Raw genomic sequence first — 144,179 nt, 5'->3', positions numbered from 1 at the left:
GTTAACATTTCTAAAATAACACGCGCTCTCTTTGTGGTGCCCCGGCTCGGATTCAAACATTTAGAGCAGTGGTTCTTAACCTGGGTTCGATCGAACCCCAAGGGTTCGGTGAGTCGGGCTCAGGGGTTCGGCGGAGGTCAAGACACACCCAACTCATCGTGTAAATAAAAACTTCTCCCTATCGGCGTATTACGGATACGGCAACAGCAGAAGTCAGACTGATTTGCAGGTGTGTAATTTGTTGTGAGTTCATGTACTGTGTTGGTTTTGTTCTTTGAACAAGGTGATGTTCATGCACGGTTCATTTTGTGCACCAGTAATAAAACATGGTAACACTTTAGTATGGGGAACATATTCACCATTAATTAGTTGCTTATTAACGTGCAAATTAGTAACATATTGGCTCTTAACTAGTCATTATTAAGTATGTATTAATGCTTTAAACGGCATGGCCTAATTATAACCCTAACCCTGGCCCTAACCCTAACCAAATAACTCTAAATTAAGTCTTTGTTACTTACAATGTGTTCCCCATACTGAAGTGTTACCAAAAACATATAACTTTGTCTTGAATTTGAAAAAAAACATTTTATTTTTCACTAAAGAAGGGTTTGGTGAATGCGCATATGAAACTGGTGGGGTTCGGTACCTCCAACAAGGTTAAGAACCACTGATTTAGAGTATTAGCGTTTTAAAGAAGTTTTAATCAAACAGGATTGCAGCTATGAACGAAGATAAAGCTAAAGCAAATACGATGTGCCATTCCCTGCAGTGGAATGAAGAGGATTGAGATAACAGCTGAGCAAAAAGTTATCAAGCGGGGAGAGAGAATACTCTCGCTGGAATGTGAAGGATCTCCAGCAGCCATTATAGTAGCAAACACAATGAGATTTTGAACTTGGAATAAAGCGGACTGATAAAAGCAATTTAATCCCAGTGGATGTGCTGGAGCACGGAGGTGACGGGAATAAAAAGACTTATGTGACTCTCAGAGGTTTGACAGCTTGACTTAATATCCACTTGCAGGGAGTTAAACTCTTGTGTGGTGGCAGTTTAAGGCCAATAAATGAGTCAGAGTGAAGGGAATCCAGCTGTCACTGAAGAGATACTGTGGAAGAAAAATAATGAGCTGTCTTTCATACGCAGCTGGTTTCTCCAGCGCAAACTGCAAGCACAATAAAAATACCTTGTTTTTATTTTTAGAAATATTTTTTTCAAGTGTGTTATTTAATATAGTTTATTTTTTATTTTTTATTAAATCACACACATTCCTTAAACACTTACTGTAAGTGTGCACTCTGCTGCCTTTCATGCAGACAGGTACGGGTTCAAGCATACGTCAGTGCAAAGATGAGTGAGTGCTCACTGGTGCATTTTACTTCAAAGATGAGACTTAAGATAAAACTCTTAGCAAGTTTTGGGCAAAAAAACTTTTTAAAACGTTCCTGTAAGACATTGTGAGACGGTCATTTCAATTACGCATGATTAATTCAAATTCAAGTGTTAATAATCTGATAGGAAATTGTATCAGTCGACAGCACTAATTATTATGCATAGATGTAATCATTATTTAGAACAATACACAATATCTTTGTAAAGGCATAATTTTCGACAAAGCGCTTGTATTGCCATCAGACTGTGCAGGTGTGCCTAATGTTGAGGTCAGTGAGTGTACTGTGTATTTGACTATTGCAGCACTCACACAGCAATGCACCTAACATGGTGGATATTTGCCATCCCAAATGCATTTTCGTTGGCGCCGCCACATTTGTAACAGCGATTCTTTCCACCTGCAGGTCAACATAAAAAAAAGCTCCCCCGCAAAGTCTGATATATCCTAACAGCATCCCCTGGGCAAATGTCCAACACAAAGGAGCCTACAGTATTTAAAGCTGAGGACAGGCCACGAGAAGATATAACACATTTGACTGTGATCTCTCATGCATGCGATGAAATCAGGGGAAAAAAAATAATAGAGCGAGGAGGGGAAAACACACAAAGTACATTCACTCAGAGAGGTCTCACTATTTATTCAGGGTCATTGCAATTGAAAGGAGACAAGAACACAAGTATGTTTACTAGTTCATCATGTCCAACTACGCCTTGCTGTAACCATCCGTCTAAAATATAACCTGCACTATAGTTTAATATTTGTATACGTATTAGCACGAAGACTAATGCATTTTTCCCTAATAGATACGTTTTGTTTTATAGTCGGAATTTAAAAATTAATACGTTCAAGCAAACTACCCGTCCGTATTCCATTGATGTCTTACGCAGGGGGCGCGGATTGTTCTTCCAAGGTGCAGACGGAACGACAGGAAACGGCGTGCAGGTAAGAGTACGATTTATTCCTCATAAATCATGAAGGAACAACACAAACACAAGAAAACTAACAAAACAAGCTTGCCTCTGGCACGGGAAGCTAACGGAATAGCTACGCAGGGAACGCTAAGGCGGAACTTAGCACAAGAAACACAAGGAACAAACCTAACGTGTTGCATGACAGCAAACAAAAGCACCAGACTGAGTGAGGCGAAAAGACAGGACTAAATAGCTCTCTGATTAGTGCCCAGGAACAGGTGAGCGTACCCAACACTAATCAGAGGCAGATGAAAACAATCAGCACTCATGACAACCAAGAAACACAAAACAGGGGTGCTGAAACAGAACTTAAACCACAAGTGAATCAAAACCTAAATAAACGTAAACAAACTACGATCCAGGCAACGGATCATAACATGTTGAAAATGTTCTTTTAAAAAAAGTATTAATTTTGACATTGTAATTTTGTCTTAAAATGTGTGTCCAAAAACTGAGTTGTCTTGTATTCAAGTCGATACAATAGTCAAATACCCACTTTCTCTCTAATTACTAAATTGATCCGAATATAAGACAACACTGAAAATGAGACCCCTCCAATACATTTTTACACCAAAACCAAAGACCAGAAATCTCTGACTCTCATTTTCACTGGTGTCTGTGTGTGTAAGGAATACAAACTATGACTCTCTTGGGTTGACGTCTCCAGTTAGCTTGAATGTATAAATCTCCAGACAACCACCTATCAGACTGTTTTCAAGCGAAAAACAATGCCGTATTATACTCGAGTCAATAAAGTACTTTCTGGCTGCTCCTTTTGTGGCGCTGGGTAGTGTTTGCCAAAGACACCTTAACAACAACAAAGCAGATACTTTCTGGATGACAATATTGTAAACAGACGGATCACAGTACAGCTCGCACATCAACGTGATCCCTAAAAATCTTCCATGAGGATGAATGTTCTGAGAGCCTCGCCTCAAGGTGAACAATGCAGCACATTAAAAGTGCATACCCTCCGGTCTCATGCTTCCTCTTTGCCTTGAAAGCCGACCACTCAAGCAAATGATCCAAATGATCAAAGCCATCACAGGCCTCAAAGTTACCTCAAATACTCGTCTTTTTTTTGTTTGTTATCGTCATAAGCGAAAGGTCACATGTAGGTAGATTCCTTGAAGCGTCACACTTTCTGCTTCTGTTGTGTGTGTGTGTGTGTGTGTGTGTGTGTGTGTGTGCGTGCGTGCGTGCGTGCGTGCGTGTGTGTGTGTGTGTGTATAACGCATGAGTGAATGAACAATCTTCTCTGAGCCTAGATTTCATTGGGTCCTCTTTGCATCACATAATCTACTTGTGCCACATTTCTGTATCTGTTTTTTGTTTTTTCTCGATCCCAAGAGTCCATTCTGTGTGTTCCCAAATGTTGGGCGCACACACAGATGAGACCTGGGGAAAGAAGTGTACATGCAAAAGCAGACCATAAAAAAACTAAACTAAATACGCACCACTGGCCACACCTGTACTATCAACTGTGGTCTAATTCAAGAGCTGGATCAAACATCCTGCCTCTTCAAAGATAATCTACTTAAGAACAAGCTATTGAATTTTTCAGATGAACATTAAAGGGTTATCCTACTAAAGTTCAAGCAAAGACGGGAACGCTGGCTTCTCACATCAAGGCACAAAAACACATCATATTCACCACATACTGCCTTTTATGTGTTGTTTTTTTACAGTACGGTATGGTCAAAGATCCTGGTCACAACAAGTGATTACCAACGAAAAAACCAAACGGAAACAAGACCGCAAATACTTTTTGGACGGACCTCTTAGAGAAAGTATTTAAAATGTTTTACATGTTTTACCTAATAGCATATTCAATCAATTAATAATTTCCGTCTCCAGACAACCCAGCAGGCACAAGACATTAAAACAATGTTGAGAACTTGTTGAATTAGGTCCTGACGTTGAACTCAACCCTAACGTTGGAACAACATGCTTTTTGACAATGTTTGATTAATGTTGGGTTCTGACGTTGATTTGACCATTGAATTTTGGTCATTTCCCAACCAATATTTTACAACACAAATACATCGTTGAAACAACATGCTTTTTGACAACATTTATTCAATGTCAGGTTGTGACATTGATTTGACCATTGAAATTTGGTCATTCCCCAACCACCAAAATGCAAACAAAATGCAACACGGAACGACACAGGAAGTCCTTCATACCGACAGCCATCAGACTGTATAATGCATATGTTCCTTTTGACTGTACTTGAATGTATAATAGACTGTATTTATATTATTCACATGTGAATAATGCTGTATAATAAACTGTATTTATATTTTTCACATGTGAATAATGCTGTATAATAAACTGTATTTATATTATTCACATGTAAAAAATACTTAAGTATTTATTGTTCATGGTGAGCGAACTGTGGTGCTGAATTCCCCCCAGGGATCAATAAAGTACTTTATATTCTATTCTATTGTATTCTACCAACGTGGATACAACTACAAATACAACTATTTTGCAATGTTGTTTAAAGTTAAAGTCCCAACAATAGTCACACACACACACATTCGGTGTGGTGAAATTATCCTCTGCATTTGACACTGGGAGGTGAGGGGAGCAGTGAGCAGCAGCGGTGGTCACGCTCAAGAATCATTTTGGTGATTTAACCCCCAATTCCAACCCTGAGTGCCAAGCAGGGAGGCAATGGGTCCCATTTTTTAAAGTCTTTGGTATGACCCGGCCGGAGTTTGAACTCACAACCTTCCAGTCTCAGGGCAGACACTCTAACCACAAGGTCACTGAGCAGGTTTAGAAGTCAGTTTCAAAAAACATATATGTATAATCAGTGTTGTATCAATGTCTTGTGCCTGCTAGGAACATAATAAAGCCACAAATCTATTTATGACCACACATGTCGAGTTACACGTCATACTGAAGTCAACGATGAAGGCTTTCCCTATATGCCATTCCTTTTTTAACATGCCCTTATATGATGGCACAATGACCCAAAAACATGTTTTGCCTGTGATGGATCTTGATTTACAGGGGGTGTTTGAAACTTGTTCACAGTTATATTTTTTTAAACCAAAAAATATAACAAGAACACCAACGGCTTGCTTATGTTACCCTTAGTGGATTGACAAAACATATACCGGTATATATATATATATATATATATATATATATATATATATATATATATATATATATATATATATATATATATATATATATATATATATATATATATATATATATATATATATGTGTTTTTTAAATGTTTATACTTTTCATAAAATACTAATTATTTGTCTTGTTCACACATACACAAAAGCAATCCCAGAGAGGCAACTAACAATTTGCAGTCATGTTGTTGCCACAACAAGCTATACCAGTGTTTCACAAATAGAGGGTCTGGACCCCCTGTGGGGTCGTGAGCAGCAGGGGAGATCATTGGTTGCGTCTACACTCTAGTTTTCATGTTAGAATTATACACAAGCCTGCAGCTAGGTGGCAGCAGTGCTCAATCTAATCAAGAGGCTCCCTGTTCTGCCTAGTAAAAGTAGTTAGTACACAGGAACACGTGTGTACAGAGCTAACGGCGGTGGCGAGTTGGCGAAGTCTGTGACAGGAATGAAAAAGAAAGAAGTTGTCGTTAGCAACATATATAAAGAATGTAACTCACACAGTGCGTTGTACAGATACAGTACATAATTAAATATTATCATGGTAAATGGGTTATACTTGTATAGCGCTTTTCTACCTTCAAGGTACTCAAAAGTGCTTTGACACTATTTCCACATTCACCCATTCACACACATTCACACACTGATGGCGGGAGCTGCCATGCAAGGCCCTAACCACGACCCATCAGGAGCAAGGGTGAAGTGTCTTGCTCAAGGACACAACGGACGTGACAAGGTTGGTAGAAAGTGGGGATTGAACCAGGAACCCTCAGGTTGCTGGCACGGCCACTCTCCCAACCGCGCCACGACGTCCCAAGTTATCAAGTTCTCAAAAGTCTTCTCAATAATTGAGAAGCAAGTGGCTGGACACTCAATGATAGCTAAAGTTGGTAGCTAAACTCTGCTAAATCGCTATCTTTAGCTAACCAACCACACACAAAGCTCAGGGATGTGAGAGCACACTTTCAGACAAAAAGTGGAAAATTGAGGAAATAAAATAGAAGAATTTCTATCAGCACCAAGTGCTGCCACGCAAACTCTGAAAGACAGTTTTGAAAATCAAGACTACATTTCCTGCAATTGGGTGTGTTTCTACACTATATTTTACCTTTAGATTTATTCTCATCTACCAACCTCTTATGGCTGTCTTTTTGACACTTACATGTCTCATGTAATGTCCGTCCATCCATTTTCTACCGCTTGTCCCTTTCGGGGTCACTGGGGTGCTGGAGCCTATATCAGCTGCATTCGGGCGGAAGGCGGGGTACACCCTGGACAAGTCGTATTTCAGATTTTTTTGTTTTTTTTAGTAGATAATTTGCTAATATTTACTAGCATTATTATCATTGAAAATTCTATAACATGCATGCAAAGAACTCAGAAAACGTTTCCCATTTGGCAACTTGATCCTGTAGCCACGCCCTCTCGGGTAATATACTTCCGGTGTTGTCAACTATGTTTACATCAGTCACGTCAAAAATATACCTTCTCGTTGGCTACTACTGGTAATAAATGCTCAAGAACTACAACTGGTTCAGAACTAACTGTGTTCGGATTGTAATCATCCAAATAAGATTAGCAGCAAAGTAGACAGGAGTCTACTTTGCGGCTCGGAGAGCGAACGGAGGCGACATTGCAAGAATGTGAATTTTCCGGGAAAACGCGATTTTAAACATTTATTTTGGAATAAATGTTCACCTTAGCCGCAGGTACTCGCTGTGCCTATTCCCTAAAGCTCGCTAGTTAGCTAACCATCTAGCTAGCTTTTTGTAGCTTATGTCATTGCATAGTTAACTTCATTACGTGTCAAAAGCTGGAAGAGGTCCACTTAAAATACAGTTGGCCCTTAAAGCATATTTAAAAAAAAATGAAATTAAGCATTGTCAATCATAACAATGGCTTTTGAGGCTAATAAAAGGGCTGTTTAGTATCGTGGCCACTGATTGGCTCAGCCTCAGATAGCCTTACTATAATAGATGAAAGAGTGTGAAGGTGACTAAAGAGTGGTATTTCATGTCTAGAAAGCTCTCATAATCTTCAAAAACACTTATTTTATGTCAAACCTGTGAAAATATATGATATATAATGGATGATTCCTACTTATTGGAAATTCATTAATCGAGGTCATGCCGAGAACCAATTAACAGCAATAAAACGAGGGACTACTGTACTGTACGTTGGAAAGTTAGGCAGCCCATAAAGTTTGCAAAAGCCCTTTTAAGAGCAATGCTGACTAGTAACGTAAAAAAATATTTGAGTCACATGTCATATTGAAGTCCATGATGACTGCTTTCCATATCTAGCAATTATTTGGTGATAAGTCTGATTATGATGACACAATTAATTAAAAAAAAACATGTTTGACGTTGAAAAAACATTAAAGCTACACTGCATAGTAGGGGTGGAACAGTACATTTTTTAGTCAGATGGTTTTGGTACGGGGGCAGCACGGTGGAAGAGGGGTTAGTGCATCTGCCTCACAATACGAAGGTCCTGAGTAGTCCTGGGTTCAATCCCGGCCTCGGGATCTTTCTGTGTGGAGTTTGCATGTTCTCCCCGTGACTGCGTGGGTTCCCTCCGGGTACTCCGGCTTCCTCCCACCTCCAAAAAAAAACATGCGCCTGGGGATAGGTTGATTGGCAACACTAAATTGGCCCTAGTGTGTGAATGTGAGTGTGAATGTTGTCTGTCTATCTGTGTTAGCCCTGCGATGAGGTGGCGACTTGTCCAAGGTGTACCCCGCCTTCCGCCCGATTGTAGCTGAGATAGGCTCCAGCGCCCCCCGCGACCCCAAAGGGAATAAGCGGTAGAAAATGGATGGATGGATGGTTTTGGTACGGTATCGGTTCACATCGGGAAGTGCACCCCGCGTCTGGCTCGTTAGCGTGTAGCGAGCGGAAATGGGGGGCAATAGTGCTAAGGAGAAGCCAGAACTCTTCAGACTGTGTTTCACTTTGAAATACGTAAACAGACAAAGAAAGGGATTTCCCAAAATGTAACTGAACGTTGCGCTCCGCCACGGCTAAATCATGGCCGCCACAACTTAAAAATAAGGGTTTTCCTTTACATGAAAACAATTTAAAATAATAGAATGCATTGTAGCCTCCAGTAGAAGTCAAAAGTACGATGTTTCCTTTTTTTTTTTTTTTACTTATATTGAGAATCTTATGATAACAACTGGCTCAATTCGAACAGGTTTTAGCTCCCGCGCAAACACTTTCGTTTCCGTGTTTTCCTGGACAAACAACATTTCCTCATTCTCCACCAATCTGCTGTCAGGTAAGGACGGTGTGTTTTAGATAATTGGAAAAATAAACATCAAAATCACAAAACCACACGAACATAAAACATACCTATAGCAGGTCGTTACAGTATGACTTTATATATATAGCCTATTATCCCCAAGTGATTGCGATGAGGTGGCGACTTGTCCAGGGTGTACGCCGCCTTCCGCCCGAATGCAGCGGAGATAGGCTCCAGCACCCCCCGCGACCCCAAAAGGGACAAGCGGTAGAATATGGATGGATGGATTCACCAAATTCGGCCGCGGGAAAAAAACTTTAAACACCGAAAACAGCACTTCTGGAACCGGATAGTGTGATGTAAACAAGACGCACGCGATTATCTGGAGTGGAGGCAGCATGCCTGCGAACGATGTGGACGTAACTTTGATATATCCCAGACATACCCGGACAGCCATCTACAAAATTGTGCAAATATTAAGAGGACAGACTTTTAAGGAGAGAAAGTAAAACTAGAGCAGCAGCGCGAAGCGAGTTTGACATCACGCTTGCCGCAGCTCGCTTTTTGTCGAGTACAGCCTATAGTAACACCTGAAAAATATGCTAGATTTGTTGCCAGTTGTTTTTAATAAAGAAAACTCACAAAAGGTCTTTAAGCACTAGAACACTTCTCAACAAATTACATTTTACAATAAGCAGCAACAATTGAAAATAGAACAAAATATATGTTGATACTAATTAATAACAAAGATTTGTTTTAAATGTATGTACTGTTTACATTATTTGAGCCTTTTTAAAGAAAATCATATTATCATAGCAAATTATGCAAATAATACGACGACATCAACGTAACCACGCCCCTAACCACGCTCCCACCGCCACAGGTATCATGGCAATTTATGGGAAACTCTGAAAGACACGTGGATAAGGCAGAAGTACCGAACAGTGACGATGTTGTACCGTTATACTCTTACTACGTCGTATATTATTTCCTTAAATATCCTCCTGAGAACCTTGGTGGAAAATTGTGCTAGGCTAGCTCGTAGTCACAACAACAACACAACACTTCCTCATTGTGCACCAATGACGGTTACGGCCAGCAAAGTTGCATTCACAGACCCCCGGAATTATGGGCCTCAACATTACAACAACATGTAAGTAGTTTTGAGCATTCTCTATGTTAGTGCATGTGCCTCACAATACAAAGGTCCTGAGTTATCCTGAGTTCAATGTGTGGAGTTTGCATGTTCTCCTCGTGACTGTGTGGGTTCCCTCCAGGTACTCCGGCTTCCTCCCACCTCCAAAGACATGCACCTGGGGATAGGTTGATTGGCAACACTAAATTGGCCCTAGTTTGTGAATGTGAGTGTGAATGTTGTCTGTCTATCTGTGTTGGCCCTGTGATGAGGTGGCGACTTGTCCAGGGTGTACCCCGCCTTCCGCCCGAATGCAGCTGAGATAGGCTCCAGCACCCCCCGCGACCTCAAAAGGGACAAGGGGTAGAAAATGGATGGATGGATGGATGTATTGTGGCAAAAAATATGACAATTTGTTGACAATATGTCTTACTTTTGAATGTATTACTCAGGTATCATTTCATTTAATAATCTAAATATTTCAATTACTAGTCTGTTCAAGTTGAATGTCCAAAAATCTAAAACATTTTTTTAAAAAGGCATTAGTTATTTTTACGACAGTTTGCATGCATTTTTAGGTACCAATTCTGGCACCATTTAGGCATTGTTTTTGAAGTGGAAATTTGGTAATTGAATCGGTTAAAATGTAAACGATACCCATCCCAAGTCTTTACAGGTTGACACAATTACCCAAAATGTACAACATGTGAAAAGTTTGCTAAGTTTGTTTGTTTTCATCATTAAGAAAAAATCGTCATGAATGATGTCTACCAAACTTTGTGTGGTGAATAACTAATTACCATATTTTTTGTACTATAAGCCGCACCGGTACATGAACAACCACTAAATTTTACAAGAAAAAAATATTTTTTTCACGTGTTAGCCGCAACGGACTACAAGCCATAGATATATACCGGTATGTTGTGAAATTAGATATTTACTTTCAAAGTTTTTGTGTTTATTTACATACCCTAATTGTTGCCAAACGGTGCCTGTAACACGGCAGTAAAACGGCTGATCAAACAAAACAGAAAAGTAATTAATGTCTTTATTCATCCTTAATGAGATTAATTAGATTTTCTATTTTTTTAATAAGATGTTTATCAGGATTCTTCTTCGTTGACTTTACCATGAATTGATTAACGTGGACCCCGACTTAAACAAGTTGAAAAACGTATTCGGGTGTTACCATTTAGTGGTCAATTGTACGGAGTATGTACTGTACTGTGCAATCTACTAATAAAAGTTTCAATCAATCAATCAATTTTTTAAGACTTTGAGTTTAAACCGTTTCTTAACGTGGATCTTTTTAGTACATTGTTTTTTAACCTTTTTTTTTATTTGCTTATTGCATTCAATAATTTAGCCATTACCAAAAACAAATCCATGGATTAGCCACACCTCTGTATAAACCGAAGGGTTCAAATCTTGGGGAAAAAGTAGCGGCTTACAGTCCGGAAAATACGTTATTTTGGTGCAGAACTCAATATAAAAGGTACACCACTTTTTTAGGGAGCTGTGTCATTTCCCTTCATTTATATAATGTGACTAATGCATGAATCTTACTAACTACATTCAGACATACGCAGGTGGTGACTCTCCTCATAGGTTTGGCAGGTGCACCTGGTTGTGTGTGCACAGCTAAAATAATATATAGAATAAGAGAGCATACAATTGGAGCACAGCCTGAGCCCAATGGGACTAGCAGTGCTTCCACAGGGAAAAAAGGACATCTGATGATGAACAGCTGACTTTAGTAGCCAGGGGAACCAGAGGTGCACCCTTGGGTGCTTTATGCTTGACTGCACAACACACTGGACCAAAATACAGCAAGGAAAGTTTGGCAATTTGGACTTGGGAGATAAAGTTTCAGGAGACGCCACTAAAGGATATTGGGTAAAAGTATGTTACTGGCTCAACCACACAGGTGCATGTATAAAATGTAATTTAAAAGTCTTTACCTGAATTGGGAGTTTTCTTCATGCTGGCCGTCCACTTGCACGAGTGAAGCAGAAGAAGTAGAAGAAGAAGAAGAAGAAGTGTGAAAGTGCCTTGGTTCCACTTTTCTACGCACTTTTTGGTGTGAGTCTGACTCCGTGCAGCTCAGAGGAGGATGCGGTGTGATTGGCTGTGCAGGGATGCTCAGCTGCAAGACCACACGCGTCTATTAAAGAGAGGGGGTGGGCGGGAAAGGGGAAATCCCTGCCAGTGACGTACACATAGGAGATTTTAAGAGGGCTTTAACTTTGAAAGAATATAGCAGACTACTTTGATAAGAAGTATTACGGTTTAATGGTAAGAAGGGGATTGTTTTCTTATTATTGGCATCTATCACTATGAACAAAGGATATATTTTGAATATATTACTTTTAAATGCCCAATCAGATTAGAATTTTACCCCCTGGGGGTTTAATAATGATTATACAAAATTACAGTACAGTCCTCCCTCATTTATCGCTGTTAATTGATTCCGGACATGACCCCAACCATGAAGTAGAAACCATTAATAATAAATCAAATATGTTCATAGCAACAGCATTTAAAACTTGTTTACTACTTTCTAAATAACTTTTTCAATATTATGACAGCCCTCCAGACAAGATATAACACCCTTTAGTCACCTTTACACCTTTATAATCCAGTACAGTAATGCTGTCTGAGAGTGAGCCAATCAATGGCTAAGATACTGAACAGCAGACTCTGATTGCTTTGGTACCCTCTCATGGTAGTACTAGTGCAGTGTTGATATTTGTTTGTTTATTTACATTTCCATGCTTGAAAATGCTTACTTTAGGCCAAAAAGGTGTTGTATATGCTTTAAAAAAATAGGAACATATTAAAAAAAAAAATCTACAAGGTAGAGAAGCCGCAACATTTGAAGCGCAATGTCAAGCACTTCTTGAATACATTTCAAGTGGTTTACTATCAACATTGTTACCAATTTTAGTCGCTTACTGAAATCTGAATAAATGAGATACATCGATGCCATTTCTGAGGGCTTTAATTTTGAAATGCCACCTCAAATTCAAATTTCAAATACTTACTTAGTGTAATCTAATTGACATATTTATAACCCCCTTCCTTAAAAACAGAGTCACTATGATATTGGTTCTTAAACTCCTTCACTCAAGTGGAATTATGTGGAATTAAATTATGGAAAGAATTAAGCAAAGAAATCAAACAATGTACTAATATAATCCACTTCCAACTTAAAGTGTTTACCAAATACAAAGAAGAAGAACCATGATAAATATTCTGAATGTATTGAATCCATCCATTCATTTTCTAGATAATCTTACTTATCCAACCATATGAAATATAACTTACGTCACAAATTATTATTTATTTATTTTTATTGTGATTACTTATGGAGTATATTGTGAATAAATTGAGAACAGGAAGTGAACAAAAGTTTTAGCAGCTGCTATGTAAAGGAAAAGTGGTAGGATTAAATAAGCGCTGCTTCTTCCTACTCCTTTTCGAACATGTTGAATAGAGAAACCGGTCATTGTGATGTATCATGTTGTATGAATGCACTTTCCAAACTCAACTCAACTCAACTAAAGTACCACAACAAAAGTACCGGTACTTTGTTTTGCAAATACTATACCATCATTTTTGCTACCTGGATCGCCTACCATCACAGTTTATCTCCTATATGTGGCTTGTACTCAAAAATGAGCGTAAACCGTAATATTCCAGCAGTTTTAATATTAATTCAAGTTTAGCAGATGGTTAGTAACATTGTATTTGAACAATTATTTAATGTTTATGACCTGTATACTGGGCAGCACAACAGCACATGGGTTAGTATATACTGTAATATTGTACATGGTAATTGTTATATATTGTATATATGATATAGACATAATATATCAGTATATATGAAATACTGGACATACATTATGTAAATATTACATATATATGTTATATTTTATATCGCTATATTTGGTCTATTTATACCTGCATACTTTCCATCCTTACACTTTCCATCATTGTAACTGAGCTACTGTGTTGAACAATTTCCCTTGTGGATCATTAAAGTTTGTCTAAGTCTAAGTCGAAGTGCATGTACCTCACAATCCTGAGTTTGATCCCGGGCTGGTTCTCCCCGTGACTGCGTGGGTTCCCTCCGGGTACTCCGGCTTCCTCCCACCTCCAAAGACACGCACCTGGGGATAAGTTGATTGGCAACACTAAATTGGCCCTAGTGTGTGAATGTGAGTGTGAATGTTGTCTGTCTATCTGTGTTGGCCCTGTGATGAGGTGGCGACTTGTCCAGGGCAGCTGAGATAGGCTGCAGCACCCCCCTGCGGCCCCCAAATGGACAAGCAGTAGAAAATGGATGAATGGATGGACCTGTCTACTTTTTTTTCTTAAGGACCACTAGATGGCGCCCACGCACCACCAGCTGTAACTCATGAGAAGCAATAAACTATGGGATTATGTCTGTCACTTATTTTAATATTTTACAATTGTACTTTTATGATACTTACTGGGTAGGGTCCTTGCCTGTGCTCTCCCAGTGATTGTGTGGGGTCACCCCAGGTTCTTTAGCTTCATCCTGTCCTAAAAAACAATGATGAGTGTGAATGGTTGTTTTTTTTATGCAGCCAGAACACTGCCAGTAAGATTTTTTTTTTTTTTGACATTCTAGAAAAAGTTGTATTGGCACCGACACGAAAAAATCCATCTAAAATATTGTATTTTTTTTTTATGTTTGTATTTATTTATTTGTTGCCTAAACTTGTTTTGGTGCCAATACAACTTATTCTACTTTTAATACTAAATGTTACTGCTATTGTTTTGGTTCCATAGTATAAACAAGTATACCTAACCCTAACCCAGTTGGAGACAAGCTGTCGTTTAACTGCTGTGCAATACTGCCCTCTGTTGGTTTTATGACTAATAATACTAATACTTAACAAAGTTGACATGTAAACAGTAAATAGAAAACACAATAACTAAGAATTACCTATTGTTTGGTCATCCCTGGCGGACTGATGTATGCTCCTGCTTCCGGTGTGGCCTTTAACTCGTTTGGCGCGCGCATATTGCCACCACTTCCGACGATGCATTGCGTGTTGGTCACGTGCTCCTCCCCGCTGTTTAAAAAATATATATATGTATGTATATATATTTTTTTTTTATAAACTTTTATTTATAATATGCAACATTTACATACAATCAAGAAATAATAATCAAAACAAGTAAAAAAACAGTACAAAACTGGTCAAGTCGCTGCCAGTGGGAGGGCTGTGATTGGCTAGTTTTTCTGTACTTTATTTCCGGTGTGTAATTGAATTCCATTTGTAAAAAAAAAAAAAAAAAGGCGGTTGTGCCTTTAAAAAAGAATTAGAACTTTACTTTCAAACGCTTTCTACCTTGAACAACCAAAAAGCTGTGAAAACTATGATGCTTTGCTCCAAATTTGGATTATTTACAAAACTTGTGTGAGCCTATGGCTTTACACTTTGTTACATATATATATATATATATATATATATATATATATATATATATATATATATATATATATATATATATTGCATTTTATTTTAGTTGTGTTATTGAGTTTACAACCCCCTGATGCTGTTTTGTACTTGTTTATTATTATTTCTTTGCTTATATGTAAATGTTGCATATTATGAATCGCAAAAAGCCGCTGCCTGACCAGGGCTCAGAAAATCTGCAGAGACTCCTCCCACCCCCACCAAGGACTGTTTTCACTGCTGGACTCTAGAAAGAGGTTCCGCAGCCTCCGTAGCAGAACCTCTAGGTTCTGTAACAGCTTCTTCCCTCAGGCAGTAAGACTCTTGAACGCATCATAATAATCCCATCAATTTCCCCCCCAAAAACGGATTAAGTCGCTGGAATATAAAGACAATATAACATACATCCATAAACGTGGATGCATATGCAAAAGTGCAATATATTTATCTGTACAGTAATCTATTTATTTATATCTGCACCTTATTGCTCTTTTATCCTGCACTACAACGAGCTAATGCAACAAAATTTCGTTCTTATCTGTACTGTAAAGTTCAAATTTGAATGACAATAAAAAGGAAGTCTAAGTCTAAGTCTAAAGGTTTACAGGGCGGCGGTATAGCTCGTTTGGTAGAGCGGCCGTGCCGGCAACTTGAGGGTTCCAGGTTCAATCCCCGTTTCCGCCATCCTAATCACTGCCGTTGTGTCCTTGGGCAAGACACTTTACCCACCTAATCCCAGTGCCACCCACACTGGTTTAAATGTAACTTAGATATTGGGTTTCACTATGTAAAAGTGCTTTGAGTCATTAGAGAAAAGCGCTATATAAAAATAATTTGCTTTACATTTGCATATTATGAATCGCAAAAAGCCACTGCCTGACCAGGCCTCAGAAAATCTGCAGAGACTCCTCCCACCCCCACTAAGGACTGTTTTCACTGCTGGACTCTAGAAAGAGGTTCCGCAGCCTCCGTAGCAGAACCTCCAGGTTCTGTAACAGCTTTTTCCCTCAGGCCATAAGACTATTGAATTTATCATAATAATCCCCTCAATTCCCCCCCCCAAAAACGGATTAAGTCGCTGGAATATAAAGAAAATATAACATACATCCATAAACGTGGATGCATATGCAAAAGTGCAATATATTTATCTGTACAGTAATCTATTTATTTATATCTGCACCTTATTGCTCTTAATGCAACAACATTGCGTTCTTATCTGTACTGTAAAGTTCAATTTTGAATGACAATAAAGAGGAAGTCTAAGTCTAAGTCTAAAGGTTTATAAAAATAAATAAATAAATCAATGAAAAATAAAAAAACTTGTAAAAAAAAAAAAAAAAAAAAAAAAAGGGGGGGGGGGGGGGGGGCTACAGCTAACCTTTGTGAATGCGTTCTCCTCCTATTTTTAATCACATTTGCAATAAAAGTAACTGTTTTAACATAGCTCCAAAACACTATTTGACTTTTTGGCATGTGTTTCACTCCAGTCCGTTATGTTCCCAACCATAAAGAGTGGACGGTTAGAGCAGTATAGTTGCTCATTCCAACTTTATTAACAACATCAGTTGCAGTTACAATTCAACCATGAATTACCATGGTTACCATGAATTGATTAACGTGGACCCCGACTTAAACGAGTTGGAAAACTTATTCGGGTGTTACCATTTAGTGGTCAATTGTACGGAATATGTACTGTACTGTGCAATCTAGTAATAAAAGTTTCAATCAATCAATCAATCACAACCTGGCTGACTCATACTAGCCCGCTTACTTCCTGTACAGTGTGTCTCCTTCTAAACGTTCCCCCCTGCAACATGTATGAATATGCTGGTGTATCAACGTAACAATCATGACACAGTAAATTTATATTAGAGAAGCCGAGTGTTACAAAACAAAAAATAATATGTAGTTTGATAGCCATCGTGTCAGTTATGAAGCTCTTTATCATTAAAAAAAAAGTAATACAAAACAATTAAGAACTTTTTTTGTCGTATTTCACGCATATTAATTGGAATCAAATATACAGACGACGAATAACAATCAACAACGAGGTTACCCGGATGTAGTTTGACGTGGACTCGGGTTTGCAGGTAAACTAGAAGACCAAAGAGGGCTGTACAGCACCACGATTTGAATTGAAGTTATCCAAGATTTCTTTTTTTTTTCTTGTCTAACCAGGCCAAATATTGAATATGTGGGGTATGCATAACTGCAAAGCTCTGGAACAATTTAGTTGATGTCCTAATTAGGTGTTGCAGATTAACCACGGGGTTGTCGATAAACGATGACGTCAGTGGGCGGGGATTTTATCGGCGTTGACCTCTTATTGGTCAATGGGCGGTTCTGTTTTGGCTATTATCTTGTATCCCCTAGCACAGGGGACTGCAACCCGCGGCTCTAGAGCCGCATGCCGCTCTTTAGCGCCGCCCTAGTGGCTCTCTGGAGCTTTTTAAAAAATGTATGAAAAATGGAAAAAGATGAGGGGGGGAAAATATATTTTTTGTTTTAATATGGTTTCTATAGGAGGACAAACATAACACAAACCTCCATAATTGTTATAAAGCACACTGTTTATATTAAACATGCTTCACTGATTCGAGTATTTGTCCTACTAATTTTGGCGGTCCTTGAACTCACCTTAGTTTGTTTACATGTATAACTTTCTCCGACTTTCTAGGACGTGTTTTATGCCACTTCTTTTTCTGTCTCATTTTGTCCACCAAACGTTTAACGTTGTGCATGAATGCACAAAGGTGAGTTTTGCTGATGTTATTGACTTGTCTGGAGTGCTAATCGGGCATATTTGGTCACTGCATGACTGCAAGCTAATCGATGCTAACATGCTATTTAGGCTAGCTATATGTACATATTGCATCATTATGCCTCATTTGTAGCTATATTTGAGCTCATTTAGTTTCCTTTAAATCCTCTTAATTAAATTTATATCTCATGACACACTATCTGTATGTAATATGGCTTTTAATTTTTTGTGGCTCCAGACAGATTTGTTTTTGTATTTTTGGTCCAATATGGTTCTTTCAACATTTTGGGTTGCCGACCCCTGCCCTAGCATTTCCTACTTCCGAACAGATCCAGCACATAAATGCCCTAAAATGAAGTATTCCATGGTCATATTTAGTAATATACACATTCCACACCTTCAATGTTTGTTCTTGTTAAAACGGAACACAAAGAAAAGATCCTGGATTACTTCAATATCCACTGTCTTTGTTTGTTTTTCATAGAAAGTGCAAACCAAACTCGAGTCCACATAAAACTACTTTCGGGTAACTTTAGTGTGGCAAATAATTTGCAAAAATTTAAATTATATTCTTGTTATCAGTTTTCTACTTTTTTGTAAGAACAGCTAAACGTTATTTAATTTTTGTTTTGTTTAAAAAAAACATTCACAGATTGATATAAATTGTGAAGCCAAAATTGAGAGGTGTTTTTAAAAAACTGTTGAAATACCGTAAATCAAACATAAATTACATATTATATATGTATATTTTTTCCATATCTTTCAGGGGTATCCACAGTGTGGCCCAGGGGCCATTTGTGGCCCACTGCTAATATTTAGGCCGTGGCACATTGTAAAAATACTATTAAAAATAAATAAACAAAACGTAAAAAAGTGGAATAAAATAGCATACAGATGAAATGTAATGAGAAAAGGGTGCACTGTTGACTCTTATAATTCAAAACTGTCATGCATGCTGATTTTTTTTCTTTAAAACTGTCATTACTCAAAAAATAATAATGAATCAAAATCATTGTTATTATGAATTACTGACCAATTAAAGGCTCCAATTACTTCACATCAAAACATCCACTTTGAAATATTTTAAAGTTAAAATATTTCTTATTTAGTGTTTGCCATATCAAAAAAAAAAGTTTTCTTTGACAAAAAGGGCATTAAATAATAAAACATTTTTTTAAACACATTTAATCTAAAATTGATATAGAGACTTGAGCATTGAAAGTAAAAAAAATAAATAAAAGTATCACTTATTTTTAACACTTTTATGAGTGGAGCCCGTTTGGATCCCCAATAATACTAGTGGGAAAAATAAAAGTGAACTAAAATCAATGATGTTATAAATTATTGACCCTTTCAAGGCTCCACACATCAAATATTCCAGTTTGAACATTTTGGGGAGAATACTATATTGCATATTTTGAGTTTTTGGCGTAAAAAAAAAAGGGCATAAACAAATAAAATAAAAAACCTTTATATCGACAGATACACCTGAAGTTAATCTAGAGATTTAAGAATTGAATTAAAAAAAAAAAAATCGAATGTATTTAGGATTTATTTTTAAAATGTGTGTGCATGTTCTCCCCGTAACTGCGTGGGTTCCCTCCGGGTACTCCGGGTTCCTCCCACCTCCAAAGACATGCACCTGGGGATAGGTTGATTGGCAACACTAAATTGGCCCTAGGGTGTGAATGTTGTCTGTCTATCTGTGTTGGCCCTGCGATGAGATGGCGACTTGTCCAGGGTGTACCCCGCCTTCCGACCGGTTGCAGCTGGGATAGGCTCCAGCACCCCCCGTGACCCCAAGAGGACAAGCGGTAGCAAATGGATGGGGATGGATGTGTATGACTGAGACCATTTCAGATCCCCAGGGGCAAAGTTGAGGGGAGCCCTAAAGGTTAAAATAAAAATGTTCTGAAAATGAAAAATATAAAAATGACCCCCACATGCTTTGAATTTTCAGTGGAAAAAGTTTGGACACCCCTGCCTGAGTTCATTTCCAGTGCACAGGTAATTGTGGTATTTATCCAAAAGATGGCAGTCCTGAGTTGCTGGGTTTCTCTTAAGAGCCTGGACTCAATACCCGAGTTTCTATTCCCAGGAACACAGTAAATACAAAGATGAATAAATAAAGGTCAACATTTTGTATTATATATTTGGGTAAATTTTTTATTAATTGTGCTTCAATTGTACAAAGGAAATCACACCTTTTCCATTTATTACAAAAGTTGCATTGCTGTGCAGTGTATATATATTAAAACAAAACAAAAAACACACAATCTTATTATACATGACACATTTCTATGAACACATTAAAAACAAAACTGAAAGGGACCGGTGTTGTTTTATTTAATTATTAACTTGCCTGATTGAGGAAGTGTGTACATTTTCTAATGCTGGTAAGATGTTTTGTGCACACACAAGCACGCACGCACTGCCTATAAAAGTCAGCATTAAATAGCCTGGGACTTGATAGTTGCAAAGTAAGTGTTTATTTTGAGTTCATTCCAAGTGGTGCTACATAGAAGTCATGGGACGCTGAGCCTGAATATATTCACAAAAAGACAGGAATGTGAGAAACACTAAGAGGTATATTTGTGCTGGTCTGGTTTTTATCCTGATTGTTCACGAGAGGGATGTTTGAGTTATGTGGAAAGTGAAACACACACACACACACACACACACACACACACACACATTCTTGTATTTTTTACCTTCTTGAAACCTCTTTAGAACTACCCTTTCTAGATATATAAAAGATTTGTATTTACAACATTCATAATATATACACACTATGCAAATATAAAAAAGCTTGTTGTGAAAAATGGGTTGGAATTTCACAAGAAAAATGTCACTGGCAATTGGCAATATTGTGATAAAATATTTCACCACCAGGGGTGCAAAAGAGATCTCTATTTTTTGTTTTTTGCAATGTGCTTAAGGCCGATGACAAAGGAGTCACGGACTACAGATGGCCCGTGCCGCACTTTGGGCAACCCAGCTGTAGAAGCTAACTGTTAATAGCCACTATAGTCTTAGTGTGGTAGTGTATTTGTTCATCCTATGGTCACATATGGGACACGGGTTGTCTTACGTCAGCACCGGAAGTCGTAAAATCAGTTGTTCACCTGGCGGGTTTTTTTCGGGGATGAATAGAGAAGTCCTTTAGCTGCCGTCTTGTATTATCATATATTGCTGCCTTTGCACCTGTCAATGTTTACTTTTGTATGCATGTTAAATCAACCAAAAATCCTGACTTTGGAGCAATGTTCACGGACTCTAGTATTTGGCTCTCTATTAGATGCAATGGTGTTCCCTATTGGGACCATGATTTGGGTCCTAACTTGTTCACCGGTCCTCATATAGAAGGTACTTTTCCTTGCACACACCCACACACCCACACAGTCAGTCCCTGCTGCACGGCAACAACAATAACATAGTTATACAAGCAAGTCGGAGATTAAAGTAGCTGCAGGAATATTTTACAATGTTGCAAAGTAGTCATCCAGCCGTGTACGAGGTGTTCATATCCTTGTTTTGGCACAAAGGTCAGTGTCTGAAACTGTTAACATGTGATTTTACCGCATTGCGTGTTCAGTAGTTATCATTTTATGAAGGAAAACAGGTGCAATCGACTAAAAACAGGCAGGCAGGTGCAGTGTTTTTGCCTTTTGAAAAGGTCAGGATGCAGACGTGTGGCTGCCTAACTCCAGTATCTTTTCCTCTGCTTGGTCCACGGTAGTGCACACTCTCACAGCAAAAGACCTCAAAGCTTTGTCAAAGGGGATCTATGATGAATTCCCGGCTTTTTCCACTTATAAATGTTAGATACTCGTGTTAAACAATGGCTAAGTATCAAATCCTAAGGTTCATGCATTTGGACGTGACCTTTGGATGCCTCTGTAGGCGGGGTTCTAGAGTGTGGCTACGTTGTGACGCACTTATTTGCCGTTAAAGGTGTCATAAGATGATTGTTGCTCTACATTTAAAACACTTCATTGGGGTTTACATAACGTGTCATCGGTGGTTCTTTGGTCAAACTTGTACAAACCATTTTCAATGCTGCTCAAAGCCAGTGTGCAGGCGTACCTGATGTCGTGACCGAGTAAATCTACATAATGTTCGTGGAGGTTTTTTTGTATCCTGTCTGGAAAAAGTAGCGGTGACAATTAGAGATGTCCAATAATATCGGCCAGCCGATATTATTGGCCGATAAATGCTTTAAAATGTAATATCGGAAATGATCGGTATCGGTTTCAAAGTTATCGGAATCAGTTTCAAAAATTAAAAATGTATGACTTTTTAAAACGCCGCTGTGTACACGGACGTAGGGAGAAGTACAGAGCGCCAATAAACCTTAAAGGCACTGAGGGTGGCCGTATAAACAACTTTAACACTGTTACAAATATGCGCCACACTGTGAACCCACACCAAACAAGAATGACAAACACATTTCGGGAGAACATCCGCACCGTATCACAACATAAACACAACAGAACAAATACCCAGAAACCCTTGCAGCACTAACTCTTCCGGGACGCTACAATATACCCCCCCCCCCCCTCACCACCTCAACCTCCTCATGCTCTCTCAGGGAGAGCATGTCCCAAATAGGGTCTGGCGTGGTTTCATTTGCGATATAAACCACTCAAAACGTGGTTTATAAAAGTGACAGTGGAGCAACATTTACACCAAAGCAAATCCAATACATATCGAGATCAGTGATTCGTAAACTCATTGCACGCGGGCGCCATCTAGTGGTACGCCAAAGAATCACTTAATTAACACCTACTCAGTGGCCTAGTTGTTAGAGTGTCCGCCCTGAGATCGGTAGGTTGTGAGTTCAAACCCCGGCCGAGTCATACCAAAGACTATAAAAATGGGACCCATTACCTCCCTGCTTGGCACTCAGCATCAAGGGTTGGAATTGGGGGTTAAATCACCAAAATGATTCCCGGGCGTGGCACCGCTGCTGCCCACTGCTCCCCTCCCAGGGGGTGATCAAGGGGATGGGTCAAATGCATCCCCTTGATTGGTACTTTAACTTTAACTAAAGTACAGTGTTTTGTTTCCCTTTATTCAAAACACAGTGTGACTGTTCAAACGGTGTGCAATCTCACAGTGACCAAATATTAAATATACCTGTTAAATAAAACCTAGTTAATGAATACTTAGGCCTGTTACGCTACTGTATTTTATTGTTGGTCATTATGGAGGTACTTGGAGAGCCAAGTATTTTCTGAGGTGATAATTGGTAAAAAAAAAAAAAAAAGTTTGAGAACCGCTGACCTAGACCACAAGGAAGTGTTATAAATGTAGATTAAAATCTGTATGGTACTGTATGTGACTACTGTACTTTTACTTGTACGGATACTTCTACCATAACTACTGGGACTTATTGTGCAACTTATTGTCTTGTAATTAATGTACATCAGAGCTATTCAAATTGTTGTATTTTTTTGTATTTAGTGTATTCGATTCAGTAACTAGTGTTTGGATCCCACTGTACGCAATATCTGAAGAGCATGGAAAAAAGCATTTCACTGTGGTGTACTCTGCATGTGACGAATAAAACCCTTGAACCTTGAAAACCCTTGAAATCACCATAGGTGCCTTTTAACTTAAGGAACTACTCTAATCTTCTGAGACCAAGGATTGCATTGGTCGTAATGCACTACAGCAGTGTTTCTTAAACATAGTTCCATTGTTCAGAGTCATGTATAGAGAGAGCATAGCCAACTTGGTTTAAAAATTGGCAGTAAAATGGCACCCTGTAGTCACATAGGGTGTTTTTGACCAATCAGAGAGATTTTGGCCAGAGAATCTCCTAAATGATTGATCAAAAGCCCCTCACGTGACTCCAGGGCGCCATTTTGCTGCTGCCAACTTTGAAACCGAGTTGGCCAAACTCTCTCTATACTCGGCTCTGCCATTGTATGAGAGGGCCGCCATAAAATATCAGTTTTTCAGCTGTATGGGCCGCAGTGGTAATCAGTTGAAATACACTTTTCTACCACTTGTGGCAGTAATGACAATATCAAACAAAGAGAAGAAGTCTGGCGCTTAAGTCTTAGAGAAGATACTTAAGCGCAAAAATTATGACTAAAGAGGTGAAGCTGTATTTTCATTTGCACTTTAATTTATTGGCAGTTTATTTAAGAAACATCATTTAGTTATTTAGCACAACATAATTGTGTGCTAATTGACTTTTCATCTGTTATTTATGACTCCCTTCTTATGCAGTATATTTGGTTAGTACTGACCAAGCTTAAGGTTTATTGAATATGATTAAATACAAGAGTAATATTGTAAATTTTGTGTTAATACTTAAGTGGGCCTCGGGCCCCTCTGTAGTGAAAACGCCACATGCATGAAGTTGGCATGTGTGGAAAAAACGCTTCATGCAAGTGTTATTCATATGTCGATTAATACAAAAAGTGGCACTACATTTACATATTGCCAAAATCAAGAAAATTTCACATTTGTGCAATGATTTTTTTCCATGTCCAATTTTACGACAAGGATGGAATACAAAAATATAGGCAAATAGAGCTACAAACTGCATTCTGTTTGTTTGATATATAAATGTATTGTTCGTCTCATCAAAAATGTAAACAATGATGGGACTAAAACTTATTCAGTTGGCACTCAAAACTTTTGTTTTTCTGGGTCCCAGCGGGATATGATGCATATTTATGGCCCTATTTTCCCATTCGCGCTTAAGGTATTTTTTCCGCGCTTAAAGTTATGCATGTTCCTTTTATTCAAATTCTCACATCCAGCCCAGGGACACGCCGACAGGGACCGTAAGTGAGGCAAAAGTGCGTAAGTCTGGAATGAAGGCGAACTCATTACTTGAGAGGCGGACTTTGCCATAATGCCCTTTTTGGGTCGTTGGAAAATGTTTTAACACTCGTAAATGTCATTAAAAATCAATGAAAAATATAACTTTCATACATTTGAAAAGGCCGTATCAATCCAGGCAGTGCTTGTCACATGTACGTGTTAGGCCATGGTGATGTAGTGTGTGTATGCAAGCTACAATAGCTTCTTCTTCCTTGCTGGATGGGAATATCAATTTGTAGATCAAACTTTGTTTCACTTATTATTTTAATCGCCCTGATGTTAATTGTGATGTTAAGAGTTCTGTTTCATAGAAATATTTGTGAAGCTGTTTGTGTGGTTTTTTTTGTGTGTGTGTGTGTGTGTATGCTTGCGGAGGGGTTTCATATTAACTGTCAAAAAATCAATGGAATCAATTAGGGGTGTGGGGAAAAAAATCGAATCGAATTCAAATCGCGATTCTCCCGTTGTACTATTTAGTATCGATTCTCATTTTTCAAAAATCTATTTTTATTTTTATTTTTTTCATTAATCAATCCAACAAAATAATACAAAGCAATACCATAACAATGCAATCCAATTCCAAAACCAAACCCGACCCAGCAACACTCAGAACTGCAATAAACAGAGCAATTGAGAGGAGACACATACACGACACAGAACAATCCAAAAGTAGTGAAACAAAAATGAATGTTATCAACAACAGTATCAATATTAGTAACAATTTCAACATAGCAGTAATTAAAAATCCCTCACTGACATTATCATTAGACATTTATAAAAAAAAAAAAAAAAATTTTAAAACAACAATAGTGTCACAGTGGCTTACACTTGCATCGCATCTCATAAGCTTGACAACACAGTGTCCAATATTTTCACAGAGATAAAATAAGTCATATTTTAGGTTCATTTAATAGTTAAAACAAATTTACATTATTGCAATCAGTTGATAAAACATTGTCCTTTACAATTATAAAAGCTTTTTACAAAAATCTACTACTCTGCTTGCATGTCAGCAGACTGGGGTAGATCCTGCTGAAATCCTATGTATTGAATGAATAGAGAATCGTTTTGAATCGGGAAAATATCGTTTTTGAATCGAGAATCGCGTTGAATCGAAAAAAATCGATTTATAATCGAATCGTGACCCCAAGAATCAATATTGAATCGAATCGTGGGACACCTAAAGATTCGCAGCCCTAGTATATATATACATACAAAGAGGATGAGCAGTAAGTTTTTGAAAGCCGACTGCTACCCGACAGATGCAACTTTATTGTGACACCAGCATCCAAAGCATTGCTAGGTGCTGAACATACAAACTAACCATTTAAAACCATAATAAAACAAACACTTACTGTAATATTTCCACTCTCGCTGGAATGCCGACCGACGGAACGCTCACATAATCCTGTTTGGATAAAGATTCAATCACAATCCTCACGAAGGGTTGTACAAAGTTGCTGCAACAAGTGTCTAGTTGTGTTTTTTTGCCATCTCGGGGATGTGAAAGTTGACCAGCCTGTCGGACCATGGCCACATCGGTCTACTACCAGGTGAGAGATGCATGAATTATAATGTCAAATTTACCTTTTGCTAGTTTGAGACGAAGCAGAAGCAGCCGCCAGCTTAAAGTGTGTCAACAAGAGCAGCGTAAACCAGTGGTCCCCAACCTTTTTGTACCTGCGGACCGGTCAACGCTTGAAAATGTGTCCCACGGACCGGGGGGGTGTATGGTATTTTATTTTTTATTTTTGTGTCATAAAGAAATACAATCATGTGTGCTTACGGAGTGTATCCCTGCAGACTGTATTGATCTATATTGATATATAACGTATATATTGTGTTTTTTATGTTGATTTAATAAAAATAAAAATGCTTTATTTTTTTTTTTATTTCTTGTGCGGCCCGGTACCAATCGGTCCACAGACCGGTACCGGGTCGCGCCCCGGTGGTTGGGGACCACTGGCGTAAACTAGCATTAGCTCACTGCCATCAATGAGCCGCTAAAATAGTCTGTCTGCATTGGCGCTTATAATAACAATATCAATATCATCAAAATGAGTGGTTGACGACATGTAAATGGAGTATTGTTGGCGGTTTCTGTTTTTTTTTTAGAGAGAGATAATATAACGCAACTGAGGACCCTAGATCTGTTGACTCAGTTGTTAGCTATTTATTTACGATTTTGAATGCATATAAAAAGCCAAGCATATGTGTTCTTGTTTTACATAAGGATTGTGAATGATAAACAGCAGATTGCTTTTAAATGTTTGCGTATTTCCAGTACAACTGATCTGATAACATGGTCAGAGCGCAGAAATGTTACTCTCGTGCCGTAGAAACTATGGAAATGACCAAAGGTGTTCGTAGCGGAATATTCAAATGTGTGGCATTTTGTCATGTTTATCAATCAATCGATCAATGTTTATTTATATAGCCCTAAATCACAAGTGTCTCAAAGGGCTGCACAAGCCACAACGACATTCACCCCAGTGGGACGTCGATGTGAATGACTATGAGAAACCTTGGAGAGGACCGCATATGTGTAACCCCCCCCCTAAACTCTAATGGTACTTTAAGGCTTGCTCCACCCAAAGCATGCATTTTGGATGAAGGCGCGCAGTGGTTGCGCACCTTTTTTTCCACTTAAGCACATGGGAGAATAGGGCCATTAGTGAATATCTGCAGGACCTATTTAAGTCCTATAATATAATCATACTACCTCGTCCAATAGAAAGCTTATATAGCACCGTCAGTGTCTTTTCTTAATACTTCCTCAATAGTTCTGATTAGTCCTCTGTTAGTGTTTCTCACGGCTCAATTAATCAATCACATTATTACAAATCATTTCTGCTCATTCCTGGTGTTATGTTGGCGTTTGACATTTCCTAACAGACAAAGACACAGACATGGAGAGAAATTAGGAGCCTTATAATCACTCTCAGTTACTAAATATAGTAATAGTATTATAGGAAAAAATACCTCACTCAAGAGTTCTCTTCGCATTGTGGGTCAAAGGTAACTTGCTCTTCTGGATTACCTTGATGAAATAACACAAAGCATTTAAGAAGAAGTGTGTGTGCGTATGTTTCAGACCAGAAAGAGTCAAATGTGCAAAGGTTTACCTTGCTCAGCATCTTCTTTCTTTCGATATCTGCGGAACCCTTGAACTAAAACACACATCACAACAACATTAGTGGAGGCAGTACGTGGTAAAGACTCACTCCACAAACATACTCCACAGTATCATCTGAGCACGCCAATCAACCGGACCAGGGTAGAATAGACCCTTATCCACTTTCTGTGTACACTAAAGGGCCATTGACAAATCAACACTTTTCCTTTGCCGAGATAATCCATCAAGTGCCAGTTGGAAGAAGTCAATAGTATGTCTTTGCATGCAGTAATCATCATTGGTTGGTTAGGAATGCGCTACATGTACTCCCTTACTTTTATTTACCGTAAATTCCGGACAATAAGCCGCTACTTTTTTTCCCTACACTTTGAACCCTGGGGCTTATAAGACGGTGCAGCCAATTTTATGATTTTTTTTTTTGTTTTTTTTTGCTGACAGCCATAAAAAAGAGTTCTCCAAAAAAAAAAAAAAAAAAAGCAAATACAATGAGAAGGTGTTTTATTTTTTGTGCTATGGCGCCTTCTTTTGGACACGTTTGCTTACTGCAGGTGCTACAGTGTCCTTTCCATTTACTGGTAGTGCTTTATTTATTTATTTTTTCCAACCAGAGTGCCGTTCAATCTTTTAGCGATCCTTAGCGTTTTTACTCGTATTGATTCTTCAGTCATCACTCCAAGCAATGGTTGTAAGTTTTACAATATCAATAAAACTTTATATTTACTAAACCGTCCCATGTCTGATGTCTGTAGGACTGTTTTCATGCATATTTGTACATGCTATCGTAATGTCATGGCACTAGCGTCATTAGCATTAGCTAATATGCTAACACGTGTACGAGTGTTTGTATTATTAACTTACAATGGCATTCTTTTTCTATTGTTTAAGTTCTACAAATTCCGCAGTAAACTCACCAAGGTGTCACATCATTGAGTCTCTTTAGCTTATTGGAGAGCAGCTTCCGCAGCTAGTGGGTCCATGATGATGACTTCTGTTTTGTTTGATCAGCCGTTTTACTGCCAGGTTACAGGCACCATTTAGAAACAATTCAGGTATGTAAATACACATTTACAGTATCTTTCTGTGTAAATAACTCATTTTATAACGTATATATCTGCAGCTTATAGTCAGGTGCAGCTATCGTATGGAAAAATATGTTCCCTGAAAATGTATTGGGTGCAGCTCTATAGTCCAGAAAATACGGATATTAACTTTTTGGATAAATTGCACTTGTCAGAGTAGATTTAATGCAACATAGGTTTTTTTACTTGACTGTTTTCTGTATAGAAGAAACACTACTTTTACTCCGTTACACTGAGTTTCATTCCGATCCCTATATATATATTTATATCATCATTATTATAATTGCTTGTAAATACATATTCATTAGAGAAACTTCTTCTAGCGGGCAGGGTCACATGACGCTGTTTAACCAATCCAACTTAAGCACTAGCGACGCTTGACTCCATTCCACCATTCCAACTACATACACACTAAAAAAGCGACATGACGTCAGACGAGACAATGTTAATGTTTACTTACGAATCATCAAAAATAATAGTTATATCATGCGCTGTCATCTGTGTCAGTAGAACTGTTCATGGCCAAACGAGTCCTTCCAAGGGTATGGGTCAATCCAGGAAAAATGCAATACAACTTTCTCTTATCGGTTGATAAGAGGAAGTTGTGTATCCTATTAAAACTATAGGACCATGTGTAAGTATTATATCAATATCATTCTAAAGTTTGGGTTACAGTTCAGAACACAGTTAGCATTCCTACAATCATGTTTCTAGACAACAGAAAAGAGTCTGATCAAAATATAGAGTGGCTTCATTAAACAGTTTCAGTTAAAAACTATATAGAGCACAGATGTCAAACTCAAGGCCTGGATGCCAGATCATTTTATGTAGCCCACGAAAGCTTTGTAATATTACTAAATGTCTTCGTTCTTTCCCTTTTGACAGAAAACAAATACATGTATTGCATGCAATTGCATATACAGTATTTTTATTCAATACTAAATATTCAAGTTATCCATTAAATTGTACGTTGTAAAAATGACAATAGATTTTGCGGTAAAGAAAAACAACTGGCTGCTCAGTCGCCAAAAATGCTCCATTTAAAAAAAATGGTACCGTTTTCCCATTTATAGTAATACATTGCAAAAACAACAACTATATATTTTAGACTAAAAAACTGTCCGCCCAGTCACCAGAATTTTACTGTAAAAAAGGGGCAGCCATAACTGCGATGTGGCTCTCAGTGAAAACAAGTTTGACACCCATGATATAAAGTGTATTTAAAAGTGTAATTGTTACAATATTGTAATTCGGGATGATGTTCAAAATCGGTTCTCCCGGTTGTTCGGTAAGAAAAGAACAGATTCCATGGACTCGAATCCCTTTTTGAGAACCGGTTCCCGTTATTGAGGCCACTATAGTAAAGAAAAAGAGTTGGTTCTTTATTCGAATCCCTGGGAACTACGGTAATCCCTTCCCACGTACAGGAAATGCCCTGTGGAACCTGCAATGTTATGCCCATTTGATTGTAGACTCTTACTGACATCTTGTGGCGATATGAAAATACGACGTGTCATTAGTTTGGGCACTTCCGGGTTGAGACAATTGAGAAGTAGACAAGTTGTGTTAGCTCTTACAAGCCTTGGAAAAGATAAGTCTGTAAGTAAACTGTTTAACTTGTTTATGTAACTCAATATTAAGGTGGAAAGTGAGTATCAAACTTAACACTAAGATGTTTATTGAAAAACGATTTTTGTGCACTGTTTCAATGGATGTTTTGAGGACTTAAAATGGCTGCCAGTCGTATATTTCCACCATCAAAATAGTTTCAACACTCAGAAGTATTTGTTTGATGATAGTACTGTATATTTGTGTGTAGCTAATATTTACATATTGTGTATTACATTTTAGTATGTTAATTGAATCACATAGCTTATACATTTGTCATTGTGTGTATTTCAGTTTAAAAAATAAATAAAAAATAACAGTCCAGTGCAAGACAAAAGTAAAGATAGGAAAAGACAAAGCAAGATCAACAATAAAGAGCCTAAATGGATTCATCTGCTTTGGATTGTTTGTTAGCTGTCTGTCAAGCTGTATAACCTCAACATGTATAGTGAGGGCAGAACAGGCAATATGCAATTATTGCCAGGCTTCACTCTCATGTAAGGGGGGAAGAATTGTTGATTGATGACTGTGGTGTTCTTAGTGTCATAGTGTGTGTAGTTAGTATGTTCCAATAGCAGCAGAAGTGCACTTTTTGGAGAGCTGTATTATTTTCAGTTTTGTGCCCATGGGACTGATTTTTTTTAACACTATATTATTATTTATACACCTATAGTGATCACAGAGACAGGTTGTTTTTGTGTTACTGTATGTATTTGTTTTTCTGAAAAATCCCACTTAATATACTTTGGGTAACAGTCAATATATTTTATTTTTTTTAGGGGGGTAACAGTCAATATTTATTTTTTATTTTTATTTTTTTCTTATAAAATAAAAGTGAGCTTTTGTTAAACCAAATATTGTGTTTTTTTCCATATACAATAACCTATCTGGATTCGATAAGAGAATCGATAAGGAATCGGTTCGATAAGAGGATTCAATAATGGGCTTGAACTCGATAATTTCTTATCAAACATCATCCCTAATTGTAACAGGTATATTTGGGTAAATAGTTGGAATAAACCAAAAAATTTCGCTTGCCAAATCCTTCATTTTTTTAATAAATGCAAATCAACAATAAAATTGTGCTTTTAACATGTTTGCAATAATAAAAAATATCTTGCGGGCTCTCTCTTACACTGACTGTGTGGGAACTACTGTATGTTAGCGTATTTGTCAGCGTAAGTTCCAGCCCTGATTACTACCCACCTCTGCCTGTGCACTAATCAGCATTTTAGGATGAGATGGATGGATTTTCTCGGCAAAGGAGAAGAGATCGCAGATTCTGACAGACTTGTCAATCATATTTAAGAGAAATAGGCCTCTTGAGTACTCGGAAAAAAGTTTTACATCTTTGTGATCAGCTCATGAAAAGTGGCAGCAAAAACAAAAGTGTTTATATTTTTGTTCAGTGTATTGATGCTTAATGTTTAAAAAAATTTATATATACAAACAACATATATATATATTTAAATCCAGTGCAACACACAAAGAAAAAGTTGAAACAAATTTACACACCTCATCAAACTAGTTAGAAATAAAGAAGTGCATGTAGGAACTAGCATGGAATGACATGGGAAATGTGCCAGTAGATAGAAGACTACCACTAAAACTAACATTCAAGGGCTTGTTTACACGAGAACCATCTGGCAAAAATAGCTTTGGGAAAATTCCACTTGTGGATGATGAAAACATGAAGGAACAGACCACTTTGCAGCGTGATAGTCAGATGGCAGCTTTTGCTCTAATGCTTTCATGTCTTATGTGGGCATCCTCTAATTTCTATGCCACTCAAAGGTCAGATTGTAACTGAGCCTCGTTAAAGAGCTAAAGTGGCACATGCACAACAACAACAACCCTGTGTTCTGCCATTCAAAAATGGATGTGACACGCTTGCAGATCCCTTCTGTTTGCAGAGAGTTGTACTCGCAACACTATAGAAAATAGCGAGCATAAATGCACAAAGAAAAGAGAACATTATCGTTCTCCTGACAAGACAAGACAATTTTATCTTTGATCGCCATGACACTGTCACGCTCTTTTGACTGTTTTGGACTCATGTTTGCTTTTTCCCAGAGTGGTATTTCAGTTCCTGTCCTATGGCCCTTATTTTGTTATTCTCCAGTGTTTCCCACACATTCATTTATTTGTGGCGGCCCGCCACGAAAGAATTACGTCCGCCACAAATGGATTTTTTGGCTTTTGACTCGCTCGACCGCTCATAAAAGCAATGGGACTCTGTCTGTGAATGTACCTTGTAGTTACAACTCCGGTGCAGTAGGTGGCGGTAGCCTACTATGCATTGTAACTCCGCCAATAGCACTTAATTCACCTGGTGGGCCAGAAGAAGAAGAAGACGGCGGAGTAAAAGAACGGACCGACCGGATCAAAATACGAGGGTAATATAGGTTGTAGGTAGATAAGTTATAGCTGCATCGCTCGCGGCTCGTCATATATTTAACGTTAATCCGCGATTTCACCGAGCGTTTCACTCACGATGAGCAGCCTGACGCTGCTTCATTAACACCGCCGCTGTTGTCACGTCACGTGTTACCATACCGACGAGCTAACGTGTCCAGGTTATAACCCTGTTGTCAATAAACATACGTGGAGACAGTGCTTCAGATACTGCATTAATAATGAAGCTAAATTGTCCACTGTCCACTGCAGCATGTGAATGCAATGAAAAGAATAAAATCTGAGCCAACCAGCTGTTAAAATGTTGTCCAGGTTAATGTTTTGGCCATTAAAGGCCCTTCATTTCAAGATTTCAACTGTGATCGGGCTTTAAACAGGTGGCTGACCTGTTCAGATGGGTGTAACTCAGGGGTGCTCACACTTTTTCTGCAGGCGAGCTACTTTTCAATTGATCAAGTCGTGGGGATCTACCTCATTCATATATATAATTTATATTTACTTATTTATGAAATATATGTTTTTGTTAACAAGTTAAAGGTGTTTAATGATAATGCAAGCATGTTTAACACATATAGTTAATATTGTTAATAGATTAAAGGTGTTTAATGATAATACAAGTATGTTTAATACATATAGTTAATATTGTTAACAAGTTAAAGGTGTTTAAAGATAATACAAGCATGTTTAACATATATTGTTAATAAATTAAAAGTGTTTAATGATAATACAAGTATGTTTAATACATATAGTTAATATTGTTAACAAGTTAAAGGTGTTTAATGACAATACAAGCATGTTTAACACATATAGTTAATATTGTTAACAAGTTAAAGGTGTTTAAAGATAATACAAGCATGTTTAACACATATAGTTAATATTGTTAACAAGTTAAAGGTGTTTAAAAATAATACAAGCATGTTTAACACATATAGATTCCTTTCTTTCATGAAGACAAGAATATAAGTTGGTGTATTACCTGATTCTGATGACTTGCATTGATAGGAATCAGACAGTGGTGCTGATAATGTCCGCATTTTCGAATGGAGGAGAAAAAAAGTCCTCCTTTCTGTCCAATACCACATGAAAGTGGTTGGTTTTTGGCATCTTATTTGTCCAGCTTCTGTACTCCTTTGTATACACTTTACAAGAAATACATTGTCCGCAAACTCCGTAGCTTGCTAGCTTGTGCACGCCAGCTTTCTGAGACTCTTATTTTGTTAGCGCAACTGTGCAGTCGGTCTTTGGAGTTTTGACGACAGGTACGGCGCCAGAGTCTGTTGAAATAAAGTGTTTCTCGCCTTCCTGTCGGTAATTTTAATGAGCTAAATATGTACATAAAGTGTTGTACTTATATTCCAACTCCGCGTTCTTCTTGGTCATCGCCGCTGCCGCCGTCACCCCCCGCCCCCCGACCACACCACCACAAATAGATGCCTGTCCTGTGGGAAACACTGTTCTCACTTCTTCATTTCCAAGCACAGGCATCCAAACCTGCTACCCGATTGGCAACCAGGGCACACCTGAGCCCGTTTGCCAACCAGGCTCCTATTTATTTTAGCAATGTCTGACAGACCGCGTCGTTTCATTGTTGTTTCTCCCAGGGATCAATAAAGTACTTTCTATTCTATATCGCATATCAATGCTATGCTCTGTTGTTTCATTTGGCTATGCCTAATGATAGATCAAAGATTGGTTGTGCTTTTAGAAGACGTTGTGCTTTTACTTAAAATTCGCCTTCTTTGCTTTTTCCCCCCACGACCTCGTTAGTATTTTTCTCTTGCTCATTAAATCGTATTATTTCCTCACCATCTCCCATCAATCTCGTCTGTTGCATCTTGGTGTCACACCATGTTTAGATTACAGTTGAGTGCATTGAAAACAAAACATGTAGATTGTTACGCTAACTGCTTAAGTAAAATGGGGTAAAAGCTCAGCATAAAGGAACGATATAGTTTATTCTTGTCACATCATCAAAACATGTCAATACACCTCTTTTCAAACCAATTACACACTTCCGGCTTCACAATAATAGTGTCACATTCAGTTTAACTACAGTAACATCATGAAAAATATCTTAAATTGTGATCATGCTTTGATTGTCAAAGATGTCTTGTAATGTAATTTGTGATATTTATACTGAAATAAATGCTAGTACATCAGTTGAGGACTATAGGTTGTATTCACCTGACGTCACATCCGGCTTGTTATAACTATACGAGGCTCAAAGGGTTGGGGCAGCGAGCGTCTGTTATCATCGCTTTCAGGGCAACATTTTACCTTTCTCAAAGAAAAATGCCCTATGCTTGTGTTGTTTTAGGCTGTTGGGACGGTTTAAATTGCAAAAAGGATAAAAGTTCCTTGAAAGGTAATCAAGAAGAACGAAAGAAGTCAAGATTTTATGAAAGAAAATGAGCAAAAGGGCATGCACACCAGTAAAAAAAGGCATACCGGGTAATCAAAAAACGCACAAGTTTGCCATGATCCCTTTGTGAAAGGTTTGTTTTAAAGGGGAACATTATCACCAGACCTATGTAAGCGTCAATATATACCTTGATGTTGCAGAAAAAAGACTATATTTTTTTAACCGATTTCCGAACTCTAAATGGGTGAATTGTGGCGAATTAAACGTCTTTCTAATATTCGCTCTTGGAGCGATGACGTCACAACATCGGGAAGCAATCCGCCATTTTCTCAAACACCGAGTCAAATCAGCTCTGTTAGTTTCCGTTTTTTCGACTGTTTTCCGTACCTTGGAGACATCATGCCTCGTCGGTGTGTTGTCGGAGGGTGTAACAACACGAACAGGGACGGATTCAAGTTGCACCAGTGGCCCAAAGATGCGAAAGTGGCAAGAAATTGGACGTTTGTTCCGCACACTTTACCGACGAAAGCTATGCTACGACAGAGATGGCAAGAATGTGTGGATATCCTGCGACACTCAAAGCAGATGCATTTCCAACGATAAAGTCAAAGAAATCTGCCACCAGACCCCCATTAAATCTGCCGGAGTGTGTGAGCAATTCAGGGACAAAAGACCTCGGTAGCACGGCAAGAGAAGAATATTGACCCTAGCTTCCCTGGCCTGCTCACATCAACTCCAAAACTGGACAGATCAGCTTTCAGGAAAAGAGCTATGTCTACAGAATATATTAATTGATGAAAATTGGGCTGTCTGCACTCTCAAAGTGCATGTTGTTGCCAAATGTATTTCATATGCTGTAAAACCTAGTTCATAGTTGTTAGTTTCCTTTAATGCCAAACAAACACATACCAATCGTTGGTTAGAAGGCGATCGCCGAATTCGTCCTCGCTTTCTCCCGTGTCGCTGGCTGTCGTGTCGTTTTCGTCGGTTTCGCTTGCATACGGTTCAAACCGATATGGCTCAATAGCTTCAGTTTCTTCTTCAATTTCATTTTCGCTACCTACCTCCACACTACAACCATCCGTTTCAATACATTCGTAATCTGTTGAATCGATTAAGCCGCTGAAATCCGAGTCTGAATCCGAGCTAATGTCGCTATATCTTGCTGTTCTTTCCGCCATGTTTGTTTGTATTCACTATGTGACGTCACAGGAAAATGGATGGGTGTTTATAACGATGGTTAAAATCTGGCACTTTGAAGCTTTTTTTAGGGATATTGCGTGATGGGTAAAATTTTGAAAAAAACTTCGAAAAATATAATAAGCCACTGGGAACTGATTTTTAATGGTTTTAACCATTCTGAAATTGTGATAATTTTCCCCTTTAAATATATTTAGGGTTCAGTATTTCCAACTGAAGTTTTATATTGATATTATTTTTATTTCTTAAAACACATTTTGTAAGTATTTTGTAAAGCACCAACTCGGCGAGTCTAAATAAAAGTAAGAAAATGTGAGCAAAACCTAAAAGGAGAGTGGCCGTGCGCGACCCGAGGGTCCCTGGTTCAATCCCCACCTTCTACCAACCTCGTCATGTCCGTTGTGTCCTGAGCAAGACACTTCACCCTTGCTCCTGATGGGTGCTGGTTAGCGCCTTGCATGGCAGCTCCCTCCATCAGTGTGTGAATGTGTGTGTGAATGGGTAAATGTGGAAGTAGTGTCAAAGCGCTTTGAGTACCTTGAAGGTAGAAAAGCGCTATACAAGTACAACCCATTTATCATTTATTTATTTATTTTACAAATGAACCGCACCTAAGTTAATTTGCAAGCAGACGGGTCTTGGCCCACTCGTTCGGTGTACACTGCGAATGATTGCGTTCAAACTTGACCCAACAAACCATACTCGCAGAAGACACAGTTCATATTAACTGAACCAAACATGACATGTGAACGCACTCTGTAGCGCACTACTACTTACAACATCCCTTGCTGATCCGCTTCCACAGCAGCAGTCCAATGATGATAGTGCCCAAAACCACCAATGGCGCCATTATTTTAGTGACCAGATCAGTGCCTTGTTTAGGTTTTCCCAGACCTGAAAAGATCAGAAATAAATGACAGCATTTTGGGTCCAGTAAATCTGGTTTTGACAAACAGGAGGAGCACACAAACCAGCACAAATAATGTTTAATTACTGGGAACACTTCTTTGTAGATAATTAGATTATTAGATAATATATTTTGTTAACGTTCCCTTTGATCCCTAAGTGAAAGGGAAAGTTAACACAATTTATGGTTGGGATCTCATCGTAGTTTTGTAACACGCTTTTTGTTATTCTTTTTAACACCACAGAATATCATATATCCTAAAAATCAAACATTACTATTTATCAGTTGTGGTACTCACAAAAATATTTTGTGAAATAAAACCCTTAAATTAAATGCAAAGATACTTATGTTTATTGATACAATACATCAGGAGTTTATAATCTTTTTGACCTTGGGGCCCACTCACATATTAAAACTGAATTAGTAATCTTAGTCTTGTTTTTTTTGAAACCATGTGTTAATCACAAATATTGATTTATTTAACACATGAACCTTAGGGTTAGGTCAGGCTGATTAGACAAATATGTACTAATCAAATTAACTGCATAAGAAGGGACGGACAAAAACAATTGTACATACAATAATGCTAAAATAAATAAACTAAATTAATAATGAATATGTTTGTACTAAACTGTCAATACAATTAAAGTGTAAATATAAATACAGCTTCACCACTTTAGTCATAATGTTTGCACTTGAGAAACTTCTAGACATCTTTTTATGTTTGATATTGTCATCACTGCCACAAGTGGTGGACAAATGTATTACAACTGAGTACCGCTGGGGCCTATACCGACCAGAGCAGAGAAACAGATATTTTTTGGCGGCACGGCCCAACAATGTTTAAGAAACACTGCAATACATCACTGGATAGATTTGCCCAGTATTTCAGGTGCAAGCATAATAATGTTGTGCCATAACAATGCATACCTGTCAACATTTGTACATTAAAACATGGGAAATTTCCTGGGAAAATGGGTCAAAATATTGGATTTTTGTTTTTAACACAATTTGTCTAACCTGACCCTTGCCAGACCCTTGTAGTTTCCTGAGCTTAACACAAGGGTCTGGACTCGAAGGCATTGCAAACTCCTTCCAGATAGCAAAAAATAATGAACCAATCAGGATCGCCGGGCGGGATTTTATAGATGTGAACGTCACGGTTTGATTCCGATATGAGTGGTTGAAGTAGCACGTCATTCAAGATAACGGACAAGTGGTTTATCCAATCACATACAATGATTTTTTTTACAAGGCCCTGGCTTCTGAAATACATCTCTTATTGAGAAGTCCCAGATCAATGTGTGGAGCTCAGCGAACGACAAGGATCTGGCGAGAGTCAGGTTATAATTTGTCATTAAATCAATTGGAAACAAATTCATAATTCATGGACTGGACCCTACATCCTCTGTAGCACAAGAGTGCGTCACCATCCACTAATGCAGTTGGTGGATTTAATATATGGTTTCCGAGTGAAAAACCCTCTAATATTGTGTTAATAAAGATTTCAAAAATCCTGCGTTCCTTTACAGTACCTATACCGATTTTAAGACAGTTTTCAAGCTGGCTTCCTTAATTTCTTCCTCGATGTTACAGAAATCAAGTGAAAGTGTGATCAGCTGCCTGCTCTTCTTTTGCTAAGGATAAAAGGTATCCTATTTGTCAAAAACAAAATGTGCAAAGCAATTGTAAATGTTTTTTCAGACGCTAAAATGAATCACTGCAATGTCCCAATCCTGTTGTTCATGTTCATGAGCCAGTCAATAGATTCATGTCACAACCCTCAAGTTTTTATTAAATTCTAAAATCTAACATTTACCAATGGAGAACAAATTTGTATAGAAAAATGGTAAAAATCTACAGAACAAAGTAAATTTTCAGTTCATATCATATCTAACATTTTTTAGACTCACTTTTTTTATCTCACCCACAACGTATACTCTCTCGTACAGTGTCCATTGCAATGAATTATTGATTATCTGGCTACTTCTAGCGACTTTTAGGACAGCTATAGCTTCTTTTAGAGGAGTTGGCAACGCTGTTTACTTTCACTCTGCAAAAAGCTTGAAAAAAGTTTGCCCTGTTGACATGTTAACTTTTGAGCTCATACACGCTTCCAAAACATGAAGTTGAGTCTTGATAAGGAACAAGAAGGACCTGATCCAGTGATGTTGCAATAGTTTAAGAGACGTGCAGTTACAAGATTAATCTTTTAATCATACATTTTGTCGAAATACTCCGACATCACATGTGGTTTTAGGTATCCATGCTCAATTGCCAAGACGACAGATGGATGAACTTGTTTTGGCAGCTCTGAACTATACACAGTATTGAAGACCTATTCAGATGGTGGTCCAAATCTGGCTTATTACGGACACCACAATGGTCTATGACAGGGATATTCAACTAAATTGTTTCGGTGGCCAAATTTACAGAAAGCTGAGGACCGGGCGGAAAGACTTCTCCCTTCACTATTAATTTTATTTTGTATATTCCAGAGAACCAGCATCCGCTACAGAACACATTTGATTTTGTTTGTGTTTATTGTGTCAAAGTTACAGGAGTGCTGTGCTGTTTTTAAGGACATTTATAAAACATTTTAGTTTCTCACAAGTTTTTTTTATCTGAACTCGCAAGCCACCAGTTGAACAGTTAAAATGATGAAAAAGAAAGGACCTAAAACGGAACCTTGAGGAACACCACTGGTATAACTAACAAATGACCACTGACTGCATCGGAACTAAATAAGCTACGGCAACACCTTAGTTCCACAAACCACATTTTGAAAAAACGTCCAAAAAGGAGAGGACTTAAAGAGGTGCCTGGAGGAATCACACTTTTTGACCCTAGTGTTTGCTTGCAAGGTTATAAATGAATGAATGAATGAATGAATTGTATTTATATAGCCCTTTTTCACAATTGTCTCTGAGTGCTGTGCATTGATAAACCCATACATTCAAGTTTGGTGGTGGTAAGCTACAAACCCCGTTTTCATATGAGTTGGGAAATTGTGTTAGATGTAAATATAAACGGAATACAATGATTTGCAAATCATTTTCAACCCATATTCAATTGAATGCACTACGAAGACAACAAATTTGATGTTCAAACTCATAAACTTTATTTTTTTTTTGCAAATAATAATTAACTTAGAATTTCATGGCTGCAATACGTGCCAAAGTAGTTGGGAAAGGGCATGTTCACCACTGTGTTACATCACCTTTTCTTTTAACAACACTCAATAAACGATTGGGAACTGAGGAAACTAATTGTTGAAGCTTTGAAAGTGGAATTCTTTCCCATTCTTGTTATATGTAGAGCTTCAGTCGTTCAACAGTCCGGGGTCTCCGCTGTCGTATTTTACGCTTCATAATGCGCCACACATTTTCGATGGGAGACAGGTCTGGACTGCAGGCGAGCCAGGAAAGTACCCGCACTCTTTTTTTACGAAGTCACGCTGTTGTAACACGTGCTGAATGTGGCTTGGCATTGTCTTGCTGAAATAAGCAGGGGCGTCCATGAAAAAGACGGCGCTTAGATGGCAGCATATGTTGTTCCAAAACCTGTATGTACCTTTCAGCATTAATGGTGCCTTCACAGATGTGTAAGTTACCCATGCCTTGGGCACTAATGCACCCCTATACCATCACAGATGCTGGCTTTTGAACTTTGCGTCGATAACAGTCTGGATGGTTCGCTTCCCCTTTGGTCCGGATGACACGATGTGGAATAATTCCAAAAACAATTTGAAATGTGGACTCGTCAGACCACAGAACACTTTTCCACTTTGCATGAGTCCATCTTAGATGATCTCGGGCCCAGAGAAGCCGGCGGCGCTTCTGGATGTTGTTGATAAATGGCTTTTGCTTTGCATAGTAGAGCTTTAACTTGCACTTACAGATGTAGCGACAAACTGTATTTAGTGACAGTGGTTTTCTGAAGTGTTCCTGAGCCCATGTGGTGATATCCTTTAGAGATTGATGTCGGTTTTTGATACAGTGCCGTCTGAGGGATCGAAGGTCATGGTCATTCAATGTTGGTTTCCGGCCATGCCGCTTACGTGGAGTGATTTCTCCAGATTCTCTGAACCTTTTGATGATATTATGGACCGTAGATGTTGAAATCCCTAAATTTCTTGCAATTGCACTTTGAGAAACGTTGTTCTTAAACTGTTTGACTATTTGCTCACGCAGTTGTGGACAAAGGGGTGTACCTCACTCCATCCTTTCTTGTGAAAGACTGAGCATTTTTTGGGAAGCTGTTTTATACCCAATCATGGCACCCACCTGTTCCCAATTAGCCTGCACACCTGTGGGATGTTCCAAATAAGTGTTTGATGAGCATTCCTCAACTTTATCAGTATTTAATGCCACCTTTCCCAACTACTTTGTCACGTGTTGCTGGCATCAAATTCTAAAGTTAATGATTATTTGCAAAAAAAAAAAATGTTTATCAGTTTGAACATCAAATATGTTGTCTTTGTAGCATATTCAACTGAAAATGGGTTGAAAATGATTTGCAAATCATTGTATTCCATTTATATTTACATCTAACACAATTTCCCAACTCATATGGAAACGGGGTTTGTACATTTATACCAATGTGGGTGTCACTGGAACAAGCTGGCTGAAGTATCTTGCCCAAGAACACAACGGCAGCGACTATGATGGCCGATGCTGGGCTTTAACCAGGAACCCTCAAGTTTCTGGACGGCTGCGTTTCCCACTGAGTCACTCAGGCCAATTTGTGTAAAATGTCAATGCAAGGATCTGCCGATGTGTTTACAGTGGTACAAATTACATCAGGAGAACTTGGGAATTTTCTGCAAAAATGTTTGTCTCCCAAATTTTGAAATGAACTCGCCGGCCAGTTGAATAGCCCTGGTCTGTAAACTCAGATTAACAGCCAATCACAGCAGAGAACTCAGGTCAAATACCCTCCTGAGAACAAGCCTCCTCTGCAGTGGAGAGTGGTGTTTGCATAATAGTTTTTTTTCCCCTGCATAAATAACTCTGAGAAAAGAAATAGGCCAAAAAAAACTTTCTTAAGAAAACAATTTATGTCCTATAGAAGAGCTTCAACTAGTGTGAACATTATTGCCTCTGATTTAATTCATGACTTTTTTCATGAGTACCACTTAAAGTTTTAGGATACAATAAAGTCTCACTTGGACTATTGGACATAATACACAAAATAAGAGTAATACTTAAGGAAAAAGTCTGGAATTTGGATAGCCCTGCTGTATTGTTGTCTGCTGTCAGTGTTGACAGAAGTGCAGTCTTTTTTTCTATTCGACTTTAGATCTAAAGATTTTAGAAAGACTTTGAATCAGATTTGGAGGTACGATGGACCTTACTGATAAGTACGTCAAAACAACTGCATAAGAAAATCTAAGTTGTTTTTTTTAGCTCACCTTGAAAACAAAAGTAAACATCCAGTGATCATGTTATGACAAAACTTCTGTGACATGCAAGCCTGCAGCCTTTACTCGTTCAGTTTTGGACTAACCTGTCTGAAACTTCTTAAAAGATACTCGTAGATCAGGGTGTTTTTCTTTTGTGTCAATGATTAACGAAAATAATTAGACAAAAGTCTCTGGTACAATTCTTGCAGGACTAGTTTGGTCTTGAATTGAAAATGGTGCAGTTCGTGTTGCCTCAGCAGTATTGTGAATAAATCCAAAATATCAAAAAAATGCTTCAAAATCTGAATCCAAATAATTCCGTATTAATACACACACACAGGAGTAGTACCTACTTGCACTCTTCTTGGAGGATAACAGTGTGGCATTGCCGTACTGTCCGCCAGCGGTGTTGAACACCACGCAGGTGTACTCAGAGGCGTTCTCCTCTGGCGGCACATTGAGCTTGCTGGAGAGGTGGAACAGTCCGTTTTGTGTCACATTCGCCTCGGTTTTATTGGATCTGATTTCCTTCCTCGTGGGTCCGAAAAACCAACCCAGTCTGGCCATTGGGTAGCCTTCTGAGCTGCAGGTCAAGGTGACTTGTGACTTTGGCGAGACATCCATGGGGGTGGAGAGGATGGTCGGTTGGCTGTATCTGGCTGTGACAAAAAACAAAGCGAAAGTAACAACTATAGTAACAACTATATGGACCATGGCAGAAGACTTAAGGGGGACATACAGTGAAACCTCGATTTAAGAACCCCTTATCGTACCAACTTTTCAATTTACAAACCACGGACCAAATTAAAAAAGTATCCTCTGATGTACGAACCTTGTCTCAGTTGACGATAGTTTCATTCACCCCTTGTGTGTCTCGCAAAGTCACCATTTTGTGCCTGCAACACATCCATTGTGGGCGGGCTGATCGATCTCCGTGTTTATTCCTTAACTACTGTGCTACTTTGTGTGCATTTTAATTGTTTTTTTAGCCGGTTTACAAAATGTGTCAAGTTTTGTTAGCTCAATATGAGTCCAAAGAAAGCAACGGGCAAGCCAATTGTGGGTTGAAACATTCAGGAAGTATCCACAGCGTTGTCAAGCCTGCTCCCCCCCCCCCTCCCCCCACCCCTTTACCTGAAGTCAGTTCAGCTTGTTGTTGTTTTGCCTTTGTTATTAAATATAAATTTGATCCATCATCCCCTTAAAGGGGAACATTATCACCAGACCTATGTAAGCGTCAATATATACCTTGATGTTGCAGAAAATATTTTTTTTTTTAACCGATTTCCGAACTCTAAATGGGTGAATTTTGGCGAATTAAACGCCTTTCTATTATTCGCTCTCGGAGCGATGACGTCACAACGTGACGTCACATCGGGAAGCAATCCACCATTTTCTCAAACACCGAGTCAAATCAGCTCTGTTATTTTCCGTTTTTTCGACTGTTTTCCGTACCTTGGAGACATCATGCCTCGTCGGTGTGTTGTCGGAGGGTGTAACAACACGAACAGGGACGGATTCAAGTTGCACCAGTGGCCCAAAGATGCGAAAGTGGCAAGAAATTGGACGTTTGTTCCGCACACTTTACCGACGAAAGCTATGCTACGACAGAGATGGCAAGAATGTGTGGATACCCTGCGACACTCAAAGCAGATGCATTTCCAACGATAAAGTCAAAGAAATTGAATCTGCCGGAGTGTGTGAGCAATTCAGGGACAAAAGACCTCGGTAGCACGGCAAGCAATGGCGGCAGTTTGTTCCCGCAGACGAGCGAGCTAAACCCCCTGGATGTCTTGGCTCACACCGTCCCTTATGCCACCGAAGATGATCAAGAGAAGAATATCGACCCTAGCTTCCCTGGCCTGCTGACATCAACTCCAAAACTGGACAGATCAGCTTTCAGGAAAAGAGCGCGGATGAGGGTATGTCTCCAGAATATGTTAATTGATGAAAATTGGGCTGTCTGCACTCTCAAAGTGCATGTTGTTGCCAAATGTATTTCATATGCTGTAAACCTAGTTCATAGTTGTTAGTTTCCTTTAATGCCAAACAAACACATACCATTCGTTGGTTAGAAGGCGATCGCCGAATTCGTCCTCGCTTTCTCCCGTGTCGCTGGCTGTCGTGTCGTTTTCATCGGTTTCGCTTGCATACGGTTCAAATCGATATGGCTCAATAGCTTCAGTTTCTTCTTCAATTTCGTTTTCGCTACCTGCCTCCACACTACAACCATCCGTTTCAATACAGGCGTAATCTGTTGAATCGCTTAAGCCGCTGAAATCCGAGTCTGAATCCGAGCTAATGTCGCTATAGCTTGCTGTTCTATGTGCCATGTTTGTTTGTGTTGGCATCACTATGTGACGTCACAGGAAAATGGACGGGTGTATATAACGATGGTTAAAATCAGGCACTTTGAAGCTTTTTTTAGGGATATTGCGTGATAGGTAAAAATTTGAAAAAAACTTTGAAAAATAAAATAAGCCACTGGGAACTGATTTTTAATGGTTTTAACCCTTCTGAAATTGTGATAATGTTCCCCTTTAAGTTTGTTTAATATACAGTACTGTATAGTGAAACCTCGATATATTGACTTAATTGTTTCTTGGACAGGGTTTGTAAATCTAAATGTTTGTATAGTGAAGCAAATGTTTTCATAAGAAACAATGTAAATACGAATAATACAAAACACAATACAAAGTGCTATACATTAGAGTACATCAAACAAACATAAGTGGTGAGGGATTAACTTTCTATTAAATACGAAGCCAAAACAAGGAAAAGCTAAACTGTCCTCTGTATGCGCTTCTCTGCCAACACGCGCACACACACACAACTCCCTTTGGTGCCCTCACAAACAGTCAAAAATCCTTAACTTTAACAACCATATTGCTACAATAATAAACATTTAAAAAAGTAACATCCACTTACGAGAAAGGAGCAGGCAAACGGGGATCGCAAAGGGGGCGAGAGGGAGGGTCAGTGTGTGTATTAATGTGTGTGTTATTGGAAAATGTGCCGCTGAGATGTAAGTCTGCTTTGGCATATTTTTCCAAAAAAGTCCAGTCTCATCACAAGTAAAACTTGCTGTGGTACTAAGCCTGCTTTGTCGATTCTTCCAAACTTGCGAGCGCCATTAATGTACCGTATATTCCGGGCTATAGAGCGCACCGGTGTTTAAGCCGCATCTACCAAATTTAAGAAGAAAAAATATGTTTACATATATTAGCCGCACAGGACCATAAGACGCAGATACACAGTACATATGCCGATACGAATGATTTTGTTAATGTTTATTTATATACCTTAAGTGTTTCCAAATGGTGCTTGTCACACTGCAGTAAAATGGCTGATCAAAAAAAAAAAAAAATCATCGTCATGAATCAATCAGCTAAACAGACTCACTAACTCCAGTGACGTTTTGACGAATTTACAAAAACTCAAATGTTTAAACAAAAAAAGACGTGCGCTGTATTTATTTCGGTGAAACATGCACCAAGCTCTCTGTTCCATGAGACAGCTACCCAAAAACTTGCTGCTCTGAACAGGGCTGTTTAGAGAGCATTGTAATTATTGGTCCTTGGGTTATTTCGACTGAATCGTGCCAATTAACACAACTAGGAACTATTGTAATCTGCGGAAAAAATGGCGTCAAAGTTTCCTTTAGCTAAGCATACGCTGTCAAAGTTCTCACCTGCGACATAGAGGTTGGTTGAGGTTTCATCCATACCTCTCCTAGTAATCACCACACATGTGTACTCTCCCTCGTCAGCCACTGACATGTTAGCAATAAGCAGGGACACGTTCATGTTCTTCAGCCACGACTCAGTGAAGGAAAATCTTGCCTTCTTCGAATAATTGTCAGGATTTTCAAATGTCAGCAGGACGTCGTCGTCCTTCTTCCAATAAACCATCATGACAGTTGCATTTTTGGCCTCTTCTGAGGTTATGATGCCACAATTCAACATTGACTGATGACCATATTTCCCCACGTTGTCTGTCTTGCATTCCAACTTCACGAAAGCTGTGGGAAAAACCTCACTTTTAGAAATCATAGATGATATCAGATGATATTGTCATATCGAGGAGTGTCCCGATACAACTTTTTCACTTTTGATGCGATAGCCCTGAGAAGAGACGAATACCGATATTAATCAGATACGCTGTCAGCATAAATCCTAGTGCATACTTGTATCATTTTGTAGTGTGGAATGTTAGGATACGCTTGAACAAGTGAAATTACTCAGAGAACAATGCTAGGTATGAAAACCATATATTATGCTGTCTTCAAATTGAAGTGGAGTGGTAATTGTTTTTTTTGTCAACACCTTTGTGGTCACAATTCATCAAGTTAATTTGATGACACAGTAAATTGAATGATGTGGACACGTTTGTTACTGGATACTTTCCTAATGCGTGTGCCTTGTATCTGTAAGTAATATGCAACTTTAATTATTTGGTACTTGTTTATATTGACAAATGTGTTTTTAGACTGAAATATTGTTCAATTAAGGACACTTACTACACATGTCTAGCTTGTGTGCTATTGTGTACTTAGCTGTTGTGCAGCTGCTAGTCTTCTAGGGCTGTGAATCTTTGGGTGTGCCACGATTCGATTCAATATCGATTTTTTCCCGATTCAAAACGATTCTCTATTCATTCAATACATAGGATTTCAGCAGGATCTACCCCAATCTGCTGACATGCAAGCAGAGTAGTAGATTTTTGTAAAAAGCTTTTATAATTGTAAAGGACAATGTTTTATCAACTGATTGCAATAATGTAAATTTGTTTTAACTAGTAAATGAACCAAAAATATGACTTATTTTATCTTTGTGAAAATATTGGACACAGTGTGTTGTCAAGCTTATGAGATGCGATGCAAGTGTAAGCCACTGTGACACTATTGTTCTTTTTTTAAATTTTTTATAAATGTCTAATGATAATGTCAATGGGGGATTTTTAATCACTGCTATGCTGAAATTGTAACTAATAACGATACTGTTGTTGATAATATTCATTTTTGTGTCACTACTTTTGGTTTGTTCTGTGTCGTGTTTTGTGTCTCCTCTCAATTGCTCTGTTTATTGCAGTTCTGAGTGTTGCTGGGTCGGGTTTGGTTTTGGAATTGGATTGCATTGTTATGGTATTGCTGTGTATTGTTTTGTTGGATTGATTAATTAAAAATAAATAAATAAATAAATAAAATAAAAAAATTAAAAAAATACAAATACAATTTTTAAAAAAACAAAGTTTTTAAAAAAATGAGAATCGATTCTGAATCGCATAACGTGGGAATCGCGATTCCAATTCGAATAGATTTTTCCCACACCCCTATAGCCTACCATGTTTGCCTTTTGAAAATCACTTTACTGAAATAAAAGACAAAACTAACTTTGTGTGTTTATTGGAGGGCATTTAGATGTTAATTGGCTGTCCAGATTTGCACAAGTAAACTCACTGCAGACTGCTTGCATCGGAGCTTATCGGAGAATTCAGATGCGAGGCGATATCATCCGATTTTGCTTATAATTGGACCAATATCATTATATCGGATTGGGACACTCCTACTCATATCATGATGCATCATACCGTTGGTCATCGTAGTTTGTCCACTGACACAGATCGCTATCAGCAACCACAACAGCATACTAGCAGAGGCCATTGTTGTTTACCTGCAAGACATTACTGTTGGTCATTAAAGAATGTTTATGACATGGCATCAAACTCAAATAAAAAAAATACATTTGTGATTTCCCTTCCTGGTTCGATGACCCGCCCTATCTTGCCTCTGATCTTGACTCATTATAGTAAACAACCAACCAAATAATCAAATGTAAATAACCAAATGTATTTCTAATGTATATACTTGTTCCTATGCTATCTGAACTCACTATGTTCTCTGCTCGCTGTACATATCCTACCAAGTCAGACCTACACTGTTTCAATGCCCATTTCTCTGATGATGCAATTGTTGATAACTAAAGTGCTGTTATCAACCAAATCCTCCTCATCCCACCTCCCGGATTGTAAATAATGTAAATAATTCAATGTATATACTCTGATGATTAACTTGTGTGATGACTGTATTATGATGATAATATATATTTGTACCATGACTTGATTACGTGGACCCTGTTGCGTTTCGGACCAGTTGTTCCTCCCAGGGAATTCAAGTCACAAGTCGCTCCCAAGCACTTTACTACACTTAAAGCCGAGTTGAAAAACCACCAGAGACAGAATAGGTATTTTGTAATATATTTGCAAAGCTTTGCAGATATACATTGAGACCAGTCCAGCATAGAAAAATTCAATTGCTTCGCTAAGATCGTCTGCCCCCCGAAAAAACCCTCTCCCCTCTTAAGTCCCTGGCAGTCATGTCTCTCTAGCCAAAACAAATGTCTATTATCTCTCTCTCTAACTTACCTCACTTCAAGGTTAAGCACACAGTTTTGCAGACAACCAAAAGACCACATTTTGGAAGAAAAACACTAGCTGTTTTGTAATATGATTATGAAATAAAAGAAGTAACACTTAAATTCGGATATGTGTAAATATCTGCCTCCGACAATTCCGACTTAAACAAGTTGAAAAACTTATTCGGGTGTTACCATTTAGTGGTCAATTGTACGGAATATGTAGTGAACTGTGCAATCTACTAATAAAAGTTTAAATCAATCAATCAAACCAATCATGGATGTTCTTATACGTGCAAGCACGTCTTGGAAGGAGGAAGGTGAGGGGTTTAGTAGCCCATGGAGGGGGAGCGGGGGAGAACAAAGACCACAACAAATAAGCGTTAATTGTAATTTTAACGTGAAATAAATTATATCGATATTACGATATTTTCTTATTTCATATCTTTTAAAAAAATATATCAATATATCTTACAAACTCGATATATCGCCCAGCCCCAGTAGTATATTTTTTTTAATTTTTTTTTTTTTATTGTCGCCCAAATAGATCTTTGTACCATATATTTATCAAACAAAATATGGTATAAACTTCCTCCGAGCTATTAAACGATGGAGCCTCAGATTCGATGCTGCACAACGGACAAAGGACAAAGTAAAATATTACACAACATAAAATGAGATTGATAAGATGCAACAATTGATTTGTTGAGGTGTGATTTTGGCACCGTAACTTACACGATTGAATTGGAGTAACAATTACCGGGTATAATTATAAGGCTACTTGGGTGTGTCTAAACGAGTGTTGTGATCCAAAACAAGAGTAGCCAGTTAATATAATGTCAAAGTTCACAAACACAGTCAAATCAGAACACAACGTGGCTGACTATACTACTGTGCTAATCCATGCACTAACCAACCCTTGAACCCTGGTGATATAGTCCACTATTATGATACATCATGTCTTGTACTGTAATTGCTCACTGTAAAAAAGAAAAACACTCAAAGTGAAAAAGAAACCCCATTGAACAAGAGTTGTGTTTTGTGTCCTACAATATACACATGGATTCACATCAATAGTTTCAAGTGACCTACAGGAAAGAAGGAAGGAAGGGCGCTGTCACTTGAATTTCGACATTGCCTGGGTTTTCCCAACTCTGTCCGAGAGCAAGTGAGCACTGACAGGATGTCTGATAACTGGTCTCGACAGAAGAGAAAGTGTAACCACCCAAGACTCAAAGATTAGATCTCGGCTTGTTTTTTTTAACAGAACATTTTTTGGTGAAGCCCCCACGGAACAATGACCATAAAAGAGGAAATGAAGTGGTCCGACACGTCTCTGTCCTGGCTGCTCAGTACAATATGGCTATAGTATAGTACAGTGCATCCGGAAAGTATTAAGTGCTTCACCTTTACACATTTTGCTATGTTACACCCTTCCAAATTGGAGTAAATACATTTTTGTCTACACAATTCTACACACAATATCCCATAAGGACAATGTGAAAAAGGTTTAAGAGTAAAAATTTTGCAAATGTATATAAAAAACAAAACAAAAAAACATTGGCAGCAATTACAGCCTCTTTCAGTATTGCCAATTCCTCTTTGCAGCACCTCTCAAGCTTCATCAGTTTGGATGGGAAGCGCTGGTTTTCATCCAGGATGTCTCTCTACATAGCTGCATTCATCTTTCCCTCTATCCTGACTAGTCTCCCAGTTCCTGCTACTGAGAAGCATCCCCACAACATGATGCTGTCCCCAAAATGTTTCCTTGTAGGGATGGTATTGGCCTGGTGATGAGCGGTGCCTGGTTTCCTCCAAGCATGATGCTTGGCATTCACGCCAAATGTTCAATTTTTGTCTTATCAGACCAGAGAATTTTGTTTCTCATGGTATGAGAGTCTTTCAGGTGCATTTTGGTCAACTTTTTATGAAGAAATGGCTTCCGTCTGGCCACTATACCATACAGGCCTGATTGGTGGATTGCTGCAGAGATGGTTGTCCTTCTGGAAGGTTCTCCTCTCTCCACAGAGGAACACTGTAGCTCTGACAGAGTGACCATCAGGTTCTTGGTGACCTCCCTGACTAGACTAAGATGAATGCAGCAATGTACAGAGACACCCTGGATGAAAACCAACACTTCACATCCAACCTGATGGAGCTTGAGAGGTGCTGGAAAGACGAATGAGCGAAACTGTACTAAGATAGGTGTGCCAAGCTTGTGGCATTGTAGTCAAAAAGACTTGAGGCTGTAATTGCTGCCAAGGATGCATCAACAAAGTATAGAACAAAGGTTGTACATGTGTACATTTTTTTTTTAGTTAAGTTTGCAAATTTAAAAATTTTCACATGGGGTATTGTTAGTCGAATTTTGAGGACAAAAATGAATGTATTCCATTTTGGAATAAGGCAGTAACATACCAAAAAAAAAGGAAAAAGCGAAGCGCTGTGAACACTTTCCGGATGCACTGTATGCTCCATTACGCATTTCACTTTTCTGCAGCCGTCTGTTTTTTTTCTACCCCTTAGTCTCTCGGATAAAAGTGTGTCCTTGTCAACGGCCACGTGCTGAAAAGTAAACACAGGAGACTTCCTCTCCTCCATTGTTGTCGGCCGTTAACGCACCGGACTGATGCGTTCGGTGTGGTTTTGTTTTTGCCGAGGGAATAGTTTGTGCGTATCCTCACGTCATAGGCCGCACCTGGCGAGTTTGTACGGCGAGTCAAATGGGACAAAATTACCAAGATTGAGGCGGTCAAAATTAACGAGTTAACTCATGTGATTAATCACAAAAAATATTGCATTAATCGTGAACACACTTAGATTAATCATACATTTTATTCATGACCGTACAAGCTCTTTTACCTTAACCGCTATCAGATCAATGCATGATGTCAGTACAAAAATGAGTGAGGAGAGTGGGACTGGTTTGCTTGCTGAAAAAAAACAGTCCGAAATAACTTTAGATAAAACTGGTCCCAGGTTTTGAGCAAATAAATGACATGTATTCATTAAAACATTCATTGATGAAATTCTGACAATAAAATTGCATTTGTGTATAAATGTTGGGGTCTTTTAGCTATGCAAGTGAGTAATCACTAATCACCTGTGATTAATTATGGTGAATCCAAATTTCAAAATGTGATAAATGTAATTAAAAATATTTGTATTTGTTTATTTAAAGGACAATCTGCAGTTACATTAAAAAGATGGCTGCACCAAATTCAACACCATTCTAATTTCTATCTGTAGTCCTTTTGCGGCACATTTAGCATCCACAACTAAAATTACACCACAACATTAAAAGTACATAAGATTAAAATTAAATAATAAAAAGCAATTTAGAATAAAAGTGCAATAAATAGATAAAGTACGAGTGACAGTATTTTAGCGGCATCATTTTAGTATATAAAATGCAACAGTTTTTATCAAAATCCATATAACACAGCATACAGTGTGGTAGCCATCCAATGGTACGGACATCATCAATTGCTGCGTTGCATATGACGTCATGTCAGTTTTTCTTCTTGGCGGCTTAATTGACACGATGGTCAAGCAACTTGAGCGTAGCTGAGAATGACTGTCGAATTTGAGCAGAAAATGCCGTATTGCGGTTCTGTTCTTGGGTGTTCCAGTCGTTCAAATAGAGAGATAGGAACGAGCTTTCAGAAAAGTAATAACATCAGGGGACAAAACGAAAGTGCGTCACAGGAAATGGCTCTTAAAAATATCACTTTCATCTCCTTGTGGAATACAATCGGACCGCTTGTGTCTGAAAGGGTCACTTTGTAAAAGGGTTGTTTGGACTTTCTGTGATGCAACTAAATGTAAAGAGAGGACAAAAGATCCATTCGTTTGAATTATTCTGTGGTAACTGTAAATACAAAGACCTGGTTGTGCAAATAAACTAAGGTCATGTTTAGTCCTAGTAATGAATATTGTGATTGTTGGTCCAATTTACCATCTTTTTGTGGTCGATTTTCATAACCGAAACTAAAAGCTTAGTTGTTGTGCAGGAAAGCAAAGTGCTTAATTCGACACAGATGACCACATTATAACGTCTTTGGTGATATTCGCTAGCGTCAAGAAAATATCCTTAATAGTGGTAATAAACTAGATGAATAAACGCTCAACAGCATATACTGAATCTTGATATTGCCAGCAAAGATTCTTGCTCAATAACAGGGACATATACAACTTAATAATGAGACAAAATACAAACTTCACACCATAAAAACAACTGCAGACATGAATTGTAGATGAGAGTGTGTGTGTGTGTGTGACAACCATTGGTACTTTAACTTTGAACTAACATTTGTAGCAGGAAATCAACTGCAAACAAACGTATCCTTTTTCTAATTAGCGTCACGATCACAGCAGCACGACACTCGTTATGTCAATCAAGTACGGTACTTAGCGATGCACGAATAAGTCCAACTTTGTCTTTTACATATTATTGTTTAATATGTGGACGCCTTAGATGTAAAGACATGATGTCTCCAATATTTTCTTCTCTAAATCTGTGTGGCATCAAATGAAGTGAAGTTGTAGCAAGCAGTAACGTCTTAGTGATGATCAATGGTTTAAATCTTTCAAAAAAAAAATTTCTTAAGAGTGTAAAAATCCACTCAATCCTGTTTTAAATATATTTGCCTCTAAACCTTTCAAAATATGTCCATATCTGCACTGATGCAGGTAAATAAACAGCCTAATGGGACGCTAGACCAGGCCTACTCAACTGGTGGCCCGCGGGCTTCATCCGGCCCACCAGTACTCTCGCCAACCCACAGGGGGCAGTGGCGAGGCATATGTGTCACAATGAAGCAGCAGTGGGGGGGAGTGGAAAAAGACTACTCATTTAACCCTGAAAAAAATCTAAATAAATTGCAAAAATCAGACTTTTAGCAACGACTGGACAACAAAGTATGAATGTTCAAGTCATGGTTTTCTGGCGGACCTTTTAAGTGACGGACACAATGATCCAGACAAGCAGCAAACATGGTAGAAATCCCAGCGTGTCATCACAAAACCTGGTCAAACATTTGTAAGTAGATATTGTGCATAAATACCGCATTTTTCGGAGTATAAGTCGCACCTGCCGAAAATGCATAACAAAGAAGGAAAAAAACATAAGTCGCACTGGAGCCCGGCCAAACTATGAAAAAAACTGCGACTTATAGCCGGAAAAATACGGTATATTTAGTTTGTTTTGTATTGAAATTGCTGACTTTGTGGTGTATTTTTGTATCTGTAGTCATGTATTTTTTTTCTGAAAGTAACTCTGTCGATCACACTCGTTTAATACATGTAGCGTTAAATTTGACCAGTGGAGGGCGACAACGCTACCAGGTTTGATTGTGGAAAGCCACATACAGTGTGTGCAATGTTTGGTGTGTGTGAATGTTATGTAATTCCTATATGTGTAAACATTTGTAGTTTATTGCGTGAACATAACACTAAACCTATTTTATTTAAGTAAAATACACAATGGACGTTACACTTTTGTTAAATGGTTTATATAAATGGATTATACTTGTAAAGCACTTGTCTACCTTCAAGGTGCTCAAAGCGCTTTGACACTAATTCCACATTCACCCATTCACACACACTGATGGCAGGAGCTGCCATGCAAGGCCCTAACCGTGACCCATCAGGAGCAAGAGTGAAGTGTCTTGCCCAAGGACACAACGGACGTGGCTATGATGGCGGAAGCCGGGGATCAAACCAGGAACCCTCAGGTTGCTGGCATGGCCGCTCTACCTGTCAGAATAATTGTATCTAAGTTATCACAAAACTTTGTGTTTCAATGAGTTCCCGGCAATCAGACAAGAGCTGTCTTTGATCTTACCAATCAAAAGGCTTGTAAAACTCCACTGTGTAGGATGGGAAGCGACATGAAGGTGTCGGTTTCTTTGATGTATTGTAACCCACAGGAAGATTTTGTCTTGACCCGAGATCTACAAAGTGTAGAAGAAGCAGGACCTGACTCCCCTCCAGGCACCTTTTCTTTGAACTGTTTTGTAACCAAAGGCGATGGCTGTTTACGACCCCCCTTCCTTTAGAAACAGCTGTTGCTGTTATCAGGGAAAATCCAAATAAAAGAGGAGGCGTACAATCTTTCGTCAGAGCGTGGTGGGAGACTGTACAAAGAGTACAGCCCAGACGTTTCTCCTCAATTGAGCTAAATTGAATTCTGTCTGTTTAATTCCTTGCTTCTTTGTCTGTTTAATAGATCTTCAGTGTTTGAACCTGACACTACCAACCGAGCCACACCGTCCCTTTTGTAATGTTTATTTTATGTTTATATTTTCAGTCTTACATAGATAAATGAAGGAAATGTGCTTGTAATATTAATTTCAGTGACGGAGCAGGAAGGGGATAGGTAAAGATTCCATCTAATATACCGAAAAACATTTGAAAGAGTAGAAAAAGGAGATAGGAATAAGTTTGCAATCAGAGGAAAAATGTATTAAGCAGACTGAGAAATACTATTCCATGTCTTTGTCTCCAGTAGGTTAGACCACCGTAGTGGCCTTCTCACTGGCATTTCTAAAGCAGCTATAATACATCTAAAATGCTGCTACTCGAGTCCTGACTAGAACTAGAAAATATGACCATGTTAGTCTAGTGCACAGTGTGTACAAGTCTTTTCATGGTCTTGTGCCAAAGTGTTAAAACCATATGAACCATCTTGGGCTCTGAGAACCTCAGCGAGTGGTCTCCTGCTCCTGTCCAGAGTCAGGACCAAACATAGTGAGGCTGCGCTTCAGTTTTTTGCTCCTAAAATCTGGAATTCCAGAAAATATGAAACAGGTAACAACAATGTTAAATGTTCAATTCCAGGCTGAAAACACTTAATTGTGCATATGACAACTGCATTTCATCTACACTCTTTGATTTTGATTTGAATGTTTATAGTTTTATGATTTCAATTTGAATTAGTTTTGCCTTCATGTAATTTTCTGTACAGCACTTTGAATGGCTTTCTGTACAAATTGTGCTCTATAAATAAACATGCTTTGCCTTTGCAGTAAAAATGTCACATGAAGCCACCTGTCGTTCATTAACTGGCGCTCATTCATGCAAAACGGGGCTCCCTACAGTCGCATGGATGGCTGGGTCCTACGCACAGCACGTAATGTGCGTATAGGAGAGGGGCCGGCTCTGGTTGACACATTCCTAGATAAGGAGGAGTATTGTGTGCACGTTGAGCACAGCTGTTTTGACTCGGTGGTGGAACATCTGCATCCCATCACACAGTCGTGGGATCCAGTATGAGAAGTTTGCTCCCTCAAGACGACTCTTCCTGTAACTCCAAACCATGTTCACCAAAAAGCTATGATCCCAGATAGCACGGAACAGTGTTCAATATAGTTGGCATCGATAATAATAATACTTGTTTGCAGTTGGGCGTGACAAGGTGGTTTTTATAATATGCAGTTATACTAGACAGGCACCACACTTTTCCACTCCTTTCCACTTTTTCCACCCCTTGTGTGCCAACTTCTGTGAACTATAAAGGTTCCATGTGTTCCAACATGCAGATTGCCCGGTGGGCCTAAAATGTCAATTAATGAATGACAGGGCGCTTCATATAAAACATTTGATTGCAAATGGATACCTAAACCCTTCCTGCTTTGTCACTGATAAGAGTAAAATGGCAAGTGTTAATCTGCTTTTTCACTGGCGTGCAGCTAGTGCTGCTCTTGTAAGGCAGTCGTTGATGCAATGTACAGAGACGACCTGGATGAAAACCAACGCTTCTTATCCAACATGATGGAGCTCGAGAGGTGCTGCAAAGAGGAATGGGTGAAACTGCCCAAAGATACTGTAGGTGTGCTAAGCTTGTGGCACCGGGTTCAAAAAGACTTGAGGCTATAATTGCTTCCAAAGGAGCATCAACAAAGTACTGAGCAAAGGCTGTGAATACTTATGTACATGTGATATTATTTTTGTCTATTTTGAATAAATGTGTTTGTTTTTTTTGTCGTTATGGGGTATTGTGTGTAGAATTTTGAGGACAAGACTAACATAAAATGTGGAAAAAGTGAAGTGTTGTGAATACTTGTTGGATGCACTGTAAATAATTTGGTTACAATTGTTATTCATATTATAAAACATGCATCAAATTAAATTCTTGTTTGATTAAAAAAGTATAAAAATAGCATCTTTAAATAAAATTCTGCTTAGTGCCCCAATAATGTTCCTGTAATCACCAGTTTCCACAAAGTCTTTTTTACAAGCATGGCCCGTTTTATGCATTTTTATTCATCATGGATGTTACAGAACTGCTTCCTGGCTCTACGACTTGTCTCGTGGGATTTTTCTATTCATAACCCTTATGCAATAAGCAAAAAAAGATATATCTAATTAATAGGCAAAACATTTGAGTGCGTAATCAAGACGGTTTTATGGCAGGGGTGCCCAAAGTGCAGCCCGGGGGCCATTTCTTTATTGGCTCGCGACTTATTCTACAGATAAATTTAAAAAACACAGATCAGAACATTAATCAAAACATTTTCTTAAATGGCCCAAATCCTGCCAGAAATGGGACCTGAAAACCAAAATGGCCGACGACCTGTGCTTTTACTGTATGTCTATATAGTCTTTGGGGAGTCCGTCCTGTCATGTGTACAAACGTATTGCAAGATCTAAGTTTTTGAGTGTGCTAAGGAGCTCAAAATGGTTTTAACTGGCGGAGTAAAAATAATATTAGTAAAAAATAGATTGGGTTAGATTTAGAGATGTCCGATAATATCGGGCTGCCGATATTATCGGCCGATAAATGCTTTAAAATGTAACATCGGAAATTATCGGTATCGGCTTCAAAAAGTAAAATGTATGACTTTTTTAAAACGCCGCTGTACAGAGTGGTACACGGACATAGGGAGAAGTACAGAGCGCCAATAAACCTTAAAGGCACTGCCTTTGCGTGCCGGCCCAGTCACATAATACCTACGGCTTTTCACACACACAAGTGAATGCAAATCATACTTGGTCAACAGCCATACAGGTCACACTGAGGGTGGCCATATAAACAACTTTAACACTGTTACAAATATGCGCCACACAGTGAACCCACACCAAACAAGAATGACAAACACATTTCGGGAGAACATCCGCACCGTAGCACAACATAAACACAACAGAACAAATACCCAGAACCCCTTGCAGCAGTAACTCTTCCGGGACGCTACAATATACACCCCCCGCTACCACCTATCCCCCCACCTCAACCCAGCCCCCCTCAACCTCCTCATGCTCTCTCAGGGAGAGCATGTCCCAAATCCCAAGCTGCTGTTTTGAGGCGTGTTAAAAAAAAAAAATGCATTTTGTGACTTCAATAGTAAATATGGCAGTGCCATGTTGGCATTTTTTCCATAACTTGAGTTGATTTATTTTGGAAAATCTTGTTACATTGTTTAATGCATCCAGCGGGGCATCACAACAAAATTAGGCATAATAATGTGTTAATTCCACGACTATATATATCGGTATCGGTTGATATCAGAATCTGTAATTAAGAGTTGGACAATATCGGAATATCGGATGTCGGCAAAAAAGCCATTATCGGACATCTCTAGTTAGATTGCATTGTTAGCTATAACATAAAGCTAAGATGTTCAGATAGTTTAGCATATATTGATTGATTGATTTTAGTATCTTTAACATACAAAATGTTTTAATGTGGCTCCCAAAGCATCTGTCAATGTTTCTGGATACAACATCTTTGTTCCATGGTTATCATCACACTTGTCCTATTTTCCAATGAACCTTGATAATTATAACCTGATGATTATAATAATAATTATAGTAAAAATGTACTAAATAATACAATAAATAAATACATATATAAAAAATGTATCAATAACAAAGATGTTTTTTGGTTACCCCACAATCTAAAAGCACTCACAAAATTCTGACATAAAAACTGGAGCAAAAGTAGAAAATCTATTCAAATCTAAAATATATTTGTTTCACTTTTCACGGCTGATTATACAAATGACTTTAATTATTGCAGTACTGTGGAAAATGCTTTTTCCTATGCACACATGCATGCACACAATCACGCAAAGACAGTTCAACATTATTGTCAAAAGGAATTAAACAAGTCAGGACTGGGACTGAACAGGACATGACGTTCAAGGTGCTGATGTTGCAATACAGCGTATTGCAACATGTATATTTCAAAAGTAATATACTGTCTGGTTTTTTTGTTTTATTTTTGCTAGTTTGGCCTTATTAGTGTTTAACCACAAGTACTCAGCTATGCGTGTCGTTTTGTTTATTGTAGTGATTTTAAGACTGCATAACTGGAGGACAGGGGTGCTAATCTAATTTTCATTGAGGGCCACATCACAGTTATGGCTGCCCTAAGAGGGACATTTTTAACAGGGACTAATATATAAATATAAATATATGGATGAGCTTCATGATATTATTACACAATTGCCTATGCATCTGATTATAGCAGTGATTCTCAAACTGTGGATCGTGTACCACTAGTAGTACGGAGGCTCCATCTCGCGGTACGCCGAAGAATCACTTGTTTCAAGTACAGTGTTTTATTTTCTTACATTCAAACACAGTGTTACTGTTCAAATTGTGTGTTTTGTTACAGTAGCCAAAAATATTAAATATATTTGTTAAATAAAACCTCTGCCTTGTTTTAATGAATATTTGAGCATACAACGCTACTGTATTTTATAGTTGGTCATTAGGGTGGTACTTGGAGAGCCAAGTTTTTATATTATATATATATATATTTTTATAATATAATATTTTTATATTATATATATATATATATATATATATATATATTTCTTTTTTTTCTTTCTTCCTAAGTACACTATAAAAATAGATCTGTGGATTTTGCTGGTAGCTCAGTCGGCAGAATTTTATCGTAAAATTGACGGTGGTTTTTATATCATTTACTGTAAATGGAAAAACTTACAATTTTTTTTAAGGTGAATTACTGGCGACTGAGCTGCCATTTTTTACGGTGTACAAATTGATCGATAACTTGCTTTAAAATCATAATGCAAGCAGATATGAGTATTTATTTATACTTTAACAAAAAAAGTGTGAAATGTATGATAATATATATACATTATTAGGTAATATTAAAGTTAAAATGATATGCAAATGTAACAATGCATGTATTTCTTTCTCCCAAATACTTTAATAAACGCATAATATTTCCAAACTTTGGTGGGCCACATGAAAAAATGTGGTGGGTAGTGATGCACGGACCAATACTGATATATCGATACTGCCAATACCAGATCTCTCTGCTCTAATAACGATACTCAAATCAAAATATCGATACCTTAGGTATTTGAGATGTGTAGCATTAACAGGAACACTGTGAAACAAGTAACTAAAATTGTGAATGAGGCAATGTTGAATGCTTTTAACATGTTCAGTATTTTCACGTTAACATATTCATGCAACTGAATTGTGACTTCTAATAAAAGTTATTTTTTAAATTAATGCTTTTATTAAAATACTTATTTCCTTTAATTATGGTTTAAAACACAATTTTCGTGTACTTTGTATGATTGTTGTCCTTTTTTTTCTGTTGTATTAGCTTGGCTATATTGTTATTCAGGCCACGACCTCACTATACTTAGACTTTGAAATGAGTAGATATAAAATAATAAATAATAGCTATAATAAATATAATAATAAATACATGTTTTAAATAAATAATATATAATAAACAAATAACTGTTCTTTATGCTATGTTATTATTTTTAATACACAACTTTTAAAAAATTTAGCAGACAACTACAAATGCGCGCTTCATTCACTAACGGTGTTACAAAAAATATCAATTAGAATAATACATAATGTTGGATATAGAGAACATTAAAACCCTTTATTTATTAAATCACAATTATTGAAATTCAACGATTTGGTGCATTTGCAAACAGCTAAAATGATGTACAAAGCAAACTATAACCTGCTACATACCTGCCAACTTTTGAAATCAGAAAAACCTATTAGCCAGGGTCCAGGGGCCGCAGGCCCCGGTAGGTCCAGGGGGGCGAATCCCCCCGACGCAAAATGATTATTAGCATTCAGACAGGTTAAAATGTTGCTAAAACCATCACTTTTCTATCAGTCACAGAGACTTTTCAAAACAAAAATATTACAGCAAAAATCATATGGGTTGATTGACATGTTTATTCTGTAAGCTAACTTCAATAGTTTGAAATTATTTTGACAGTTAATGCCAGTTATCCTGTCAACCTTTCACAAGACTTCAATTTGTTAATTGAAAGTATAAATAGTATAAACACTTTTTACAGTAAACAAATGGTAAAACAGTACTAAACAATTCCATTAAAAAAAAATTGGTGTCATTATTAACTTTCTGTTCAAGCTTGTATAATCTACTGCCTTGTTCAATTGTAAAAAATATTCTGTGCCTAAAATTCACATTTCTATCACAATTATCATACTGTAAACATGGTAAGCTAACTTCATTAAAATTAATAGTCCTGTCAATAGCATGGAATTAAAATTCAAATGTAGTTTTTTTGTAAGCCTTTCAAAAGAATTCAAAATATGAAAAATTAATGAAAATTAATTTAAGCCATCAGACACTTGAAAAGTGGCACATCACATCTCTAATGTAATCATTTTAACTTTTCAAATAGCACTGCAAAAATATTAAGGACATACTTCTGTATTTTGGTAGTTATGCTGTCAACATTTAACAAGATTTCTTCAACTTGGACTTGAAAGCATAAATAGTATAAACACTTTTAACAGTACTAAACAATTCCAATAGATAACATTGGTGTCATTACCTTTTTGTGGCTAAAATCCAAATTTATTCTATCAGATTGATCATACTGCAAAGACATCGCTAATTCCTCCGTGTCCGATCGAAAAATCTTGTCTGCACAAGGTGCAATTCGCGTAGTTTTCACCCTTTTTGGAACGGATAATTATTCCCGGATAGGCTTTTGAATATTCTTCACGGAATGACTGCAGTTTTCTTTTCGGTTTAAGACTCGTTTGCGATTTTTCTCCGGCTGATTCCATGATCGTTCGCTCGTTTGGAAACAATGGCAACTGGTGCCTCGTGCTTGGCAGCGGTGCTCTAAATAGCTTCGCGCATGGCATTCGGAATGGCTCGATAGGAAGTTACAGGAAGCAGTGTCGATTGTCATTGTTGTTACGCGATTTCGTGAATAAAACTTAAAAAAAAAAAAAATGTTTTAATTAATGAAAAACCGTATTTTTTATCACTGCAACCGTAACCCGGAATAGGTTGATGAAAACCGTACTAATTACGGGAAAACCGGAGTAGTTGGCAGGTATGCTGCTACCCAAGAAAGTACAACAATTCTTCTCAACAAAAGAGGAGAAATATAACCTTAGAGGAAAATCTAATTGAAAATATTTGTATGCTTGTACAACACTTAAGACCTTTAACATATCAATGTGGAATTCAATTATGGAATGGATTAACCAAAGAAAACAAACAAAGCACCAATATGATTCAGTTTAAGAGACTGTTCAAACTACAGGTGTTCACAAAGTACACGGAACAACAATTATAATTCATATCTGGAACCCTTTTTTTATTTTATTGAGACAAAGATAATTTATGTATTTATTATTTGTTTACTTACATACATTGTTTAATATCTATTTGTTCACATTTCTGTCACAGAGATCAAGGAAATAGGATAAAATTGCTATGGTATGAAAAGGGGGAGGATTAAATAAGCTTGGCTTCCTCCTACTCCTTTTTGAACGTGCTGTAATGAAACAACTGGAAATATGTGATGAATTACATTGTATTGTATGCATGTTCGAAATAAACTGAAACTGAACTGAACATTAGGTATCGGTATCACTTATACCAGCATGAACTTTACTCTGTATTGTATTGGAGAGAAAATCAGTGGTATCGCACATCACCAGTGGCGGACCTGATCCGAGTTTGACACCAGGGCTGTCACCGGTCCGTGACATGTTTGCTACCAAGCCGCACAGAGACATTAAATCATTTATAACCGACTGCATTTCCTCATACTTAACTTTCGCCAGTCCCACCAGACACACCAATAAGCTTGATCACAGATGTATTATACAACTCCTGATACGATGTCGTCATTTGCTATATTTGTTACATCTTTGTTGCATTGGACAATTCTCATTAATATACATATAAAATATAAAGGTGCCAAATCGTGGCCAAAAGCTAGGTTCCGTCTGCAGTCCGCAGCAGGTTGATGACCTAAGATTAGGGCAGATTAGGAACAAAGTGACCATAGTAGTTAAATGGAGAAGTGCTAAATTGTTGCATATAATAATTGTGCTAAAGGAAAAAAAAACACATCTACTTTGGCCTATTAAGTTAAAGTGCTGGTATTATTGCACATTGTCCTATTACATGAGTAGTTAGCAATAACGGATGTAGTTACGCATGGAAAATTGGACCTAAAAATCTAATATTACAGTATTTCTTTATGAAATATTGCACAAATTATGAATACATCACTTTTAGAATGGAAATAGTAATCCACAGAAATCTATTGGAACTAATGTCAAGTATTTTTTAGAGATGTCCGATAACATCGGACTGCCGATATTATCGGCCGATAAATGCTTTCCAATGTAATAGCGGAAATTGTCGGTATCGGTTTCGAAATTATCGGAATCGGTTTCTAAAAGTAAAATTAAATAAACCTTTAAGGCACTGCCTTTGCATGCCGGCCCAATCACATAATATCTATGGATTTTCACACACACCAGTGAATGCAATGCATTCTTGGTCAACAGCCATACAGGTCACACTGAGGGTGGCCGTATAAACAACTTTAACACTGTTACAAATATGCGCCACACTGTGAACCCACACCAAACAAGTATGACAAACACATTTCGGGAGAACACCCGCACCGTAACACAACAGAACAAATACCCGGAACCCCTTGCAGCACTAACTCTTCCGGGACGCTACAATATACACCCCCGCTACCCCTTTCCCCCACCTCAACCTCCTCATGCTCGTTCAGGGAGAGCATGTCCCAAATTCCAAGCTGCTGTTTTGAGGCATGTTAAAAAAAAAAGCACTTTGTGACTTCAATAATAAATATGGCAGTGCCATGTTGGCATTTTTTTCCATAACTTGAGTTGATTTATTTTGAAAAACCTTGTTACATTGTTTAATGCATCCAGCGGGGCATCACAACAAAATTAGGCATATATTGTAGATATCGGTATCGGTTGATATCGGAATCAGTAATTAAGAGTTGGACAATATCGGAAATCGGCAAAAAAAAACATTATCGGACATCTCTAAATGGGATGTATCACCTATAACCCATAAGATAATAAAGCAAAAAAAAAAAAAACCATTACTTGCAAAAATTAGCAAAAAACAAAAGTCTATGGAGAGCTTTTTTGCAAAGGGGAAAAGTTCAGGGGCTTCCACTAATTGAATGTTATGGTGAGCTTTTTCATGTATTAATTTTCCATGCAATTATTTGCTATATCTATCTGCCACACATGGAAGGCCGGTCAGTGAAAATAATTCCTACATTAAACCGGCTCCTGGTGCAAAAAAGGTTGGGAATGGGGACCCCTGCTGTAGAAGAAGCAGCTAATAGAATTGTTTCACCTGATTTGTATGTATGGATTGACTGGAAAACACATTTTATTATGAATGCTTAGAACTATGCAAAAAAATATTCATATTGCCTACTGCATTGTATTACAGTTATGTTTATATTTATAATCTTTATTTTAACAGTCGTTCACGCCTTGCTGTACAGGCAGCCTGCAAGCATATACACGGTGGACCACTTTCTCCTCTGTGTGTGTGTGTGTGTGTGTGTGTGTGTGTGTGTGTGTATACAGAAGTTTCCCGAGTAACTTCCACATTCCCGTAATAAGAGATTAGTCACGAAATACTGAACAGAGAGAGTGCTCACTTCACAACTAAACGATGACTCCGCGCGCACCACACGTCCCAAGTTGGCAAAGGGTTAGAGTTGTGGACTCACCTAAAACATGTCGTTTGATCGTCTTGCACTTTTCCTTTCGGCGATGGAACCCTTTTCGTGGCAGCAAGCCGCACTCCAGCAGCTGACATTGGATTTGACTGAAGTCTGTGGACCCACGCGCCTTCATTCTTACTTTCACTTTCAGTATGACTAAAAACTGCAGAGGACAGCAAGTGGTGCCAGTTGGGTGGAGTCTGCCAAAACATGTTTAGAAATTAAGTAAAATATATATATATATATATATATATATATATATATATATATATATGAGACAAAATATGGGTTAAATAACAATAATGAGAACGTTGCAGTTGTTTCCGGGCTGAATAAGCAAGTACCGTTAAGAGAATAAAATACTACACAATTGCTCGAAAAGTACTATAAACTTATTTTTAGTAAAGCTGCAATGCAATGAAAAAATCGGAACAAATAATGTGGAGTAAAGTTGCAAAAGGAAAAGATACAGCTGACAAAAAAAAAAAATTAGTAAAATTATGTTGCAAAAAATGTCAGAAAATACAAGAAAGTGAAGTTATTTCCGAAAAGAAAGTTGTCGTAATATGTACATATTACACAGTGTTCGTGATAATGGCGTTAGTACCGCCCTTACTTTTTTAGTAAGAGTAATCTAATTACTTTTAGGTCCGTTACAACGCCGTTAGCAATAGCTTGATGGAACTCGGCACGCTGCTTTCGATGCGGTTTTATTTATGTCAGCAACGAAACAGCGTCATAAGTGCAGCGAGTTCAATGCAGGAAATATGTGTTCAGTCGTGAAAGTAACAAGCAGCACCGCACTATAATGGGGAAAAAAATGGAAAAAGGCGCCATCACACCGTGACAAAGCAAACATACGCACGTGTACGCAATGAAAATAATTAACAACAAATCAATGATTGAAGTGACAAACTTGCCATCCACACTATACTCTGTTGACAAGAAAATATGACAGCCATGGAAGCACATTCAGTCTATTAACTAGAGCTAAAATTCCATCCATCCATCCATTTTCTACCGCTTATTCCCTTTGGGGTCGCGGGGGGCGCTGGAGCCTATCTCAGCTACAATCGGGCGGAAGGCGGGGTACACCCTGGACAAGTCGCCATCTCATCGCAGGGCCAACACAGATAGACAGACAACATTCACACTCACATCCACACACTAGGGCCAATTTAGTGTTGCCAATCAACCTATCTCCAGGTGCAGGTCTTTGGAGGTGGGAGGAAGCCGGAGTACCCTCCTATCCGGTGAAAATAAATAAGTGGCGTCCGAGGCAACACATGGTCGCTGAGAACGGCTTAAGCCAGTGATCCTCAACAGGCGGACCGCGGTCCATGTCCGGACCCAGCGACGTGTCCGTCCGGACCCAGCACGAATTATAGTAAAAAAAATAAAAAATAAAAAATAAAAAAAATTATTTTTTTATTTGTATTATTATAATTATAATTATTATAAAAAATATAATAATTGTATTCATCTGTGAGTTATCGCTAGCGCAAGTCAACGTTCTTCGTTGTTTTTAGTCAAATATCTCCACGTTTCGTTTACACTTCTCGTGTCTCACTCACTCCGTCCCTCTCTCTCTCTCTCTCTCTCTCTCAGAGCGAGAGAGAGAGAGAGAGAGAGAGAGAGAGAGAGAGAGAGAGAGCGAGAGAACACCACTCTGATTGGCTAATTCCGGGGTATGGGTTGTCATCTCGATCACAACGACGCGCTGATAGGCTGTTACCACCTGGGTCATACACATGTGCAGTGCACAGTGCATGGAACCTTTCGCTGCAGGCACACAGTTGTCTCGTATCGCTACTTCGCTAACTGTTCACTCGTCAGTCACTGAATGTGAATCAAATCACAATGGCATGCTCCAAGTTGGCTCAGGCTGGTAAAAGAAAGGTGGACAGGGAAAACCGACGTTTCAAGGAAGAATGGACAGAGCAATATGTTTTTATCCTACCTATTGCAAGTACCAGACCAATGTGTCTAATATGCAACAGTACTGTTGCTCTGGTGAAAAGTGAAAATCTGAAACGTCACTATCTGAAAGAGCACCGCGAATTTGAAGAGACATTTCCTCATGATTCAGAGCTAAGAAAAAAAGAAATCACGAGGCTGAAAAAGTCATATGAAACATCAAGCAAGATTTTTGTTAAATCTATGACACAACAACAAATAGCAACAGAGCAGTAACGTGCGGTGAGGTTGATGGCTGGTGAGGCACTGACTTCATCACAGTCAGATTTACAAACATATGAACCCTAAAGAGTATCTTATTCACCATTTGATTGGCAGCAGTTAACGGGTTATGTTTAAAAGCTCATACCAGCATTCTTCCCTGCTTGGCACTCAGCATCAAGGCTTGGAATTGGGGGTTAAATCACCAAAAATGATTCCCGGGCGCAGCGCCACTGCTGCCCACTGCTCCCCTCACCTCCCAGGGTGTGATCAAGGGATGGGTCAAATGCAGAGGACACATTTTTTCAAAGTTCTTATTTATTTTTGTTTCAAAGAAAATATTTCATGTATTTTATTGGATATTTATTTTATTTTTGTTAATTTTAAGAAAATGTTAAACTACTTACCTCCTGCTACTATATAAGCTTGACCGATAATAAACGGACCCAGCCTGTTTAAAAAAACCCATTTGTGGACCTTCAAGATTTGTACTTGAGGACCCCTGGCTTAAGCTAACAAACGCAGGTCCCTTGAACTTCTCGATGACGTCACACGTCGCTTGGCAACAGGCCCCGCCTTTTAAAAGCGCAGACTGCGCTCTATTTAAACCGTTTTTCGACTGCAAATGAGGCATTTAAAGTTTGTTTTTTTAAGTAACGTATTAATTACTTTCCCTAGAAAATAATTATATTTATTTAAGAGTAATTTAATTACTTTTTTCGGTAAAGTAAGGAATAACTATAATTAATTACTTTTTTAAAGTAATTTTCAGAACACGAGATCTATCTGTGTTGGCCCTGTGATGAGATGACGACTTGTCCAGGGTGTACCCCGCCTTCCGCCCGAATGCAGCTGAGATAGGCTCCAAAACCCCCCGCGACCCCGAAAGGGACAAACGGTAGAAAATGGATGATGGAGAGAGAGAGAGATCTCTCCATCATCCATTTTTATATATATATATATATATATATATATAGATATATATATATATATATATATATGCGTGTGTGTGTGTGTGTGTGTGTGTGTGTGTACATGCATGTATATGTAAAAAAAATATTTTGCAATAATGTTAAAAAATGAAAAAAGTCTCTCTCACACACACACACAACAAATGTGGTGTATTGGTTATTAGATTAGGAGAAAGAGATACATTTTTGAAAATAGTCATAAGACAATAATTCCAATAAAGATTCTAAAAAATGAGGTCATAAATTAAGAGAAAGTTGTATTTGAGTTTAGGGTGTAAAAGCAGGAAAAATTGAGGTAAGATGGAAAAAAAAGGTAAGGTTTACATTTAAAAAAACTAAATGGTTGAGAATAAAGTCACAATGTTACAAAAATAATTAAAGAAAAGTATATAAATGTATAATACAACGTTGTATAGGAGGGTACATTTGCAATGTTAAAATCAACTGTATGAATAAGTTACCAGAAAGTATTAAAGCAGGATAAAAAAAAAATGTTTAGAGGGAAAAAATACACAAATGGTTGGGAAAAATCAAAATGTTACACAAATGTGTCAAACATGACAAATCTTACAAGGATTTCTTTTTTCCTAGGAGAAAAAAATGGCAACTTAGGAGAGCAAATAGCGTTATGAAAATAAAATATATAAATGCCATATAGTATTTAAAAAAAAAAAAAGCAGAGTAGTTGGAAAGCTGTTATTTAACAATTACATATACATACGGTTACAAGAAAACCATTTAATTATGAGTTGTATATAATTGTGGATCAAATAAGCGGGAAAAACACAGTAGTTACAAAAAACATACGTAACGTAAAAAAAAAAACTGTAAAAAAATAAAGTAATGATACAAGAAATCTGTGCAAGGAGTAATGTTTTGTCTCAGTAACATTGAGTGTTGTGACATTTGCATTTATTGACTGAAGTAAATCCGCACAGGAAGTCATGGTCTAAATTGATGTTTAATGTCTATTTTCCACTTGTGCCATTTCTTGAATTCAAATGTTTGCAAGCAACTGAACATCCAGCATGAAGTACAAAATAACAAAAAAAGGCAATGACAGCAGGATTGACAGCAGGAAACAGATGTCTGTCGCGGCAGTAAGATAAAAAAAAAAAAAAAAATCAACGTGTGAACTGTGTCTTAAGGTCACTTGTCAAAAGTAGGACAGGTTTTTCACATGAGGACCAACAACAACAATGTCCTGGCTTGCAGTGTAAACAAGCATTGCAATAACTGCTAGCAGAAAACTCCACCTCGTGTGAGTTTGTAGCTTTAAACACAAAGAGGCACACTTAACATGAGAGAACTTGAGCAATAAAAATAACATGTTGTAAAACAAAAGTGATAGCATAGAAAAAGGCGTCAGATTACTGATGAGGATCCTTTAACACTATGTTGACCAGGAGAAAGGTCACAACTTCATGCAGTTACAATACAACATGTTTTCCCACAGCGGACAACCAACACAAAAAGAAAAACAGGTTTCGAAGTTCACAGTTGTGTTTTTTTGTTTTGTTTTGATAGATTTGGGAACAAACGTGCATGCAAGGTGGGAGAAAAGAGAACAATTTAAAAGTAGTCGCCTGCAGTTTGTGCTGTCGTACCTAACAAATGAGCGGTGATTGATCCTCTCGGAGCGTCAATACAAGGACCGACCGGTTTTGAATGGTTGACTTGGAAATACATAAAGTGCTTCTGTCAAAAATAAATAACAGTACAAAATGGCTCTTAATAGGAGGTATCAAAACAATGCACTTGAGATGTGGAAAAGACTGGCACTAGTGAGACATCAGGGGGACTGATAAATGGGGGCGGGGTTTCCCAGTTTGTGTTAAGAATGAGCTAAGAGAAACGGGGGAGGAAAGGCCGTGATTTAACCCAGGATGAGGCTGGACTTTCCACCAGGTGGATTCCTTCGTCCAGAGGAGGGCAGACCTGCAGCAGGGTCCTCAGCTGGGGGAGCGTCGTCTTGGCGCTCTGCTTCAGTCTCAGCGCCGTCACGTCCTGAATACACACGCCCCCGCCCTGACCATCAGTGCCATTTACAAACAAACAAACACAGTGGAACCAGTGATGGCAAAGGGGTGACGATGACCATGAAACCAGAAACATGGTGCACGGAAATGGTTATATTATCAATTATATGCCAAATTATAGTTATCGAGCGATTTACATGGATCCTTGATTTACGAACCCATCTTTTTGCGATTGTTACCATTTTCAAACTTTTAGATCAGTGTTTTTCAACCTTTTTTGAGCCAAGGCACATTTTTTTCATTGAAAAAATCCCGAGACACACCACCAGCAGAATACATAAAAAAATGAAACTCAGCAGCCCATATTGACAGTAAAAAGTCGTTGTTGCAATTGTTGGATATGACTTTAAACCATAACCAAGCAGGCATCAATATAGCTCTTGTCTCAAAGTAGGTGTACTGTCACCACTTGTCATATCATGCCATGACTTATTTTGAGTTTTTTGCTGTTTTCCTGTGTGTAGTGTTTTAGTTCTTGTCTTGCGCTCCTATTTTGGTGGCTTTTTCTCTTTTGTTGGTATTTTCCTGTAGCAGTTTCATGTCTTCCTTGACCGCTATTCCCTGCACCTGCTTTGTTTTAAGCAATCAAGAATATTTCAGTTGTTTTTATCCTTCTTTGTGGGGACATTGTTGATTGTCAAGTCATGTTCGGATGTACTTTGTGGACGCCGTCTTTGCTCCACAGTAAGAGTTTGCTGTTGTCCAGCATTTTGCTTTTGTTTACTTTGTAGCCAGTTCAGTTTTAGTTTCATTCTGCACAGCCTTATCTAAGTGTACAGCTCTGGTAATAGGTACATTCGTAAACACCTGCACAAATGTACTTCAAAATGTAACAATCAAAATAAGACTTTTTGTTTTTGTTTACTAGGGCATGCATATATAATATGCATTAGTTTGACCATTTAAACTCAACGATAATAAAAAGGAGATGCTTGGAAATAGCATAAAAATGCCCCAAAAACTTGGAAAAGTTTGCCGATTCATAGCGTTACTTTTTGGTGTAACCATCATGAGCGTTCTGTTCAGGTATATTTCTTTTATATTTTGATAAATCATCATGTTTATGTATTACTAAATTTAAATAGGCATTGATCAATCTTTAAGCTGTGTGTACCGTATTTTTTGGACTATAATTCGCAGTTTTTTTCATAGTTTGGCCGGGCTCCAGTGCGATTTATATATGTTTTTTTCCTTCTTTATTATGCATTTTCGGCAGGTGCGACTTATACTCCGGTGCGACTTATACTCCGAAAAATACGGTATTTGATTTCAGTTTGCTTTTGACATCTTATTTAGAATTGTAGTTGAAACTTTTACAACCTTGTGTTGCGCTCATGATGGCGTAACCAAACTAGATTTCATTTAATGATCTTATTTTGAATATTTATTCCCTTTTTTACATTTAGTATATTTAAATATTCATTTATAAACATTGAATACATTTCATACATCAATAAAATGCAACTGCCATCATCTCATAGGGTAATGTTTAGTTACACCAAGTCATGAGCGTAACACTAAGCTTCATCACTTTGACTTGTAATATCACTAATTCTGGTGGTGTTTTATGCTTTTTTCTTTTTGGAACATGTACTATACATATAATACAATAAAGTCCCATATAAAATTATGTTTCTAGCAATACTTTAATTTTGCCTTTGAAAGTAACACTCCAATGTCCATTAGTGGAGCTGTACACCTAAGTTTTAATGCCTTTTCTTAGCGGCACTCACCTTTTGTTTCTTTTTGGTTTAAGCATTAGACACCTTTTTACCTGAACACTGCCTCTCGCTGTTTCTGACATCTACAAAACAATTAGCTACCTGCTGCCACCTACTGATATGGAAGAGTATTACGTGGTAAGTCCGGCTATCTCCAGACAGCACAGACACTCAACAACGGCACATTATTTGCGGATTATAATTACAGGCTTGCAAAAAAAATGTTCAACCCAAATAGGTGAAATTAGATAATCTCCCACGGCACAGTGGTTGAAAAACACTGTTTTAGATTGCACCAAATATGTGTGCACCATGTCTCTGTGTACAAACGCTTCATTCAGTCATTTTGTGTCCCGCTGGCAGCTATTTTGTGCTTGCTCGTATTGAAGAGATTTGAGTTTTTCATTGTGATGAGACTGACTTCTCTAGAAAAAGATGCCAAAATGGCCTTTACTCACAAGCAACCTACTATTTAGGCTGTTTTTGAGCAGCATGCAAAGTACTCAAAAGGATTCCAAAGATGCAAATAAGTTCAAGAGGGCTGGTGCTAAGTACATTTGTATGGATCAAATGTAAATATATATACACAGGTAAAAGCCAGTAAATTAGAATATTTTGAAAAACTTGATTTATTTCAGTAATTGCATTCAAAAGGTGTAACTTGTACATTATATTTATTCATTGCACACAGACTGATGCATTCAAATGTTTATTTCATTTAATTTTGATGATTTGAAGTGGCAACAAATGAAAATCCAAAATTCCGTGTGTCACAAAATTAGAATATTACTTAAGGCTAATACAAAAAAGGGATTTTTAGAAATGTTGGCCAACTGAAAAGTATGAAAATGAAAAATATGAGCATGTACAATACTCAATACTTGGTTGGAGCTCCTTTTGCCTCAATTACTGCATTAATGCGGCGTGGCATGGAGTCGATGAGTTTCTGGCACTGCTCAGGTGTTATGAGAGCCCAGGTTGCTCTGATAGTGGCCTTCAACTCTTCTGTATTTTTGGGTCTGGCATTCTGCATCTTCCTTTTCACAATACCCCACAGATTTTCTATGGGGCTAAGGTCAGGGGAGTTGGCGGGCCAATTTAGAACAGAAATACCATGGTCCGTAAACCAGGCACGGGTAGATTTTGCGCTGTGTGCAGGCGCCAAGTCCTGTTGGAACTTGAAATCTCCATCTCCATAGAGCAGGTCAGCAGCAGGAAGCATGAAGTGCTCTAAAACTTGCTGGTAGACGGCTGCGTTGACCCTGGATCTCAGGAAACAGAGTGGACCGACACCAGCAGATGACATGGCACCCCAAACCATCACTGATGGTGGAAACTTTACACTAGACTTCAGGCAACGTGGATCCTGTGCCTCTCCTGTCTTCCTCCAGACTCTGGGACCTCGATTTCCAAAGGAAATGCAAAATTTGCATGGTTGGGTGATGGTTTGGGGTGCCATGTCATCTGCTGGTGTCGGTCCACTCTGTTTCCTGAGATCCAGGGTCAACGCAGCCGTCTACCAGCAAGTTTTAGAGCACTTCATGCTTCCTGCTGCTGACCTGCTCTATGGAGATGGAGATTTCAAGTTCCAACAGGACTTGGCGCCTGCACACAGCGCAAAATCTACCCGTGCCTGGTTTACGGACCATGGTATTTCTGTTCTAAATTGGCCCGCCAACTCCCCTGACCTTAGCCCCATAGAAAATCTGTGGGGTATTGTGAAAAGGAAGATGCAGAATGCCAGACACAAAAACGCAGAAGAGTTGAAGGCCACTATCAGAGCAACCTGGGCTCTCATAACACCTGAGCAGTGCCACAAACTCATCGACTCCATGCCACGCCGCATTAACGCAGTAATTGAGGCAAAAGGAGCTCCAACCAAGTATTGAGTATTGTACATGCTCATATTTTTCATTTTCATACTTTTCAGTTGGCCAACATTTCTAAAAATCCCTTTTTTGTATTAGCCTTAAGTAATATTCTAATTTTGTGACACACGCAATTTTGGATTTTCATTTGTTGCCACTTCAAATCATCAAAATTAAATGAAATAAACATTTGAATGCATCAGTCTGTGTGCAATGAATAAATATAATGTACAAGTTACACCTTTTGAATGCAATTACTGAAATAAATCAAGTTTTTCAAAATACCGGTATTCTAATTTACTGGCTTTTACCTGTAGTTGTGAAAGCTGGATTCAAAAACCTTTTACAGCAAATTGTTATTTGAGGGCAATAAGAAACAAATGTTCAAGGAATCATAGGAGTTTCTGTTAAAATAAATCCAATACTGCCATTTTTTGTGATCTCCTTTATTTTTTAAAGTACCAAAATACATTTTGGTGCTCTACTAATTAGAGATTGAGAAAATATGATGTCTCATGTCTTTCAAGGGAATCAACTTTACTAATTAGAGACATTAACTAGTGTTGTACCGATACCAAAACAGCATTGGCTAGTTATGTCTCTAATTAGTAGTCTTTTATTAATATCTATATTTCTGCAATAGTTACCACTTCCTAGTGTGCAATATATATATATTTGCAAGTTACTCTTCATACTGTGCAATATTTATATTCTTTTATTTCTGAAATACTTTACACTTCATACTGTGCAATATTTATACTTTTTTACTTTTTCCATATTCAGTCTTCATACTGTGCAATGTTTATAACTTTTTATTTCTGCAATACTTTACTCTTCATACTGTGCAATATTTATAAATAATTTTTATTTCTGCAATAGTTTACTCTTCATACTTTGCAATATTTGTATTTTTATATTCTGCAATAGTTACCATGTTATACTGTGCAATATGTATACTTTTACACTTTGAAACAGATTATATTTTATAATGTACAACATTCATACTTTATATTTCTGCTATAGTTGATTTTGTACTGTAAAATATTATTACTCTTCTGTGTTTTTCTTTCTTAGCTTTGTGCCCTTTAAGGTGAACTTATACAACTGCATCATGACAATAAAGGCTTTTTATTTTATTCTATCATTTGCCTGCAATGTGAAGGCTGTTGTATTCTTATCAAAATGTTGGTATGGGTTTAACACTAGTTATGTCTCCAATTAGTTTAAAAAGTACAGATACCAAAGTATTGGACAACATGAGTTATGTCTCCAATTCGTAGAGTTGGTTATTAAAAGGACTGGATACTGTATATCACACTGCCTTACGTTGTATTAATGCTTGTGGCAACCTTCTCCACTATTGCACTTTGTATGGAACCGCAAACTGTCCACCTTTGTTTGCAGATTTTCTCGATGTATGGTTTTTATATATGAATTGCTTCTTGGTCTGGTTCCCCCTTATTTGTGTTCTTATGTGTGTAGAGATTCCAGGCGCTACAGCTTAAAGTCGCAGGACACACTTAGCATGTTTGTTCCTACAGACAACACAAGTCTTGGAAAAAAATATTTCGGATATGCTGCTCCACTGTCATAAAGTGACTATCACCAGATCCTTGTAGTTCGCTGAGCTCCACACAAGGATCTGGGCTCGAAGGCAATGCAAACTCCTTCAAGATAGCAAAAAATAATGAACCAATCAGGATCGCCGGGCGGGATTTCATAGATGTGACGTAGCGCAGAAGCGAACAATGGCTGCACGCAGCGAGGAGTCGTGTGCTGACATGTTTCCTTTGCACAAACATCATCGATCGTCTACTGACATTGCTGCGTTGTTTCAGTAAAAGTTATCTAAATTTTTGCTCTGTCGTTATCCAATATGTCGGCTGTTCTGTTTTGGATTTCCCAGCGTCGCTCGCATCAGCGTAACAGGTTGATTTCGATGTGAGAGGTTGAAGTAGCACGTCATTCAAGATAACAGACAAGTGGTTTATCCAATCACATACAATGATGTTTTTACAAGGCCCCGCCTTCTGAAATACATCTCCTATTGAGAAGTCCCAGATCCTTGAGTGGAGCTGGCGAGAGTCAGGTTACCATGGTCATGGAATGACTTGCAAAAGGATCTGAGGTTGCCTGAGCTGATCTTTTGGGGGTAATTTCAAGCTATTTTAAGGATCTAGAAACTGTTTTAGTTGGGCATTCTACTAGTTTTTACAAAAACATTTTATTATTATTTTTAACGCTTTTTAAAATTGTGGTGGTTTTTGTTGTTATATGTTTTCCTGTAACTTTGTTTCGCTGCCCTCTTGGCTAAATCACTCTTAGAAAATAGATTTTAGTCTCAATTAGTTTTTACTTGGTTAAATAAAGGATACTGATTGATTGATTGATTCATTCATTCATTTACTTGAAAAACATGAGATGTCATGTTTTCTCCAAGAGTTTAAAATAGTTCATGGATTGTCTCACACCTAAACAAAAATGCTCTTTACGGTAATGTTGCACTGGAACCATGACTTGTTTTGACACCATTGCGGTTTGTAATCTGGTAAAATTATACTTCAAAAACCAAACTATTATTTTGTTTGATTTTATTAGTTTTTTGCCCTATAAACACACAGATGCATCATAGATTACTAGGGGCAATATATAATGATAATCACCATGTTGCTTTATAGAGATATCGTTATCGTGAGCCATGTATCGCACGTCATATTGTGAGGCAAGTTCTAGCCCTAATTTTTAATGTGTATAATTACTTGATAGAGTTATGGAAACATGCTTGAGTGAAGTAAGAAAAAAAATTGCTCACCATTGTCGCATACAGGTGTGTCTCCATCCTAAAGGAAGAAGGAGCAGACGTCAAAGTTTCGTCGTCGTAGCACAGAATGGTAATGACTTAATTGAATCAGAAAAATCATAGTCATTATGCTAATATCATCTGTCTCATCACATATAAATTAGTAGGGAGAGGCCACTGTTCACTTTGCACATCAATCATTGATCAATAATCAGCCTACAATCAAGGCCGCCTTAATGCACAGGCTTAGCTTGGCTGAAGCCCAGGGGATCACCTAATCAGGGGACCCTGATTTTGACGGCAAAATGCATTAATTGGTGTTTTTGGCTTCCAATCACAAACAGCTCAGCCTCGTCTAGTGATTGTGTACTTTCGCGCTCTCTGCTGCGTTGTTTTTCCTACTGCTCCGAGCGGGGCTCGAACCACATCGCCCACGTGAAAGACCAGTCTACACAATCGCCAGCACTTAACTTGAAATTGACTGGCTGCTATTACACTGGCACAGATGTGCATAAACCCATCGCAAAGGACAAGTTTTTATTAAAGACATTATTTATGGGTGATATTTTTGCATTGTTGCTGTTCTGTTGAGTGAAATCCTGATTTTTTGATTTTTTTATTGTTTATTGAAGTTAAGTGTCGGCCCTGCCTACACTTAATTGCTTTGCTTGCTTCCTTAGGAAGAGGACAATGTAAATCAATTACTGTGGATTCCAGCCTGTGGAGTTCGCTTCCTGTTTTTCCTCTCCTTCAGTTTACTGTTAAGGCAGCTGACAAAGTATTCAACTCTAATGTAGTGGTCTAAAGTAACCAATAATTGATTATGATCTGTATTGAATAACATTGTTTTTAATTTACCTTTTTACCATTATTTCTTAAACCAACTTCATTGCTTCTCAACACTGGTGTTAATACAGAATAAAAGTGAGGGGTGACTTGTGTTCTGGTTCTCTGTTTCAGAAGTTTCACTTCCATGTCCTTACCATGTCTGCAGAGGGGTTCATGCCTTGGTTAGCTCCTCTCCTAAGGGGGGCTGACGGCTCACCACACAGCACACCCGTGGGCTTTCCACCTGAAAAAGGATGATGACGTGACACACGTTACGAGAGACCTTTAGCTAATAACAGCGTACATTTGTCTAGTTCTCTGATTGGTTGTCTTTGTGACACAAACATAACGCTGTGTCAAAACTTACGGGAGCGCAAATCAGAAATCTGAGCGTAGAAAAAAAAGCTGCATGCCCAGAGGGGAGAGGTTGAGAGAGAGGAAGCGAGGGGGCAGGAGGGAGCGCATCTCTCTGACAGAAGTAAGCAGTAATTATTGAGCGTTAATATGGATAATAAACACTTTTATCGTGCATGTTATATTCGCTCAAACATTTGTATTTTTCGCTCAAACATTTGTATTTTTCGCTTAAGTTTAATGTCTTTTAAAAAATATAATGTCTGTACTTGCAAAATATATTTTTCTGTTCTCAACATCTGCCTTTGTGAACTCAAAATTTAGACACAGATACAACTCCATACACGTCGAACCGCTGTACTACAGGTCTTCCCCAACATGGTAATAAACAGTACATGATATTACAGAACTGCTAACACCTGGCGTTTGCTATACAGTTGAGAAAGCTGAAGCACAATTGGGTTAAATTAATCAAACCTGAAAGGGGAACTGCACTATGTTTTTGGAATTTTGCTTATTGTTCACAATCATTATGAAAGACACGAACACACGTAATTTTTTTTGGGGGGGGGGGGGGGGGATTTTAATGATGATAAAAAAACGCTTGGAAGATGCGGTTAATGGGAGTCACCATTGTAGCCTTAAAATACTTCAAAACCCGCCAACGTTTTATATACACACTGCAAGTCCATATACAATGTAGACACGTTCATAACAATAAGTAATATGTACAATATTTACCGTATTTTGGTAATTTTAAGCATTGTCGGAACTTATTTCCTCAGCACATTTATTTCCGTTTCTATAGCAGCGCACTTCCGACTTCTAGCAAAAAATGTGTGTTCCTACTTCCGGAAACCAACGCGAGTGTTTTTTAATCATGGCAGACTTGGTAATAGATGACGGAAATTACTATTTTTGGACGAATGAGGATTCACAACCATATCTTTTTGAAGCTGAATATACGGAGGATGAACTAAATTTGTATCTTTTTTTTTCTTCCCTTCAATTCACACCCCGACGCTAAATGAAACTACCTAAAGCACAACCATTTTCCTCACAACTCGCAGGAACACGCTCTACTCTCCCAGCTGGTGCATGTGGGCATCTTCAGAGTGCTTGTACAAGAGAGCGAAACATTGGAGCAGAGAGAAGCCGAGTGAGTGAGTCACTATTTTGACGCTGCAAATCCTGCGCTTGGAGCCAAGCTATTTCGACATAAATGGATTGCTTGCCCAAAATCAATAGGAAATAAACACCCTGGGCCAACTGGACCAAACAGACAACTGTCCATCGAGTAAGTTACTATATATCGATCATGACACATGCAGCACGTCATGTGTGTTATTACAACTACAGTACATACGCTGTTTACAAACAAACATGAAATGTGGGCTAATACTTTACAGATACTGTAATATGATTGTTCATGTTTTTCAGTCAGTACAAATTGGTGTCGTATCGCAGTGTTGTACATTACAAACTCAAATGCGTTTCGTACTGACGTAGAAGCTAGCTTATATCGTGCCGTGGCAAGCTCACGGCTAATACCGTAGCACAGCAATGTGTTGGTACAGCAGAAAAAATGTTCCTTAGTATTCGCTCTTACAATAACAATGTCGCGACAGCTAAGTTGTTATACATGTTTTGGAACATAAATTAAGTATTATTGGCGGTTCCTGAATGCCTTTTTAAAAAGATTTAGAGGCAGAACGGATTACTATCCTCAGCTGCATTGCTAGCCACTTAGAATGAGATGATTTATAAAAGTTAAAATGCAAAAGAAAAAATAAACCTTTGTTTTCTTGTCTCTTAAATCATTGTGAACGATTCCAAAAAAGTGCAGTTCCCCTTTAAATGGAATTGAACTCAATAACTTTCCCGTCATCGTTAAATTGCTGTTTGTGTGTGTTTTAGGATGTAACGATATGAACATTTCATATCACGGGTATTGTAACCAGAATTATCATCTTTATCATTATTAGCCAGTATTGTTAAATGTGCTCAAAAAGCTAATAATACACAATGACATTTTGTATCCAAGTTTTATTAAAAAAAATTAAATTAACTAAAAAAAACACACTTAATGGTCAGAATAATTTCCGTTTGAGTATGCAAATATGTTTTATCTTCTTCCGTTTTAATTTGTAAAGGTTTTAGTGTTGACGGCGCTTCACTTCCAGTTTATGTTACGGGAGTTTACTTCCTGGTATTCTTCCTTCAAGAATAGATTAAATAAATGTGAAAAGAGTCTGGCTTGCAGGTTCAATGTACACAATACAATATCTTAGTTGCTCAAACACTAATGTGTTTGTGTAAATTTAGATTGGAGTATGTCATTTATTAATGGTGACATAATTATTGTCTCCTGTATTTATGTTAGCATTTAAGATAGCTAGCTTGCTTCTCCAGTAAATGTGCAGTGTCAACAGTCTGAGTTAATCAAAGATGGTTTTATGATCAATGATGGTTTTATGATCATTTTAATTCAAAATGGTTATATTCACCGTGGGGCGTTTTACCGCGTTTTATCATTATACGGTTTATCTTTGTCTCCAATGATTTATCTTTGTCTCCCGCTATCAAACAGGGTGCAAGCGGGTTCACTCTGTGCATCGCTCCCACTGCCCGAGCGTGTTTATTTAATAGCAGAATTGAATGAACAGAGTATATATCCACTTGTCAGTCATCCACATTCTTTGTCTCTGTGGGCAGAGGCAGGGTCGCTACTTTTCAAACACAGGATGCACGGACATAGAGCTTCGCTACTAACGACTCGCTGGTGAGAAGCACAGCAAAGTAACGAAAATACAAAGGAAAAAATATGATGGCAAAGCCAAATTTCGGCTTCAAACGAGTTAGCAAGATGAGCCTATCAAAACAGACAAACATGCCCAAGTGACAGCAGCAACAACGAAAAAACACCACCACCCAAGCTGGTTTTTTCAACTCGGGGGGGGGGGGGGGGGACTTCTCTTCAAGATGTTCAATATTTATTGAAGTGCAATTTTTGCTAACTAAGTCAGAGTCCATTTTATTTTAATGTTTACTTATTTAGGATAATTAAAAGTTCTTAACCTTCCAATTACCGTATTTTCCGCACTATAAGGCGCACCTAAAAACCACAATTTTTCTCAAAAGCTGACAGTGCGCCTAATAACCCGGTGCGCTTTATTACGATTCATTTTCATAAAGTTTCGGTCTCGCAACTTCGGTAAACAGCCGCCATCTTTTTTCCCGGTAGAACAGGAAGCGCTTCTTCTTCTACGCAAGCAACCGCCAAGGAAAGCACCCGCCCCCATAGAACAGGAAGCGCTTCACCCGCCCCCATAGAACAGGAAGCGCTTCACCCGCCCCCGGAAGAAGAAGAAAAAACGCGCGGATATCACCGTACGTTTCATTTCCTGTTTACATCTGTAAAGACCACAAAATGGCTCCTACTAAACGATCCGGGTCATAAAAAGACGCAATCTCTCCATCCGCACACGGATTACTACCGTATTTCACAGCAACTGAACCGCACTGTGGAACGGGAGCACGTACGGTGAATATTCGCTCCACAGGGAATGAGAAGTCATCCTTCACTGTGGTTCTAGCTTGCCATGCTAACTTCCACTCATGGTGATATTCAAAAGGAAGACCTTGCCAAAAGAGACCTTTCCAGCCGGCGTCATCATAAAAGCTAACTCGAAGGGATGGATGGATGAAGAAAAGATGAGCGAGTGGTTAAGGGAAGTTTACGCGAAGCGGCCGGGTGGCTTTTTTCGCTGCTCCGTCCATGTTGATATATGACTCTATGCGCGCCCACATCACAGATGGTGTCAAAAAACAAGTGAAGCACACAAATACAACACTCGCCGTCATTCCGGGTGGATTAACCAAAGAACTCCAACCGCTGGATATTGGTGTCAACAGGGCATTCAAATCACGACTGCGAACTGCGTGGGAAAAATGGATGACCGAAGGCGAACACACCTTCACTAAGACGGGCAGACAACATACGCCAACATCTGCCAGTGGATTGTAAATGCCTGGGCAGATATTTCTGTCACAACTGTGGTCCGAGCTTTCCGGAAGGCAGGATTCACAGAACTGCTGCACAACAACAGCGACACTGAATCCGATGATTTCGAAGAGACGGAGCCCGCCATTTTGGAAGCCACGCTAGCGCAACTTTTCAATTCGGACACCGAAGACGAAGAATTCGAAGGATTTACCGGTACGAATGAAGAATAACTTCAGAAAGTGAGCGCTATGTTTATTTTGTGTGTTGTGTGTTGTGACATTAACGTTCGAGCAACATTACCGGTATGTTGCTATTGCTCTACACCATTTTGAATTTTACTATGTTTGTGATTGCACATTTGTACATTTTGGGACAGAGTTGTTAGAACGCTGGTTTTCAATATATTATTAAAGTTTGACTGAACTATCTGACTGTTTTTTTGACATTCACTTTAGCGCAGCGTTTTTTTGACATTCACTTTAGCGCAGCGTAGGCGCGGCTTTTAGTCCGGGGCGGCTTATTGGTGGACAAAATTATGAAATATGTAATTCATAGAAGGTGCGGCTAATAATCCGGTGCGCCTTATAGTGCGGAAAATACGGTATATTGGTAAAAAATAACACCGCAAAATCAAAGTTTATTGCGTTTGAAAGAAAAACCTGAATTATTATAATTATTAAATTATCTGAAAATAATGTTGACAATATTATTGTTTATCAGCAATAATTTTTTTAACAATATCTCGTCTAGCATAATGCACAGGTTTAGCTGAATCTGATGTAGTGTGCATATACTGTATGTCTCCAGGCATAAACCTATTTGGGCAGCGCAAAGTAGGGTGCAGGAGGGCGAGGTGTCTAACATCCACCAGCAATGTAATCATAGAGGAATTGAAGAGGATTGCAGTCACATGAACATTTTTTATTAAATTTTTTTAAATCCCCAATTTCCCTGGAAAACAGCCCAACTTTTGAAATGCCAATGTTGACAGGTACGAGTATTGTCCCTTGAGAAGATATGTACACATGAGAGATACTGAACATGTTTATAGGTACAACTGAGAAGATAAGTTTGACAGCACCTGGTGGGTTGTTCCTTCTGTTAGCGTAGGGGTCTTCTGGCTCAGCGAAAACACTGGAGGCCATCTTATTTTTCCGGGCAGGAGGTTTCTCCTCATCAGTGCCGAAGGATATGTTGGAAGCACCGCCTGGAGGCCGCAGAACCCTGGAAAGGAGGATATTCTGGGTGAGCAAGATGACTGTGAATTAGAGTTATGCCCAGCCTGATTGTGTGATGAGATCGGAGCCCATTTTTGCTTTTTTTTGACTGACCGGACATCGGCCGATTAACCCAACCCAATCTTTACCACAGCTGGGTCCCAGTGTTCATACACTTCACAAAAGGATGTAGGCTGAGGGATTTCCAGATACCTTGTTGCCACATGCAGGGGTGTGTTAAGTCCAGGAGTGCGCATTTCTTGCTAGAACACCGCCTTAAATTTGAGAGCTACACATTGCAGCAAACTTGTCATCTACAGTGCGAAGCTACAACTACACCCTCGAAATGAAGAAACAAGGGGTTGAGCTTTGTAATCTTCCTTAAGAATTAGGACTTGCTACGTCACTGCATGTTCGGGCACTTAAACGACTATGTAGTTACGTTTAAAGCTGCCACAACACCAATATTTTGGCACCAAAATGTGCATTGTTATGTATTTCAATACTGTTTGATACTTTTCAAAATAAAGGCAATTACAAAAAATTTCATTATTGGCTTCCTTTTAACAAAAAAAAATTATGATTAAACACATGTTTGTTATTGCACTCAAGGAACAATTTTAAAAGATTGGAATTAAAATTAAAAAGCGCATATAACACATGGGCTTTTCTTCTTGTACGCAAAAACAGTTTAATTATTTTAAATATCACATATAGCTTTCCATAATCTAGACTTAGGTTTGAATAGAATAGAAAGTTGTATTGACATTGTAATAAATGCTTTATAATTTATGGTTGCCAATTATATCTTTAAGACAAGATACAATTTTTTAGTAAATACTGAAAACAATAAGTCTAAAAGTAACAGATTAGACATCCATCCATCCATTTTCTACTGCTTGTCCCATTCGGGGTCGCGGGGGGTGCTGGAGCCTATCTCAGCTACAATCGGGCGGAAGGCGGGGTACACCCTGGACAAGTCGCCTCTTCATCGCAGGGCCAACACAGATAGACAGACAACATTCACACTCACATTCACACACTAGGGCCAATTTAGTGTTGCCAATCAACCTATCCCCAGGTGCATGTCTTTGGTGGTGGGAGGAAGCCGGAGTACCCGGAGGGAACCCACGCAGTCACGGGGAGAACATGCAAACTCCACACAGAAAGATCCCGAGCCCGGGATTGAACCCAGGACCTTCGTATTGTGAGGCACATGCACTAACCCCTGTGACATGTAGCAAGTAAAACACACAATGTTAAAGATAAAACACAAATGAAATAGTGGAAATTTGTTATAAAATTCCGTCAATTCACTTGCATTAGTAGGGAATAAGCGGTAGAAAATGGATGGATGGATAGTTTACACACTGTGGGCGACTTGGACTGCGCCAATCATTTTTAACAAGCAATTTAACAATTTTGAACATCTACGTATCTATATGTGCAGGAGGGAAGCTGGTAACTTTATAACCTGCCACTCTTTAAACTCCTTGTGCAGATCTGAATATTTGTTATATTTACCTAAATTTAAAGCAAAGGTGGTAATGCTGTATTGACACATTTGGCGAGGCATGTTTAAATGTCACATTTATGGATAGTTTTGAAGCCCAAATTCCTCCATATTGCGCTTCATGCACCCTTATAAACCGGCAGAATTATGTTTTTGTCATTTTTCCCTTCGACACATTTTCTGCTTGTATGTACCGAGTGTGTGCGTTGACACAGGAAATGTGCCACGCCTCGGCTCACAAACGTCACCCATGCCCAGCAGCATATATGGATTTTTCAAAGGCAGTAGTACCTTTTTTAATTCGTTAGTACTGCTGTACTTTATTAGCAACAGTGTACCTTAGAACCCTAGTCCCACTATTACACAACAAATGCGGCAGCAATGAGATTGTTTTTTATCATTCATCATGCTTTGGTTGATTAATAGACAAAGAACTACAAAGAGAAGAAGCCACCATCTACGAATGATGTCGCTTGTGAATTAAAAAAAAAAGTATGTAACAAATGTTTTCACATTCGCAAGCTTTTCGTAAGTATTTTAGACTAACGTTAGCTAACATGGCTAACGCTACAAACTAAAGTGTAACTTATGCAGAAATTGTGGGATTTTCTCTGGCACTACCTGAGCGAGTCAGCATCTGAAATCCCTCACCCTAAAGGGCTAGATTCATACCCGCTATCCCTCGTTATGCCCACTATCCCTACATGCAAAGAGTCATTAGGACACCACTACCCTAAAAACGAGCAAAAATGTAGGGACAGGGCTAAAAAGTAGGGTGAGGGGGTGTATTGAGACTGGCCCAAAGTTTTTTCCAAGTACCATTATCACTTCAGTACTAGACGATGAGGAATGGCTAAGCATGCGAAACATTGAACATAACAAAATAAGCTTTCCGCTAAAGCTTCAATGTAAAGTAAAGGTGATCAATCCAAATACCATTTGTATCGATAACTAGCATTGTATCAGTATATCATTTATACCAAAGTGATTAAATCGCACATTTTTATTTTTATTCTTTTTATTACAAAATCTTTTTTTGTCATTTTTGTTACGGTTTACAAACTTATGAAATAAGTCCTTGGATAAAGGAAGGCTTTAAGGTTAGGCCTTGCACTCCTGGTGGTGCATAGGCCATCAACAACTCCCCGCCATCGTCCTCTGTCCTCGGCGATCCTTTCGAGCTCCCTGCAGGTGTGACTGGTCTGCTTGACGTCAGTCTTCAGGTCCCTTCTCCACGTGTTTCTTGGTTTTCCTCGATTTCTCCTCCCCTGGGAATTCCAGGTTAGGGCCTGGCGGGTGAACTTAGATGTTGGTTTCCTCAGGGTGTGGCCGATCTAACTCCATCTTCTCCTCCTGATCTCTTCCTCCACTGGCGCATGGTTTGTTCTTTGCCAGAGATCTGTGTTGCTGATGGTTTACGGCCAGTGGGTGTTGAGGATTATTCTTCGACAGGAATTGATGAACATCTGTGCTCTCTTGGTGGTGCTTTTTATTGATCGCTATGTTTAAAATCCATACAGCAGGACAGACCTGATGTTCAAGTTTAACAGGCAAATCTCTGTGCGTGTTGTGATGAGGTGGGATCTCCAGACGTTCTTGAGGGGTGATGAACGATTCCCTTGCATTTGCGAAGCGTCCGTTTCTCCCTGTTGGTTCACCACACTGCCTAGATACGTGAAAGTCTCCACTTTTTCCAGGTTGTTGTCGCCAAGCTTCACTGGCTCTGTGCAAGTAGAGTTGATCTTCAGGATCTTGGTCTTCTGGGGGTGGATGTGGAGGTCCACTTGTGAAGCGAAATAGGCTAGATTTGACGTTTTGTCCTGCATCTGATGCCGGCTGCACAGGACTAGGGCATGGTCGTCTGAGAAGTCCAGGTCGTTAAACTGTGACCTGGGGGTCCACTGGATGGCGTTTTTCTTTCCGTCCGTTGTCTGCTTCATCACCCAGTCGATGGTGAGGAGGAACAGAAACGGTGATGAGAGGCATCCTTGACGTACACCAGTTTTTATGCCAAAGCGTCTAGTCAGCTGGCCACTGTGGACGACCTGGCAGGACATTACCTCATAGGATTTTTGGATGAGTCGGGTCAGTTTGGCTGGGATCCCGTAGTGCCGAAGGAGTTGCCACAACGTGGCTTTAAGGGAAAAAATTAAATGTTTTAAATGGGAGCCTACGTTGTGCGCGCTCTCACACACGCACGCAGAAAAGACAACTCCCCTGAACCACGCCCCTGCTTCCACGGCCCGTATCAGCTGACATTTGTTCCAGGACCCCATATCCGCACATAGCTGCCGGGGATATGCCTGTATGGTTCTTTAGTTTTGGACCCCCAGAATCAGCACTTGGGTCAACGAGGTGAAGTTATGTCTGAAAACCTTCGACAAGTTGACTTCATGTCCTTCCCCGCCCGTTAGGATGTTTCACAGTGTAAAATACGATCCACCTGGAGGATGGACTATTTTATTTTGAAAGTAAACTGGATAATTTGTTTTGTGTTTGATTTCCTGTCCAAAACAAGCAGATTTTAGCTAAATTGAACCGTAGAAAATGGATGGATGGATGGATGAACCGCCATGTTGCGGCGACTGGCAAAAATAGAAGCCCTGTGTATATTCATTGCAGGGATGTGGAACGTCACCGCCATGTCGGTGCTGGCAAAAATAGAAGTTGTGCCGTGGCGGCACCGTTAAGCATCGAGTCACAAGCCGGGGTTAGTCAACAGGTGTGTCTGCCACCTAAAAAAAGTAAACATCTCAGAGTAACAGCTTGTGCCACTACAAGATAGCTGTATTTGCCTTTATTAATGCCATGTTTCCAGAAGAAAATAGTGTTAAGATAGCTGGGCCTTACTGCAACCTCCCTAAGTAGCTTACTGAGCCGTACAGTTTTGTTAAAAAATGTATTTAAAAAAACTAAGCTTTATTGTTTACAGAAACCAAGCCATTAGAACTGGGTTGAAAAAAAAAAAATCAGAAAATGAACCTAACACACAACAAATGAAATAACATAGTTTTACAGCCATATAGCAAGTGCAAACTTGGATTAATGTCACAGTAGTAGGAGCTCACATTTTAATCTTTCAATGTGATGCTTATACTACAGTATGCACTGTTCATACACTAACAGTTTATTTAAAGGAAATCAACCTCTGAAATAGAAATCTCCTTCAGACATTTGCCTGTAAATAAATGTCCCCTCAACACCGTTGTTAGTAAATACAGTAAGATGATACACACTAGTAATGTACTAATTATTATCCATGCAGATGCTTATTTCCTACACTAGTAGTTCAACTTATTTTTTTTGCCATTGTTGTGTAGTAGTGGCTCAGATTTAATCAGTTTGTTAGCACACGTATTAGTACACAGTTCAGTCTAATAAAGATGTTATCTTATGACCTAGACACATGTAATGACGCTATCATAGTTATGTAACGTGTCGATTTAGGGCTATATAAATACACTATGATTGATTGATAGCAGAAACGAAAACATTCACTTGTCAATATATTTGGCCCCTGTTGGGATATATTATGTTGGAATATAATTAAGACAAGCCCTGTGTAAGTCGCCGTATTGAATGCTACTAGGGACAGATAGCGCTCAGACAAATTTTATTAGAATTGTATCCAATAGGGAATAAATACTTCTGATTTTAAGTTTAACCATCGTGTCCTCTTTAAACATCTTCTGGCTCCAGATTACACAAATACGACGACACCGCTCATCCCGATCTGATTATTTGGCCTCAGATCCTAGCTGGTTTCAAGTCCTGATCCGAAATGTTGACAATGTTATTATTGATTATAGAACTGAAAAATGTAAATGAAGGAAATAAACAAATTTTTATAAATTAAGATTAGGCAGGCTTTTTCATTCCCACATCTTGGCGGTGTGCTTTAGTCATCGTTTTTCCCTGTGCTTCTTTTTTATCATACGTGGTATCAGTGTCCAGAAAATTTGTTTAAAAAAATAATTTATAGTTACTTTTTACTTTACCCAAAAAGTAATTGAATTACTAACGGAATTACTCTTTCATAAATGTAATTAATTACTAGGTAAAGTAATTAATGCCTTACTTAAAATTTAAAAAAGTCAAATATCTTGTTTATACACGTTTCGTATTATAGCTGAGCGTGCGTGTGTGCCTTTAAAAGGTGGTGCCTGTTGTCGAGTGACGTCAGCAAACAGACAGCGCACATTAGTTTAGTTGTGTTTGTTAGCTTTGCAGTGGCTGTTTATCGGTAGTTACAGCAGCTCTGTTGAATGCTGGTTAATAGAGATTGAATGTGCTTCTATCCATACATCCATCCATTTTCTTCCATGGCTGTCATATCTTCTGGTCCACAAAGGGATTATTTAACATGAAGAGATTTGGTTGAACTTAGTCTTTTATTTAATTTTTTTTTCTTATTTGTATTATTTCTATGTCCAAAAACAGTAAAATCAACGGTTAAATTTGCGGGTAAATTTGCTGTTAAAATGTTGGTTACTGTACTTTTATTGAAAATGTATTGAACGTTGACAAAAAGAGCAGAAAAGGTTTCCTCTTTTTAATTCAACCTACAGTGTTGGTTGCACTTTATTCAAATAAGATGTGATTGCATTAGCCATTAATTGTTGCTAACTTGCTTGTTTGTATCCATAATGTATTGATATATAATTCCCTTAAAAGAAAGAACAGATACACTATATTCCCAAAAGTATTTGGCCACCTGCCTTGACTCACATATGAACTTGAAGTGCCCTCCCATTCCTAACACATAGGGTTCAATATGATGTCGGTCCATCTTTTGCAGCTATTACATCGTCAACTCTTCTGGGAAGGCTGTCCACAAGGTTGCAGAGTGTGTTTATAGGAATTTTCCACCATTCTTCCAAAGGCGCATTGGTGAGGTCACACACTGATATCGGTCGAGAAGGCCTGGCTCTCAGTCTTCGTTTTAATTCATCCCAAAGGTGTTCTATTGGGTTCAGGTCAGGACTCTGTGCAGGCCAGTCAAGATAATCTACACCACTCTGTCATCCATGTCTTTATGGACCTTGCTTTGTGTACAGTCAAGTTGGAAGAGAAAGATGCCTACTCCAAACTGTTCCCTGTTGGGAGCATGGAATTGTCCAAAATGTTTTGGTATCCTGGAGCATTCGAAGTCCCTTTCACTGGAACTAAGGGGCCAAGCCCAACTCCTGAAAAACAACCCCACACCCTAATTCCTCCTCCACCAAATTTCACACTCGGCACAATGCGGTCCGAAATGTACCGTTCTCCTGGCAACCTCCAAACCCAGACTCGTCCATCAGATTGCCAAATGGAAAAGCGTGATTCATCACTCCAGAGAAGCGTCTCCACTGCTCTAGAGTCCAGTGGCGAGGTGCTTTACACCACTGCATCCCACGCTTTGCATTGGACTTGGTGATGTGTGGCTTAGATGCAGCTGCACGGCAATGGAAACCCTTTCCATGAAGCTCTCTGCGTACTGTACGTGGGCTAATTGGAAGGTCACATCAAGTTTGGAGCTCTGTAGCAACTGACTGTGCAGAAAGTATTTGCACTATGCGCTTCAGCATCCGCTGACCCCTCTCTGTCAGTTTACGCAGCCTACCACTCGGTGGCTGAGTTGCTGTTGTTCCCAAACTTCACTTTTCTTGTAATAAAGCCGAAGGTTGGACTTTGGAATATTTAAGAGCGAGGAAATTTCACGACTGGATTTGTTGCACAGGCGGCATCCCATGACAGTTCCACGCTGGAAATCACTGAGCTCCTGAGAGCGGCCCATTCTTTCACAAATGTTTGTAGAAACAGTCTCCATGCCTAAGTGCTCAATTTTATACACCTGTGGCCGGGCCAAGTGATTAGGACACCTGATTCTGATCATTTGGATGGGTGGCCAAATACTTTTGGCAATATATATATATATATATATATATATAGGAAACTTTACCTTTACCTAATTATTTCACGGTCACACTGGAAGATTTTTGGCTAAAAAGTTATTATCGTTAAAACGAATCGTTACACCTTTATTGTCAATGTCAAGCTAATAAATTGACATAATTTGTGTCATCAGTAGCTCAAATTAAAATGCAATCATCTAGGGCTGGGCGATACATCGATATACGCGATATATCGCGGGTTTGTCTCTGTGCGATATAGAACATGACTATATCGTGATATTCGAGTGTCCGTTCTCACACAGTTGCTTTTAGCTGCGGGGCATTAAACTGCATGCGTTTCTCACTCTTTCCTGTCTCTCCTTCTCACAGACACTTAAAACAAGCGCACCTTCTTACATACGTCACATACTGTCACACGCTCCTGCGGAGCAGACAAGTAGCGACATGGTAACGTTAGCTGTGATGCTAACAGCTAACGTTGTGGTTTGAGTGGTAATACGAGAGAAAGAAGGTGTGCGAATCTGGTAACAAATGGAGGAATAATTAATTCCCAAGAAAAACAGCATGGGGTCCATCGTCTGACGGTGGTTTGGCTTCAAGCGGGAATATGTCTTTACATGTCAACATCTCCGTTCGGTGCCACACCAACTAAATGCCGAAGCAACTATTTCCACATCAACACCGTAGGACATACACTATTTGATATGCAGCTCATTTTTAATGTGACACTTATTGAAATATCTTGTGTGTCATCACGCACAAAAGCGCGCTTTATTTGTTTTAAACTATTGTCGTGGCGTTCTGTACAAAAAGTGCACTTTAATTTAGTGTTTTGAAATGTCATCTTAGTGACATCATTCACAAAAGTGCACTAATAGCTTATTTTAAAATGTCTCTGACAATCTGGCACTTTCTGTTTTGGAAATGACATGAATGCTTGTGCCACTGCTTAATAACTGTTTAATAAATACAGTTTTGGTAAATTGACTTAGTTGTGATTTCCCTCTCTGCATGAAAGAGATGAGAGAGAGGTGTATGGTCAGAGAGTGTTTGGGCCTGTGTGTGTGTGTGCGTGTGTGTGTGTGTGTGTGTGTGTGTATGTGTGTGTGTTTTGTCTCGTCTTGTCCAATAGTAACAGTGGTACTATTGTATTGTTAGTGTACAGGAGGTTTTCTTGTTTTGGTTTGTATAGTATTGTTCTTGTATTATATTGTTTATGTTAAATGTGGAATGAGGGAGAGGGGTTGGGATATTATAAGCATTTGCTTCATCCAACCCCTTTTCAAGCCTTGCATAAATGTCTCTGCCAAAATGTAAAAAATAAATGTGTGTTGTTGTAAGGTGCAGGTTTGAAATAAATAATTCAATTCTATTGAAAAAACAAAATGCGGCTGCTAGACTTTTGACAAGAAAGTTTGATCATATTACGCCTATACTGGCTCACCTGCACTGGCTTCCTGTGCACTTAAGATGTGACTTTAAGGTTTTACTACTTACGTATAAAGTACTACACGGTCTAGCTCCAGCCTATCTTGCCGATTGTATTGTACCATATGTCCCGGCAAGAAATCTGCGTTCAAAGAACTCCGGCTTATTAGTGATTCCCAGAGCCCAAAAAAAGTCTGCGTGCTATAGAGCGTTTTCTATTCGGGCTCCAGTACTATGGAATGCCCTCCCGGTAACAGTTAGAGATGCTACCTCTGTAGAAGCATTTAAGTCCCATCTTAAAACTCATTTGTATACTCTAGCCTTTAAAGGGGAACATTATCACAATTTCAGAAGGGTTAAAACCATTAAAAATCAGTTCCCAATGGCTTATTTTATTTTTCGAAGTTTTTTTCAAAATTTTACCCATCACGCAATATCCCTAAAAAAAGCTTCAAAGTGCCTGATTTTAACCATCGTTATATACACCCTTCCATTTTCCTGTGACGTCACATAGTGAAGCAAACACAAACAAACATGGCGCATAGAACAGCAAGCTATAGCGACATTAGCTCGGATTCAGACTCGGATTTCAGCGGTTTAAGCGATTACGCATGTATTGAAACGGATGGTTGTAGTGTGGAGGCAGGTAGCGAAAACGAAATTGAAGAAGAAACTGAAGCTATTGAGCCATATCGGTTTGAACCGTATGCAAGCGAAACCGACGAAAACGACATGACAGCCAGCGACACGGGAGAAAGCGAGGACGAATTTGGTATGTGTTTGTTTGGCATTAAAGGAAACTAACAACTATGAACTAGGTTTACAGCATATGAAATACATTTGGCAACAACATGCACTTTGAGAGTGCAGACAGCCCAATTTTCATCAATTAATATATTCTGTAGACATACCCTCATTCGCTCTCTTTTCCTGAAAGCTGATCTGTCCAGTTTTGGAGTTGATGTCAGCAGGCCAGGGAAGCTAGGGTCGATATTCTTCTCTTGATCATCTTCGGTGGCATAAGGGACGGTGTGAGCCAAGACATCCAGAGGGTTTAGCTCGCTCGTCTACGGGAACAAACTGCCGCCATTGCTTGCCGTGCTACCGAGGTCCTTTGTCCCTGAATTGCTCACACACTCCGGCAGATTCAATGGGGATCTGGCGGCAGATTTCTTTGACTTTATCGTTGAAGATGCATCTGCTTTGAGTGTCGCAGGATATCCACACATTCTTGCCATCTCTGTCGTAGCATAGCTTTCGTCGGTAAAGTGTGCGAAACAAACGTCCAATTTCTTGCCACTTTCGCATCTTTGGGCCACTGGTGCAACTTGAATCCGTCCCTGTTCGTGTTGTTACACCCTCCGACAACACACCGACGAGGCATGATGTCTCCAAGGTACGGAAAACAGTCGAAAAAACGGAAAATAACAGAGCTGATTTGACTCGGTGTTTAAGAAAATGGCGGATTGCTTCCCGATGTGACGTCACAACGAGAGCGAATAATAGAAAGACGTTTAATTCGCCAAAATCCACCCATTTAGAGTTCGGAAATCGGTTAAAAAAAATATGGTCTTTTTTCTGCAACATCAAGGTATATATTGACGCTTACATAGGTCTGGTGATAATGTTCCCCTTTAAATAGCCCCCCTTTTTTAGACCAGTTGATCTGCCGTTTTCCTTTCTCCTCTGCTCCCCCCTCTCCTTTGTGGAGGGGGAGACACACAGGTCCGGTGGCCATGGATGAAGTGCTGGCTGTCCAGAGTCGGGACCCGGGGTGGACCGCTCGCCTGTGCATCGGTTGGGAACATCTCTGCGCTGCTGACCCGTCTTCGCTCGGGATGGTTTCCTGCTGGCCCCACTATGGACTGGACTCTTACTATTATGTTGGATCCACTATTGACTGGACTCTCACAATATTATGTCAGACCCACTCGACATCCATTGCATTCGGTCTCCCCTAGAGGGGGGGGGGGGGGGGGGGGGGGGGGGGGGTTACCCACATATGCGGTCATCTCCAAGGTTTCTCATAGTCATTCACATCGACGTCCCACTGGGGTGAGTTTTTCCTTGCCCTTATGTGGGCTCTGTACCGAGAATGTCGTTGTGGCTTGTCTAGCCCTTTGAGACACTTGTGATTTAGGGCTATATAAATAAACAATGAGCGTATATGAATGCAGTATGAACAAGAATGTTTTAATGTAGACACATAGAATCATCATACTGCTGTGATTATATGTATCAAGTGTTCATTCAAGGCTAAGGCAAAATATCGAGATATATATCGTGTATTGCGATATGGCCTAAAAATATCGAGATATTAAAAAAAGGCCATATCGCCCAGCCCTACAATCATCCCAAAGAAGTGCCAGTGGCTTGTTTAGTATGTTTCAGTTTCCATATGGCACATTCACTGACCTCTTTGTTGCACCTTCAGTGATGGGGGAAACCCACGGGTGGCCCCACCCTATTCAGACACATTTCACACTGCCAACCCCACACTGACGGTTAATGTATTTCCTCATGTAGATAATAATTACAGTAAACACTAAAAACACATGGATGTTTTTAGTGTTAGTACAATAAAACGAGGTGAGCGTTTTATCAGCGGCTAGCTAACTGCAAGGTGTACAAAGGGACATGTGCTACCATTGCTAGCTAGTTGGTTTTTTTTAAACGGCTAATTTGAACTAATCGATGTGTTTATCTTGGTAACACCGCTGAATTCATGATATTTAATCCCCCCAGTTAGAGACAGAAGGGTACAAGACAAGTATTTACGGTTGAACAGTTTCGCGGGAGAGGATGCTCGGATGGTTAGCTAACGGCATAATGGTGGCTAACATGGCGATGGAAGGCAAAGAGACGACGCGTTTTACCTTGAGCTGCTTTTAGCATTGGGCTCCACTCCTTGAAATGTCGTCGTTGTCGTCATTTTCACGCTAACAGCTAAAAGACAGGAGGGAGTATACGGGAGTTAATCGTTCTGAGTGTGTGGTATTTCACCGCCGCATCTCTGTCAACGCAAACCGATGCATCAATCAACCTGACTCCAATCTGGTGAAGCGATGGTGTTGATACGAAAGCAATTGCTACTTCCCGTGTCACTTTCAAAATAAAACCGGAACTCGTCTCGTTTTTGTTGACGTTTTCTTTTTTTAATAAAATAAAATATGCCGGAATATCTTTAGTCGCACATTGTTAGACATGGCGGTGCATATCAAGGCATTTTGAAACTAAAATGAAATGTAGAAGATGGATGGATGCTTAACGTCCGTTTTTTTTGTACAACAATATCCCTCAACCGGGGCAGCACGGTGGAAACAGGGGTTAGTGCATGTGCCTCACAATACGAAGGTCCTGAGTAGTCATGAGTTCAATCCCGGGCTCGGGATCTTTCTGTGTGGAGTTTGCATGTTCTCCCCGTGACTCCGGCTTCCTCCCACCTCCAAAGACATGCACCTGGGGATAGGTTGATTGGCAAAACTAAATTGGCCCTAGTGTGTGAATGTTGTCTGTCTATCTGTGTTGGCCCTGCGATGAGGTGGTGACTTGTCCAGGGTGTATCCCGCCTTCCACCTGAATGGAGCTGAGATAGGCTCCAGCACCTCCCGCGACCCCAAAAGGGACAAGCGGTAGAAAATGGATGGACGGATCCCTAAACCGGTGGTCAGCAACCTGCGGCTCTAGAGCCACAAGCGGCGCCCTAGCTGGTGCATACTTGCCAACCTTGAGACCTCCGATTTCGGGAGGTGGGGGCGTGGTCGGGGGCGGGCGGGGCGTGGTTGGGGGTGTGGTTAAGAGGGGAGGAGTATATTGACAGCTAGAATTCACCAAGTCAAGTATTTCATACACATATATATATATTTATTTATATATATATATATATATATATATATATATATATATATATATATATATATATATATATATATATATATATATATATATATATATATCTACATCCTGAAAATATGCAAACAAACTGTTTAGATAATTGATACTTCAAACTTGCATAAATAAATATTAAGGAATAACATAACTTGGCTTCTGAGAGTTTCAAAATGTAATGAATAAAATGCTAAAGTTGTTGATAAACAAGCAATTATTTTAATAATTAAATATGGTAATTTGAAATTCATTATTATGATCATTTAAAATAAATGATTTCAAATATGTTTATTTAATGTATATAGCTGGATGTAATAAGGAGTCACGAAAAAATACAAATAAAAATACAATTAATTTTGATGTTTTTAGCAAAATATAGTAAAAATGTATTTTTTTTTTTTTTTTTAAATTAATAAATATATTTATTTTTAGGTAAGATAAACATAACAATACAATTTATCTCTAGTCTGGATGATTTAGTTGTCACCCTGTTGTCCTCCCGTCATGAAAAAAGGCTGTCCTCACTCAAGTCCGCATGGAGCTGGAGGGGGTGTGGCTTCCAGCTCCGGCTGAAAATCGGGAGGTTTTCGGGAGAGGCGCTGAATTTCGAGTCTCCCGGAAAATTCGGGAGGGTTGGCAAGTATGCCCTGGTGGCTCCATGGAGCTTTGTAAAAAATGTATGGAAATGGAAAGAAAAAATGGGGTGAAAAATATATTTTTTGTTGTAATATGGTTTCTGTAGGAGGACAAACATGACACAAACCTTCCTAATTGTTAGAAAGCCCACTGTTTAATATGTTTGTGTTCATGCTTCACTGATGAGAGTATTTGGCGAGCGCCGTTTTGTCCTACTAATTTCAGCGGCCCTTGAACTCACTGTTGTGTGGACTGTGACTCAACAGTTTGTTTACATGTACAACTTTCTGACGCTGCCACAAAAAGACATGTTTTTTGCCACTCCTTTGTCTACCGAACGTTTTATACTGTGCATGAATGCACAAAGGTGAGCTTTGTTGACTTGTTATGGAGTGCTTATCAGGCATATTTACATCATGTGTTGCCATCATTATAACACTTTAAATTTTTTGCGGCTCCAGACAGATAACTTTTTTTGTATTTTTGGTCCAATATGGCTCTTTCAACATTTTGGGTTGCCGACCCCTGCCCTAAGCGAATACATTCCCAATGTCTAAATGCAAACCTTGCAAATATCGTTGAGATGACTCAAATCTAAATGATTGAAACCTTGACTCAATAAAATGACCACCCACTTTAATTGCATTTATTTAATTATATGTGCTTTAACTTAACAATTCTTAATGTTTACACTTGTTAGGTCATAATATCCCAAATGCAACACCACCATTTTCATGATGGAGGATGTGATTTGAATATATTTTTAGCTTCTTGTCAGTCAAGATTTTGGTATAGTAGGTTAAATATTTTACCATGACATGTTTCGACTCATGTTTGCAATCTTGTCTGATGATAGAAAAACTATATTAAGATATGATGAACATTTTGAGGTATGGGATTTGATTTGATTTATGTGTCACATTAACACTCACCGGACTTTACATTTTTTTCTTACTTGCACTTCATGGCACTTTTTGTTTTTTGTAAATATGCTTAGATTTGACAATTCTTACATTTTATTTTATATATTGTTAATTGCTTCTTACGTGTTGACTTAAGATCTTGCTATTTTGCACCAATACAAATGCCTTGTATGTGTAAATGTACTATATTTGGAAATACATGATTCTGAAGTGTACTAAGTTATCAACTTTTTTCATATGTACTACAAAAACAAAGAGACATGTAAAAAAAAAAGACTCAATTTATTCCAATAACATTTCCATAACAACAGAGAGGGTTAAAAATGCAGGGCCACTTTAGTAGATAGCAAAAAGTCTTCCTGACACTCTCACAGACAAAATAATAAAACAGTATTTATTTGTCACAACTGCGAGAGAACCAAAAAGTGAACATCTGAATGACATGTCCAAGAACTGTGCTGCTGCAATTACATGTGTTCCACTGGCGGGCGGCGTGTGTACTGTGTGTGTGTGTGTGTAGACGTTGAATGACAGAGGGGAGGTAGAAATGTACGGCGGAAACAGTCATTAAGGAGCACACCCTCCAGTTTGCTGCTGGAACACGTCGATTGTATCTTCATCCTCCATTTCGAGCTACGGACAAAGAGTAAATGTCAGCCCATTTTAGACAAACAAATAATGAGAGTTAGTAACATTTTCCACCTTCACATAAGTGTTTGTCATTGTAGTTGTATTGTGCTGTAGTCTAAAAGCATTTCGTCAGAACATCAAAACATTTTTACCCTCGTGCCGTACAAAATGACTAAATGTGATACAGGTGTGTCACTCAGTACGTTCCCATGCATTAAATTAGTCTGATTTCTCAAATGATTTGGTTTCTTCTATTTTCCCACCAACATGTGATGTCCACGTTTCCATGCTCTATCCTTAATGCGACTGCTGGCCATGCGCAATGTGCCTCTCTTACACTAGTTGGCAATTGTGGTCATGTCAGCTTAGCTAGCTACAGTTAGGTCAATAAATATTTGGACACTGACACAATGTTCAGTATTTCAGCTCTGTACAACACCACAATGGATTTGAAATGAAACAGTCAAGATGTGCTTTAAGTGCAGACTTTGAGCTTTAATTTGAGGGTATTTACATCCAAAACAGGTGAACGGTGTAGGAATTACAACACATTTTATATGTGCCTTCCACATTTTAAGGGTCCAAAAGTAATTGGACAAACTAACAATCATAAATCAAATTGTCACTTTTTAATACTTTGTTGCAAATCCTTTGCAGTCAATGACAGCCTGAAGTCTGGAACCCATAGACATCACCAGACGCTGGGTTTCGTCCCTGGTGATGCTCTGCCAGACTTCTGCTGGAGCTGTCTTAAGTTCCTGCTTGTTCTTTGGGTATTTTACCTTCAGTTTTGTCTTCAGCAAGTGAAATGCATGCTCAATCGGATTCAGGTCAGGTAATTGACTTGACCAGAACATTCCACTTCTTTGCCTTAAAAAACTATTTGGTTGCTTTCGCAGTATGCTTCGGGTCATTGTCCATCTGCATTGTGAAGCGCCGTTCAATGAGCAGATAATATTGCCGGAAACACTTCAGAATTCATTCATGCTTTTGTCAGCTGTCACATCATCAATAAATATAAGAGATCCGTTCCACTGGCAGCCATGCATGCCCACACCATTACACTACCATGCTTCACTGATGAGCTGGTATGCTTTGGATCTTGAGCAGTTCCTTCCCGTCTCCATACTCTTTCCATCATTCTGGTACAAGTTGATCTTTGTCTCATCTGTCCATAAGATGTTGTTCCAGAACTGCACAGGCTCTTTTACATGTTTCTTGGCAAACTCTAATCTGGCCTTCCTGTTTTTGAGGCTCACCAATGGTTAACAACTTGTGACGAAACCTCTGCATATCCTCTGGTGAAGTCTTCTCTTAATTGTTGACTTGGACACAGATACACCTACCTCCTGGAGAGTTTTCTTCATCTGGCCAACTGTTGTGAAGGGTTTTTTCTTGACAAGGGAAAGGATTCGTCTGTCATCCACCACACTTGTTTTCCGTGGTCTTCCAGGTCTTTTGGTGTTGCTGAGCTCAGCAGTGCGTTCTCTCTTTTTAAGAATGTACCAAACAGTCGATTTGACCACACCTAATGTTTTTGCTATCTCTCTGATGAGCTTGTTTTGATTTTTCAGCCTAACGATGGCTTGCTTCACTGATAATGACAGCTCTTAGGACTTTATATTGAGAGATGCCATCCCCAGATTCCAAATGAATATACCACACTTGAAATGAACTCTAGGCCTTTTATCTGCTCCTTGTAAATGAAATAAATGAAAAAAAAACGAGGGAATAACACACAACTGGTCATGGAACAGCTGAGTAGCCAATTGTCCAATTACTTTTGGTCCCTTAAAAAGCAGAAGGCACATATAAAATGTGTTGTAATTCCTACACCGTTCACCTGATACCCTCAAATTAAAGCTCAAAGTCTGCACTTAAAGCACATCTTTACGGTTTAATTTCAAATCCATTGTGGTGTTGTACAGAGCTGGAATACTGAAAATTGTGTCAATGTCCAAATATTTATGGACCTAACTGTATGTGGAAATGTAAGTAGAGCAAAATAATGGTACGTGTTCATAAGATAGACCTAGTAGTTGTCAAGCTCCAGAACTGATCGATAACTACAACTTTCCATTGCTATTTGGTGTTGTTTGTAATGTTTATTGTGTTTAAAAAACACCTGCTTTGGTTCTTGCTTTTTTTTTTGCTGAAGTGCTTTGACTATTTACTGTCAGGGTTTTCCTTAAATTGCAAAGATACCTGCAGCAGCTGAGGCGTGGTCACCATGACGTCATCGTGTAATTTGCATCATCTGCTATGATGATATGATTTTCTTTATAAAGGCTAAAACAAAGGTATACATGTATTTAAAAACAAAACCATTATTAATTAGTACTGCCATATCTTCAGTTGTACCTACTTATTTATTTATTATTATGTACTTTGTTGAGAATTACTTTAATTTGTTTTCACTTAAAATACCCATATTTTTGATGTGTGGCAGATATGCTTGTGATATTGCCATGGCAGGGCGCCACATTGAGTTATGTTGAGGGGAACCCGATTTAGTATAAACTATGCAGTGGATTATTATAATTTCTGATTTACATGTCAATGTCGTCTAAATTGTTGTATTTTGACGTTTAATTATTGTATTAGTAGATAAAAGCATAAATAACAATCTTGCTTGTAGATGATTTGAATGAATGAGATCAGGCAGAGATACTTCATTTATTATTTTTTACTCTGTATTAATGCCATTGTAATACGTTTTAACAAGAACTGGTTTCTAATAGCATAATCTAGGTGTGTTAATTTGATTTTTACAAAACCAAACATGATCTGTTTAAGGTATTTACAGTTGTGTTGTAGAACGCTTATTTCCAGCATTTTTTTAAAAGAAATCAGACACATTTAGTGCAAGGAAACTTACCAGTTGTTTTGGTGGCTAAATAGTGTTTTAGTCACTCATTTCTTTGTGGCAATCCGCTATGTAAAAATGTGAAAAACCACTTCGATTTGGCATTGCAAGTACACATTACAAAAGCAACACCGTAGAGTAAACAGCATCACAACACCTTCCTACACACAAAGAGCAGGGTCAAAGTCAATAAAATGGACATGCTACACCTTCTGAGATTACCGTCAGACTGTGAGAGAACGTTGTGTTCACATAATATCTGAAACCAGTCTAAACAACTAACTACCACAGGAAACATGCAACAGTTGTCAGGTGGCTATGTTTATATCAAGGTAGAGTATATTTGTTGAGGCTCATGCATCTGATGTTTTTTTCCCCCCTCCACTCTGTTTAATTTTAATCGCACCTGGGGAGAGATAGACATTTATATTTAATGTAAGTAGAACATCAAACTTCAATCAAGACTTTTTAACTATTCAGACCTCTGTACATTATTTCATGTTTTTATTCTTACCAGACACTTTTGGACTCTAGACATGAAATCACTATCGCTCATGGACAATTATGCTGTTTAGGAGATATTCAGACAAAGTTAGGCATCTGTTAATTTTCTCCCCCTGTTCCTTTGTAATGGATGGCCCAAGACAACATACTCTATATAATGCATGTCCACACCACATCTTCAATATACGCAATTACGATTTATAAAAGAGTCATAGGAAGGATACGACTCATTACATATTACAGTATTAGTAGTAATTGAACTTCTTGACAAGTATAATTAATCATTTGGAAACTGACATTTTCTCTATGTGCACTAGGCCTTGGTGATATGGCCTAAAAAAAATCTGCAGATTTTTTAACAAAAACGACTAGATTTTTGGAGATTTCCCTCCCTACTTTTTAAAGAAACCGATGATATACAAATCACAGAGGTATTCAAAACAAGTTTTGCCTTTTTTTTTTTATCAAAAACTAGCTGTTTCAAAATTGTAATTTGTATAATGGAATTTCAGACCACATATAAATTTTACTTTTTATGCAATAATTTTCAAAAAAGTAAATTAGGAGCTTCCTATGGGAGGCAATACTTTTGATTGAATACAATACTGTAATATACAAAAATGTAGCATTGTACATTGCAAGCAAATAATCTCTAACATTGAGATTAATAAAGTGCAAACTTAAATCTTCTGTCTTGAAAAAAATACTTCTGTAAATAAAAATGTAGCATTGCACGCAAATACATAAACTTCAATAAATCAATAAAGATACCAATCATTATATAGTAATACAAATCAAATGGATCAATACAATGCAAACTTAAAACTTCTGTTTTGAATTAAATATTTCTGTAAATAATAAATACAAATGTAGTATTGTACATTGTATGCAAATAATCAAGTAAAAACATTTAGATGACTATATAGTTTTAGTAAGTGGATAAACACGGGCTTTTTCATGACGTATCCTGGGCTACTTGTTAGTGCGGTGTTTTCCAACCACTGTGCCGCGGCACACTAGTGTGCCGTGAGATACAGTCTGCTGTGCCGTGGGAGATTATGTAATTTCACCTGATTGGGTTAAAAATATTTTTTGCAAAACAGTAATTATAATCTGCAAACGTGCTGTTGTTGAGTGTCTGTGCTGTCTACAGCTCGGCAGAGTAACCGTGTAATACTCTTTCATATCAGTAGGTTGCAGCAGGTAGCTAATTGCTTTGTAGATGTCGGGAACATGGTTTGTCGTGATCACAATATGTGGCAGGCAGTGAGTAGGTAAAAAGGTATCTAACACTTAAACCAAAGATAAACAAAACGCAAGTGCCGCTAAGACAAGGCATTGAAGCAAAATTAAACTAAAACTGAACTGGCTGCAAAGTGAACAAAAACAGAATGCTGGACGACAGCAAAGACTTACAGCGTGTGGAGCAGACGGCGTCCACAAAGTACATCCGTACATGACATGACAATCAACAATGTCCCCACAAAGAAAGATAGCGTTCGCACAACTTAAATAGTCTTGATTGCGAAAACAAAGCAGGTGCGGGTAATAGCATTCAAGGAAGACATGAAAATGCTACAGGAAAATACCAACAAAAGAGGAAAAGCCACCAACATAGGAGCGCAAGACAATAACTAAAACACTACACACAGGAAAACACCAAAAACTCAAAATAAGTTACGGCGTGATGTGACAGGTCGTGACAGTACACCTACTTTAAAACAAGAACTATAGTGATGCATGGTTGGTTATGGTTTGAATTCATATCCAACAATTGCGAGAACAACTTTTTATTGTCAATATCGGCTACTGAGTTACATTTTTTTGTGTTTTCTGCTAGTGGTGTGCCTCAGAATTTTTTCAATTAAAAAAAATGTGCCTTGGCTCAGAAAAGGTTGAAAAAAACTGTTAGTGTGTACTGATGTTAAAGACAATGTACACTTCATTGCACATGTAATATATCAACAACACGCGCGCCCGGTTTGGATGTGTGAATTAGTGGCTTTTCAAGGTGTAGCGGTAATAAAAATGCTGTGGCGGCACACCACATTCAATTATATTACGGGAAAACACTTAAAATCATGGTTTAGTAAAAATCAAAAGGCTTCAGTACCTGCGAGGGTGTGTCATTCTCATTAATGGGCTGGCCGTCAAATCGAAACCGTATCTGTCTTAATGATAATCCCTGTGGGAAAGACAGAAAGTATTGAAATATGAAGTTGTCATTATTGAGTGTTTTAAAATTATTGTGGTTTCTCAAACTGTACAGATTTTGGATACATAACAAAAATCCATATTGTCCTGTCATGGCACAGTCAGGAAATGCTTCCAATGAATGAACAGTCTTTTTTTTCCAGGTATCGTTTTACCTAGTGTCTCACCTGTCGTTCACAATAAGCTTTCATCAGTTTGCTGAGTGCAGTGTGCCTTTTGATCTTGAACTGCACCACTGAGCCATCCTGGCCTGCCACCTTCAGGTTTATGTGCTCGTTCTCCGTCTTCACTCCCTCCTGACACAGACAAACAGGCCAGTAGGTTATCCAGTCTTCAATTAACTTTCTGACAGCATGTTGGCAACTAGGAGATGCACACTTGAGATCAGGCTGTAATATTATATGTGCAATGTAAAAACAAACCCTAAAAATTTACTACAACAAAAATATCAATGCTCCAGTATGGACTATAGATTATATATGATACTCCCTTTGGTGTCGACGCCACCAACTTATAGATCGATGTACTGTATCCTCTTTAGGGATGTCATGTTATGAAAATGTCTTATCACACTTATTATCACGATATTATTAAATCTGCTCAAAATTAAAAAAAATGACTTACACTGAAATCTTTTAACCATTTAAAAACACAAACACATTCAAAATTATTTACTTTGTAGAATAAACATTATTGTAGATAAGAACACTGTTTCATGGACCTCAAGTAGAAATTTAATGTGCATATGAAAGCAACACAATCATTATAAACAAGTAATACAGCAGAAAATAAATAAATGTGAAAATTGTGCAAGATAGCACTGTATGGACATAAGAGATAAACAATAACAAATATAATTTTGCAAGGGGCATCTGATAGATGTTCATGTAGATAAATAGTTTTCATAGTTTTGATGGCCAATGAAAATTTCTTATCACGGTTATTGAGACCAAAATTATCAGTTATTATTATCGCGGTATTTTTAAATGTGCCCAAAATGTTCAACAAGTACTTGTATTGAAATCATTTAACTAAGTTTTATTTAAAAAACAAATAACTCATTCAAAATGACAAAGTTGTAAAAAAAAACATTATTGTAGATAACTGTTACATATGCACATGAACGCAACATAAGCATTATTAACAGAGTAATATGGCAGAAACTAAATAATATAAAATAAATAAGAATACATGTAAAAAACATTATTTTATATGGCCATGCATTTCATTTTACTTTATTTAGCCAGGTAAAAACACATTGGGATTAAAATCAGCGAACACTTGAAAATAATGTGTCAATAAAGCACCTTATAAATATGTAAAAAAGACTGATACCCAATTTGGCCCTGATTGAGACGTGGTTGAATTGTTGATGATTGATGAACTTTTTGTGTGCTATTGTGTATTGCTGCACCATGTTAGTTTTACAGTGATTTTTACATTACATTACTGTAATTTGAAAACGCTACCACTGTTTACTACGATAAAATTATGCCGACTGAGCTGCCAGTTTTTTACCGTAAAACCTTCGGTTGTTTTTACATTAATTACTGTAAATAGAAAAACGGTACATTTTTTACGTAAAAAAAACTGGCAGCTCAGTTGCCAGAATAAAAAAACAAACACAAACAGTAGTATTGTTTTTAATTAAAAGTCATCTGTTGTAAAAAAAAACAAAAAAAAAACCACTGTACATTTTACAATAAAATTCTGGCAACTAAGATGCTAGGTTTTATTTAAAAAAAAAATCTGTTGTACTGTTTTCCATTTACCGTAACATGTTGTAAAAAAAAAAAAAAAAAAAAAATATATATATATATATATATATATATATATTTGGGCTGCAATTCAAAGTTTTAACGAGTGCGATAATGTAAACACAAAAAAAGCTCACTTTTCTGTTTTTTCTTCATCGTCACCAGCATTCGAGTGACAAAAATGTTTGCCAATCAGAATTGTTGAACCTCACGTTTATTCGTCTCTCACTTTAAACAGAGAGAAAGACGTCATACTCCGTGTATCGCTTTCAGCAGCTGGGCGTGTTTTAACAGTAAAATTAACTGAACTCATTGAGCCTTCTTTTCAGGCATCCACAATCTTTGTCTCAGTGGGTGGAAGGAAGCACAAACAAGGAGCCTTGAGACTCGAAAGTGAGAAGATTCGCAAAGTAACAAAAATTAGGCGGACAAAATTACTATTACATAGCCGAATGTCCCTTTGTTGTAATATTACAGCTTCAAATCGAATGGGCAACATGAGCCCATCAACACGGATGAACGAGCAAGAATGCCGTGGCCATGTGATGACCAAAAAAAAGTTTTTCCAACAGGGGAAAAAAAAGCACTTGTCCAATATGTATTTAAGTAAAAAACATTTGTTACAGAAATTAGTCAAATGTATTTGTTTGTTTGTTTACTTCTTTAAAATAAAATTATTTTGCTTCCAATTACAATATAATGGTAAACAATTCTATAGTAATAAGGAATAATAATGTATATCCTTTTAAATGGTTACCGGTACTTGCATTATTGTTATATATATTAATTACATTACATTATAATCCCTATCGTTTTTATCAGTTAGTTCTTCAGTTTGAGAGCATGATGACAAAAGCTCTGAGTCTGTCTGCGTAAAGCCAAATATTTTTAAAATAAGTTTATTGTTCTGTGTGGCACCTTGAGACAAAAATATGCTGATTGACAGTTTAAAAGTAACATGTTTTCCTTCTCTCGTTAAATTCGCAATTCTATGCATTTATATGTATAAGATATAAAAATCTCAATTTTGGAAAAAAAAATCGCAATTAGGTTTCCGCAAAATCGTGCAGCCTTAATGTACATCATAATCTAAATCAGGGGTGTCAAACTCATTTTAGCTCAGGGGCCGCATGGAAGAAAATCTGTGCATACGTGGCATTAAAACAAAAAAATAAAGACAACTTCAGATTGTTTTCTTTGTCTTACTTTGGCCAAAAATAGAACAATCATTATGAAAATATAACAATACAAATATAGAAAAAAATACAGACAGCGGTAAAGTTTACATCCATAAGGAAAGAAGAAAGTGAATGAATGTTTATAACTGAATAAATTTACATATGCATTAAAATGTGTTTTCTTTTGTATTATTTGTTTTAATGAATTAAATAACGTTTATGACAACCTTTTTCCAAAACACAATATAGAATGTGAGATATAACAAGATAATGCATACATTTATAATTTGTTTTCAAAATGGTTACAAAAAAGTGGGACCCCATTTTTATGACTTGATGGGGTCCCGGGGTTCGGAGAGGAAGTGACACCAGAAAGACCGCGCCCCACACAGGAAGTGACGTCAGAAAGAACGCGCCACAGCCAGCTTCATAATAAAGCGGTTTCATAACTCGGAGCTAACCACTGGAAATATGGAGGTGAGTCATCCAGACATGCCCGTGTTTCTCCTTCTTCTACATGTACAGACGCTTGTGGAAATCACACATGAATACCTTAAGAGAGAGCGATTGCAGCTATTTGGGATACAACACATCTCAGACGGCAAGACAAATTTCCAATGTCCGGGTCAGCTGTGATTCTACTTCGCGAAAAACTTTGTCCATTTGTCGAAGGAGAGACAACGAGAATGCGAGCTCCAGTGGATGTGATAAAAAAGGTAGTGTGTGCTTTGTATTACCTGGCCGTCGAGGGCAGACTACGGAAAACGGCGAATGCTTTTGGACTGGCAAAGCAGACGGTATCAGTTAATGTTCGTCATGTATGTCGCGGACTCAACGTCTAGATCCAGATTACGGTATTTTTCGGATCATAAATCAAAAATAGTTTTGCAGTGGGTGCGACATATACTCCGGAGCGACTTCCACCCAGCCATTTTCTACCGCTTATTCCCTTTGGGGTTGCTTGGGGGTCCGGAGCGACTTATGTGTGAAATTATTAACACATTACCGTAAAATATCAAATAATATTATTTATCGAAATTCACGGAAGAGATGAAGCAAACGTCAGCAATCGTCATACACATGTCAACCAATAAGAATTCAGCGAGGGAGGGTCATGGCAAAAGTGCATTGTGGGTCATGGGATGCTAACTGCTATATGCTACTGCCGTAGCTATTAAAATGGATCATTTGAACATTGGCGGTAACTTATAAAAACTGAGAAGGGCTGAACAAAAAGGGCACCGAAAAGGAAATCATATACTGCAGATTACAAGCTGGACGTAGTGATTTATGCAGCAGAAAACGGCGATCGAGCAGTAGAAAGGACGCTAGCGGCGCATACCAGGAGCGACAACGAGGAAGAAGATTTCATGGGATTTAGCGATCAGGAGTGACAGATTATTTAGTAAACGTATAGCATGTTCTATATGTTATAGTTATTTGAATGACTCTTACCATAATATGTTACGTTAACATACCAGGCACATTCTCAGTTGGTTATTTATGCGTCATATAACGTACACTTATTCAGCCTGTTGTTCACTATTCTTTATTTATTTTAAATTGCCTTTCAAATGTCTATTCTTGGTGTTGGATTTTATCAAATACATTTCCCCCAAAAATGTGACTTATACTCGAGTATGACGTATATATGTTTTTTTCCTTCTTTATTATGCATTTTCGGCCGGTGCAACATACTCCAGAGCGACGTATAATCCGATATGTAAAGTCATCAAAAACGAAAGGACAATGAAGGTGAAGGCAAAAGAGTGAGGAGTGTCCTCACCAGATATCTAGATCCCTAGATTGATTGTTGTCAAATGTTCTTTGTCACATTGTTTACTTTTACATGTCCAATAAAGATTTGATTAATTAATGATGGCTCAGGTGTGATTCACTACAATAGGGCCCCAAAGCACACTGGATTCCAGTTAATCGAAATACCACAACACTGGATATTGTTCAGATAAATAAAATTTAATTCAAGAACTTGCACACAAAGCAACACTGGAGGTGACTATGACGTCCGCATTTTCCACGCATGCGTTATTAGGTCGCGTTGCGCCGGCGGACGGACGGGGGGAGGGGGTTCTTAAACGGTGGCATTGTTGTGTGTGGACGCTTGTACGGCTTAGTGTAAACGGGGCCTAAGGGCCATAGATAAATCCTTCGCGGGCCGGACCTGGCACGCAGGCCTTGACACCGCTGATCTAATATATATAATATAAGATATACAATAGGTCATAAACAGTATAGGTTAATAGGAACAGACTATAAAGAGGGGGAAATGAATGAAAAGTACCGTATATTACCAAATAAACGCCCTTGGGCAAATAACCGCCCATGTCCTAATAGCCGCCCGGGGTCTGACCCCATTTTGTGAATTAACCGCCTCTTCCTAATAACCGCCTATGTCCAAATAGCCGCCCATGGGCAGTTAATTGCATAATTTAGATTAAAATCATATTGATTTCATTAAACCCAATTTATAAGCTAAAAGGAAAAGCAAAGGTGCAGTAATTCTGGTAATTACGGTAACAGCAGACGCGTGGAGTCCAGAGAGTTACATGACAATTAAAGGCTTAACGAAATCTGGGCCGTGATGGCTTACATTACGTGGGGATTCTGGGTAATCAACATATTGCAATGGGTCACCGCATACAGCGTAACACACACTCAACGACAACAACATGGCAAACAACAGTAGCAGTGAGTTGAATGAACAGGATACCGGTACACCACAACTGATGGATGGGAATACTTTAAGGGGGAAGAAGAACAGAAAGTTTGACTTAAAGTTCAAACTAGCGGTTGTGAAGTATGCGGAGCAGAATTCTGGTTTGGCAGCGGCCAGGCAGTTTAACGTTGACCCAAAACGTGTACGAGAATGAAAACAAAAAAAGGGAGAACTACTATCTCAGTCGGCAATCGATGGAAAACGGGCTCGCTTATCTGGTGGAGGTAGGAAGAAAGTGAGCGACGAGCTTGATGCTAATTTGTGTAAGTGGATACATCACGTTCGTGGACTGAACCACCGTGTCTCCCGCAAAATGATCCGCATTAAGGCAAATGGTTGTATGCCACCGCGAGTATTAATTTTTAGTATTGGTATTCTATTTAACAATTGTTGCACTACTGCCATGTTGAGGCCTTGTTGATCTCTTGTCTTTTGATAGCCTACCTCATGTTGATCTCTTGTTTTTTTGTTTGTATGTTTACAATAGCTTTTACATTTAAAGTTTTTTGTACGAAAAAAAAATACTGGACAGTAACCATTGTAACCAAATAATGGCCTGGTGCAAACATAAATAAAAGCCTTGTGCAAATAACCGCCTGCTTCTTTTAAAAGCCTGTCTCCAAATCGATTTTGTGAAATAAACGCCCGGACTACTATTTGGTAATATACGGTAAATGTGTGCAAGTACATCACTACGCCCCCTAGAGGCTGTGAGTATTACAGGCGATGACAAAGCAATTTGATTTGACTTGTAACATGTGCCATGATAAACTATTACTTTGCTACAACATTATATCTGCAGTTGTCTACATGAAGCAGTCCTATTCCCAGCACCAGTGAAAAGGAGTTGTTTGCAGTTAACGAGCAGGAAATTGATACAATTGTTGCCCTTCAGGTTAGTAGTTCATCACGGCCTATACACAAAACATACATTGCGGCCTGTTTAATCCAGATGCGTTGTCAGACCACATCAAAGACACAAAGGCTTGAATAATGAAATTACTCAATTAAAAACATCAAACTGAGGTATTCATAAACATATATACGTCGATATTTGAATTGTGTTATGGATTCGGTTGTTATAACCCATAATCCAGTCTGATTTCAGGCATGTTAGCAGCGTTAGCACACATTGCTAATTGTGCTGCTAGCTTGATGCTGTTAGCGCCGGCTCGTGCATCTGGCCTTCTCTCCCAATTCTGGGACTCTTTGGGACTTGGCCCCGGGGACACCGCGACCCTTTAGTGGGTAATGGAAACACAGCGAATGCAAAGTATGAATACTAACGTGAATAAAAGTCCTCACCTTAGGCTTCTCGTCTGCCATGTTTGCTGCGTCGTCTGTACGCGCCCCTTCTGTTTTGGCGCTAGGCCGCTAACGCCATTTAAAGAGCGTTACCGCCACCTAGTGTGCTGGAGGAAGAAGTGCTACATTGCATCCTATACTGGGGATTGGTTGGGCCTAATTTGTATTTATTTTTTTAAATTTTTTTTTATTGACCAACAAAACATACATTTGAAAATTCAGACAAAGTTTAAGGCATTTTCAACATCAAAAAAATAAATCAAAAGCAAATACTTGGCAACCAAGGTAATCAAAAAGGTCAACTAATGAACAAGATTTCTCTACAGAATCTCCTCTCTGGTCAACAAAAGCACCATGAAGATTCTAGCGGGAACTCTCATTCAACCCTTTTCCGATTACGCTTGCACCTCCTGGTACCCTAGCACCTCCAAAACCCTCAAATATAGACTCCAAACATCCCAGAACAAGCTAGTCAGGTTACTTTTAGACCTCCACCCCAGATCACACCTCACTCCTACCCACTTCTCCAAAGTGGGCTGGCTCAGGGTGGAGGACAGAGTAAAACAACTTGCACTGAGCCTAGTCTATAAAATCTGCTACACCTCCCTGATACCGAAGTACATGTCAAACTACTTCCAAAACGTAAATGACCGCCATAACCACAACACCAGGGGGAGCTCCACTAACCACGTTAAACCCAGATTCCCGATCAAACAAAGGTCTTAACTCATTCTCCTTCTATGCCACATCAATGTGGAATGCACTCCCAACAGGTGTAAAAGAAAGTGCATCTCTATCCTCCTTCAAAATCGCACTAAAACAACACCTCCAGGCAACCTCAACCCTTGACTAACACCCTCCTCCTTCCACATCCCACCCCCTGGATTGTAAATAATGTAAATAATTCAATGTATATACTCTGATGATTAACTTGTGTGATGACTGTATTATGATGATAATATATATTTGTACCATGAATTGATTACGTGGACCCAGACTTAAACAAGTTGAAAAACTTATTTGGGTGTTACCATTTAGTGGTCAATTGTACGGAATATGTACTGTACTGTGCAATCTACTAATAAAAGTTTCAATCAATCAATCAAGTTTCAATACTGAGAGTAAGACTTAGACTTAGACTTAGACAAACTTTAATAATCCACAAGGGAAATTGTTCCACACAGTAGCTCAGTTACAAAGGATGGAAAGTGTAAGGATTGCAAGGACAATGTAGGTATAAAATAGACTAAAAATGTACCGTATGTAGAATAAAACATATATACGTAATATTTACATAATATATGTACAGTATATGATATATACTGATATTTGTCCTGGGCATGATGTTAAAGTGGAGGCCCCTCATGGATGAAGTGCTGGCTGTCCAGAGTCGGGACCCGGGGTGGACCGCTCGCCTGTGCATCGATTGGGGACATCTCTGCGCTGCTGACCCGTCTCCACTCGGGATGGTCTCCTTCTGGCCCCACTATGGACTGGACTCTCACTATTATGTTGGATCCACTATGGACTGGACTTTCACAATTTTATGATAGACCCACTCGACGTCCATTGGTCTCCCCTAGACCACATCTGCGGTCCTCTCCAAGGTTTCTCTTTGTCATTCTCATTGACATCCTACTAGGTTGAGTTTTTCCTTGCCCTTATGTGGGATCTGAACCGAGGATGTCGTTGTGGCTTGTGCAGCCCTTTGAGACACTTGTGATTTAGGGTTACATAAATACACATTAATTGATTGATTGATTAATTGGGGCACTCGGAGGTTAACCCCTTTACAACTGTTACCCCAGGTGGCCCTTGGCAAAGGCCTAGTACCTGACTGCCCCCTAGCCAGGGATACGGTGAAGACCTCAACGGCGGAGCAGGCGGAAGATGGTAGATTTAAGAACTACCACAACGGCTGCGATGGTGGAAGAAGGCTGCAGCAGAAAAGGGTCCCCAGTCGTCTTGGACTCCATGCCACTGGACCCTGACCCTTTTCTGTCAAGGATCGTGTGGTGACTGTCTGTGCACCAGTCTCCCCACGTTAAACAAAGTCACGCACAGGCATCCTCCATAAAGGGATACACCCCTACCAGGAGGATCGTCATACTCGTTCGAGTGACCGCCGATAATGATGATACTGATGTATTATATTATATGTTTATATCATATATACACTATATACCAATGACCATGTACAATATTACAGTATATGTAACAACTGCAGCATAAAATAGAGAGTAGATCCAGCAGAAAATATACATTATAAACAAAGAGAGGTGGCTAACATGTCAGGTGTCAGGTAATAGACAGATATCATCTATTGCTGTATGGCGAGTGATTATACAGCTGGATGGAGTGCGGAATGAAGGAGTTCTTGAATCGAACACTGTGGGAACGAAGCTGAAGGAGCCTGTTGGAGTATGAACTCCGCTGTCCCTCAATTGTCTGGTGGAGTGGGTGGGCAGAATTGTCCATGATGGCCAACAGTTTGTCCAGTGTCCTCCCATCGCTCACTGACACAAACGCCTCCAACTGCGTGCCAATAATTTGGCCGGCTTTCCGGATCATTTTATCAATCCGGTTTAAGTCCCTTTTGCTGGCGCTGCTGCCCCAACAAACCACTGCAAAGTACAGGGCACTGGCCCCACCAGACTGATAAAAGATCTCCAACAGCTTACTGCTCACATTAAAGGACCTAAGCTTCCTGAGGAAAATATGAAAATACTAAAAAAATATGAAAAAAAATACAAAAGACAAAATAAAAAAGACAAAAAGGGCTATCTAAATCATTTAAAATGTTTTTAACAAGGGCTGCAAATCTTTGGGTGTCCCACGATTCGATTCAATATCGATTCTTGGGGTCACGAATTGATTCAAAATCGATTTTTTTTTTCAATTCAATACGATATTTTCCCGATTCAAAAGGATTCTCTATTCATTCAATACATAGGATTTCAGCAGGATCTACCCCAGTCTGCTGACATGCACGCAGAGTAGTAGATTTTTGTAAAAAGCTTTTATAATTGTAATGGACAATGTTTTATCAACTAATTGCAATAATGTAAATTTGTTTTAACTATTAAATGAACCAAAAATATGACTTATTTTATCTTTGTGAAAATATTGGACACAGTGTGTTGTCAAGCTTATGAGATGCGATGCAAGTGTAAGCCACTGTGACACTATTGTTCTTTTTTTTTTTTTTTTTTAATAAATGTCTAATGGTAATGTCAATGAGGGATTTTTAATCACTGCTATGCTGAAATTGTAACTAATATTGATACTGTTGTTGATAATATTCCTTTTTGTTTCACTACTTTTGGTTTGTTCTGTGTCGTGTTTGTGTCTCCTCTCAATTGCTCTGTTTATTGCAGTTCTGAGTGTTGCTGGGTCAAGTTTGGTTTTGGAATTGGATTGCTGTGTATTGTTTTGTTGGATTGATTAATTAAAATAAATAAATAAATAAATAAAAGAAAAATAATTAATTAAATACAAAAAATTTATAAAAAAAAAGAAAGAGAATCGATTTTGAATCGCAGAATGTGAGAATCACAATTCGAATTCGAATTGATTTTTTTCCACACCCCTAATATCAATTGTAGGGCTTTTGTACTTTTAATCAAACTCCAAGATTGTATCGTTTAATTTGAAACCATTAAGCCAATGGGAAGATGGTTTAACTTTCAGAAATCTACAATGACGTATGAAAAATTTAGCTTGAAGCATTATAATATTGACGAGCATTTCTAAGGTACTATTGTTTATAAATATGCCACATTTGATCTCTTCTTTTGCAAATTGGGACATCTCCACACCCTTGTTTCTAAACCAATCTCTAATCTCCTCCCAAAACACATGTACATTCTCACATTCAACAGATGATTCACATCCTCTACAGCTCTACATGAATTGATTAACAAGTTGAAAAACTTATTGGGGTGTTACCATTTAGTGGTCAATTGTACGGAATATGTACTGAACTGTGCAATCTACTAATAAAATCTTTTGAAGGGTATATTCCATTAATAATTTTAAATTGTATTTCTTTAATTTTGGGAATAATTGGAAATGTAGGTTGTGCCTAATTAAAGGTATTTAGGCTGCCTTTTTTCCACTAGTGTTTACTGAACAAATATCATAGGCTACAATACTTTTTGCTATAATTTATAGCAATAATGTCAAAACTAAAAAAATGTTTTGGTGTGCAAAACATTCACCAAGTGTGCAATATTGGTGTTAAGATACAATAGTGTTTTTGTTCTATTTACCAAGTAAGTGTGTAGTGCACAATATGTCTTATTACTCATTTCTAGTTCATTACATTTGATTTTTGTTACTGTATGTATAAAGCTGCACAGCAACAATGATATGCCCATTTTGGGATAAATAAAGTCTATTTCATCCTAATCTGGAACAAAACACCACCTGTAATTCTTGCAAGTAAAGAGTACAGCACAGTTGAGTTATATGCTGGAGATCCAGGTCAGTGAAGTGAATTATATTTTATATAGCGCTTTTCTCGAGGCACTCAAAGCGCTTTACATAGTGAAACCAATTATCTAAGTTACATTTAAACCAGTGTGGGTGGCACTGGGAGCAGGTGGGGGGAGTGTCTTGCCCAAGGACACAACGGCAGTGATTAGGATGGCGGAGGCGGGGATTGAACCTGGAACCTTCAAGTTGCTGGCACGGGCGCTCTACCAACCGAGCCATGACAGCATGAGTAGTGAGACATGGTGGGTATATGCTTAAAAATGAGTACTTAAAAAAAAAGTTAATTATTTCTTTTTTATGGACTGAAAAAAAATAAAAAAAATAAAAAGAGTAATTCCTCAACCTCAAACACTTTGATAAATGTAAAGAACACATTTTGCAATGTAGAACAGGGGTATCAAACGTATGGCCCGAGGACCCGCCAACAGGTTTTATCCGGCCCGCGGGATGAGTTTGCGAAGTATAAAAGTAAACCTGAATTTTTTAAATGAAAGAAACAGCTGTTCTAAATGTGTCCACTGGATGTCGCAATAGCAATTATTTGTGTCTTTGTAGATGATGCTACATATGTACAAAAGAAACTACATGATGTTAGTACATCAGTCGAGAAAAATGATCAAACTACATAAATACCATACTGTAATTTGATATTTTTTATCTTGATACATTGAAAACCACCAATGAGTTGACTGCTGAACATGGTCACATAATTTATTCAGAAAATATAAATAACGACAAAGTATATATACTATTAACCACAACAGGTAATTGAACAAAAAAACCCAACAACAATAGGATTTGTGCAATTTCAGAATGTGCTTGTTCTATTTTTAAACAAAGAAAACAATCTGAAGTTGTCTTTATTTTTAAGTTATCGTGCCGTGATTTTACCAGTCCGGCTGCCTTGCGAGTAGATTTTTCTCCATGTGGCCCCCGATCTAAAATGAGTTTGACATTCCTGATGTAGAACATCTTCACAAAAAGATAAAAGCTTATTTTTATTTATTTATTCACCGTACATTCAATTCGTCAACAAATGTTTCCTTCATATGGGAAACAAGAAAGAGGCAAAAACAATCATTATACATACCTATCATTACCTTAAATAAAGCAGTTATCAAGTAGAATAATCTCTTTTTGGTTGTCAACAACTAGCTCGAAGAGGTCATATTTAAAACACTTTCATGTAATGGTGGTTCTTTGGTCAAAATGTTGCAAAGATCATGTTGTCCGCCCTAAGATCGGTAGGTCGTGAGTTCAAACCCCGGCCGAGTCATACTAAAGACTATAAACATGGGACCCATTACCTCCCTGCTTGGCACTCAGCATCAAGGGTTGGAATTGGGGGTTAAATCACCAAAAATGATTCCCGGGCACGGCCATCGCTGCTGCCCATTGCTCCCCTCACCTCCCAGGGGGTGATCAAGTTTGATGGGTCAAATGCAGAGAATCATTTTGCCACACCTCGTGTGTGTGTGACAATCATTGCTACTTTAACTTTAACTTTTAAAGACCGTTTTCAAGCCACTTTCTGGTTTTGTGGGTGTTTTTATTTACGTGCCTCCACTTTGACAGCCTCTTCCAGGGGTGCACACAACATTGATTCACATCCGATTCTTATTCATCTCGATTCTAAATCAATTCATAGTTAAAAATAAGAGTCACTTTTCATCATCTCTTTGCAACCAGAAGTAGCTTTTCTAACATGCAACCTGTTTTGAAAAAGTTTCATTATAATTATACCAAATAATACACTGCGAGAATCATGTTGCATCGAGAATTGATTCTGAATCGAATTGTCAGCCCAGGAATCAGATCGACTCGCCAGGTGCCTAAAAATTCACACCCCTAGTGTCTTCTCCCCACCAGTTTTTAGTGTTTCCATAGCGGAGATACTGACAGATATAAATTGGAATTATATGCTATTTTTTTTATTTATTAGAAATGGCAACAGCAGAGGATGCATGTGCATGTACGAGCCGGTCTAACCCACAACAAGAGGATACAGAAAAAGAAGGAGCTTATTGACTACTACGTCAATTTCAATTCAGGGCAAGAGTGAAAAATATCTGTCCACTAGGCAGGACATGACAGAAAATAATGTCCTTACCTTAAAAGGGGAACTGCACTGGTTTTGGGAATTTTGCCTATCAATTACAATCATTATGAGACAAGAAGACAACAATTTTTTTTGTTGCATTCTAACTAGTGATGTCCGATAACATCGGGCTGCCGATATTATCGGCCGATAAATGCTTTAAAATGTAATCTCGGAAATTATCGGTATCGGTTTCGTTACTATCGGTATCGTTTTTTAAAAGTAAAATGTATGACGTTTTTAAACGCCGCTGTATACACGGACGTAGGGAGAGGTACAGAGAGACAATAAATCTTAAGGCACTTCCTTTATGTGCGTGCCATCCCGGTCACATAATATCTACTGGCTTTACTCATTACGAATTGATGCAAGACATACTTGGTCAACAGCTATACAGGTCACACCGAGGGTAGCCGTATAAACAACTTTAACACTGTTACAAATATGCGCCACACTATGAACCCACACCCAACAAGAATGACAAACACATTTCGGGAGAACATCCTCACCGTAACGCAACATAAACACAACAGAACAAATACCCAGAATCCCTTGTAGTACTAACTCTTCCGGGACGCTACAATATAACCCTCCACCCCTGCTGACCTCTATCCCCCCCCCCACCTCAACCCCGCCCACCTCAACCTCTCATAGTCCCTCTCAGGGAGAGCATGTCTCAAATTCCAAGCTGCTGTTTGGATAGATAGATAGATAGTACTTTATTGATTCCTTCAGGAGAGTTCCCTCAGGAAAATTAAAATTCCACCAGCAGTGTACAGAATTGAGATCGAATTTAAAAAGTAAAAAGTAAATAATGGGGGTATAAATGGAAACAGAATAGAAAAACATTACAATAAGAATAAAAATAAAAAGCAACTATGAGAATAAAAATATAACAGTAAAATAAGAATATAACAAGAGAAACTAGGCAGTAGTGAACATGTTATGAAAAAATAATGCACTTTGTGACTTCAATAATAAATATGGCAGTGCCATGTTGGCATTTTTTTTCCATAATTTGAGTTGATTTATTTTGGAAAACCTTGTTACATTGTTTAATGCATCCAGCGGGGCATCACAACAAAATTAGGCATAATAATGTGTTAATTCCACGACTGTATATATCGGTATCGGTTGATATCGGTATCGGTAATTAAGAGTTGGACAATATCGGAACATCGGATATCGGTAAAAAAGCCATTATTGGACATCTCTAATTCTAACGTATAAAAATCGGCTCATTGTTAAGTTAAAACGTCACTAGGTGTGGCAAAATTATTCTCTGCATTTGACCCATCACCCTTGATCACCCCCTGGGAAGTGAGGGGAACAGTGGGCAGCAGCGATGGCTGCGCCCGGGAATAATTTTTGGTGATTTAACCCCCAATTGTAGGTAGCTAGCAATGGAGCTAGTGGAAGCAATCTATTCGGTCTCTAAATCACTTTAAAAATGCATTCAGAAACCGTCACCAATACTTAATTTATGTTCCGTAACTGTATAACAACCAAGCTGTAGCGACATTGTTATTGTAAAAACGAACACTGAAGAACTCTTTGTCTACCGTGCTTTGGTATTAGCCGTAAAAGCTAACTACGGCAAGACAAAACGTGTTTGAGTTTGTAATGCACATCTGTACTAACTGAAAAACAAACAATCATATTACAGTATCTGTAAAGTATTAGCCCACATTTCATGTTTTGTATGTACACAGCTAGCCAGACAGCGTATGTACTGTAGTTGTAATAACACGCATGACGTGCTATTAATATTGCCATGAATTGATTAACGTGGACACCGACTTAAACAAGTTGAAAAACGTATTCGAGTGTTACCATTTAGAGGTCAATTGTACGGAATATATACTGTACTGTGCAATCTACTAATAAAAGTCTCAATCAATTAATCAATGTGACTCACTCGATGGACAATTGCCTGTCTGATCCAGCTGGCCAGGGACATGTTTTCCTGTCTGTTTGGGCAAGCACTCCATTTATGTCCAAATAGCTTGGCTTCAAATTCCACATTTACAGCTTTGTATCGCTTTCAGCTCACTCTCTCGGCTTCTGTCTGCCACAACGTTTCACCCTCTTCTTTGTAGTTAATCCTTTGTTTATTCAGGTGAAAAAAGAAAAGGTTGTGAATCCTCATTTGTCCACAAATAGTTGTTTTTGTTGTCTGTTACCAAGTCTGCCATGATTAGAACACAAACTAGCGTTTGTATCCGGAAGGAGGACACAGTTGTTGCCTGAAGTCAGACGTGTGCTGCTATGGAAACGAAAACCTATGCGCGCAAGAAGTCAGTTCCGGAATTGATAAAAATGATCAAAATACGGTATATATTGAAATACTGAACGTGTCTGTTACTACATTATGTATAGACCTGCAGTGTGTATATAAAACGTTGATAGAGGGCTTTGAAGGCTACGACGGTGACTCCAATTAGGCGCATCTTCCAAGCTTTTTTTTATCATCTTTAAAATCCTAATTAAAAAAAAAAGACGTGTACCGGTACTTTTATTTAATAAAGATTGTGAACGATAGGCAAAATTCCAAAAAAAGTGCAGTTCCCCTTTAAGAGCCTGAATAATTGCTCATGGAACAGTATATCCATAAGTTAAAATGTTGTAACCCTTCCACCCACCAAAAACAATAAATAGTGTGATAGTAAATAATTAAATACAACAATCGTCTGGAAGGAATGAACAGACTCTTAAAATCTAAACAAAATAGTCTCTTGTATGCCACAGTCAAAATATATGTATTCAATTGAGATCCATGTACAAACCCTGTTTCCATATGAGTTGGGAAATTGTGTTAGATATAAATATAAACGGAATACAATGATTTGCAAATCATTTTCAACCTATATTCAGTTGAATATGCTACAAAAACAACATATTTGATGTTCAAACTGATAAACATTTTTTTGTTGTTGCAAATAATCATTAACTTTAGAATTTGATGCCAGCAACACGTGACAAAGAAGTTGGGAAAGGTGGCAATAAATACTGATAAAGTTGAGGAATGCTCATCAAACACTTTTTTGGAACATCCCACAGGTGAACAGGCAAATTGGGAACAGGTGGGTGCCATGATTGGGTATAAAAGTAGATTCCATGAAATGCTCAGTCATTGACAAACAAGGATGGGGCGAGGGTCACCACTTTGTCAACAAATGCGTGAGCAAATTGTTGAACAGTTTAAGAAAAACCTTTCTCAACCAGTTATTGCAAGGAATTTAGGGATTTCACCATCTACGGTCCGTAATATCAACAAAGGGTTCAGAGAATCTGGAGAAATCACTGCACGTAAGCAGCTAAGCCCGTGACCTTCGGTCCCTCAGGCTGTACTGCATCAACAAGCGACATCAGTGTGTAAAGGATATCACCACATGGGCTCAGGAACACTTCAGAAACCCACTGTCAGTATAACTACAATTGGTCGCTACATCTGTAAGTGCAAGTTAAAACTCTCCTATGCAAGGCGAAAACCGTTTATCAACAACACCCAGAAACGCCGTCGGCTTCGCTGGGCCTGAGCTCATCTAAGATGGATGATACAAAGTGGAAAAGTGTTCTGTGGTCTGACAAGTCCACATTTCAAATTGTTTTTGGAAACTGTGGACGTCGTGTCCTCCGGACCAAAGAGGAAAAGAACCATCCAGATTGTTATAGGCGCAAAGTTGAAAAGCCAGCATCTGTGATGGCATGGGGGTGTATTAGTGCCCAAGACATGGGTAACTTACACATCTGTGAAGGCGCCATTAATGCTGAAAGGTACATACAGGTTTTGGAGCAACATATGTTGCCATCCAAGCAACGTTACCATGGACGCCCCTGCTTATTTCAGCAAGACAATGCCAAGCCACGTGTTACATCAACGTGGCTTCATAGTAAAAGAGTGCGGTACTAGACTGTCCTACCTGTAGTCCAGACTTGTCTCCCATTGAAAATGTGTGGCGCATTATGAAGCCTAAAATACCACAACGGAGACCCCCGGACTGTTGAACAACTTAAGCTGTACATCAAGCAAGAATGGGAAATAATTCCACCTGAGAAGCTTAAAAAATGTGTCTCCTCAGTTCCCAAATGTTTACTGAGTGTTATTAAAAGGAAAGGCCATGTAACACAGTGGTGAACATGCCCTTTCCCAACTACTTTGGCACGTGTTGCAGCCATGAAATTCTAAGTTAATTATTATTTGCAAAAAAAAATAAAGTTTTGAGTTTGAACATCAAATATCTTGTCTTTGTAGTGCATTCAACTGAATATGGGTTGAAAAGGATTTGCAAATCATTGTATTCCGTTTATATTTACATCTCACACAATTTCCCAACTCATATGGAAACTGGGTTTGTAAATCCAACTTTAGAATTACAATCAATATTTCTGAATTTTGACAACATTGCTAGACCTTCTAAAGCAGGGCTGTTCAAATGGCTGAAGTGGGAGCAAAGTTACCTGGTTGAGTTCAAAACTTGGGAGACAAAACATTTTTTCAGCAAATTCTTAAAAACAGTAGTGCTCCTGTTGTATAGAGGAACTTGGACCACTGTTAACACATTAGCAGATGCTTGTCATTTCAACCATGCATGCAAATATAGAACACTGGGGTGTGATTTACATAACTGAGGCAGTCCCCAATGCACCCCTTGAAGTCCTCTCCTTTATTGGCATTTACAATTTTTTTCTTCGTAATGTGGTTTATGTTGCAGTACCTTGTTTACTTTAGATGCAGTGAGTAGTCATTGATCGACTTCTTTAGTTATACTTGTGGTCTTCCCCAAGGTTTATTTTAGGTCTTCTCTTTTTCATCATTTGGGCTATTATACACGAGTTTGGTTCAAAAAGACTTGTGAGAGACTGACATTTTTGCAGCAGATTCTTAACAAATAGCAGAGGGCTCCTATAACTCTGATAAAATAAAAAAGCCAAAATCAAATGTCTACTGTAGAGGACACTGGTTTCACAGAAAAACATATGATTATAGTGAACGGGAGAAGTCTCGCCCACAGGTCCATAGCTTTCTGGAAACATGGCAGCTAAAACAATTTAGTTGTAATATTCCTGTTCCAAAGTGTAACAACAATACTTAATTTGAACTTAACCTAATACAAACAGTATAGAAGAAATCTCTTTTTGATTCGTACTAAAGCCTTGGCGTATGTATTGAACAAGACTGTGACTATTCAAGCTTACCTTCTCGTTAAATAAGGGTACAAAAGTTGAAAATAAATAAATAAACAGACATAATCCTAGAAGCCGTTTCTTTCTCATTGCCCAGATAAATAGAAGAATTTCGAAGGGAAAGGAGATGGGCGGGGCTACAGAGCACCCCATCTGTCAGGAGGTGGAAAGTCATTAACTTCGCCGACGTCTGCGTAATGCTGCTGTCCTAGCGTGAATGTCAACTTGAACCTCATGCGAACTTTTTCCTGCAAAGTACGTAACCACACGCACACAAACACACGTACACGCACACACACACACACACACATGTCCACACACGGTCAAAGGCAAGCAAAACAATACTGGACCAATGCATGAGAGCTCCAGGCTATAAACACTACCTTGTGTGGATTGGAAAGCAGCATGACTTGACTGATGGTAGCAGGAGGTGCGATGGGGTTGAAGGAAGCCAGCTGTGTACCCGAGGGTGGCTGCAATCTCACTTTCATTGTCTCAATAAAAGAGGAAAAACACACAAACACATGTCAACATGGCAGTCCTACTCATCTCCTTTTTTTTTTTTTTATCAAGTAGAATGATTTCTGCACAGTTTGTGATGATGTCAGTTTGTTATTTTACCAAAGCACAACTGAATGACTGCAAGAATTTCTTTGAAATCTGTCACAAATAAAACATGTGACTTCATACAATCTCTTATGGCTTTTTACAGCAGAAAGCTAGAAACAATTTTCTTGCTATCCTCGTAATGAGCAACGTGCAGTAATGTTGATTAGAGCAGGAGTTCTTAACAATTTTGACTTCAGGTCCAAACTTTTCCACTACGGAATTAGTTAATTACCCTTACTCTTGATATTAAATCATATTTCATCTATTTACAGTTTACAACTTGTCAAAGGATATGAAACCATGTGTTAATCACAAAGCTTAGTATTTATTTCATACGTAAACCTTAGACCTAGGGATGTCCGATAATTTCGGCCTGTCGATATAATCGGCCGATAAATGCGTTAAAATGTAATATCGGAAATTATCGGTATCGTTTTTTTATTATCGGTATCGTTTTTTTTTTTTTTTTTTTTTAATTAAATCAACATAAAAAACACAAGATACACTTACAATTAGTGCACCAACCCAAAAAACCTCCCACCCCCATTTACACTCATTCACACAAAAGGGTTGTTTCTTTCTGTTATTAATATTCTGGTTCCTACATTATATATCAATATAATGTATTGTGCGTGATGCTGGTCCACAAATAGTACTAACCTTTAACAGTTAATTTTACTCATTTTCATTAATTACTAGTTTCTATGTAACTGTTTTTATATTGTTTTACTTTCTTTTTTATTCAAGAAAATGTTTTTAATTTATTTATCTTATTTTATAATTTTTTTTAAAAAGTACCTTATCTTCACCATACCTGGTTGTCCAAATTAGGCATAATAATGTGTTAATTCCACGACTGCATATATCTGTTGATATCGGTATCGGTTGGTATCAGTATCGGTAATTAAAGAGTTGGACAATATCGGAATATCGGATATCGGCAAAAAGCCATTATCGGACATCCCTACTTAGACCTTGTTCACACTGCAGGTCAATTCCAATTTTTTGCCCATATGTGACCATAGTCAGATTTTTTCCATGTCAATGTGAACAGTACAATTCCGAATTTTTCAAATGCCAACCAGGCCTCTTTCGTATGTGGATATAAATCGGATATGTATCCGATGCGACTGCAGTGTGAACGCTACGGTCACATTCATCCGACCAATACGTCATCAAAAAACAATAGGCGTCATAATTTTTTGCCAAAAGAGATGGTTGCAAAATAAATAATTGATTGACAAATGAGCAGAAAACGGGCAAAAACAATGTGTTTTAGGAACTCACGTCAATGTTCGACCACTCCTGTCTGTGACTGCTCGCCGACACGCTCTTCAGAGCAGTCATCGAAACAAATGTCCCACAAACTCCTAGAGTCAAAATGATTGCTTCCTTCCTAATCTTCTACGCGCAATAATTCAATTTAGAAAATATTGGCTTTGACTGCACAAAATCCTTAAACTTGCCACAAATGCCCCACGACTGAGACCTACTAGAATTGGAGCCATGCTTCCGTAAAAACACTGTAGCCATATCACATCATGATGTGGGTCAGTTTGCACTCACATGAGACAAAATCCAATTTTGGACATCCAACCCTGCAGTGTGAACATAGCTTTAGGCTTAGGCCAGGCTGATTAGAAAAACAAATACTCACCAAATATACTGCATAAGAAGGGATCCATAAATAACTGACAAAAATACATTTACATACAATTATGTTGTGCTAAAATAAATAACTAAATCAATAATGCATTTGTTTCTCAACAAACTGTCAATAAAATTAAAATGCAAATGAAAATACAGCTTCAGCACTTTAGTCATAATTTTGGCGCTTAAATAAACTTCTATGACTTTAGCTCCACACTTCTGTTTGTTTGAGATTGGCATTACTGCCGCAAGTGGTGGAAAAGTGTATTACATACAACTGATTAAGTGTATTACAGCTGATTACTGTATACGACCATAGCTGAGAAACTGATGTTTTGACTGCCCTCTAGAGGGCGCTCGCGGCCCAACAAGAAGCTATGGATTAGAGCAGAGGAATGGTATTTTTTAAAATTTTTATTTTTATTTTTGTCATAAAGAAATACACTCATGTGTGCTTACGGACTGTATCCCCGCAGACTATATTAATCTATATTGATATATAATGTAGGAAACAGAAATATTAATAACAGAAAGAAACAACCCTTTTGTGTGAATGAGTGTGAATGAGTGTAAATGGGGGAGGGAGTTTTTTTTGGGTTGGTGCACTAATTGTAAGTGTATCTTGTGTTTTTTATGTTGATTTAATTAAAAAAAAAAAAAAAAATCTAATTCTTTAATTTTTTTAATTTCTTGTGCGGCCCGGTACCGATCGATCCAAGGACCGGAACCGGGCCGTGGCCCGGTGGTTGGGGACCACTGGATTAGAGCACGAGAAGTTAAAGTTTCAAAACATGTCAGTGCCTCATCAGGTATGAACCTCACCGCATGTCACCCCTCGGCAGAGTGTGTGGGACAAAGAGCAGTAATGCAACACATCCTTGAAAATTTTTAATTAATTTTGAGTCATTAAAGCAAAAATAAACTACATTGTCTGCACTGTATTCTCATTAATTCAGGTCATCGTATTCTCTGGATGAATTAGTAACTGGACTGGTTAGGTTGTCTAAGCAGAGGTTTTGTCTCTCATACGAGCAGGCTTTCTCAGTTCAAGTTCAAGTATCACATAGGACAGCTCTAGTCTGTGAGGACAAAGCAGGATACAAGTATTTATCCTCTGAGCTACAAACAAGAAAACAACAAAAATAATTGTGCTCTTTTGTGGTGCAAAAATGACAGTGGTTACAACCCGATAAGTGAGACCTCTGCTGGCAAACAACAGTCATTTGGGTGGAATCACTCTTGTTAGTATTCCATTTGGTTGTAAGGATAGTTGAGAGTGCACTTCAAACCAGAGGTGGCTGTGTTTTGTTTATTTGTTAGAGGCTACCACAAGGGCCATCACCAGGGGAGACTGCGATAACTCTCTTTTGGTCAAATAGTTTTTTTCTCTCCACAAGGTAAGCTTACTGTGGAACGGTTCACTACTCGGGAATTCTCCAGCTTTGTTACTCTTAGAAGTCAATAAAAAGCCTGGTTCAAAAGTAAACAGATTTGTGACCACACAATAATAAATACAACGGTAGAAAAAAATAAATTTTAAGTTATAATCTCGCACCTATATAACCCAATCTAGACATCATCTAACTGTATACATCATGGCACTTTATAGTGCTATGTGCATATCATTATGGCACTTAAAGGGGAACATTATCACCAGACCTATGTAAGCGTCAATATATACCTTGATGTTGCAGAAAAAAGACCATATATTTTTTTAACCGATTTCCGAACTCTAAATGGGTGAATTTTGGCGAATTAAACGCCTTTCTATTATTCGCTCTCGGAGCGATGACGTCACAACGTGACGTCACATCGGGAAGCAATCCGCCATTTTCTCAAACACATTACAAACACAGAATCAAATCAGCTCTGTTATTTTCCGTTTTTTCGACTGTTTTCCGTACCTTGGAGAAAATCATGTCTCGTCGGTGTGTTGTCGGAGGGTGTAACAACACGAGCAGGAACGGATTCAAGTTGCACCAGTGGCCCAAAGATGCGAAAGTGGCAAGAAATTGGACGAATGTTGTTCAAAATACGAGGGTGTGGGAAAGCCGACAAAAATGGTCAGTCGTTTGTTCCGCACACTTTACCGACGTAAGCTATGCTACGACAGAGATAGCAAGAATGTGTGGATATCCTGCGACACTCAAAGCAGATGCATTTCCAACGATAAATTCAAAGAAATCTGCCGCCAGACCCCCATTGAATGGGCACACAACATGCCCCCCCACCCCCCCAGTACATAAATCATATTTTTTTCCTTGTGCGTTGGTGTCGAGCAGGTTTGCATAACGCACGTTAACTATTAGCATAAAAAGTTTTTTTGCTAGCGTTTCTTACATTAGCATGCTAACGTTTCTTCTTACCCAGCCCTGTGCTAGCTTCTTAACGTTAGCATGCTAGCTAGTATGCTAACATTAGCATGGCAACTTTTCCAGCTAATATTACACTTTTTTCTCTAATCCTCTAAAATGATATGACTAAAACCTTGGGAGTCATATACCTTGGAATGTGACACTCGCTAACGTTAGCATGCCAGCGTGCATGCTAACATTAAAGTGCTAACGTATTTTTTGCTAATTTTACGCTTTTTTTTTTTAATTAGACAGCCATACACCTTAGAGTCTGTGTATGTGTAACATGCTACTTATTAGCATGCTAACATTTGCATGCTAACTTTTTCTGCTAAGTTCACACTTTTTTCTATAATTCCACTACCATACACCTTAGAGTCATAGAACTTGTGACACATGCTAAATGTTAGCATGCTAACAATAGCATGCTAACTTTATTTAGCTGCTTTTAAACTATTTTTTTCTAATTCCACAGCCATACACCTTACATTCATTTAACTTGGTATGTGACACATGCTAACTTTTAGCATGCCAACGTTACCACACATGCTACGTGTTGGCATTTTCTGTTAGCAAGCTAACGATTTAGGCTAGCCCTGTAGATAATTTTGTACCGTTACATCTAAAACTCCCAGATTCGGTCACTCCGCACCATTTTAAAAGTACGGTGGCTTCCGGTGACCCCCGGCCAGAGGTCCAGGGCACAGGTAGCAGGCCCATCAAAAGTTCTATTTCTATTTCTGAGTCTCATTTGCAAGTATTATATAATAGACTTTGTACACAGCTGCAATTCTAAGATGCTTTATGCAGTGACGAGCGCTGACCTTTACACCAGGTGAGGTTTAGATGAGTGTTTTTTTGTTGTTTTTTTAACTTAAATTCATATGCTCTTTGTTATACTTTTTGGTCCCATTGTCTTTAGTAAAAAAAATATAGTATTTAGAGTATTTCTATTTATTTGTATCTGAAGCAGTACTATCTATGCTCCATGAAAACAGATTTTGTTCTGGTTGAGATAGATATTGTGATCAATGAACTGCACTATGCCATTGATAACCTACACAACTAGATGCAGCCGGAGTATGTCATGCCATGAAATGAAAACAGATTTTGTTTGATAACATTTGTTGTGTCTTAAAGTCCAATTTGATCCATATTGGTAGACACATTCATTCATTCCATTTCATTCAAAGCAGTACAACATCTGGGGAGGAGAATTTGGTCATAATAATAATAATAATGATAATAATGGATTAGATTTATACAGCGCTTTTCTAGACACTCAAAGTGCTTCACAGAGAAGTGAGAACCCATCATTCTCACTTCTCTGTGGTCATGAGAAATAAGAATGATGGGTTCTCACTTCTGCCTATAAAAGTACCAAATTCTATACCCATCCTTAAATGTGATATATATTGTTATCGCAAGAGGCGTCAATGCATATCATAAAATTAATTTTAGACCCCAATGTTATCCAAATGTGTCTACACTTCATACACTCCATATAAAGAATGCAAATGTGCAGTTTCACTAAACAACCTTGGCAGAGGTGTGGCTTTCAAGTAAGGCATAACTTTGGAGACAAGCTGTTGTACTGAATCTTATTTACATTATGCAGAGGACTCTTCATGACACGAAAGGACTTTTGAATAGCAATTAAGTGTGAATTACCAAGGGATTAAAAGAGGATTTACCTTGGGAACTGCAGCCTGCAGTACAAAGTCGCAGACAGGGAGAGGAGATGTATTTAGCACGGACGCAACAATCACCAAAACATCAGAGCAGCCAGGGGGACAGTCGCTCGCAAAATGTAGCAGCACACGAACGCCGCTCTCGTCGTACGCTGTGATGGGACACAGTTTACCTAAAATAAAACAGAAGTTCAGCTTTCCGAGCACGTACCAGCAGGTTTGTTAAATTAGTGGCATTAACCTTTGTCAACAGGTTATTTCCCCTGACTGCAAATTGCATCTCATACATTTTTGCAATTTTGTTTTGACACAATTCCTCAGGGTTCATCCACCTTTACCAAGATTAAAGGGGAACTGCACTTTTTTATTTTGCCTATCGTTCACAATCATTAGGAAAGACATGACGACGGATGCATTTTTTTTTAACGCATTCTAACTTGTAAATAAACGTACATTAAAGTCCACTTACAGCAGAGCCAATTAGAGGTCCTCTAATTCACCCATAAAATCCAATAACCAACCATTCAAACAATATTAAATTTACATTACGTGACTTGAATATTAACCAAGTGTTAGAGATATTGTTATCATTAGCGCTAACGCAGACAAAGTATTTATAGCGGCGCCGTGATCAACTTCCTGTGTTCCTATGTTTACATCATTGAGTGGTCTGCTGCTTCCTCTCATCCTTGTTCCCTGGAAGTTTGCAACTCACCTGGACAGAGGAAGTCTGAGTTGGTACACTTTGACCGAAAATAGCGAGAACGTCACAAAAAATATGCTTCTTTGTAAGGATTATGAGTCGTTCTTCATCCTAATAGTCGGCATTCTAATGAAAGCAAACATTGTACAGTAAGTGATGCTTTATTATGTCAGTTGGCTCTCATAAAACCTACAGTGAGTAATAATCAGTGATGAAGGGGGAAAAAATCAAACGTGATGCATTTTTTAAATTAATGTGCTGCGTATGCTTAAAATGATCAAAATACGTAAATATTAAATGTTATTATAAATGTGCCCGTTACTGCATTAGATATATACTTACATCATGTATCTAAATCCACAATGAAGATGTTTGGATAATTTTTTTAGGGCTTTATAGGCGAAATCGTACGGCTCCCATAGGCTCCATTGTAAGCGAACTTTTGATTGCATTTATTTAATATTTAGAATGCAAAAAATAAAATAAAAATAACATCCATCTCATAATGATTGTGAACGATAGGCAAAATTCCCAAAAAAGTACAGTTCCCCTTTAAATTCAATAACTTGTATGATTAGGTTAAAGGGGACCTATGACAAATGTAATCTTTTCTGATTTATAAATGTTTGATACTCGTGTTCAACACTGCCAAAGCATCAAATCAAAGGTTGATGCATTTGGGCGTGAGCTTATAGTTTTTGGATGCCTCTGTGTGCAGGGTTTTGCAGTCTGACTACGATGTGACATCACAGTGATTTGCAGTGATTTACCACTCAAAGAGCCATTTTGACCCGTTTCACAAATAAAAGAAAACAATGGGAGCCACAAAACTCTTTTGAAATTTAAAATGAAATAACACTGCATACAACGGTTTTTTTTTTGCTTTGTGCTATGTATAAACCAGGGGTCTCAGACACGCGGCCCGCACCTTAATATGAAAATTTAATGTTAGTGCATTCCGCGAGTTTTATATGAATGGCGCTTGACAGCGTCATACTTGCCAACCCTCCCGATTTTTCCGGGAGACTCCCGAATTTCAGGGCAACTATTCTCTCGAATGTCTGCTGATTTTCACCCTAACAACAATAATAAGGGCGTGCCGTGATGGCACTGCCTTTAGCGCCCTCTACAACCTGTACAAACACCAAGCCAGCCCAGTTACATGTTGTCTGCGGCTTCTGCAGACACACATGAGTGACTGCAAGGCATACTTGCTCAACAGCCATACAGTCACACTGAGGGTGGCCGTATAAACAACTTTTAACACTCTTACTAATATGCGCCACACTGTGAACCCACACCAAACAAGAATGACAAACACATTTCGGGAGAACATCCGCACCGTAACACAACATAAACACAGCAGAACAAATACCCAGAATCCTATGCATCCCTAACTCTTCCGGGCTACATTATACACCCCCGCTGCCACCAAACCCCGCCCCCCAACCCCGCCCACCTCAACCGACGCACGTGGGGGGGGGGGGGGGTTTGGTGGCAGCGGGGGTGTATAATGTAGCCCGGAAGAGTTAGGGATGCATGGGATTCTGGGTATTTGTTCTGCTGTGTTTATGTTGTGTTACGGTGCGGATGTTCTCCCGAAATGTGTTTGTCATTCTTGTTTGGTGTGGGTTCACAGTGTGGTACATATTAGTAAGAGTGTTAAAAGTTGTTTATACGGCCACCCTCAGTGTGACCTGTATGGCTGTTGAGCAAGTATGCCTTGCAGTCACCTATGTGTGTAAGCAGAGGCTGCATACAACATGTGACTGGGCCAGCACGCAGATAGTATGGTGAAAAAACGGACGCGACGACAGATTGTAGAGGACGCTAAACGCAGTGCCATCATGGCACGCCTTCAATATCGTTGTCCGGGTGAAAATCGGAGAATGTTTGCTCCGGGAGATTCCCGGGAGAGGCACTGAAATCCGGGAGTCTCCCGGAAAAATCGGGAGGGCCGGCAAGTATGCAGCTGAGCCGCATCAGAGTGATCAAAGAGCCGCATGCGACTCCGGAGCCGCGGGTTGCCAACACCTGTCTTACAGAAACCATATTAAAACAAAAAATACATACATTGTTTTCGAAAAATCTCCAGGTAACAGCTACGGCGGCGCTAAAGAGCCGCAGGTTGCCGACCCCCATTGATAAGAGAATCATTAACAAAACTTGCAAATAATTCTAAGGAAATGAAACACTGGGATCCGGTTCTCAACAAGAACCGGTTTTTGATTCGCATACCTATAAATAATGCAGCAATATAGAACACATAATGGTAAAAAAACAACAACCTCCTTGTGTCACAATGTTGATGTTTAGGATTCCGGGGTTTCTGTATGCATCTCGCTTGCCATGACCGCGATTGGGGCACAGTAAAAAAATGTGGTGGCGACTGGCGAGTGCTGTGGCAAAATGTGTGTAGAGTGTTGGACCTGAGGATTGCTGTTGGCGTGTAAAGCGCGTCAGATTCTGTTTGCCTCTGTAGGGACACTACATTACTTACAAGACACCTTCAAGCACTTGTTGCAGTTGGCTGAGGCTGCTTTAATTGAGCACCGAAATACTTGCCACTTTTCTATGTATGGCTACTTTACTTCGACACCAGCACAATTATGGAATTACGTTTGAGCATCTGTCCCTACCTGAAAGTTTGTTTATTTCAATTAAGGTTTCATGCAATTTGACCTGGAATAGGTGATCTTTCCCCCCCAGACTCACACACATACTAAAACACACACACACACACACACACACACACACTGTTTGGAACTCACTTGGTCTGACAGTCTCCAATGGTACAAAAACATTAGCAAAGGACGTCTCCTCTCCCCCAGCTGAATTAGTGTGGTTCTTTGTGACGATGGGGTTGTGGGAGTGTAACAGAGCATTGTCGTCATGGCATCTGGCTGGCGGGCAGTTGGTCTTCACTGGCACCCCGCTTTGGCACATGGGGTTGGCAGGAGAACGCGGATCATCACGCTTGGCTTGCGTGTTGTCAAAGTGCGCCTCGGGTAAACTGTGGGCATAAATTAGACAGAGACAGATGTGTTGTGTCCTGGTAGCATAATTTGGCAATGCTAATCAGTGTAAGAGGCCACAAAAAGTATGGTCATGATTAATAGTTGCTGAGAAAAAGCACAAATAAAAGCTTTAACCCCTGGCAGTTAATTAAGTGGCACTTTAAAGACCAATGTGTTAATTAATGAGTCTTGTGGATCAGGCTATCATTTGAACCCTGGGGGATCAGGGAGAGGTCAGACTGGTCTTAAAACCCATCCCACCACTTACCTTTTAGGACTGCTGAAATCAAGCAGGGCCACATCTTGTAGACTGTCACCCGTAGAGGCGGGTTCAGACTGGGACGGTTGTGCTGCAGAGTAGACCTGTGACGCGGTGACATGGATGGTTGTTGGAGGCGACTGCTCTGTGCTGTGCGCTGGCACTGTTGAGCTTGAGACTGGGCCATCTGGTGGTTGCTGGAGCGTGAAAGGTGCCGGCGGAGCACTGGGGAACACCGAGCCGAAGACAGAGGGAGGAATCGCACAGAATGCAGGACCTGCAGTTGAGATGATGTCAAACGGTTCACATCCTGACCGCTGAGGGCTCTCTAAAATATGCTTAAACACTGCAAATTATTGGTGTTCTCTTTTTAAATGGGAACTGCACTTTTTGGGGGGAGTTTTGCGATCATACACCATCCTTATGTAAGACAAGAACACGTTTTTCTTTTTTTATGCATTCTAACTATTAAAATACAGCCAGTACGAGGTGACTAGCAACGCAGATTTATATGTACACACAATATTCTGCCCATAAAGCCCTCTAAAAACATCTGAAAAAACGGCAACAATACTCCATTGACGTCTCGTGACCTAGTATTAGCAATATTGTTATTACAAGTGCTAATGCAGAAAAACTATTTTAGAGGCGCCTTGATCACAGAGAGCTAATTAGCTTATGCTGCTATATTGACATATTGCGCCGATTTGCTGGTGCAAGTTAATTCTAGATTATAAATCATGCCTCTCACTTGGATAGCAGAAGGTTGTGACCACAAACTGAGAAGTTGGTCAAGTTTGACATTCAACTTATACCCAGAGATGGCGAGAAGTGAAGTAAAGTGAATTATATTTATAGAGCGCTTTTTTCTCTAAGAGACTCAAAGCGCTTTACATAGTGAAATCCATTATCTATATTTAAGCTACATTTAAGCCATTGTGGGTGGCACCGGGAGCAAGGGTAAACTGTCTTGCCCAAAGACACAATGGCAGTGACTAGGATGGCGGAAGCTGGAATCAAACCTGGAACCTTCAAGTTTCTGGCACGGCCAGTCTACCAACTGAGACATGCTGCCAGAAAGACACAAAAAGACACTTGTTTGCGGCACATTTTTTTTAACTCTTTGTAAGGATTATAATAAATTTTTCATCTAAACAAGAAGATATGAACATCCCATCAGTCTGCATCCCAGAGAGAGCAGACATTGTACAGTAAGTGATGGTTTTATGTTCAAAGTTTGTATTTCTTGTTCAGCATTATATACACAATACTTCTGTATGATGCTTAGTGTTTGATGTTGAAGAGGAAGGCGAACATTGTGATGTTTTTGAGAAATTAATACACAGTCGTATGCTTAAAATGAGCAAAATACGTAAATATTACACGGTATTACGAATGTGCCTGTTAATACATTACATATACCGTGCTTACATTGTGTATATAAAACAATGGAGACTCTTGGAGTTTTTTGTTTTTTTTTAAACACTTTATATGTGGAATAGAGCAACTCCCTTTGGCTCCATTGCTATCTGACTGTGGCTGGCCTTTATTTACGAGTTAGAATGCATACAAAAAGAAAGACGTGTGGTTGCCTTACATAAGTATTGTGATTAGACACAATTCCCCAAAAAGTGCAGTTCTCCTTTTTAAGCAAACATTATGAGAGACAAGAAGTCACGTGTCTTTAAAATTTTTTTTTTTATAGATGATAAAAAACGCTTGGATGATGTGGCTAATAAGAGTCACCTTTGTAGCATTCTAAGCCCTCTAAAACGTCTTCAAAACCCTCCATCAACGTTTTATATACACAGTGCAAGCCCATTTATAATGTAGTAACAGAATCATTCATAACAATATGTATTATGTACAATTTCACCGTATTTTGGTCATTTTATACATTACCGGAACTTATTTTCTCATTTTCGCATTTATTTCCGTTTCCATAGCAACGCACTTCGACTTCCAGCAACACATTTGTATTTCTACAAACACGGGTGTGTTGTAATCATGGCAGACTTGGTAATAGATGATGAAGACGACTACTTTTTCATAACGTTATCTTTTTGAAGCTGAATATACTGAGGATGAACTGCTGATTATAGAAGCGAGACGAAAGCCGAGAGAGTGAGGTCGGTGTGACTTGACGCTGCAAATGTGGAACTTGGAGCCAAGCTATGCCGGCATAAATAGAGTGCTAAACCGGAAAGAAACGGCCCCGGCTAGCTTGACCAAAAGGACAACTGTCAATCGAGTGAGTCACTTTAATAATGATCATGATAGACGCAGCACGTCATGTGTGTTATTACAGCTACAATACATAAATTGTCGAGCTAGCTGTGTACAAACAAAACATGAAATGTGGGCTAATACTTTACAGATACTGTAATATAATTGTTCATGTTTTTAGTCTGTAAAGATTGGCGTCCTATCACATTGTGTTCTGCAGCATAAACTCAAGTCATTCAGCTGTAGACGCAAGAAGCCAGCTTACGGCTAATACCGTAGCATGCTGTCGCGAGGCGATGTGTTACTACTCTAGAAAAAAAGTTACTCAGTGTTTGCTCTTACAATAAAAATGTCGCTACAGCTTGGTTATTATACAAGTTACAGAACGTAAATGAAGTATTGTTGGCATTTTTTTGGATGCGTTTTTTAAGTGATTTGGAGGCTGAAGGCGTCAATCCGTTTATTTCAAATTAGAATGAAAAGAACCCCCAAAACGTCTATCTTATTCTCTCTCATAAGGATTGTAAACAATAGGCAAAATTCCAAAAAATTGCAGTTCAGCTTTGACGTCGTATTTTAGAACTGATGGATTTAAATAAAAGAAAACAATCTTATAATCTTTACAAAAGGTCCTTCGAGTGGTTGTGTCCCTAAACAACCACTGAGTGTTTATGCCAAATTGCAAAGTTAGTCTTTCAATTACTGCAAAGTAAAATCATTAAAGCTTTTGAAGATTTTTTTCGGAGCCCCTCTATAAGAGCAGAAGAGAACATCAAAAGCAACAAGAACACTGACATGTACTTGTACAGCCTAATGAGAACCAGTACAAGATACATATAAAATATTTAATAATTTTTTTGATATTGCTCAGTTTTTACTGACCCCATTTTACAATATATTCATTGCTATGTTCATAGTCTGCACTGCATCATTTGATGTGCTTTAGCTACCCGAGAAGCAGTATTTTTCTCACATGCTCGACATCAATAGATTGCGCAGGTCTATCCCATCAGCTCATAAGCTCATCAATTAAGTTAATGAACAACATATTCCATATACAGTGCATCTGGAAAGTATTGGCAGCGCTTTACCTTTTCCACAATTTTTTATGTTACAGCTTTATTCCAAAATGGAATAAAATTTATTTTCGTTCTCAAAATTTTACAAACAATACCCCATAATGACAATGTTAAAAGTTTTTTTTTTTTTTTTTTAATATTTGTTTTAAATTAATTAAACACAAACAACAAAATCACATGTACATATTCGCAGATTTTGCTCAATACTTTGTTGATGCATTTTTGGCAGCAATTACAGCCTTGAGTCTTTTTGAAAAACTCTTGGCACACCTTTCTTTGGGCAGTTTCGCTCATTTCTCTTTGCAGTACCTCTCAAGCTCCATCAGATTGGACGGTAAGAGTTGGTTTTCATCCAGGATGTCTTTAGACTATGAGATGAATGCAGCAATGTACAGTCAGGGAGGTGACCAAGAACACAATGGTCACTCTGTCAGAGCTACAGCATTCCTCTGTGGAAAGAGGAGAACCTTGCAGGAGGACAACTATCTCTGCAGCAATCCACCAATCAGGCCTGTATGGTAGAGTGGCCAGACGGAAGCCATTTCTTAGTGAAAAAAAGTGTGCCAAAATGCACCTAAAAGACACTCAGACTATGAGAAACAAAATTCTCTGGTCTGATGAGACAAAGATTGAACTCTTTGGTATGAATGTCAGGCATCACGTTTGGAGGAAACCATCACCAGACCAATATCATCCCTACAGTGAAGCATGGTGATGGCAGCATCATGCTGTGGGGATGATTTTCAGAAACAGGAACTGGTAAACTAGTTAGGATAGAGGGGAAAATGAATATAGCAATGTACAGAGACATCCTGGATGGAAACTAATGCTTCCCATCCAACCTGATGGAGTTTGAGGAGTGCTGCAAAGAGGAATGGGCAAAGAGGAATGGACAAAACTGTCCAAAGATAGGTGTGCCAAGCTTGTGGCATTGTATTAAAAAAGACTAGAGGCTGTAATTACTGCCAAAAGGTACATCAACAGAATATTGTGCAAAAGTTGGGAATACTTTTCTACATGTGATTTCTATTTTTAATAAATAACAGTAACTATTATTATATTTGCATTGTCATTAGGGGGTATTGTCTGTTGAATTTTGAGGACAACAATTCATTTATTCGACTTTGGAATAAGGCTGCAACATAACAAAATGTGGAAAAAGTGAAGTGCTGTGAATATTTTTTAGATGCACTGTATATTGCAGACTGGCAAAACAAGTCAATCAAGGCTAACTTTTTGCACATCATTGATTTTACGATAGCTGATTGCATTTTGTAGCAATTCAGGTAAAACAGTGTGTACTATTTGGCCGCGGCCAGCAGAAGCACTTCTCATTTGGAAGTTTGCTATTTTCTACTAAAATGTTGTTATCATCACAGAACAGATTGCCCTGCATTTCAATCAATCAATGTTTACTCATATAGCCCTAAATCACGAGTGTCTCAAAGGGCTGCACAAGCCACAACGACATCCAGTTATCTGGCAGAGTTTCATGTGAACACTGACATCACCGTACTGAATGTTACCTAAGGACAGCAGCTCTTCATCTAGCATTGAGAATGACGCAGAGGCTGTGCCTGACTCTGCTTCAGCCACAGTGGGTCCACACAGAAGGTCAAAGTGAGAAGATGCAGATGATGCAAAAGGTAGCTTTCCTTGTTGGGAAAAAATGGTGTCGTCCACATCCATCAAATCAATCAGACTCTCAGACTGAGCCGTGAAGCTGGTGCCTATTGTGAGTAAAAAAAAAAAAAAAAAAAAAGTTTCAATTTCTCAGGTCGAACTTTGCTTCTGCTTGGCTATGAACCAAAGTTCAAAAGGTTAGGTCTCCTAAAAAAAATTCAGAGTATCATGGCACACAGTAATGTTTTAGATAAACTGTACTCGTCAGAGTAGTTTTAATGCAACATTCTTTTACTGGAGTATTTTTGGGAAGAAACTGTACTTTTACTCAATTACATTGAGTTTCATTTCAATCACTGAACGCATTTACATCCGTTGATTATTGCTTGCAAAAACATATTGTTTAGGCTTGTCAGAGACATTTCTTCCGGTGGGCGGTGTCACAGGACTGTTGTACCAATCCAACCAACGCACTAGTGACGCAAGACTCAATTTCACCAATCAAACAGAGCTTTGCAGTCACATGACAGCCCTCGAAAATATTGGTGGCCCTGGTGCAAAAAGTGACATATTCACATGAAGAAGAAAACGACAGCAAAATGCAGTCAGAAGAGGCAGCACTCCTCTTCAATCAATGTTTACGTTTTAAATTATGACAAAAAACAGCAATAACATGTGCTGTCATCGGTGTCAGTAGAAATTAAATTTCAGACTACAAGAAATGTGCATCATTTCTAGTACATGGTGTAGCAGTGTCTTTCTGTATTTCACGCACACACACACAAACTACGACTGTAGTGCACGTACCATTACAAAATAGCAATTAAATAAATCAGAAGTTACTCATCAGTTACTCAGTACTTGAGTATTTTTTTTACTAAAAACTCTTATCCAAGTAATCATTTGAATGATTACTTTTTACTTTTCATTGAGTCATATTACTCTCAAGCAGTGATTATCAATTATGTGTTGTCACGACCTCTACCCCCAAATTGAAATACAATTAAGAACCTGATATTTATTTATCCGTACAAACCATTCTATGAGTTGCTGGTGCCAGCGCCGACATGTCACCGAGCTGAAGACTTGTGTATGGTTTTCTCACGCTCCCCCTGACACCTTATCACCACCACACCTGACACCACTATATAAGAAGTACTGGTCTCATAAAAATAAAACTTTGGGAATGTATGTGTAAATACAAACACTTGAATGTAATATACCTTTAGTAACTCAATAGGTAAGCAGCTTGGTGAGAAGGCTACAACTGCAAATTATTAGAAAATGGAAGAAGTTCAAGTCTACAAACAAATCTCCCTTGGTCTAGGGCTCCATGCAAGATCTCACCTCATGAATTGTTTTAGTTAAATTGTAAAACTTACAATGTTTGGAGTGATGAATGAAAAATCATTTTGAGAAAAACGCTATGAACGGTTTTACTTCCGGCTCAAGGCATTGAAACAAGAAGTACATTTTCGCCCCACAACACCTGCAGTGAGCAAACTTTTTCAAAAGATGGCGCCGTAGCACCGAAAATATCACACCATTTAAGTGTCTCTGCTTGGTTTAATAAAAATCATTGAACACAAAACACTATTGTGGTTAGCAAAGAAAAATCCATAAATTAGCCACACCGTTTTATAAACCGCAGGGTCAAAAGCGTAGGGAAAAAGTAACAGCTTATATTCTGGAATTTCTTTAAAGTGTGCTTTTTTTTTTAACTAAAACTAGAGACTTGTCAAGGCTAGAACCAATTATTCACCTTTACCTTAACTCTTATGGGGAAGTCCGCTCAAATATACAACTTTTCGGTTTACAAACCATGCTCAAGAACCAAATAAGTTCATAAATTGAGGTTCCATTGTACTTAAAGTACAGTATTACCACTTTTTAGGGCGTAACAAAAGACTAGAAAGCAAACACTGAACTGACTGCCAACACACCATAAACTATACACTATTACCATCCCACATCTTGGACTTGTAACTGTAATTGAGACTCATAAATGTGATAATAAAACAAGATATAACAACTGCATAGCAGTTATCATAAATTGCAAAATTGTTAATTTGCTAAATTAAAAAAAAAAATCAAAAACAGTTCATTTTAATTAAAAAAGTACTGAAAATTGGTACTGCTGAGTACCTGTATAATTTCCCAAGTACCGGGAATTGGTACCATATTGGTTCAAATGTGAACGGTACCATCCCTAGTCATTACTGCCAAAAGTGGTGCCAAAGTGTATTACAACTGAGCACGCTGCGGCCCATACCAACCACAGCTGAGAAACAAATATTTTTTGGCGGCTATCTAGGGGGCGTTCGCAGCCCACTATGGACCTATGGCTAAGAAACACTGTTCTACACTATATTTTTGACTTCATCACAAGTGGCTTGTTGCATTACATGAGGCTTTCGGATGACAGTTTTCTGCTGACCTCTGGTATCAATAACTTGAGGAGAGTGGCATTTTGTTGAGGGGACAGAAGCATAAAAGTTCTCAGGGTGGAGGCAGGTTACACGGCTGGTTACTATAATGATGTTACTATAATTGAAAGTACTTCCTTGTGGTCTAGATCATGGGTGTCAAAGTGTAATTTCACTTGGCCCTTGAGGCGATATCAAATTAACACTAGAGCTGGCCCGCCGATTATATACAGCGGCGGTGCCGCAGTACACCACATAGCATACTTGCCAACCCTCCCGGGAGACCCTCCCGAAAATCGTCACGTCCCCTTTTTGTCCAGTCCAACGAGTGCTGGCACAGTCATATAATGTGTGCGGCTTTGACACGCACACAGAAGTGAATGCAACACATACTTGATCTTCATTGATACAAGTTACACTGAGGGTGCCCGTATAAAAAACTTTAATACTGTTAGAAATATACGCCACACTGTGAACCCACACCAAACAAGAATGACAAACACATTTCGGGAGAACATCCGCACCGTAACACAACATAAACACAACAGAACAAATACCCAGAACCCTTTGCAGCACTAACTCTTTAGGGACGCTATGTGTGCGTACAGAAGCCGCTAATATCTTGTGACTGGGCGGGCACGTTGTTAGAAGGGATGAAAAACGGACGTGACATCAGCTCGTAGAGGACGTTAAAAGCAGTGCCTGTAAGGCACGCCCCCAAGACTGTGGAAAACGAGATATAATGACTGATGAACACCCTCGTTCGATAATGAAGGTTGCCTCAGCTCAAAGCCTGAGCCCCGACATTAATGAACTAGCATCCAAGAAAAGATGGCAGGTATCTGGCTTGGGCACATCAGATTAGATCAGTGTGTTGCAAACTGAGCAGTTTAAAGTCCAGAATGGTTGGTTTATTCATTATTCTATTTTCAAATGTATTAGCCTGTGGAAAAAGTTAAGGTTGATATTTACCTCAGAAAGCTGCAAATAGAAAAGAGGCATTCAATTTTTATTTAAATTGTATTTGATATGCCATTGATATTTTTTAATTATTATTATTATTATTTGAAACTCGATTTTGCATGTCACTATAAAGTTATATAAGCCTTGCTTGTTCAATATTTAATGCAAAACTTGTTAGGGTCCCTATCAAAAAGGTTAATTTGTTCAACCTTGGCCCGCGACTGTGTTCAGTTTTAAATTTTGGCCCACTCTGTATTTGAGTTTGACACCCCTGGTCTAGATGATAAGTACCAGATATGCGTTGGTGTAAAATTTGCTCCACACTCACTTTTATTATCCACTTTCTGCATAGGTCTTCAAGATGTTCGTTTGTGGAAGCATTTTCAGAGTGCAAATGAAACCATGCACCACCCTCTCCAAAAGGAATAATGTATCTTTTGAAAATCTAGACTGTTAAATATATATCTTGAAGACGAACGTCACCTATTGATTTTTCCAGACACGAAAATGAACTTCATGAACAGTGTATAGTCACATTAGGTAAACCTGGCTGCACACTATGATATCGATTCCGAGCAGCAATATAAACGCTGCTTTTATGTCACACATCGGTGTTATTGTGCGTATGCCAAGATAGATGAAAACAATACTTTATCCCACCATTTTTCTGTGCTTTCTCAAACCAAGTCTTAATGTCGCTGTCTTTTTACGCTGGCGTTTACGGATAATTCTAAATTTCATACTGGTCCATCTAGACAAAACAGTCTTGTAAAATGTTCAGTGTGTGCTGTGTACCTGATAGAGTTTTAGTCTCTCCATTGCTAGTAGGGCCTTCCATTATCTTCTTATAAGAATTAAGAACATTGGAGAGGTCATCATTGGCCTGCAGGATGTCTCCTAGATAATAAGGACAGGCAGAGACAAGGTATATGTCATTCAAACCCTACACACAAAATTCGGCTCATTGTTCTTTGTTATGTGAGTGTCAGGCCCCCATGAAACATTCATACCGGCAAAACGATTGCATACCCAAGCAAGTGTCGTCATCATCTGTCTCTGTAGCTAGCTGACACACTGTTTGTCTCAGCTTGTCACAGTCACTGTACAACTCCTACAACAAAAATAAGGATGTTGAAGGTATTTTTTTTAATTTTTTTTTACCAATCCTTACAGGGTTGCAGTGAAAAGCAAGTGGTGAAGAATAAAAGGTTTGCAAAATAGTTTTAGGAGGTGAACAAACCCTAATGAGGTCCTTGTCAACATCAGCAGAGGCTTCAGGACTAAAGTAAGTAAGCATCTCATTAAGGAGTTTGACACGGTAGTTGACTGCCTCCAGTGTGCTACTCTGCTTGGACACTTTCTGTGACCTCACTTCATCCTGCAACAGCAAAGTAGTTACATCATACTTGGTAAATGTGAGTCACTTTATAAGTCTCAATCTTTCTGAAGGAAAGGCCAATAATTCAAACAAGAAGAGCTGTACCTCTTTAACCATGTTCTTGATGAGTTGATTGGCCTCCTGCAGATCAGAACGCTTTTTGCTTTTAAGCAGCTCTGCTAACTTCTGCAGAGGAAAACAAAAAAACAACAGTGTGGGAACTCAGCCATTGATTGACCAAATGAGAAAACAAACACTATACACCTCAGCTGCTGCCATAAATCAAGTGCTGTCAACACAGAGAAAACAGGACCTGCTTTGGTGTACCATCCATCATCAGTCAGTGGGTGAAAAACATCACTCTCCGTAAGTTGCCAACTTACGGAAAAAAGACTACAAGGATACGATTACTGACTTCCCTTTTCCAATACAAATAACAGTCTCGTAATGACATTATTTACTGTATTTATACTGTATTACTTACTGTACTTACTTTATTTCACAACATACTGTCATAATACAGATTAAACTAGTTAATGGTTATTCATGCAGTGTTGTTAAACTTGATCCAAATCGTTTTAAACATTTCCATAAGTAAAAAATATCTGAATTTGCACATATACTGATAAATTACATGGAAAAAGCTGAGATGAAGCTTTCCCCTTTAGTACACAGCGCTCAGTGCACTTAGACGAATATGGTCTTTCTTCTCTGATTAGTGCGCAAGTGAGCTTACACTTAGCGCAGAGTACTAAGTGTAAGGACGTCTGAGGACAAGCGTCTGTTCTGTCAGCATGTCGCCAACATGTTTAGTTGTCAGAAACATTTACACTATGGCTTTGTACAGCATGTGTAATGTATTTAATGTATGCGTGACATCATTATTCTTGCTAATCAGACAATAACAGAAAAATCTTAAATGGAGGCGCAGCGGTACGCTGATTCACCATTAAAGCGTGGGGGCGTACGTGAGCTACCAAGTACTTGTTGCTACCATCTTTCTACAAAACACAGCTCCAGGAAGTGCAAACTTCACAAAGCTTGTGATACTTAAAAAAACTAAAAGAAAATAAGTAGGACTTTTACAAAGTAGCAGCTGCTTCCTGGAGAAGGATAGGCACATAGACCTGTACAGAAGTACCTCAACTTACGACCATAATCCTCTAAACTCAAAACACCTGTACCTCAAATCAATGTCACTTCTTTTTCGTACTATACTTTACACTCACTTTCTTTGTTCCCATGTTTGGAAAACAAAGTAATGTCAATCTCTAGCTATAGGCTGTTGCAAGTAAGACCGGATGTTTCCGACAAATCTTACAGGGTCCACTGTGTATTTGCTACGCCAATTAATGGCAGCGATGCTTCTAAAATGTTTGCTTGCAACTTAAAGCATAACAGTTAGTCAAGAGATGGCTT

At 38.6% G+C, this 144,179-nt stretch overlaps 5 protein-coding genes across 6 annotated transcripts in view; all 5 read right to left on the bottom strand.

The window, feature by feature from the left end:
• Positions 1-14,951, bottom strand: part of septin9b (septin 9b) — a 234,122-nt gene extending 219,171 nt beyond the window's left edge. Inside the window, exons 1-2 of one of the 2 annotated variants that reach the window (XM_061983715.1) lie at positions 14,879-14,951; positions 14,400-14,472 (exon numbers count right to left, since the gene is read on the bottom strand). Coding sequence is in view for 1 of the 2 variants with exons in the window: in XM_061983713.1 (XP_061839697.1) it covers positions 11,865-11,886 (22 nt within the window). In the remaining variant the exon portion in view is untranslated. Of the gene's footprint in view, positions 1-11,864; positions 12,050-14,399; positions 14,473-14,878 lie in introns of those variants that run through there. The other variant, XM_061983713.1, reaches the window with a different exon arrangement.
• Positions 14,952-27,391: 12,440 nt separating this feature from the next.
• Positions 27,392-65,657, bottom strand: LOC133621587 (CD276 antigen homolog). Its single transcript, XM_061983711.1, has 8 exons — positions 65,552-65,657; positions 48,700-48,782; positions 46,802-47,131; positions 43,464-43,769; positions 37,577-37,693; positions 28,125-28,169; positions 27,982-28,039; positions 27,392-27,887 (listed from the first exon to the last, which is right to left on the bottom strand). Exons 2-7 carry the CDS (start codon positions 48,770-48,772, stop codon positions 27,987-27,989), a joined length of 924 nt encoding a protein of 307 aa, XP_061839695.1. The 5' UTR covers positions 48,773-48,782; positions 65,552-65,657; the 3' UTR covers positions 27,392-27,887; positions 27,982-27,986.
• Positions 65,658-69,636: 3,979 nt separating this feature from the next.
• jpt1a (Jupiter microtubule associated homolog 1a) lies at positions 69,637-95,463 on the bottom strand. The gene is made up of 5 exons (XM_061983710.1): positions 95,239-95,463; positions 83,392-83,534; positions 78,106-78,194; positions 77,135-77,162; positions 69,637-70,701 (listed from the first exon to the last, which is right to left on the bottom strand). The coding sequence occupies exons 1-5, from the start codon at positions 95,292-95,294 to the stop codon at positions 70,571-70,573; spliced, it is 447 nt and encodes a 148-aa protein (XP_061839694.1). The 5' UTR covers positions 95,295-95,463; the 3' UTR covers positions 69,637-70,570.
• Positions 95,464-98,072: 2,609 nt separating this feature from the next.
• sumo2a (small ubiquitin like modifier 2a) lies at positions 98,073-111,128 on the bottom strand. The gene is made up of 4 exons (XM_061983709.2): positions 111,001-111,128; positions 104,191-104,319; positions 103,923-103,994; positions 98,073-98,442 (listed from the first exon to the last, which is right to left on the bottom strand). Exons 1-4 carry the CDS (start codon positions 111,019-111,021, stop codon positions 98,377-98,379), a joined length of 288 nt encoding a protein of 95 aa, XP_061839693.1. The 5' UTR covers positions 111,022-111,128; the 3' UTR covers positions 98,073-98,376.
• Positions 111,129-121,940: 10,812 nt separating this feature from the next.
• gga3a (golgi associated, gamma adaptin ear containing, ARF binding protein 3a) overlaps positions 121,941-144,179 on the bottom strand; it is a 30,025-nt gene continuing 7,786 nt past the window's right edge. Inside the window, exons 8-17 of the mRNA XM_061983707.2 lie at positions 142,866-142,946; positions 142,623-142,760; positions 142,412-142,493; positions 142,178-142,279; positions 137,897-138,100; positions 133,075-133,342; positions 132,561-132,802; positions 129,090-129,259; positions 123,166-123,276; positions 121,941-123,030 (exon numbers count right to left, since the gene is read on the bottom strand). Of these exons, the coding sequence (XP_061839691.1) occupies positions 122,920-123,030; positions 123,166-123,276; positions 129,090-129,259; positions 132,561-132,802; positions 133,075-133,342; positions 137,897-138,100; positions 142,178-142,279; positions 142,412-142,493; positions 142,623-142,760; positions 142,866-142,946 (1,509 nt within the window). The 3' untranslated portion in view covers positions 121,941-122,919. The remainder of the gene's footprint in view (positions 123,031-123,165; positions 123,277-129,089; positions 129,260-132,560; positions 132,803-133,074; positions 133,343-137,896; positions 138,101-142,177; positions 142,280-142,411; positions 142,494-142,622; positions 142,761-142,865; positions 142,947-144,179) is intronic.

This window comes from Nerophis lumbriciformis, linkage group LG25 (assembly GCF_033978685.3).
Source record: "Nerophis lumbriciformis linkage group LG25, RoL_Nlum_v2.1, whole genome shotgun sequence".
Classification (NCBI taxonomy): domain Eukaryota; kingdom Metazoa; phylum Chordata; class Actinopteri; order Syngnathiformes; family Syngnathidae; genus Nerophis; species Nerophis lumbriciformis.
The sequence above is the reverse complement of the archived record's forward strand: the minus strand, read 5'-3'. Positions and strand labels throughout refer to the sequence as shown.

Excerpts from the sequence above, each read along its gene's own strand:
- LOC133621587 (XM_061983711.1), bottom strand. The coding sequence starts at position 48,772 with ATGGCCTCTGCTAGTATGCTGTTGTGGTTGCTGATAGCGATCTGTGTC. Across the intron at positions 47,132-48,699 it reads ACAAACTACGATGACCAACG|CTTTCGTGAAGTTGGAATGC; the intron begins GTATGATGCATC and ends TTTTTCCCACAG. Across the intron at positions 37,694-43,463 it reads ATCCTCCAAGAAGAGTGCAA|GTCTGGGAAAACCTAAACAA; the intron begins GTAGGTACTACT and ends TGATCTTTTCAG.
- sumo2a (XM_061983709.2), bottom strand. The coding sequence starts at position 111,021 with ATGGCAGACGAGAAGCCTAAG. Across the intron at positions 104,320-111,000 it reads TGGCAGACGAGAAGCCTAAG|GAGGGAGTGAAGACGGAGAA; the intron begins GTGAGGACTTTT and ends TGTCTGTGTCAG. Across the intron at positions 103,995-104,190 it reads AAGCTTATTGTGAACGACAG|GGATTATCATTAAGACAGAT; the intron begins GTGAGACACTAG and ends TCTTTCCCACAG.
- jpt1a (XM_061983710.1), bottom strand. The coding sequence starts at position 95,294 with ATGACGACAACGACGACATTTCAAGGAGTGGAGCCCAATGCTAAAAGC. Across the intron at positions 83,535-95,238 it reads AATGCTAAAAGCAGCTCAAG|GGTTCTGCGGCCTCCAGGCG; the intron begins GTAAAACGCGTC and ends CCTCCTTTCCAG. Across the intron at positions 78,195-83,391 it reads CAGAAGGAACAACCCACCAG|GTGGAAAGCCCACGGGTGTG; the intron begins GTGCTGTCAAAC and ends ATCCTTTTTCAG.